Source organism: Oryctolagus cuniculus, chromosome 8 (genome assembly GCF_964237555.1).
Source record: "Oryctolagus cuniculus chromosome 8, mOryCun1.1, whole genome shotgun sequence".
Lineage (NCBI taxonomy): Eukaryota > Metazoa > Chordata > Mammalia > Lagomorpha > Leporidae > Oryctolagus > Oryctolagus cuniculus.
The window spans coordinates 64,963,842-65,108,020 of NC_091439.1; the positions used below are offsets into that span (position 1 = coordinate 64,963,842).

At 42.2% G+C, this 144,179-nt stretch overlaps 2 long non-coding RNA genes and 1 pseudogene across 2 annotated transcripts; all 3 read right to left on the minus strand.

The window, feature by feature from the left end:
* Nucleotides 1–19,930: 19,930 nt before the first annotated feature.
* On the minus strand, nucleotides 19,931–68,914 carry LOC127483288 (uncharacterized). Its single transcript, XR_007909430.2, has 3 exons — nucleotides 68,758–68,914; nucleotides 25,862–25,969; nucleotides 19,931–24,054 (listed from the first exon to the last, which is right to left on the minus strand). It is a non-coding gene; the product is annotated as an uncharacterized lncRNA (long non-coding RNA).
* Nucleotides 68,915–116,273: 47,359 nt separating this feature from the next.
* On the minus strand, nucleotides 116,274–126,211 carry LOC138843524 (uncharacterized). The gene is made up of 3 exons (XR_011378337.1): nucleotides 126,048–126,211; nucleotides 124,910–125,035; nucleotides 116,274–117,653 (listed from the first exon to the last, which is right to left on the minus strand). It is a non-coding gene; the product is annotated as an uncharacterized lncRNA (long non-coding RNA).
* On the minus strand, nucleotides 118,655–118,920 carry LOC108178103 (small nuclear ribonucleoprotein E-like; annotated as a pseudogene).
* Nucleotides 126,212–144,179: the final 17,968 nt, after the last annotated feature.

Consider the following 144,179-nt stretch of genomic DNA (forward strand, 5'->3'; position numbering starts at 1 on the left):
AGCAGTGGAGCATGGCCCAAGTCTTTGGGCCCCTGCACCCGTTTGGGAGACCTGGAAGAAGTTCTTGGCTCCCGGCTTCATATCAGCACAGCTCCTGCCGTTTCAGACATCTGGAGAATGAACCAGCAGATGGAAGACCCCTCTCTTCCTCTGCCTCTCTGTAACTTGCCTTTCAAATAAATAAATAAAAATCTTTAAAAAAATATAAAAAGTGGCCGGCGCCGCGGCTCACTAGGCTAATCCTCCACCTTGCGGCGCCAGCACACCGGGTTCTAGTCCTGGTCGGGGCGCCGGATTCTGTCCTGGTTGCCCCTCTTCCAGGCCAGCTCTCTGCTGTGGCCAGGGAGTGCAGTGGAGGATGGCCCAAGTCCTTGGGCCCTGCACCCGCATGGGAGACCAGGATAAGTACCTGGCTCCTGCCATCGGATCAGGGTGGTGTGCTGGCCACAGCGCGCCAGCAGCGGCGGCCATTAGAGGGTGAACCAACGGAAAAAGGAAGACCTTTCTCTCTGTCTCTCTCTCACTGTCCACTCTGCCTGTCAAAAAAAAAAATATATATATATATAAAGAAGAAAGATTCAGCATATCTATATTGACTTCACTCTTTTAATGCAGAAAAAAAGGAAAAATACACAGTTGAGAATACATCTAAAATGATATATGTGATGTTGACACTTAAGTTAATCTTTTTAAAAAGAGGCATAATTTAATAACACAGGATTATATTTCCTTCTCTTGATCTATCCTTGTTAGTCGAGGATCAGAGGAGACTCTTCTTGCTCAGCACAATTAATAAGGTATTTTAATAAGGCAGCCAAGATCCAACAAAACTTAACAAACAAACGTTTGTCTAAAAATCTCCAAAAAAATCCCTTTATTTGCTATAAAATTTCATATTAAAAATCAAATCTTACCCTCATAGGACTCTCAAAATTTAATCAATATCTGTGACTTTTGCTTCAAAGGCTTGCAATTTTCTATAAATTTCCCTACTCAGCCATATTTTAAGAGGGGTAGATTAAAAAAGTTAATTCTCCCAAAGTCAAGTTCCAAAGTCAAGATCACTCCATCTGTTCTATGAGGTGACCTGCCCACTTCTTTTATCCCCAAATGACTGACAGCAATAAAAGCCAATCATGGTCTGTACTTTCCTACCATTAGCATGGAGGAGAGCAGTTTTCCTCTTTTCTCTAAAAGAAATTAATTAGCGTCCGGTAGGCAAAAAGTGTCACACAAGTGCAAGCTATAATAATCAAAGTGCATCTTGTCCGGTCATTATCATCTTAATCATTTATGTTGACATAGAACAACAGAAGATTTGCTGTTCCGAGTATACCATATACTTGCTATGCTTTGTCAAGTCCACAAGAAGGGAGACTCAGAACTGTCCAAAGGCCCTCTATGGGAAAGTGAATCGCACTATTCAGCCCTGCAACGGGTGCTTTTCAATCTAATCAGAACCGTTTAAGATGTGTGCATAGGCCCTCAATTTTGGAACCATAGTGTAGACAGAGTTTAATTTTGAGAATATAAACTAATGACAGAATCTAAAGGAGATATGGGGGCAGGGTTAGGTGTAAGACACAGTAGGGACAATAATAGAGGGGAAAATTATAAGATATTGTCCAAGTTAAAAAAAAAAGAGAAATATAGATCTAATAAGATCTAATAGGATTAAATTGAAAAAGAGAAGTGATGGAAGCATAAATAGTAATGTAGCTTATATAACTTGGGAGGCAAGGGGAGAGGAGTGTGAGGTCATGTTGGTGAGCTAAAACCTTGCTCACTCACAGCACTGGGGAGTTAGCCCCTGCCTAAAGCTGCTACAGAAAATGGTATATGCTTATTTAGAATTGTATGATGAGTCCCAGAAGAACTGCAAACAGAAACAGTTTAGAAGAAAAAAAATAATAATAGAGACAGAAAATGGAACCTTCAAGGGAAGGTTAGAGGACAAAAAAAAAAAAAAAGAAGAAACAGTTAAAGTCATTATCTCTGGGGGTATTCAGTGGCAGATGTAAAAGTAAATCTCAGTTTAGTTTAAGCCTGGCAAGGCCTCTACTACATAAAACTACATATGTATTATCCCTTCAAGAAAAGTAATAAGCATCCATGCACTCTCACTTCCTGTATGTAACTTGAAAGGTAATAAAACTGCAACATCTTATATAAGTGAGGCTTTACAAAAAAATTAATGAACATTATTATGAGTAATCATGAATTATAATTATGGAATTATGATTCCATTTGCCACAATAACCCTATGGATAGGTTGGGTTGCTATTATTAATTTTTCTTCTCCTTATAGATAGGTAGCACATCATTGGCTTCCTGAAAGATAATTTATCAGAGAAAAACATGCAATGATTTGTACAAGTCTGAGAAAGGACTCTGGCTCACATCTTTGACTTCTAGTTCAAATCCATTTCCACAGTAGAGACTGACATTTTGACTTTCTCTAGAATGGAATAATCAGATAGCTTTCTGTCCTCACCTGGAATGTAATTTTGACAGCTGAATCACCAAAAATCCTCATCATGTCAACAAGAAATCACTCAATCACCAACACTTTTGCTTGCTGAGAAGAGGATAAAAAGGACTTAGTGGATACATATTTGGAGACACTAGTGATTACATTGTTTGAGGCTCATAGAGTTATTAGGTATCAAGTCTCCATTGATATTTAAATAAATAGTATCACTATAATTCACAATCCTATGAAATGTCATTCAATAGGAACAGATGTGAGCTACATATGTAATTACAATTCTCTAGCAACCACACAAAAAATAGAGTCACGAACTTTATTGTAACAGTATAGCATTCATATTATCTTTTCAACATGTATATAAAAATAAAAATAAACTATGAAAGAAATATATTCTTTTTAAAATTCTTTCATCGATTTTTTAAAATTTTAATTTATTTTCATTTTAAGTAGTGGGAGAGGGATGAGAGACAGAGAAACCTTCTCTCTGCTGGTCCACTTCACAAATACCCACAACAGCCAGCGCTGGACCAGGCCAAAGCCAGAACCCAGAACCACATCCAGGTCTCCCACAAGAGAGCCGTCACCTGCTGCCTCCCAAGGTGTGCATTAGTGGGAAGCTGGGTCCAAAAGTCAGCCAGGACTGGACACGCTCCCACGTGGAATGCAGACATTCCGAGCAGCATCTTAGCACTCTGTCGGATGCCTGCCCCCAACTAAGTCTCGTAAATCAAGGCTGGATTTTACACCTTTGGCCCATCACAGTTCCAATCAGCCACATTTAAGGTGCTCAGTAGGCACTGTGTTTAATGGTAAACCTATTGGACACCACAGGTCTAAGGATTCCAGGGACTCCAGTTCTCCGATTTAGTAAATCCAACACCGGAAACCGCACATGGAGAGGGCAGAGACAGAAAACTCTAAAATATCAAACAAGCTCAGGACCAGTCCTTGTTGATGGACTTGCTTGTCAATTCTTCAAAAATCTGTGTATGTGTTGTATTTATAAAGGAAAACTCTCTTGAATTATAAATCAGTGACCTTACTCTATATCTCCACTCTCCAATTTTCTTTTCAAAAAACGCATCTAGGTTTTTATGTCTAATGTCTTACATATGGAGCCAGCAAGCATTTCTGAAATAACTATCAAATATATTTACCATAGAGTCCAAATTAAGATAAAAATCCATGCTAGGGGCCGGCACTATGGTGTAGTGGGTAAAGCTGCCACCTGTAGTGCTGGTATCTCATTTGAGAGCCGGTTAGAGTCCCAGGTGCTCCACTTCCCATCCAGCTCTCTGCTATGGCCTGGGAAAGCAGTAGAAGATGGCCCAAGTGCTTGGGCCCCTGCACCTGTGTGGGAGACCCGGAAGAAGTCCCTGGCTCCTGGCTTTGGATCAGCCCAGCTCTGGCCATTGCAGCCACTGGGGAGTGAACCAGCAAATAGAAGATTCTCTCTCTCTCTCTTTCTCTCTCTCTCTCTCTCTCTCTCTCTCTCTCTCTCCTTCAGCCTCTTTGGAACTCTGCCTCTCTGGAACTCTGCCTCTCTGGAATTCTGCCTTTCAAATAAATAAATAAACCTTTTATTATAAAAATCCATGCTATTAAAGGGATCTGGCCTAGTACGTATGTAAATTTGCATGTGTGTTACTAAAAATAGCCCCAATTAAATTTTATTAGTTACCTAGGTTAAGGCAGTCACCAGAAAAGAAGAATGGAAAGTTTAAGGCAATTTTATTATGTAAAGTGGGAAAGATGAGCAAAAGGCTACATCTTGAATGATTTCCAGATGGCACACTTGGATGACTGGTTGAATCAATTTAAGAAACATAGGAGAATTGAGAGTGAATCTAATTATTGATTTTGAAGAAGTAGACCTTGCAGTGTCTATTTGTCATAAGGTATGCATACTTACTATATGCTTGTCGGGGTAGAGGTATAGTGGGAATTAGAAGCCTGAGTCTCATGAGAGGTTTACCAGCTGGAGCTACAGATTTGGAAGTCATCAACATGCACATGATGGTTGAAAACAGGGAATAAGCTGTCGCAGTAAGAGTTCATACAACGAGAACACAGTAGTGAAATGCACCATTATCTACATGATGGGCAAAAGGAAAATCAAAATTCAATAGCAAGGCTGGAGAAAAATCAGGAGAGAGAATTAATGAAAGTGGCATCTTTCTCTATAGATGTTTTGCTCCTAATAATCCGACACAAGTTCCAATTCAACTAACAAGTCATGTTTGTTTGACCAGGCCTCTAACCTAAGTGTGAGTCTATTATGTATTGAACTTGAAATACATAAGATTGTACATTGTCTTGATCTTTATCAAATTTGTATGGTGAATTAATTTAGAGTGAAAAATCCGTACAAAGTGCTCTAAACTTCATGAGGAAAGAATATCTATATCAAATGACATGTTTGCTTAATCAATGCAATGCCAGAAATTTTGGGATAACAGCAAATATTTAAGCCACCATAATCCAAAAGTTGTACTTTGAAAATTTATATTTATTAAATAAAAGTTGAAAAAATAAAAAATAGCTTGAGAAAAACAATGGAAGGAAGACCTTTCTCTCTGTCTCTCTCTCTCACTGTCTAACTCTGCCTGTCAAAAAAAAAAAAAAAAAACTACATGTACTATGTTGACATTTCCTCTATAAAAACATCTTGATCAATTTTTGATGAACTGTGGATTTGGGCAAGAAGTATAAATATATTTAAATTTCCAGATTTTCCTGGCTGACGGAGGCTGTTTATCTAGTTTCTATAAAAATTTAAGTAAAATAAAAGGATCAAAAAACAAAGTCCTAGGAGACAGAAATCATAGGCCAGTGAGGATCCCTCTGAAAACTAGCATGGATTTCAGGCTTAACTTCCTTGTAGTGGACATAAAATGCAGCTGGATCAGTTTTAGATGTTTTTTTTTTTTTTTCTATGTACAAAACATCTATCCAAAAAAATACGTATTTTGGGACCAGCATTTTATCAGATAAATATCAAAAGTAAACTCTCAGTATTTACCAATGGATCATTTTAAGCCTTGTCTATGTCAGAGAAATAACGTAATGGGCATTTCCACAGCCATTCTCATAAATCCTCTGAATTTAATCCTTGCATTAAGCACGATCACTAGGAAGCAATATACCTGAGCCGATGGCTTCCCTGAGCTATGCTTTAATGCCATTAAACAACTTTCACAAACAACGGATACAAAACACCATTTCAGCAACATGAATGTGCTGTCTACAAAATCCTAACTGAAAGTTTTGCCAGGTATGTTATCCCATATCTCTTGTAGCCAAGAGTCAATGGGTGCGTGTTTGAGTTTGTGACACTGAAGTGGCACTATGTCTCTGCAGATGAGCTTGTATGATTCTTGTTGTTATTCACCATGAAGTCAAGATACTTCCCATTTTGGCAGTTATCAGAACACTCAGAATTAACTCAAAATGTCCATTAATTTAACATATCTTATCAGGTATATATAACAAAAAGTGATATGACGTGGACCTCATTGTTATTTGTTTCTTTTTAATTTTTAAAAAATTTTCAAGCAGACCTTAAACCCCTTTTGGAAAACAAAGCAGCCCCACCCCCTGCACAGGTGCAGGGCAGCATTTTGAAGTGGCCCCCTAGTGGTTGTTACAATGCTGTGCCAGGTCCAGTAAACCAATCCAGGTATCTCACATGATTGCTTCCCCTGGGTCCACTGGCAGATTTTATTAACTGGAAAATGATATACCCCGATCCTTGAGAGAATCTTCTCTCACTTTGCGCTCTGCACCGTGATTTCAGTAACTAGAAGATATAATAACAGTAAAATTTTATAAGTCTCTACCCACAGAACACCTGTACACCTAGGTAAATAAAACCTCAAGAACACTCTTGGATATTCTATGGTTTCTTGATTTAAATATAAAAATTAACATTTAAAAATCACCTGAAGAGGAATATATATGTGAAGAAGTGGTTGTTTGTATATGTAATTGCCATTTAAATTGTGGAGAACCTGAAACAGATGCCACTTTAAAGTGAGAGTAAGATGAGACAACCATTACTTCACATATACTGTGCTCCTGAAAAGAAGACAAACATTGTTAGGCAAAGGCAAGATAATAAAAAGGAAATATATTTTTCTTTACTCCTGCTTGTTTCATTGAGAGAAGAGGATAAAATCAGCTAGAACATCACACATGAATTTTGCTGCTGGAGGGATTCTACACTTCGAGGCAAGCAAGACAATCTTCCATTCTCCTTCACTCGGCGGTGGGGGGGACATCAGACCTTTCTTTCTATGTCCTGACGATGACTGAATGCTCAGAAAACAACTGGCCAAAAATTAGGAGCAAGTCCCGAGGACGTGCACAAAAAGGTCTTGTGGACTGCAATATTCCGATGATTATCCTTTTTCATCTATCGCACTGATTCAAATTATTGCAGAAGGATGTTGGGGGTGGGAGCGCAGAGAAAGGAGCGTCACAAGATTAAACATCAGTAGGGTTGTGTTAGGTAAAAGCTGTCAAACTCCAGAAACTGAAATAGAAATCGCAGGTAATAATTTGATGTCTCGCGCCATGTATCTGAGATTGAACAAACAGAACATTGAAGTGGATGGCTAGTGAGATCAAAGACAATCCATGCACTTTGTTTACAAATGCCAGGTGTAGCTCGATTTCCTTCACGAAAGGATAAAGGACAAGCTGGTTAAATGCAGCCCTTGGAGAAAAGCTGCAGAATGGATAGAGCATGATAATGAGAACTCAGAAAAGGACCATTGGGCTAAAGCTGCTTTGTCGCGAGAATCAGAGGCTAAGCCGAGAAAGGAGTTTGACCTCTAAGATGCAGAAAAATCATAGGAAGAGCACAAGAAACAAAGGCAGCAGGAGAGAAGAAATGTTGCAAAGATTCTAAGAGAACCAAACACAATAGAGAGATTAAATTGTGGCAGCAAAGAGTAGGGGAGAAAAAAGAGAGAGAAAACAAACAGAACAAGGAATGAGAAAAGGTCTATAATAAATACATGAGAAGTAGCTTTTAATTAGAGAAGAGCAGGCATTTGGCCGAACAGTGAAGATACTCTCTGATACACCACATCCCCTATCCGAGTGCTCAGGTTCAGCTGCCCGCTGCACTTCCAACCCAGCTCCCTGCTAATGCACACCCTGGGAAGCAACAGATGATGGTTCAAGTAGTTGGGTTCCTGTCACTTACCTGTGAAAACCTGGACTGAATTCCTGGCTCTCTGATCTAGCTCTGGATGTTATAGGCAGACATTTGGGGAGTAAAGAGGAATGAACCAGCAGAATGAAGATCTCTCTCTCCCCCACCCCACCTCTCTCAAGTAAAAGAAATACATAGAAATTTAAAAAAATAAAATCTATGTGATTCTATAATAAATACTGTTGAAATATGTGACTTGTAGGGAGATTTTTAAAAAAGGCTCAGATTTATTCAAAAAGAAATGAAGACCTGAAAGTCCCAGGAATGACGCTTTCTCTTCTTTTGTAGACTGTCCTCTTCCATTAGCAACTGGGGACTAAGGTATAAAATCCGGTCAAAGAGGCCCTCATTTTGTTCTGAAGCCCAGCAAGCCAGGGGTTCCCTCATGAGCTTTAACACCAAGACAGCCAGCAACAAGGTGTTGCGGTTTTGATTTCAGCACAAGACTCCTGAGTACCTGAGGAAGAGAACTGTTATGGTTTTAATAAAAAAAAATGCTGTGGCCACTTACCTATCTACCCATGTATATACACGCACAGAACTCATTATGAGATTTTACACAGTTTAAAGTGTGAATTTGGTAAATGCCACATTCACCATTTCATGTTTTCCACTTTTTTTCACTTTCAACGTCTGTGAATAACATGCCTCTTCAAATCTCTCTGGCCCTGCAGCAGTCATAATGGCGCTGTCATTGCCTGGGCACATGTACATAAATACTTGAGCAATGGATGTGGAATTTGCGAAAATTCCTCCTCCTCCCTCTCCCATTCCCAGTCCCATTCTCCATTAAGATTCATTTTCAATTAACATTGTACAGAGAAGACCAACTGCATGCTAAGTAGACTAACAATTTGCACACACGTGCATACACACACAAAAATAAGAACTAGTTTTACAGTTAATTCTCATAATACAATTCATTAATGACAGAGGTTTTGCATAGGGAGTTAGTGCACAGTGACTCCTGTTGTTAATTTAACAATTAACACTCTTACATATGATGTCAGTGACCACCTAAGGCTCTTGACATGAGCCGCCCAAACTATGGAAGCCTTTTGAAGGGATGATCTTTTTAAGAAACGTGGGGGCTGGCACTGTGGTGTAGTATGTAAAGTCATCATCTGCAGTGTCAGCATCCCAAATGGGTGCCACTTCTGATCCAGGTCTTTGTTATGACCTGGGAAGGCAGTAGAAGATGGCCCAAATCCGTGGGCTTGAATCTATGTGGGAGACCTGAAAGAAGCTCCAGGCTCCTGGCTTCAGATCGGCCCAGGTCCAGTCACTGTGGCCATTTGGAGAGTGAATGAGAGGATGGAAGACCTCTCTGTCTTTCTCTCTTAGCCTCTGCCTCTCTGTAACTCTGTCTTTCAAATAAATATTAAAAAGAATGAAAGGCCGGCGCCACGGCTCAGTAGGCTAATCCTCCACCTTGCGGCGCCGGCACACCGGGTTCTAGTCCTGGTTGCCCCTCTTCCAGGCCAGCTCTCTGCTGTGGCCAGGGAGTGCAGTGGAGGATGGCCCAAGTGCTTGGGCCCTGCACCCCATGGGAGACCAGGATAAGCACCTGGCTCCTGGCTTTGGATCAGCACAGTGTGCCGGCCGCGCGCTGGCCGCAGTGGCCATTGGAGGGTGAATCAACGGTAAAGTAAGACCTTTCCTCTGTCTCTCTTTCTCACTGTCCACTCTGCCTGTCAAAAAAAAAAAAAAGAAAAAAGAAAAAAAGAAAGAAAGAAAGAAATATGAATCACCATGGCTCCTGATGGCACCAAGCATAACACCGTGCGTGTATATTTTGCCTTTTTTTGGGGGGGGGGGGTAGAATACCTAAACTAAGTGCTAAAAATAATTCAGAAGAGTTGGGCTCTGAATACAAAAACAACTTAGGAAAGTACCAGCCAAATTATTTCACTTTTTCCTTTTTATATTTGTGCCAGAGTGGCCTATAATAAAATCTATATCTAAATAAGACCCAGTGAAACGTTCTAGTAAACACACAGACAGAATGTGAAACAATGGAGCAAGCATCCTGCCATCGCTTTAATGAAAGGCTTTGTTGGCATTTGCTTTCTTAGGGGATCCATGAGCCAGTGGGTTTTCTTCCAGTCAGTGCACCTGTGATTCCATTCGCTATGATGCTCAAGGAGTCTGTGCCATGTGTCAGGCACCGTGGGGAGCACTGAGCACAGAGAGGGCATGGCTCCTGCCTCTCGGAAGTTCACATGACCTTAGCACATACAGTTATGGAGAGGTATAGTAAGCATGCTGACTTCCCGCGAGAGGAGAGCTCAAAGCAGAGGAAATACAGGGGGCACTTGGAGCACATCTCAGATGGACAGTCTCCTCCGGGCGTCACGAAGGCCCGCCTCCGTGACACGCTGCCCACCCACCCCTCCCTGCTAGGACAGGACAAGAAGGCGTTGGCCGGGGGCATGAGGAGAGCGTGCTCCCCGACAGGCAGGAGCAGCCTGCGCCACGGTCAGAGCGTGAGGAACCCGGAAAAGCCCCGCACAAGGACAGCAGAGAAACGGGTTGAGAGGCAGGCGGGGAGCTGGCTGAGGCAGGAACCCCAGGGCTCCCCAGGTCACTATGACGGTGAGCTGACGTCTCCAGGGTGGCAGCTTGAGGACACTTGTGCCACCCCTCGCTTCTCTGCCCGTAGGAATTTCCTGAAGATCCTTTTCAGTAAGCCATCTGGGCTGTTTCACGAGTTCCCCTCACAGGCACAGGCACTCTGTGTGCAGGAACTCTGACTTAATTTAGCAGCGCTAAAAGCCTGCTGTTCAACTGATGCATTGAAATCCCAGCACTTACAGAAGGTCCTAATATTCTAGACGTCTGTCCACTTGCAGTGTAGTGTGTTTTCTGTTAGCTTCCTATTATTTTCAAATTGTCTAGTGCCTGAGCAAGATGTATCTCTATGAGAAGAAACACCTTCCAGAATAATCTATAGAGAATATATGTATTCCTCTAAGGACTTTAAACCATCACATAGATTACCCATATTTGTCATCCACTTATGTCTATATTTCAATGTTCACCTGATTTATACACACACACACACACACACACACACACACTAAGGAACTCCAAAAAGTCTGTGGAAAATGGAATTTCAAAATAAGTTTATTTGGTACCAAAAAAGATTTGAAACCCAGGGCTAGTTTTCTCATAATCTTCATTTCCATGAACTTCTGAAGGCCCCTTGTATCTACATCTCACATAGGAAGATAACAGAGTAACAGTAAAGCAACCATGATAGCTAAGAAACTGAGCCCGTAATACATTCCAGGTTCTACGTTAAGGCCTTTGCATTCACTCTAACTGAGTCTTGAAAGCACTGAGAAGGGGGTTTCTATGATTATTCCTATTTTTGCAGGTAAATAAAATATAAAGTTTAGAGAGAGCAGGTCAAGTTCCTAGGGTCAGGGACATTATTCAGCTGGTTAGAAGCTGTGTGGAAAATGCATTTCTTTTACAAACACTAATGCAGTATTCAGCCCAAGCATGGTTTCTAACATTATCCAAACACCACTCAGGTAAGCCTCCCAGTGATTCTGTGGGACAGGCACAGAGAGGTTCAGTCACTTCACAAGAGGCAGAATCAGAGTCAAATCCACACCATCTGGCTCCACAGTCCTTGTGCCTGGTCCCTGGGTGCTAGTTCTCAGAGGCCAGAAGCCTAGCCAGCAATGTCAGCTTTACAAACTGGATTTATGATCTTGGTTGAATCATTTAATCAGAAGTAAACTCATGGCCAGCACCACGGCTCAATAGGCTAATCCTCTGCCTGCGGGGCCAGCACACGGGGTTCTAGTCCCGGTCGGGGCGCCGGATTCTGTCCCGGTTGCCCCCCTTACAGGCCAGCTCTCTGCTATGGCCCGGGAGTGCAGTGGAGGATGGTCCAAGTGCTTGGGCCCTGCACCCGCATGGGAGACCAGGATAAGTACCTGGCTCCTGCCATCGGATCAGCATGGTGCACCGGCCGCAGCGCGCCAGCCGCAGTGGCCACTGGAGGATGAACCAACGGCAAAGGAAGACCTTTCTCTGTCTCTCTCTCTCTCACTGTCCACTCCGCCTGTCAAAAAAAAAAGAATAAAAAGAAGTAAACTCACTATTTACTAGTTGTTGTGACTACCCTTAGCCCACCACTTGCTAACTAATATTGTCACCACTAATAATTTATGCTAATTATATACTATGTTGTCATTAATGTGATGTTTAACCTTCACAACTGTGGGTGCTTCCTGAAAAGTTTTGCACATCGATGCATTTTAAAGGGGCTCCCTGTAAAGGAAATTGTATCGTCTGTTAGTTATTTTGGCAGATGTGCCTCTGTCTCAGTTCCCCACAAGAAATGGAGGAGGGAGAACCTGAGAGGGGAAGTGAAGCAAGTGAAGAGAAGCAAAGGGTGATTGGAAATCTACTGTGAGGCAGCGATCTCTTTCAAGAGACAGGGCCAAGGTTGATGTGGCCCATCCTGCCTTGTCATTCAAGATTCCAGGCCAGACTTTCCTACATTTGCAACAACAGGGGCCACAGGCAAGCCCAGCAGGCCCCATGCCCTTTTCTAAATTCTATCTTGGAGAAGGGTACAACGCAGGTACAATATCCAAGCAGGCACACAAATGAAGCCACAATACAGTGTGCAGAATGCTGATTACAGAACAGCCATGCTCACCACCAACTAAGTGGAAACAGGAAAACCTTCCCATTTTGCCTGCAGTGACAGACCAATTGGCCACCTGATGGACTCCAATCCAACCTCTGTTTGTTTGGGTCCGCAAGCCCTTGATCAGCGCTGCTTCCTTTTTCTAAACCCCTAGGCCTTTGAGGAAATTTCAGGGTATTTTTCTAGCAAAAGTCAAAACCTTAGTTGGCTGCATGCATCATTTTATCCTCATCAATTCCCACTCCAACATGCTTTAATCCAAAAAAAAAGAAAAAAGTGAGTTGCCATGGAGACTCCTATTGTAGTTCTAGATGCCCTTTGTAAGATGCAGCCATCCTCTTGCTGTATTTCAGGTTTTAAAATTTCCAGCAATAAGAAAAACGAAGCCTATTTTGCTAGAATAGGAAGTGGGGGACACAGCAAACACCCAGGAGCTGAGGGAGTGGGCACTGAGGGACACTGAGGTTCCCACAAGATCGCCAGGGAAGGGAAACGCACCTTCATTCTGACCACAGGATGAAACATTTCAAAAGCAGCAGATGGTAATGCAGAAAACGGGTGCTCCGGTTGTTTATAGCTTAAATGATCCCAGTTTCCAGGGACTCAAATAAATGACTGGATAACCTAGCCAAAGGAAACCTCCAAAATAAACCTGAAAGACCAGGGGTTGGCAGACCATGGTGTCCAGACCAAATATACTTTGCCACCTGTTTTTTAAATAAAGCTTTATCCAAACAAGGCCCATGTCCATTAATTTATGCCTGCCCTAGGAGTGCTTTTACACTACAATAGCAGAGTTGAGCACTTGCCTGCAAAGCATAAAACATTTGCTATCTTATCCTTTACAGAAAAATTTGGTCAAACACTGCTCTCGTGATGAACAGAGGCAGAAGAGTTTAGAAGGAGAGTGGATGGACAAGCGCAGTTTGGGATACTATTTGAATAGCTGCTTTTGCCCCTTGGTTTCCTAACTTGTCACTCACGTTATTTGGAACTCAACATCATGGGAGAAAGTGCACTTCCTTCCTGTGTGCTCAGGGCCTCCGAGGAGCAGGTGCTAACACTGTATCAGACCTGCAAGAGATTTACTTGGAGAAAAACCCCAGGGGGGACAGGTGGGAAGCAGGAGGAGGTAGGGAAGCCTTCACAGCACTCCCATGCCCACCCCCGTGCTCCTCTGTTGAATGCATCATGTCTCCCACGTGTTCTTGAAGGCTGAGAGGCTGCACAGAGTACTGTGTCAAGTATTATGAAGGATAAAATGGATGAAGATGCCACTATATTCAAACCAAGGTGAATGTAACTTTGGAATTGCTAGCAAAGGGACAAGGACCTTTCATTTTGTTCCTTGCAACTGATGAGGAGGAGGTTGGTGTGAGTTAGACTCTCAGAATACGCACAAACCTGGCAAGCCCTCTTCCTGGCCTTGCTCTGTGCCCTCTGACTAAAGAGATCACAGCATAAAAGGCCTAGATATACCACATCAGTACCAGGACACTGGATCCTGAGCTTCCGTTTTCCTCTACTGTGCAGGTGGAAAACTTAATGACAAGAGCAAAGATGAGGGGCAAAACATGATCCCGTTAGGATCCTTGCTTTGCAGTGGAAACAGACAGAGATCAAGAAGGGCGTTCCAAAGGCTGGACCCATCTCATGCTACTTCACAATGCAAATACTTGGCGTTCTTCGTCTCTTTCCTCTTGGCCTCTGCTCAACCTCCGTTAGCTAAATAGCAGAAAGGGTGTCGGTCAGTATCAGCCTAAGAATGCCAAAACGTTGTTAAGTAAATAAGTGAATGAGTTGGAGTAGGTATTGATAAAATATTTGTGCTCTCTATCCAAGCTGCTTGAAAAAAGATGAAGGGGAACCTCACACACTTATTGGCTATTATTTTAAACAGCAGAATGTTTCTGAGACATAAAATAGTTGCAGGTGCAGATATAGCCTTCTCCCGTGACGGAATCCCAGCAGGCCCCTTATTTTAGTAATCTCTGACTTACACCTTGGCAATCAGACCCACACACTCATCCTGAACCTGTATCAGCCTTCTCACACCTGCATACTTCACTGCTGCTCAAGGCAGCCATGGCCATCCTCAGACCCTCTTGAAGTTCTTCTTGGAATTAGAGGGCAGATTGAGGATAGGACCAATCACTTTCTACTCCTCAGAAGTTAAATGCCAGTAGCTTCCATGGCCTCCCATCTCCCCTCTATGATGCTCTTGCCTTGGCAGCAACTTTCCTAATCATGATTTCCTGGTGGAAATTCCTGCTAATTTTACAGTATAAAGAGGAAACCTGATGTCCAGAAATTAATTTATAACCCAGTATATAGAAAACTAGCAAGAAATTTATCATTGAGCATTGTATTTGCAAGCATACTTCTAAGGACAAGCATTCAGATGTTATGTAAGACCTAGAACTTGCTGATGATACTAATTTTGTCAAAATGAATTCTGAAGTCAGCCTCCCACAATCTCACCACCCACAGCACCCATCCCTGGAAGAGTAAGGGTGTGGAATTCAAACCTACCGAAGGCAAATAAGAAATGAATACTTTTCAAAGATCGTATTTAAAATTGATAAATGACCATAGCTGGCAAGATATAGAGAACTCCATCCCTAATTAATGCAGTCATTGTTCTTTTTTAGGCCCTATCTACTGTAGAACAATATAGACCTCTGTACATTCATAAATACATTTATATTTATATAATAAAGAAGTTATTGATTAAAGAGATATCAAAAGATATTTCCCCTAAGCAGTTTTACTCTATTTTAGGTTTCCAAACCTTTAGCTGCCAAATTACCTTTTAATGATGTTTCTTCTATGTGTCTCATGTTTTGAAATGTTCCATCTATCAAATGAGTAGGCTTAATTAAATAGAAACTCATTTTCCTACTTCTATTTATCAAGGAACTTTGTAACTGCTCATCAGTGCTTCCAAGGAGTTTGCAGTAGTTAATCTATCATTGTGAGTTGATGCAATTTCAGCTTAAAGTCAAGAGACAAGGTTGCAGCCATCACCTGGAGCAGCTTTATTGTCAGCAGTTTCCATAAGGTTGCTTTAACAAATAATAACCATTGCCTACAGGACTTCCTTACTAACTTCATAGAGCCCCTAAGATCTTGGGACACTATGCGAAATATTGCTCTAAGACTTTGGAGCTGTGTTTCTCTACCCTTTTCCCACCCCAATATCCAAGAAACACAACCCACTTTTTTAAGGAGCGATTGATCACAGTGGCAGATTCTATCCATGCTATCTCCTAGGCAAGAATGTGCTAGAATCTTGTGGAGAAAGCGAGGCCTGTTGAGAGGGTAGAGAATGTGTGGTTTGAAAAAGTGTCACAGACAATTCCAAAATAGCCTTCATTTCAACTCCTTAGTTGAAAACAACTGTTGAAAGTTATATAATTCCTGAGTAGAAAGGGAGTTTATTTGTTCAGTTATGAAAATGTAACTGTTTTCTATGAACTGTAGGTGTAGCTGCATTGCTCTTCACAATCTGAGCTATTTTCATGAGGTTTTCTGCATTGGGGAACAGCAAAGTAAATGCTTCAGTCACTTTTTCACTTTTGAATCCCAACCACTGGGAAGAGGAAGCAGTGATGTTCCAGCATTCCTGAAGGCTGAGTGTGGAGGGCAGAACATTTATCCCCATAATGAGCACTCAGATATTACCCAATGCTTTCAAAAACTGCAGGAAAAGGGGCTTTCAGGACTGTGGCCAAGTTCACCACAAATTCTTCTGCGTGCTCCTTTCATTTCAACTCCTGGGTGGCCTTTTGCTGTGGAGGAAGCTACCCTGAATTTCAGATGTAAGACAAAACAGCATGAGGAAAGCTACACACTGAACGTGGGAGGCAAAGCTTATTGTCCCCTTGCCTGTGATTATGAAAAATGCCTCCCACAATCCCCAAGTTAACATTCCAGATGAAATGATCGACCTGAACTCCACCAATCTGTTTTGGAAATGGGCGTCTCAGATGTGCATGAAGTTGATTTTGTTGAATTTTGATCATCTGCCAAAGTCTTCCTCATATTTTCCAGGGAGCTTATTATTAGCTGTACTCAAAGTACATGGACACCTTGAATATATTAGAGTAATCCCCATAGCTTTATCTTGCAAGAATTTTGAGCTGGAGCTTTAGCTAATTTTATTTTCCAGTAGAAGTCCAACCCTGCCAAGGATCAAAAATTGGAATCATTCCCAAAACCAAACCTACTTGCTTTTAATACATTAGCTTCCTCAGTAAAAGTTTGCCAAACATGAGAACTGTGCAAATTTGCAACCATGTAGATCATGAACGAGGTTGTGTGTAGTTAATAATTTGCACTTCTGGGGATAAGAAGCAAGCGTAACACAGAAGAGGCTAAAGAGTAAGCAGAAAGTTAATCAAACCAAATTGGCTTCCAAATAGTGAAGGTATTGTTCTCAAAGACTTAAGCTTACATCTGAAGGACAAAAGGGCTATTGTTGAAATGGTCTATTATCAATTGCACTTTCCTGACTTTGGAATTCCTGTGCAGGCAGCCTAATGGCACAGAAATATATTGGAATAGTCAACTCACCCTATGTGCAACATGGGGCTTTGAAGCTTCATGCATCTGAAGCTCTGAGCTCACACATCAAGAAACTGAGACACTGAGTGGCTGAATGCATACAAGTTTCAGGTCACACAATGGCAAAGCCAGGCCATTTAGGTTTGGTTTCCTGCCATTTCAAATGCCTAGTTCCATATGAAGATCCAAAATGCATGTGATCTTTTATCAAAAGTGTGAGAGTATAATTAGGAGTGGTTCATGTGGGCTGTGGAGGCAACTGAAGAACGCAAAGTCTAGTGAGACAGGCATGCTGAGCTGTTTATTATATGTGTGTAGTTATGCTGCTACTTTTGTAAAGGTATTTGTTTATTTTTAATTGACGTATAAAAATTGTGTGTGATGTTTTGATACATGTTTGCATTCTGTAATCTCAAATCAGGGTGAAATTTCTATCTCCTCAAACATGTACCAATTCTTTTGTAGGGAAAGCAATAAAAATTATTCCAACCAGATTTTTTTTAAAATTGTATTTATTTTCATTTACTTTGAAAGGCAAAGGGAGGTCTTCCATCCATTGGTTCATTCCCCAAATGCATGCAGCACTGGACCAGACCAAAGCCAGAAGCTGGGAATACAATTTAGGTCTTCCATATGGGTGGCAGAGACCCAAGTACTCAAACCATCACCTGCTGCTTCCCAGAGCTACATTAACGAGAAGCTAGAACAAAAGCAGAAGAGCCAGAAACTGAACCAGGAACTTCAAAATGGCATGCCCAAGTAGCGTCTTAATCATTGTGCCAAATACACCCCTCACTTCCAGCTTTATGAGTTATATAAGTTCAGTAGATTATCATTACTATAGTCATTGTACTCTGCAATAGGACACCAGAAAATAAGACCTGATGCACTGCTATTTGACATGCTAAACTTCCAAGTCCAGAGAAAAACTTCTTGAACTAATTAAAGCCATGTGTCAATAATCATTTTATAATGCAGCTCAATAAGACAAGGTGTCAATTATAAGTTGGTCAATAAAAGACTGAATAGGCTCCCGTGGCTCAATAGGCTAATTCTCTGCCTGCAGCACCAGCACACCGGGTTCTAGTCCCGGTCGGGGTGCTGGACTCTGTCCCAGTTGCTCCTCTTCCTGTCCAGCTCTCTGCTGTGGCCCGGGAGTGCAGTGGAGGATGGCCGAGGTCCTTGGGCCCTGCACCCCATGGGAGACCAGGAGAAGCACCTGGCTCCTGGCTTCGGATCAGCATGGTGCGCCAGCCGCAGTGGCCATTGGAGGGTGAACCAATGGTAAAGGAAGACCTTTCTCTCTGTCTCTGTCTCTCACTGTCCACTCTGCCTGTCAAATAAATAAATAAAATAATTTTAAAAAAGACTGAATAGTTTTCTTATGTTATGGAATAAAAATGGCATTGGGTAGTCTGATGTTTTTCTTCCACCTTGGAAAGCCAAAGTTGAGGGGCTGCTGTTGTGGCTTAGAGGGCTAAGCCACCATCGTATATGAAGTGGAATCCTGGCTGCTCCGCTTCTGATCCAGCTCCCTGCTAAAGTACCTGGAAGACAGTGGAAGTTGGTCCAAGTATTTGAGCCTCTGTCACCTATGTAGGAGACCTGAGTAGAGTACCAGGCTTCTAGCTTCCACCTGGCCAAGCTCCAGCTGTCTGTCTGTCTCTCTCTCTCTCTCTCTCTCTCTCTCTCTCCTTCTCCCCTCCACCCTACCCTGTAACTCTGCCTTTCAAATGAATAAAATAAATCTTCAAAGAAAAGACAGAATTGAGAAATGTTTCCTTAAAATCAAAAAATTCAAAGTCAGTTTTTCTATATAGTTAGTTACATCTTAGAGATTTACTAAAATTTTACAAAGTGTGTCTCATTTCTTGGCATATGGCATAATAAACTTAATTCTCATGTCAGATTTGTATAATTATATTTGAGTTGTTGACAATTAATTCTCGAATGAATTATGCTTCATTAAATGTGGGAAGAGCAAATGTTCATCAGTCTTAACAGAGACTAGTATTTAATACATTGTGTTGGAATTGGATTTTATTGGAATAGGTTGTTTATTAATTCCCTAAGGACCCTCAAAATACCTTTCTGTCACCATTCATGGAATCTAACACAGCAATTCAGTAATAGTACCTTCTCAATAATATTTTTGCATCAAATTGAACTGAACACAATAGTTTATTTAACAATGCAGAATACTGGTAGGTTAGACATGGCCTTGTCTATGCAGAAATTAGCAGAAGAGTAGATGGAAAGAGCTCCGTTGCTATTTTCTTTAGGCAGAGACTGCTCAAGTGGAAAAAAAGTTAAACTGTCCATCAAAATTGCCAGAGTAGATAGACAGCTTTAGGAATTGGCTTCAAGGGCTTAGATTACTTTTCCCATCCTCCTTTGCATGTGCGTGGAAATATCCAATTAAACCTTGTTGGTTTGTCATATCAGCAAGAAATAATTTCCATGTGTTACCCTACAACCCGTGGTGTTTTTTAGTGTTGCTACAGCTAGTTTGAGCCTAAGATAGACCACAAAATATCACTTTACCTGCAATTTTTTCAGAAAACTCCATACACAAACATTGTTAAGTTAAAAATTTGTCTCTTAGGCATTGCAATATTGCTTTTGAAATGTCCTCTTATTGAACAGGATGTGCTACATTCAGGTAGGTAAAGTGTCAGAGCGACTGGGCCAGCTTTTCGGTGGTGCAGAGTTTTGAAGTGCTTGCACAAATCTTTAGAAAAAAACACGATAATTTTTTCTTCAATCAAGAAAGATTGCTCTATTCCTTCACTGCTTCTCATCCTTTCACTCTTCGTCTGTTGCCTATACATATTCTTCTTCTCTTAGAGTACTTATAAACCTCTCTTTCCTGACGGAAGCTGAATTTTAAACTGTAATTTTGGTAGTAAATCAAGGCTTTCCAGACCTGATGAATGACTGAAGATTTAACCAGCAGGTATTAGCTTGGATCTTTCTTATGTTTGTTTTACACTCTGCACTGCATTTAAAACACAGGGAACCCAGAGTTGCTGTCACGGGTATCACTTATTAGAAAGTATTACTGTGGTGTTCATCAATTAACGAGATGGTAAGTAGGCTGCCTCTGGAAACTGGAGTAACTCTTTAGTGTGATAAAGATGTACAAATCAAATTCCTTTTGTACATATTCAGCACAAGTTCAGATTTATGCCTTTAATAAAGCACAGTAGGGATCCAGTTGCATATCCGAAAACTGACAGTGTGCAGAATTTCCCCTATGGGTGTCATTTGCCTGCAAGCTGTAAGAGTAGAAGGCTGCATGGTCCCAATAGAGTAAAAACATTTTCCAGGATCCTGCTGGGTAAGTCAACAGTGAAATGGACTTCTAATGAGGAACTGGGTAGTTAGAAACTCTGCAGTCACTCAGCAACCATTTTAATCTGCAAACATTTGTTGCCTGCTAAGGGCTACCACACTTCAAAAATTGATGCCTTTCCTATTTAAGTGAAATCCAGATCCCCTTATGTTTGAGATCTATCCACCAAAAGTTTTGCACCACGCTATTCTGATCAATGGTACTAATACTGTAGCATCTTCAGCTACAGCATTAGTAGTGCAGTCTATGAAAGATTACACAATCCTTCGTGACGTAGATAAAATTCTCTTAGTGCTATGCTTCATGAGCATATCACCCCAGCATACGTACCCTTGGAAACACCTTCTTTCTTTCTGCCATAGGAACAGTTGGCACTCACCACCTACATTCTTGTATACAAGTGTTCAGGTTGAATGTCACATCTTCTGGAGAGCCTGTTCTCATGGGTTTTTCCCTCTGAAAAGAGCACTGGCACAGGGATTGCTCTGCCATAGGATTTCTAGAGAGTGCTCTTAGGATCAGTATGAGTGGGAAAAAAAGGAAGAAAACAAAATTGGCCAGGAGGAGAAATCTGGGTGTGATGAAATTTGACGAGATCCTCAGCCCGACCTTCTAGGGAGTTTGAAAACTGACCCATAGGCACAGCTCCAAGTCGGCAAGAGAGGTTCAGGAATTTATATCCCATTCCCATCATGTACTAGACCTGGGGAATCAAAAGGAAGAAGCACAGCAAGGCAACACCTTCATGGAACCCTGAGCTGAAGGCTCTGCCAAGACAGCTGTTGTAGCTAAGGGACTAGGTTGTCCCCAGTGGCAGAGGCTCAAGGGAGCAGCTCAGAGCATCCACAACAGTCCACCTGCGCTCCAGTCACAGCTCTTCTCTGTACAAACTGAAAATGCTTCACAGTCGTCTACAGGAGGCAACTAACACACTAAATAGAAAAAGCATCATAGCCTTAAATAAAGGATCCACAAGTTCATCCCTAGAAGACAGAGAATGATTTCAAAGAAACATAGGTCCCCCAAAATGGGCAAAAAGCTGTCAGAATCAAGTTTGTTAGAATTTTGGAAAGTAGACATTCTCACAGCAATCAAGTGAACATTTAGTCAAGAAAAAGGCAGCCTACATAGTAGGAAGGTTCTGAGGCATTTTAACTTTCTCTTGCTCAGCTCCACCCAGCACAGTGAATTTCGGGAAGGCAGAAGCCCATGTTTCTGGGTGGGTTCCTGGTACCAAAAGGGAGAAGGACAGACTTTGCACTAAAGAAATTGTGATTGTTGTGCCTTCTGGGAGATGCGATGAAGGAATGACAGGGGGGCTTCCCTTTGTTTACGTAATCCAGAACATTCTCAGAATGGAAAATTAACCATGCGAAGGTCATTTTTTTTGATAAACAAATTACTGCCATTTGTGACAAAATGTAATAGTTGGAACACACAAAAGACATGTCAGATGCTGGGAGACAAAGCTGGAGAAAAGATTTAATAAAGAAAACAAAAACACGCTCAAGAGTGTGCTCACTGGGGGTGGCTGTCAGGGCCCCTGATTTAGTCACTGCTTGGGATGCCTGCTGTGAGGCTTATCCACTGCACTTCTGATCCAGCTCCCAGTGAAGTGCACGCTGGGGGACGGCAGACAGCAGCTCAAGTGCTTGAGCCCCACCCATGTGGGAGACCCTGACTGAGTTCATGGCTCCTGATTTCAACCTGGCCCAGCCTTGGCTGTTGTGGGTACTTAGGAAATACACAAATGGGTGGAAGATCTCTCTCTCTTTGTCTCTCTGGCTTTCAAATAAAAATGGAAGTAAATAAACAGTAATTTTTAAGATGCCCCATTAAACCATAAAAAAAAACAAACAGAAAAAAAAAAAGGAAACGTATAACCTCACCAGAGAGAACCAGCTTTAGTCATTACAAAAACACACATTACTATAGATCCTACAGATTTTTTTTTAATTTCTGAGGATAAATTTTTAAAGCTTCTCATCAGAATATACACAGTAAAAAATGAAACAAAATGGGTTTTAATATTAAAAAGTCAAGTCAGTAATTTAAATTTCTACCAAGAAAATTGCATGTCCTGATTATTTCCCTTCTGAGTTCTACCAACATTTAAGGAAGAATAATTCTAATTGTATACAAACTCTTCAAGAGAATTGAAAAAGTGTTTTGATTCTCAACTGATTCTATTGACACTAAGAATTAAATTGTCTGGATAGCAAATCTGAACAATAGCAAAAAGAGAATGCTGTGGGCTCTTCTCACTCATAAATACAGAGGCAAAACGTACTGAAAAAATTAGCATCCCAGAAGCAGCAATATATGAAACAATTCTACTTCATGACCAAATTGAGGTTACATGTCTATTATAAATTTGGTGCAACATTTGAAAATCAGAGTAAGTTTGTTAAGTCAAGTAACAAGAAACCATACAAATAATGATTTCCAAATTATTAGAAGAAATTAAATGATACAAAATAAGGATTTTTTTAAATCTTGAAACAACAAGAGGACAGAAACAAGGACAATATTTAGAGAAAAGCAAACACAAAATAAGATGATAGAAATAATTCTATATATACCAATAATAATACCAATAATCATAATCCATACCAATGTACTAACTTGCCAGGTAAACCATCTTATCAGATTAGAAAATACTGATAAATCAAGAAATAATCATAAAACCACATGACTTAAAAATATGGAAATAAGAAGAAGGAAAAATATAAGCAATAAAAGCTGTTGCCTCAGAGGCAACAATAAACTTTTGTTAACCAAAAACAGGGAGCGGAAAGAATTTAAATTTCCTTCCAGTTGGAATTTTTTTTTTAATGTTCAGAACTATTTACATGTTGCTACTAATCTTTATCAATACCCAGGTCTTATCTACTTCCAAATATGCTAACTATTTTCTCATTTAAAATGTCATTTTGTAAGGGTTTGTATGTTTGGTTTTTAATGTGTTTGAGGTTTTGGTCTTTCTGTGTTGTCCTATAACTGTGGAAACAAATCTTGTGCCAGGGAGTTTTAGAAGTAAAGTTGGGATCTGGCTTTCATCGTTTTTGGAAATAAAATTGTTCATAATGGGTTTTACTTTAAAAACAAGTTTTCTTTATTTGCTGATCAGAATCACAGTGTGTCAAAGATACCCAAAGAACTCTGTGGTGATTTCGGAGAGACGAGTAAAAACAAAAATTGGGTGTACCGTTTCAAGTGATTCCAGTGACCACTGCAGCGCCAACGCAATGGAGGGCCTGTAGGATGACTGGTGCATTGGGAGAACCTTTCTGAGAAACGCAATATAAAATGTAGACTGTGAGGAGAGCAGGAATTATGTGTAAAGGATGTAAGCCTATCCATAATTGCCCTGAATTTTGAGGAGTTGATGAATGTGTGTCGGAGATATTGAGTGATAAGGAAAGAACGTTTATATATGCTCTTTATTTATTTATCTTTTTTAAAGTTGCTACTGAGGCAAAGAATTGCTGCAGGACATAGGATGCCAATTGGGATGCCCATATCCTGTGTCAAAGTGCCTGAGTTCGAGTCCTGACTGCAATCCCAGATCTAGCTTCCTGTTAAAGTGCACGTTTGCAGACAGCATGTGATGGGTTGGGTGGTCATGTGCCTGCCACTCACCTAGGAGGAATAGATCAAATTCCTGGCTCCTGGCTTCAGCCTGGCCCAGCCTTAGCTGATGTGAGCATCTGAGGAGGGAGTCTGTCTCTGTCTCTGTCTCTCAACCTCTGAAATTTAAAAAAAAAAAATTTTTTTTAAATTTAAAAAAAAGTTGGCCAGAGCCGTGGCTCAATAGGCTAATCCTCCATCTTGCAGTGCCGGCACACCGGGTTCTAGTCCCGGTCGGGGCGCCGGATTCTGTCCCAGTTGCCTCTCTTCCAGGCCAGCTCTCTGCTGTGGCCCGGGAGTGCAGTGGAGGATGGCCCAAGTGCTTGGGCCCTGCACCCCATGGGAGACCAGGAGAAGCACCTGGCTCCTGCCATCAGATCAGCGCGGTGCCCCGGCCGCGGCGGCCATTGGAGGGTGAACCAACGGCAAAAGGAAGAGCTTTCTCTCTGTCTCTCTCTCTCTCACTGTCCACTCTGCCTGTCAAAATAAATAAATAAATAAAATTTAAAAAAAAGTTGCAATGCTTCTATATCTAGAAAAGACATTACAGATGAAATAAGATAAATTATTTTAAACAATAATAAATAATAAAAACATTTGTGGCTTACCATACTTACTATATCTCACATCCTCTGTTTGAAGGGATTTTTATATACATTAATTAACTAAATCTGCACAATCTATAAGGTAGTTGCTAAAATTAGGCAACTCCATTTAATAAATGAGGAAACAGAGAAGTGAGATTAATAATTTACCCAAATGTACCCAAGTAGAAGGGGGAGAGCCAGTTTTGGACATAGAAAGTATTGTTGAAAAGATTGTGCGATATTTATCCTGCATTCAAAGTATTAGTTACATCACAGAAAGTTAGAAAATAAATGGAGTCACTCATAACCTCTTCATTATAATAGAACCATTCACTATAGTACAGTCTCATTCTACACACAGCAAGTGTAGTGATTAGTATATGTTCTATATCTAGGTATTTTAAGTTATAGTGTATCTATTTTCCACATCGTTTTATAATTATAATTTAGCTTGATTGATGTATATTATTCATTTCTGTGGATTGAATCATTCATTCAACTGTTATTAGAAATTTAATTAATTAATTAATTATTATTAGAATTCAGGATGCTTCCAGTATTTTCAAATGGTATGTATACATAAACCTACCATCAAAAATCTCATATCACAGCTAATTTCTAATTGTTTCCTCAGAAAATACATCCAAACTGGAATTATTGAGTAATCAGGTATTTCTCTAAGCACCTAAAATGTTCCTCATTTTTTTCTAAGCATGTGTGCAGCTAGCTCGTCAGTCTCACAACCAGTGAGAAACCAAATTGCACCTTTTAAATTCTCCCTGACAATATATTACTGGCAAGTACCCCACAACTCTACACAGGACTAACAGATTAGAAGCCCTAAGTTGTAACTGTATTAAAAATCACTATTCACCTTTTTTGAGTCTGATAAAAGTCAGTTTTTTTTAATTTGACATATGTACTTTTATAGAGAAGAATACAATTTCTCCCAGCAAAATGGAGTCCTTTCGTTTAGCCAAAGGGAGGCTGCATCTGATGATTTTAATTGTTTCGAGCAGATCCTAGAGAGAGGTTTCAAACCACTGTGGAGCTATACCCCTTTTAATTGTATTTGCTCTGCCCTGAAAACTGAAAAACTAAAGCCCCAGAAAGGGAGGCATTTGAACAATTTTTTTTAATATACTGAATTACTGAACCATCACAAACTCCTTCACATAATAAACAACTTGTCTGCTCTGGGTAGTATTTTGTGAAATGATAGAGAAGACAATTTTAGATCTGCAAAGGAACTTAAAAACATGCATCTTGTCCAACTCCCCTTTTTTATAGTCGAGGAAAATGAGACACAGAAAGTTCTAAATGCCTTTCTTAGACTCACCCAGAAAATTAATGGCGAGCTCAAACTAGAACTGCATCTCCTCATGTCTGCATCCCCGGTGCCCAAGATGTGAGAACAGGTTCCAAAGAAGTCTGGAAAAATCTAAATCTGGAAAAAAGAAAAAAAAAAACTGCAATTATAGAAATGAGGCCCCATCTTACACATGAACCAAAAGCTTCAGGGAAGGAGGAAAAAGAAGGTTGAAACACTTGTTGCTGAGTCTTAGTCATCACATGCACGGTCAAGATCGTATGGCCATGACATTAATTTAGATCCCAGAACTTGCGGTCAGCATTACCCCTTGTACAAAGGGCGGTAGTAGGATAAGCATGTTCAATGGCATAAAGAAAGGATAAACTTCTTTTCTTGAGGCTAACCATGGTTCCAAAGAAATTACATAACCAGGGATAATCACGAAAAATATAACTTTTAGACAGATCATAGTCATTCTTATCAGTTGCAAATGTGTAATGGCCCTGCTGAAAACAACATATGATATCAAAATTTTTATTGCATAGATATATTCTTTTATTAAAAATGTTGTTAGTGGGGCCGGCGCCGCGGCTCACTAGGCTAATCCTCCGCCTAGCGGCGCCAGCACACCGGGTTCTAGTCCCGGTTGGGGTGCAGGATTCTGTCCCGGTTGCCCCTCTTCCAGGCCAGCTCTCTGCTGTGTTTAACACTGCAAAGGTAAAAACCTATTTGTGTGATGTTTTCAGTGACCATCCACATAAGGTCAAACCCAGAGCCAAGAAGCCAGATAGCCTCCTCTGCTGTGGTCAGGGAGTGCAGTGGAGGATGGCCCAGGTGCTTGGGCCCTGCACCCCATGAGAGACCAGGAAAAGCACCTGGCTCCTGGCTCCTGCCATCGGATCAGCGCGGTGCGCCGGCCGCAGTGCATCGGCCGCGGCGGCCATTGGAGGGTGAACCAACGGCAAAGGAAGACCTCTCTCTCTGTCTCTCTCTCTCATTGTCCACTCTGCCTATCAAAAAAAAAAAAAAAATGTTGTTAGTGGGTACTTAGTCCTAGTGTTTTCTTTTTAGATTTTATTTAAGGTATACAAATTTCATGTGTTTCATATATACAGATTTAGGAACGTGGTGATACTTCCCTCCCTACCTCCCTCCTGCCCATGCTCCCTCCTTCTTACTCCTCCCTCTCTTATCCCCACTTTTAATCTTTACAAATTTTTATTTTCAGTTTACTTTATACCCATATGATTAACTCTACACTAAGTAAAGAGTTCAACAAATATCACAAAAACAAAACAAAACAAAACAAAACAAAAACGCTGTTCTTCAACAGTAGAGACAAGGGCTATAAACAATCATCAAATCTCAAAATGTCAATTTCACTCCTATCCATTACATTTTAGGTACTCTATTAGTTACCCCAGATCAGGGAAAACATATGAATATGATATCTGTCTTTTGGGGATTGGCTTATTTCACTAAATAAAATGGTTTTCATTTGTATCCATTTTGTTGCAAAAGACAGGATTTAATTTTTTTAACCACTGAGTAGTATTCCATAGTGTATAAATACCATAAGGATATCAAATTACAATCATAATTACTTTAGCAGAAATCAGAGAACAAAGAATTAAAATTTAAAATTTTGAAATAAAGTTTTAATAGTACTTCAAAATATGATAGATGACACTGTACCAAAGGAGGAGGAAATTGGGTTAAGTATAAATATAAATGACATAAACATACCAATTATAAGGCAGAAATTGTCAGAGTATAATAGAGTATTTCCAAAAGCTTGTGAAAATGGAATTAAATAATAACCATATTTTGGTGTAAAATAACTGAAATCATACATATAAGAATCTTCAAAAAGTTCATGGAAAATACATTTATTGAAAAAAACTGTGACTAGAATTCAACATTCTTTACGGCAAAATAAGCTTATCTTGCAATTCCCCTTTTCCATGGACTTTGGGAAGAACTCTCATATATAAACATAATTCTATGCTTCTATACAAGAAACCCATTTATAACTTGACTAAAAGTAAAAATATATAATTAGGTGTACCATGCTAACACTAATATAAAAAACAAACTGAAGAGACTGTATTACATCTGATAAAGTAGATTTCAGAACAAAGACTATTACTGAGCTAAAAGTAATTATTTCATAATGAGAAGGGTTCAATTATTCAAGATGACATGATAACCTCAAAGTTTTATGTACTTAACGACAGAATTTAAATAAAAATTAAGCAAAAATTGACAGAGCTACAAGGAGAAATAGACAAAATACATAATTGGAATCATAAATAGGCAATTAAGGACTTTTTAAAAAAATTATTAATATAAAGACAAAAAAGAACAGATTTCATGTATTTGATACCTACAGTTCTAAGCAGATAACTCTATTTCCCTTCCTCCCCAACTCTCTCCCTAAATCCTCCTTCTTCCTTCCTTTCTTTTTTTTTCCTTTAATTTTGGCAAAGACATAATTTCAATCTACTCTATAATCACAGGCTTAATGCAGCACTAACCATAAAAGTCAACAAGTAAAAGGTAGAAAGACCTCAGTTCCACAGCAGTATAAACAAGGGCTAAACATCCTTGAGGTGAGGAAAAAGTGAAACACTGAACAAATGAACGAACCTCAAAAACATTATATTAAGTGAAAAAAAAAATCCAGATGAGAAAAAATAGCTGTTGGGTTATTCTACAAATATAGCATTCTAGAAGACAGAAACTAATCTATGGTGGCAGAAAGCAGATCATTGCTTGACATGGGATTGGAGTAGGATGGGGCAAGAGGAAAAACTTGGGGGTGATGAATTTATACATTATCTTGATTGTGGTTATGGTTTCATGAGTATATTCATATGTCAAAATATGTCAAATTATACATTTTAAACACACTCAGTTTACTGTATATCAATTATACCTTGTGCGGGCCTGCCACACCAGTTGAACAGAACCTGAAGGAGGGAGTGGGAATGAAAAGAGGGACAAGGGCACAGAGAATGGAGCCAAGACAACAAGGCTGAACAAGGCTCGCTTATTCCAGTGTCTCAGCGATATTTAAACATAACCAGCTACAGCTCAAAGAAGTAACATGCACAAGCAGCTTATTGGGCCTCCGGTAACAGATAATTTTAACAGAGTGTTCTTGATCATCATCCTCCTTCAGGATGGGAGTATGTGACTTTCTTATCCCAGGAATTCCACAAGCCAAGATTGGCCTTGACTCGACCAAAGACTGCTTACAATACCTCAATAATTTGATGAGAGAAAAAAATCACTCTGGACCCAATAAAACATCCCATGTAGCCTCTAGCAATGCCAAAATAAAAGAAGTCAGTACCTTAACAGGAATTAATTTTAAAAGGTGATGATGCCTTTTGTAAATGACATGAACTATTCTGATCTTAAATAAATATGGACCAAATATATTAATTGGTTTTTTAAATGTACAATTATTTGAATTATTTACCTAGTGGAGGGTTAAGTTTATGATTATAAAATGAACTAAAAGTACGCCATTGTAAAAATTGAAAGAAAAAATAAGAAGGAAGAGGGAGAGTGGGAGCAAGGGCAGGAGGGCAGGAGAGTGGGCCACATCACTACGCTCCTAGATCTGTGTATGGGAACTACATAAAGCTTTTCACCTCATATAAATAAACAATTGAGTTAAAATGGAAGGCAGTTTGTTTCTGGATAAAAAATAATATAAATAGTGACTACCGTTTAACAGACTCCGTTTTTTGAACTGCCTCCTACTCTTGGATTCCCTGGCCCAGCTTCTATAGCTACTGCCTTTTTCTGTCTCTCCAGAATGAGAAACTACTTTTCCACAAAGTGATCTGATATTTTATGTGCCCTAAATAATTTAAGAGATTTAAAATTTTTACCTTCTTAGGAGAATTTGTTATTGACTTAAATAAAAATAATAAAGCTCTAATACAAAGGAGTGAACTTATTTTTGTGGTATTTCAAGGCTTCACTAGTTGGGTACAAGAAGTAATTTGGGGGTTAACATAACTTCTAATTTTATAATAACATTACCATGAACAGAGTTGCTCTTCTGCCTATTCACCATTCTAATTCCTATTTTTGATATCCCAAAGGAAAATCACCAACTTTGTTTTCTTTTGTGATTCATCTATTTTTCAGTCTTCATCAGTGTGACTGGACTAACCCATACTGCAGATTTTAGAATACGTGTAAGGGTTTATATTTCTTCTCATGTATAATCACCTAGCATTTGGTAACCCCCATTACCATTAATAATTTACAAACCCAAATAAATAAAATAATCTCTTTTTTTTTTTTTTTGACAGGCAGAGTGGACAGTGAGAGAGAGAGACAGAGAGAAAGGTCTTCATTTGCCATTGGTTCACCCTCCAATGGCCGGCGCAGCCAGCGCGCTGCAGCCGGTGCACCACACTGATCCGAAGCCAGGAGCCAGGTGCTTCTCCTGGTCTCCCATGGGGTGCAGGGCCCAAGCACTTGGGCCATCCTCCACTGCACTCCCGGGCCACAGCAGAGAGCTGGCCTGGAAGAGGGGCAACCAGGACAGAATCCAGCGCCCCGACCGGGACTAGAACCCGGTGTGCCGGCGCCGCAAGGCGGAGGATTAGCCTATTGAGCTGTGACGCTGGCCATAAAATAATTTCTTCCCATGTTTAGACATTAGGCAATACAGGAATTTTATCCTTGATGGGGGTAGCAGGATAATAAATAAGGTAGAAGTCCTATGGCTGTTCTAGTTTATTGTCCAGGGCCATTCTGCAGTCCAGAATGTAGGCAGGAGGAATCTCAACAGTTCAGCAACATAAACAGGTTGAGAAGGCAGAGACTGGAGATCCACAGAGCTGAGATGTTAGAATTCTGTAGGGCACAATACCAAAGAAGAGGTTCCTACAGGAAGGTGTACAGAGCCATATCTATATGTCTTTGACTCATTACAGATCTACACTTAGTAAGATAACCACCTGAGGCAGGAGAAAGGAGCGCCAGAAGTCAGTAGGCCAAAAAAGCCCCCAGAATTTTGACCTGAGAATGAAGTTCATTCTGTCTTGTCCTGGAGAGCCTGAACACAAGGTGGACAAAGGGGAGATTCTTGAAAGGGGTATCACAGTAGGAGCAGAGCTAAATAATCTCTAGATGAAAGGTTGTCTTAGGTCTCCTTCAAGAGAGTTTAAAAGTGAGCTTTAGACACACCTCAAGTAACTGCAAGATAAACAAAATCTAAAACCCTTAAAAGAATGTAACAGAATCTAGGCCAGCATTGTGGCACAGCAGGTAAAGCTGCTGTCTGCTACTTTGGCATCCCATGTGGGAGCACCAGTTTGAGTCCTGGCTGCTCCACTTCTGATCCAGCTCCCTGCTAATGCAGCTGGGAAAGCAGCGGAGGATGGTCCAAATACTTGGGCCCCTGCACCTATGTGGGAGATCTGGATGGAGTTCCTGACTCCCAGCTTCAGCCTGGCCTAGCCCCAGCCATTGAAGCCATTTGGGGAGTAAACCAGCAGATGGAACATCTCTCTCTCTCTCTCTCACTCTCACTCTTGTTCTCTCTCTCTCTCTATATATATATATATATAATTCTGCCTTTTAAATAAATAAAAAATCTTTTTTAAAAGTAAGACTATAACAAAATCAAATACTCAACATCATATTTATACCGTTCAGCACCTAACCAAAATGTATCAGGAAACAAAAGAAATAGAAAATATATACAGAAAAAAACCAATCTATATAAACAAATAAAAAATAGAAGAGATATTAGAACTAGTAGACAAGAATAACAGAGCTATTATAAATTGTCCTAATGTTCATGATAGTAGAAGAAAACATGAGAACAATGATTTGAGAAATGGAAGATTTTAAAAAAATCCTGAATGAAACTTCTAGTGATAAGATTATATCTTAAATGAAATATGCACTGAAGCCAATAGCAAATGAAATACCACAGAAGAAAAGGTTAGTGTACTTGAAGACAGCAAATGAAGTAAAACTTATCAGATCCTTAGAGGTGGGACAATATCAATAACTAAAATGCTATGAAATCTGCCATAGGAAACCAAAAGAGAAAGGAAAGCCTGGAAATTATTTGACCAAATAATGGACAAAATTGGCCTAAATTTTATGTAAATATAATCCCACAAATCCAAAAAGTTTTATGAACTCAGAATGAACTGGAAGAGAAACACATCAAGGCACAGCACAGGCCGGCACCGTGGCTCACTAGGCTAATCCTCCACCTGTGGCGCTGGTACCCCGGGTTCTAGTCCCAGCTGGGGCGCCAGATTCTGCCCCGGTTGCCCCTCTTCCAGTCCAGCTCTCTGCTGTGGCCCGGGAGTGCAGTGGAGGATGGCCCAAATGCTTGGGCCCTGCACCCGCATGGGGGACCAGGGGAAGCACCTGCCTCCTGGCTTCACATTGGTGCAGCGCGCCGGCCGTAGCAGCCATTTGGGGGGTGAACCAACAGAAGGAAGGAAGACCTTTCTCTCCGTCTCTCTCTCTCTTACTGTCTAACTCTGCCTGTCAAAAAAAAAAAAAAAAAAAAAAAGGATAAGGCACAGCGCAAATTAATGAAAACAGAAATACAGACTCTTTTTAAAATTTTTTATTTGTATAAGGTGAACAAATTTCATGTATTTCATATATACAGATAAGAGCATAGTGACACTTCCCAATCTGTTCTCCCTCCCAACCCTACCCTCCTTCCCAGTCATGCTCCCATCCTGCCTCCTCCTTATTTTCTTATTTTTTTTAATTTTTACAATGACATAATTTCAGTTTATGTTATAATCACAAGCTTAACCCTCCACCAAATAAAGAATACAACAAGAAGTAAGAAGAAAAACCACTGTACCTCAAGAGTATAGACAAGGGCTGTAAATAATAATTAAATCTCAAAATGTCAATTTCACTCATCTATTACAGGTTTGTGCTCTGTATATTAATTACAGATCAAGGAAAACATGATATTGAAAGGCAAAACCTTAAAGAAGTCACAGTGGGGGACAAACAGCACTTTAAATACTGGGGAAGAAATGAATGACAGCAAATTTATCACCAAAAACATGTGCAATTGTGGGCATTTGGTGTGACTATAAGAGGCTGTGCAGGTGTTCTGGCCGGCGCCGTGGCTCACTAGGCTAATCCTCCACCTGTGGCGCCGGTACTCCTGGGTTCTAGTCTCGGTTGGGGCGCCGGTTCTGTCCCACTTGCTCCTCTGCTGTGGCCTGGGAGTGCAGTGGAGGATGGCCCAAGTGCTTGGGCCCTGCACCCACATGGGAGACCAGGAGGAAGCACCTAGCTCCTGGCTTCGGATCAGCACAGCGTCCCAGCCATGGCAGCCATTTGGGGGGTGAACCAACGGAAAAAGGAAGACCTTTCTCTCTGTCTCTCTCTCTCACTGTCTAACTCTGCCTTTCAAAAAAAAAAACAAAAAAAAAAAAAAAACAAAAAAAAAAAACACCTGCACCCCATACCAGAGTGCCTGGGTTCACGTCCAGACTTATTTTCTGATTACAGCTCCCGGCTAACTACTGAAAAACAAAATTACATGAAACTAGAATAATACACTATCTTAATCAGCTCAGGCCACTATTATAGAACACCTTAGACTGGACAATGTATAGACCACAGGACATTTCCCCCCACCCAGTTCTGGAGGCTGTGAAGTCCAAGATCCAGGTGCTGGTAGATTTGATTTCTCATAGACAGCTCCTGGTGTGTCCCCACATGTGGGAAGGGGTGAGCAGGCTCCTTCAAGCTCTTTTAATCCATTTCACTTGGGCTCAGCCCTCAGACCTAATGACTCCTAGAGTCCCGCCTCTTAATACTATTCCATTTGGGATTAAGTTTGGACATGAATTTCAGGGGGACACCAATGTTCAGACAATTGTATATATCTAACAGCAATGTATTTCCAAAATTAAGGTAAAATGAAGACTCCTCAGACAAAGGAAAGCTAAGACTCTCAATTAGAAATTCACTACAAGATCTTATAAACTGAAGTTCTTCAGGCACAAGACAATGTCTCCTGATAGAAACTTGGATTGACATACAGAAATTAAAGGTGTTAGAAGCAGTAAATACATTCAGACCTAGAAAAGACATTTTTCCATTATTACTCCATGAGAGAGGTAGCATTTCCATACATCACAAAACAGAAAATTGAAAACTAGAGTGACAAACAGTTTTCCCAGTTATACAAATAATAAGTGGCAGAACAGAGACCTGAGCCTATAAAATATCAAATTTCGTGTTCATAATTATTTTTTGAAAAAAAAAAAAACAAACACCTACACTTTTGGAATTTTCCCATCTTCCATGGTAAAGCAAGACATTGCAACAATCAGGAAATCTCCTATATTCTCCATATGTCTAATTAAAAAGGACATTTTGAAATTACATGCTATTTTTTTAAAGATGCAGTGTACATTTCTAGAAATTTCTATTGATTACTTCTCATACGCATTTTACTAGGATTATAAAAATAGATTTTATCTGTAAGCATGCAGATTGAGAATATAATTGTGATGGGGTAAAAATGTGAGAATATAGTGATGGGGTAAAAATGTATCAAGAAAAATTAATTCTGTTGTTTTAAACAAGAATTTCACCTACACAGAAAAGCTCCTGCACTCATATTCATTTGAGATGCCCTATGTGGATTGTGACATGAAAAAAATTAGATAAACAGGAGCCTCATTAGGCAATCAGGAAGAAGAAGACCAGAATGTGTTATATTAAACCGGGACTCCTGACTGGGTTGGTTTACTGCTGTATTCTAAGCAGCATCATAATTTGAAAGTCATTGTTATGTACAATGAAATGCCTTAAGTTGAGCTGTACTGGGGCCATTATGTAAATATAATCCTTCTTTGTCTAGTCTAGACTGATTTTCAAAATTGGATATGCACAGTTATGTTTTAGAAGCTCACTAAATCATTCTACAATAAATATAAACCAAGTATAACTGACAGAGAACAGTTAGCAATTACTAATGATGGAAGAAGAGAAAGCAAAATATCCAATGTAGAAACATATTTTCTATAAACAAATGATGAACTAAAAAAATTACAACAAACAAAAGATAGAACAGAAATGCACAGGGTTGTATGTGGATGTCTCTGACCTAAAGAAGCCAGTCCTTTGTGACAAGACTGAAGGGCTTCTGTCCCTTTATGTTTGATGCACCTGCCAGAATCGTTGCCTTTTGATGTCTCAATTTAATAATAAAATATTACATTTTATGTTTATTCAAATAGAAAAAAAGAGCTACTATTTCTTGAGCATATAGAATATTGCTAGCCTGGTTGTATAGTATGAATTCATTTCATCTCCACTACATTCTCAAGAGGTAAATAATATTAGTGTCTCCATTAACAAATAAGAAAACTGGGCCGGCGCCGCGGCTTAATAGGCTAATCCTCCACCTAGTGGTGCCGGCACACCGGGGTCTAGTCCTGGTCGGGGCACCAGATTCTTTCCCAGTTGCCCCTCTTCCAGGCCAGCTCTCTGCTGTGGCCCGGGAAGGCAGTGGAGGATGGCCCAAGTGCTTGGGCCCTGTGGGGAGCAGCTCGGACTAGACTAAGTTACTGGAATTAAGACTTATTCTATGCATCTGCTCTCCTCTGTGGGGAGCAACCGGACTAGACTGTTACTGGAATTAAGACTTATTCTATGCATCTGCTCTCCCACAATATGGCGCTGGGAGAGAAGTAAACAGCTTCCGCACAGCTGCCTCCAGTTCAACCAATTAACTGTAGGACTTGCTCCTGATTGGAGAGCAGCGTACTCGGCGTGTGGGCAGCCGAGTTAGGATTGGCGGAGGAGGACTATAAAGGAGGAGAGAGACGGCATGCACCGGGAACATCTATGGGGAACATCTAAGGGAACCCGTGCAGCCCCCGAGAGAACCGGCCGGCGGTGTGCCGCTCCCCTGCGGAAGTGGGGAATGTGGCCAGGGGGAACTGCCCTTCCACGGAGGTGGAAGGGATAGTAGCCAACCCGGGAAGAACCAGCAGCAAACCCGGGGAGGGCCGAGCAGACGAAAGAAGAGCGCAGGGTCCTGTGTCGTTCCTCCACGAAGAGGGGGAGCGACATAATGGTGCCGTGACTCGGATAGGAAACCTGACTTGGATAGGAAACCTAGGACGGATAGGAAACTTAGGAGGGAAGAAACGGGAAGAACTAGGGAAAATATCGGAGAGAGAGACTAGCAAACAGCCTAGGGAAAAGCTGGACGAAAAAGGAGCCGGAAGAAGCTATTGAAAGCCTAGGCATAGACTCGGATACGGACTACGGGGGGAAGCTGGGAGAAATCTTTAAGGTCGAAAGCGAAAGTGAAAGCTAGAACAAACAGACTCGGATGCGGACTGTGGGGAGAGGCCAGGAGAAATGAGGGAGGAATATCGTTGGAGGAAAGTTTGGGGAAACATACCGGGTAGAGAAAAATGTTAGGGAAATTGAAGCCGCGGGGGGCAGGCCGAGGCGGATACGAAAGCCACTTTGGGATTCTCAAGTTAGCCCGGGAATAGGGGGCGAAAAGTTGAAACTAGAAGCTGAGACGCAAGCCAGGTTGGGATCCGTCTGATTAGCCCGGGGAGCAAAGGACGGGAAGCCAAACCGTGGGGCGGAGACGTACGCTGGGTTGAATTCGCCAGGCTAGCTCGGGGAACTTGGATTGAATGCTAGTGGTGGAGACGCAAGCTACGCTGTGTTACTCGCGGAAGCCGCCGCGTGCAGAGAGAGCACGGGGTGTGAATAGATAGGGAACGCTGGCGTAGGCCGTGGTTCAGATGCGAAAGGGTTAAGCGTGGAGACCGCGGAGCGCGCGAAGCCGAGCCGCGCAAAGCCGGGAAGCTGCGCAGATGAGAGAGGCGCGCGGGCTGAAGCGGCGGGCGCAGAGCCGGGAACCCGCCGGCGGGGCGAGGTGCCGGGAAGCTGCGGGGATAAGAGAAACAGAAGTTTGGAGGTGAAGTAAAAGAGAAATGGGAATGCTGGAAGATAGAAGTGAAATGGGAGAGGTAGGAATGCCCGGAGATAGAGAAGAAAGGCCTCCCTACAATACTGCAATTAGAAGGCTTGGATTCGGTCTGCCCGATTAGTGAGGCGATGAGCACCTGGGCGGCTAGCAGCTTATGCGCCCCAGGTCACCGAAGACAGGCACGAATTAACATCAGAAAGGCTTCCCCACAATGCAACAATTAGGAGGCTTGGATTCGGTCTGCCTGATTTAAGGCGGTAAGCGCCAGCAAGCAGCTCGACCAGAGTATGAGCTGCAGGTCACCGAAGATAGGCACAAACCAACACTAATAAGTCTCCCCCACAATACGGCAATGAGAAGGCTTGGATTCGGTTTGCCTGATAGGTTTTGTAAACACCTGCAGGCAGTTCTAGCAGAGCAGAGCATGCGCTGCAGGGCACCGAACACAGGCACGCATCAGCGCCTAAAAACCTCCTCACAATGGCGAAGAGAGGACCCGGATTCGGTTTGCCTCATTGATAGGACTTGTAAGAACCTGTGGCAACTCTAGCAAGTAGAGCAGAGTGTGTGCTGCGGGACACCGAAGACAGGCGCGTATCAACGCCAAAAAAATAAAAAGAAAGGGGGATCTGTGGGGAGCAGCTCGGACTAGACTAAGTTACTGGAATTAAGACTTATTCTATGCATCTGCTCTCCTCTGTGGGGAGCAGCTCGGACTAGACTGTTACTGGAATTAAGACTTATTCTATGCATCTGCTCTCCTACAATATGGCGCTGGGAGAGGAGAAAACAGCTTCTACCCAGCTGCCTCCAGTTCAACCAATAAACTGTAGGACTTGCTCCTGATTGGAGAGCAGCGTACTCGGCGTGTGGGCAGCCGAGTTAGGATTGGCGGAGGAGGACTATAAAGGAGGAGAGAGACGGCATGCACCGGGAACATCTATGGGGAACATCTAAGGGAACCCGTGCAGCCCCCGAGAGAACCGGCCGGCGGTGTGCCGCTCCCCTGCGGAAGTGGGGAATGCGGCCAGGGGGAACTGCCCTTCCACGGAGGTGGAAGGGATAGTAGCCAACCCGGGAAGAACCAGCAGCAAACCCGGGGAGGGCCGAGCAGACGAAAGAACAGCGCAGGGTCCTGTGTCGTTCCTCCACGAAGAGGGGGAGCGACAGGCCCTGCACCCCATGGGAGACCAGGATAAGCACCTGGCTCCTGCCTTCGGATCAGCACGGTGCGCCGGCCGCAGTGCGCCAGCCGTGGCAGCCATTGGAGGGTGAACCAATGGCAAAGGAAGACCTTTCTCTCTGTCTCTCTCTCTCACTGTCCACTCTGCCTGTCAAAAAAAAAAAAAAAAGAAAAAAAAAAAAAAAAGAAAAAAGAAGAGAAAAGAAAACTGAAGCCCAGAGAATTTAAGTTGCCCAAGGCTGCACAGCTGTCAGGTTCTCAAGGTAGAATTTGAACCCTGGCATCCTGATTATAAAAATTACACATATTTTCACTATATCATGCTAACTCCACAATAGATGTGATATTCTATGTGAGTATGTGTGTGCATGCACAGAATGTATATGTTGTATGCTATGGATGTGAAGGTTTTTATAATTTTCAAAATAATTTTTCCTTTTTTAAAATTTTTATTTATTTTATTTTTTTATGTGGAAGGCAAAGAGACAGAGAGAAAGACAGAAAGAGATCTTTCATATGCAGATTCACTCCCCAAATAGCCCTAGCAACCAGGGCTGAGTCAGGCCAAAGCCAGGAGCCAGGAACTCCTTCCAGGTCCCCTACATGGGTGGCAAGAATTCATTATTTGAGCCATCACCCATAGCCTCCCAGGGTGCTCATTAGCAGGCAGCTGAATGAGAAGCAGAGCCTAGACTCAAATGAGAAACTTTGATACAAGGTTTGTGTGTCAAAAGCAGTGTCTTAACCAATGCACCAAATGCTTGCCCCATAAAATGATTTCTTAACATTTTTCATTTTATTCATTTGAATCATATAGTTCATTGACATTAAGCATTTTCGCATTGTTGTGTAACTATCACCAAGCACCATCTCCCTCCAAGATTGTTTCATCTTGCAAAATGGACACTTAAACAACCCACCTTGATCCCCTCCTTCCCCCAGCTCCCAGCAAATACCATTTTACTCTCTTTTGCTTTGAATTCGACTACTTCAGATGGACTTGTACAGTGTTTACCTATTTGTGACTATTTATTTCGTATATCATAATATCATCAAGGTACATCCACGCATGGTGCAGCACGTGACAGAATTTAAAGCTGAGTAACATTCCATTGCCAATGTAGCCCACATTTCGCTTACCCATTCACTCGTGGATGGACACTTGCATCACTTCCACTTTTTGACTATTGTAGGAAGTGTTGTTATGAACGTGAATGCACGAATATCCCTTTGAGACCTTTCAATCCTTTCAAGTATATACTCAGAAGCGGAATTGCTGAGTCATATCATTATTCTCTTTCAATTTTCTGAGGAAGCACCACACTGTTTCTATAGCAGCTTCGCCACTTTCCATTCCTACCCACACTGCACAAGGATTCCAAGTTCTTCACATCCTCACCAAAACTCATTATTTTCTGTTTTTGTGATGGTAGACATCTTGATGCTTTTGAGATGTGTTTTACTTATTAGAATTTTCTAGATTGATATATGAGTTAAGATACATAATGTTGAATTAATCTCACTCTGAATGTTTACCATGACCAGGCCCTCTGCTAAAAAAAAAAAAAAAAAAAAAAAAAAAAAAAAAAAACAGGGGGCAGGAAGACATGCACACGAAGATCAAAAATTTATACCATATGGCACCTCGGGCATGAGACTTCACCTTGATATAAATGTCCCTACTCTTTGGACCAAAGAGTAATACCTGAACCCGAGTTGACCAATAGTCAATGGGGTATTTTGATTGGAAAAAAAAAATGTTCACAATGAATATGTAATCAAATTTCCTCAGTTTCTGTCTTGGAGCACTGTCGACTTCTGGACATTGAAAATTACAAAGTTTGAATCTCACAGTCAGTTCTTATCAGCCGAAGTGGGAGCAGCAGAAATGGAAATGTGTATCTAAGACATGGCAATGGTGGGATATTTACAGGCACCAGCTCTTTAAAGTCTGACCACCAACCAGGTCATCAGAGCTACTTTGCCTTCCCAAGTGGTGCTCTGTTGTTGAGGAGACTTGTCTCCCATCAAATTTTGCTTACTCTCCAACAAACCTTCCACCAACACCACAAACTGTACCCTGCACATGCCTCCATTCTTTGAAATAAGAAAATGTTGAGGCTGGGGCTGTGGCATAGTGGACTAAGCCTCTGCCTGCAATGCCGGAATCCCATATGGGCACTGGTTCTAGTCTCAGCTGCTCCTCTTCTGATCCAGCTCTCTACTATGGCTTGGGAAAGCAGTAGAAGATAGTCCAAGTGCTTGGGCCCCTCCAGCCACTTGGGAGACCTGGAGGAAGCTCCTGCCTTCAGATTGTCTCAAGTCCAATTGTTGCAGCCATTTGGGGAGTGAAACAGTGGACGGAAGACCTTTCTCTCTCTGTCTCTCCCTCTCTGTCTATAACTCTGCCTCTCAAATAAAGAAATAAAATCTTTAAAAAATTATTTAAAAATAAGAAAATGTCTATCAGGGAGGATTTAAACATAGATACACACTTACTAATCAAAACGAAAAGAGATTTGAGTTTACACAGTCATTGTTTTATATTTAGCTTTTAGTGAGGGCCTTCTGCTTTCCATAGCTTCAGTTCCAGGTTTGTTTTGATGCACATCTTAAATTTTCTCTTTTATGTAACTAGGAATATCAGAAAAAAAGTTGTCAGTACAAGGTAACTGAAAAGAAAATGAAAACAGCATACCAAGCCCTAGAATGGAATTAGCAGAAGGCAAACAGAAAATTTCCAAAATGATTACATCCACAAACATCAGCCACCACATGCATTCTCTGGTTTAAAAATAATCAAGAAAAACATTTCATCATGTTCTACCCAAAGTTCCATTACTGACACATTGCTGTTGGCCAGCTTTCAAACTGAAGAACGATCCAGAGGCATCTTTAGCAAGAGGAAAACATTGCTTACTGTAATCATTTTTTACCTAATATACATAGAAGTTATCATAAAGAGACATTTTCCCTCAGTTCACACATTCCCTATGGCCAGCATGCTGTGCAATTGGTGTTTGTAACCCTGGCACCAGATTGAATTCACCCCTTTAAAGTAGAGTAACAAATATGCCATCTGAATGTCCCTCCCTTGTCTGCTAATGTAAATACAATAATTGTAACGCTAACACTAACTGGTAGCAAAATGAGGAGACATCTAGAGGTCTACCTACACTGATATTAAAGACACAACACGAGGGGCCAGTGTTGTGGGCCCAGCAAGTTAAGCCAAAGCCGGTAATGCCAGCATCCTATATGAGTGCCAATCCCAGCTGGCACTCCTCTTCGCATCCAGCTCCCTGCTGATGGCCTAGGAAAAGCAACGGAGGATGGGAAAAGTGTTTGTGCCCCTGCCACCCATCTAGGAGACCTGGAGGAAGCTCCTGGCTCCTGGCTTCAGCCTGGGCCAGGCTTTGTGGTCATCTGGGGAGTGAATCGGCTGATGGAAAATTCTTTCTCTCTCTTTCCTCTCTCTGTATCTCCCTCTGACCCTGTAACTCGGACTTTCAAAATAAATAAATAAATCAAAAAAGAAAATGCAAGTTTTTACTATTGCAGTATACAAGAACCAGCCATGGTGGAGACCAGAAATTTCAAACTACATCTAGATTTCCAACTCTCAGAAGAGGTAACCTATGTCCTTGCTTGTTCAATATGTGAAGCAACTTGAAAGACAAAATACACTCGATTTGCTAGATCCCAAATACAGGAACTCAAGCCTGACCACAGAAAAGCCACAAACTCTTTTCCCAAGTAGGCTCAATTTGCTCAAAGAATTTAAAGTGAATTGGGGAGAAGTAATTACCTGTGTAAGTACACAACACATAACCCGAGTGTAATGTCACCCCATTTGTTTTTTTTTTTTTAATTTTTTAATTTTTTTTTGACAGGCAGAGTGGACAGTGAGAGAGAGAGACAGAGAGAAAGGTCTTCCTTTGCCATTGGTTCATCCTCCAATGGCCGCCGTGGCCGGCGCATTGCGCTGATCCGATGGCAGGAGTCAGGTACTTATCCTGGTCTCCCATGCGGGTGCAGGGCCCAAGCACTTGGGCCATCCTCCACTGCACTCCCTGGCCACAGCAGAGAGCTGGCCTGGAAGAGGGGCAACCGGGACAGAATCCGGCGCCCCGACCGGGACTAGAACCCGGGGTGCCAGCGCCGCAAGGCAGAGGATTAGCCTAGTAAGCCGCGGCGCCGGTCATGTCACCCCATTTGTAACAAATGCATTCTGGTTAAAGATTGGAAGTAACATCTGTGGAAATTTATTGAGTGATTATTTAGCTGTCATTTTGCATATATTGTCCAATTTAATATTAACATCTACCCTATGAGATAAGAATTGTGTCCCACATTTTAACATGAAATCGTGTTTTTTGACTAAAATCTCAAAACTAGCAAGTGACAGAGCAGGCATTCAAAACCTGCCTTACCTGATACCAAAACTTGTTTTGCATTATATGAGACCACCTTTCACAGTAGGTATTTAATACACAGTAATAAATAAAGAATTTAACAAACATCTGTTGAATAAAACATGCCATAAGCTCCAGTCACAGAATGTTAAATATTCTGTTAAAGATGCAATGTGTATTTCTGTAGTACTTTGATTCCTGGCTTGATGTATGTAAACAAGAATTTAAGAAGCAAATCCATTCTGTCTACTATTTCTTAGCACGTGCTATTCTGCTTTCAGCATACAGCTTCCTTTACCTCCTCTTCTTACTTTCCCCTAGGAAACTGTTAATCCCCTTGTCTAGACCCCAGACACTCCTTTCCTAGGCAGCTATAAGCCCCTCCCCATCAGCCCTCTGACACCACGGCCAAAGCTATTTTCCATGCCTGCCACTTTCAGGCTGAAGTTTAATATGAGATCCTTAAGGCATCTCTTGGCTCCCTTAATTACATGAATGTGGGCAGTTCCCAACGGGAGCTTACCCCACCCTACCTGTCTGCTACCTCTACTGCTATAATCCAGCTGCTTAACCTATTAGCCTTTTTAGAGGGTGTAGAACACCCTCCATCCTAGACAAGCTGGCTCCGTTACACCGCTCTTCAACTCAGAGGTCCGTGCAAGCTGCTCCAGGCATACTTGCAGAATGAGTTGCCAAAGGAGAAGTGCAAGGTTGACAGAGGACTTTCTTGACTTCTGTGAAGTCTTTCGAGCAGATCTGCCTCTCTGTTCACCCCCCTCAACCCCCTTGCAGGGGATCCCTCTTCAAGCTGTTGCTGGATTTGGCAATCTGATTGACGCTGAGAGACCATTCCAAATGGATTTGCCAAATCAGGTTGAGCTCTGAGGCAGACAAGTGACGCTGCATTCCAGTTTGAACAGAAGCTGGCCTTTGGCTTGCCTGTTCCCTCTATTATCAGTACTGTTCCTTGCATTCAAATCCATACTTCAAAGAGAAAGAACTCCAACTGGGGATTGGGAGATGGTGCACCTCTGACCCAGGCAACGCTCTTGTCTGCTCACAGCCACGCCTCAGCCAAGGTACAGAGGTGAGAAGTGGTGACTGTCACTGTGACAGTCAGAGAGGCAACCTCAACTACACCAGCAACGTGTCATTGGAACCCCATCATGATGCATCTGAGGACACTTTCAGCATCTCTCACGCTCTTTTTGTCGCGAAGACTGCAATTAGTACAGCCCCCGGAAGCCAGAACCTGCCCATGTCCCTATTTGTCACTATGTTGAAAAGAATTGCCTGAAGAGGAGGTAAAAGAAAGTGGGGCCAGAAGAAGAGCTGCCTGCCAACATCATGTAAGCCTGCAGATTCCCGGGCCCAAAGACAGACTCATCGCTTGGACTTCGTGGTGATGCAAGCCAATAAACCTCTATGCTTTTTTAGCTTAAGCAAGGGTAGTCAGGATATTTTTGTCACCTGCAATTGCATGAGCTCTAAATACTAAATAGTGTGTAGTTGGGAGGAAAAGATGGCTGTGTGAGGTGTATTTCCCAGTAGGAAACAGATGGTACGCTCAAACTGGATAATTTTAGAGGAGTTTTAAAATTAGGTTCTGTTTACAAAGGTATAAGCACAGTGGATGTGAACCACAAAGGCTGTTCATTAACTCAGGGCTGGTTAGAGTGGAGCTGAAATCACCCTTGGGCCTGAAAGTGATATCATCCAGCCTTAATAATAATTTCAATATTAATAATCCTATGGGTTCTTGCCATCTATTCAGAGAAGAATTCTGAATACGGGCTCAAATAGACCAGACAACATGGTAAGTTTTTTAAGGATCTTATTCAGTGAAAGAAATGCACAGGAAACTGAGGGCTTTAATTAGGGGACAAAGAAGTCTAGAAACTAAGTTGAGTCCATACCAGGCAGAGAGCAAGCCAAGAGCCACGTAGAGCAAGCGCACGGACAGGAAAGCAGAGGCAGGGTGGAGGCCATAAGGCCTCGCACCCTGAAGGCTTGGGACAATAAGGGCACAACAAGGCTGCACAACAAGGGAAGGGCCCTTGGTCCTGTAGACCTTTTATTCACTCCCAACAGGGAGTGGTTACATAGTCTGATTGGCAGGTGAGCTTACAGGTCGGGGGTCAGCTAGGGGCATGAGATGGACATGGATGTGGTTCGAAGGTGTGGTCTCCAACTCACAAATCTAATCAATGTTATCCTATCTGCCTGCTGAGATCAAAAGGACAGGGGTTAGAGCAGTTATAAGAACACAACAAGTAAAAGACTCATATAGAAAAAGTGACCTAGAAAAAAGCAGTGATGTTGCTTCAAGGCACACAGCGAGGCTGAAGTGGACTCACAGGAAAAGAAGTAGGGGAATAAATGTACTGACCTCACTCTAGTTAAAATCTCCTGCCTGGGATCCCTGCCGGCCACAGTCAGCTGAAACTCAGAGAAGCCTATGATGCAATCCACATAAATCTGTCTCCCAGGGCAGCAAGGGAGACGTACGAGGGTGAAAACTCGATCTATAGTTGCTGTGGAAGCCATTCAGCACAGCCTACACGCTTTTGGCCCTCAACACTCACTCCTATCCTTCATCCAGATGAGAAATAGTAATCATTTCAAAGTGAGTTTTATGAAAAACGATGCATAGATTTCAATGTTTTTCACACCAAAATAAATTAACCTTTAAATTTCTGTTTTCCACAAAAGCTTTGTAGTGCTCCCATACATGTTCTTTTCTCAGGAAACCTATGAAGTCCCGTCAGGTGCTGTGAGGTTGTGAAGTGATGTCAATGTTATCATACTGTCACTGTCTTTCAAGGTGACCGCTGATGTGACTGTGGTGTGGTATCTGTAAGCCTTTATCTGATGCCAGCAGTGTGTGGAGAGCCATCCCTAACTCAAGTCTATGGTTTTGCCTCAACACCTAACTAGCCATTGTGATCTCCCCCATCGATTTTAAATGAGAAAAAGATGGCAAAGCGGTAGATGCAGCCACCTGCTCCTGTACTTGATGGGTCTGTTCAGGACTGAACGTACGCTATTTCAGTTTTTAGGGTAATCTTGTTGTTTATGTCCAATTTAAAATCTGTGGATAAGATAATGCTTATACGTAGTGAAAGCTTGTATTCAAGTCATCTTATATCCTTTGCCAAGTCTTTACTATTGGCCAGAATCTGGTGGCAAGCCAAAACTTGCTTCCTTTTCAAATGGAAAATACTTGTCAATAAAAAAGGCCTGGCCTTCTTCCAGATTCCTGGGAGCTGTTGATTTTCCTACTTGATTTGCATGAGATTTGAAGAGCATCTCTGTGTGCCAAACAAGCTTCCTTTATCAGTAAGTCTCCTACATTATAAAGTCCAGAGAGCAGAACAATCTACACTACAAAGCTATATCTGATACAGAGCCCATTCTTCCTATGGGTCCCCCGCTCAAAACTTGTAACCTGATGAGTTACCAACTAATGATGCAAAATCCTAATTTGTCCAGGGTGCATATCTTTTCCTAAGTGGTGGGTATTGTTTAAGGTGGAGCAACGTGTCCTCACTTCACAGAGGATATCGCATTGTGCCCACTGAGCCACTCATAGTTCAGACCCCACATTTTACTTTTTTTTTCATACCAGACAGAATGCCTGTGTGAGTGCTTGCCCCTTCCTACTTACCAGGCTCAGTTAACACATCATAATCATGCTGTAGCAGATGACAAAGACATTCAGTGAAATACAAAATGATCAACGTCTGTCTAGATAATATTCTGACTCAGAGAAGGCGAGCTGACATAGCCCTCAGGCAAAATAGTCACTGTATACTGCCCTCCCTGCCATGTCAATGCAAATTGCTTCTGGCTTTCCTCACTGATGACAATAGAGTGACACCACAGCTGCAAATGCTGTCACTATATGGTGAAGTGTGCGATAGCTTCACTACTAGTCCTGTGATACATCTGGCCCTTGCACAAGCCAAATAGGCATGCTAACCAATATGTGGTAAGGACAATCATCACTTCATTTCTCAAAGTTTTGATAGTGCCGCTAATCTCTGCAATACCCCCAGGAATGAGACATTGCTCTTGGTTCAGCTTCTTATTAGAGGATGAGAGGAAAGGGATCGGAGACAGTTCCAGGCATTTTCACCTGACTTTTTCTGCCATACCATTCTCCACTTCGAGGTCGGGTCTACAATGTAGGGATTTTGCCTCATAAATTATTACACTAATTCCATATACTAAATTTCTCAATAAGAAAGTCTTTATTCATAAATGACAAAATAAATTGTATATATATTTAAATTTATATACAAATAATTATAAATTATTTATTTATCCTCATCAATCTTAGAGCTACTATTTAATTTGAGGAAAGGTTCCACCTACTACCTGGCTTTTTTAAGTTCCTGATCATTAAGACACAGGGCACCCTTGGATCTCTAGGAATTAGCTTGGTTCCTAGACAATGACTAATAACCCTCAGAAAGTGTGGGCATTTATTTTCCTCAGTCACAGTCACCATAGTAAATAGCTTCAGATTAACCCTGGCAAAGTCTTGGTAAGAGATTTTTAGGATTGATAGCCTCATATACACTATCTTTTCTTAAATGGGCCAGAATCATCCCTCATTTAAGAGATTTCAGGTATCTGAACCAGTTTAGAATCAAATTAGCTTTCTGCACTTGGACCAAAAGCTTTTCCATTTATATGTGTCAAATATCCAGTTAGTAGGCCATGTAACTATGGATTCCATAGTCAATTAAGCATTGTCAAAGATACCTACAGATCAAAATTCCATTCTTGTCCTATGAACTATTATAGTAACAATGCTTACCTCTCACAGTTAATTACTACTGAGTGTTCTCTACAAGTCTGAGAGTTCCATTATATACATTGAAATCAATGTACCCAATTGAATTGCATTTTCCTCTTTATCATCCCTGACCTAAAAACACTTTTCAAGCATGCTGGTCTCCCTCACTCCAATGCATTAATATTCCAATTTCTTAATACATTAATGAATACTATGTCCTTTGAGGCATCCAAGAGGGTATGACTAGGAATTCACTATAGTTTTGCTTATATTTATAGTTATTCAAATGTTCTCATATTCCTAAGCCTTAGACTCCCCTCAGCAATATACTAGACAAGTTCCACACTGAGTCCAGAATTCAGTTACAAATGTGGTACACTGTTATTAGCACCATTCTCAGGTACTAGAGACCTCTTATTAAATCTCCATTACCAGATGAGTGGAACCATCTCTATGACTTTTTTAACTGTTATTTAATAAATATAAATTTCCAAAGTACAACTTTTGGATTATAGTGGCTTTTCCCCCCCCAACATCCCTCCCACACGCAACCATCCCATCTCCCACTCCCTCTCCCATCCCATTCACATCAAGATTCATTTTCAATTATCTTTATATACAGAAGATCAATTTAGTATATATTAAGTAAAGATTTCAAAGGTTGCACCCACACAGAAACACAAAGATAAATTACTGTTTGAGTAGTAGTTTTATCATTAATTCACATAGTACAGCACATTAAGAACAGAGATCCTCCATGGGCAATAAGTGCCCAGTGACTCCCATTGTTGATTTAACAATTGACACTCTTATTTATGATGTCAGTAATCACCCGAGGCTCTTGTCATGAGCTGCCAAGGCTATGGAAGCCTCTTGAGTTCACAAACTCCAACCTTATCTAGACAAAGCCATAGTCAAAGTGAAGTTCTCTCCTCCCTTCAAAGAAACCTCATTCTTTGATGGCCTGTTCTTTCCACTGGGATCTCACTCACAGAGATCTTTCATTTAGGTCATTTTTTTTTTTTTGCCACAGTGTCTTGGGTTTCTATGCCTGAGAAACTCTCATGGGCTTTTTAGCCAGATCCAAATGTCTTGAGGGCTGATTCTGAGGCCAGACCATTTCTGTGACTTTGACTCCATCATTCTCACACACATTTCCAAGCCCAGCTGATAGAAACTGCCCAGCTTGTCTGTCCTTTTGTATATGATTTTCCCTCATGGAGTTAGGTTTGAACTTCTTAAACTGTATTACATTGGAAAATAACTCTCATTTTAGCTCTAAATGGAAAGTAATTTGGTGAGGTTGGTTCTGGAGGGAAAATCAGCACCAGGTTGAATCAAGTGCTCAGATCCAATCACTGACAAGCTTTAACACAGAACTATTTTAGGGGAGAGAATTGGGCAGAGACTTCCTCCCCAAACAGAATTTCAAGAGAACATGAAGTCAAGGTGCTCACCCTTGTCTAGGTCAGCTCAAACATCCCAGCCCCTCACCTTAGGGAACAACCCTTCCTCTAACAACTTCCTTAGAGGAAAAATATGGCCAACAGAATCAAGCATTTAATTGATTCTGTAATTTCACATCTGATAACCAAATCCTCAGTTTGTGCCAGAGACAATGATGTCTTGCAACAAGAGTAGAAGGGAAATTCTTTCAAGTTGCCTTGGAGGTCCTGTTGTTCTCCACAAACATGTCTGTGCCTCTTAGCTCCTTCTCTCAGCTCTTGAGGGAAAGAAGCCAGTTTGCTCCATGATCTTCATAATCTCCACTGATGCCTCAGGGTCTCTTCATGCCACGCCTTCATCTGCACCACCAGTGACAGTTCTGATAATGACGACATCTTTCCAAGCCATGCTGCTCATTCCCACTTTCCCCTGATGAGATAATTGTCCCTATGTTCCACAAGTTTAGGAAAGATTCAATCCCAGATTTCATTTGGATGTCCTATTTCCTAGGGTCATTCCCAATACCCATAAGTCCCAAATTCAGTACTATGTATTGTATTATTCAGTTTCACTGCTGGAAAGAGATGGCACATTCAAATTAGGGTAATTCAAGGAAAGATTACTTATACACGGACATTTCACCAAATGAGGTATAGGGAAAACAGTAAGTGATAGTGCATTAGTCCAAGTTATTTATTATCACCCATAGTTCAAAGGCAGTAATGAGGGGAGGAAGTGGGTGTCAGATCTGAAAGTTAAAAGATACATATAGAAAGCCACTTTGACAAGACCTGGTGAAAGATTATTCCAGGAAAGGGGTCAAAAAATGTAAAGCCATGAGACCAGAGTGTGTCCAGCATATTGAAGGAACAGTGAGTAGGTCAGTCCCTAGAACAGAGCAAGTAAGAGGAAGATTGTTTGGAAGAAAACAAAGAAGATGTTGATATTGTAGGATTTCTAGATCATTTGGGAAGCTTTTGTTTTTGATGTACATCTGATGGGCAGATTTCAGAGGGCTTCAACAAAGTAAGCAAAATCTGATTTACATTTTTAGAAGATCACATAGGAAATTCTGGTAATAATTGACATGGAGACCAGTTAGAAGGTAATTTGGGTGAAAAGAGATGGTAGTGTTTATAGCATCACTCTTCACAATAGAAAAATATTTGGAATCAATCAAGGTGTCCATCATCAGATGAATGGATAAAAAAATTATGGGATATATACACAATGGAATATTATGCAGCCATAAAAAAGAATGAAATTCTGCCACTTGCAGCAAAATGGACACAACTGGAAGACATGATGTTGAGTGAAATAAGCCAGACTCAGAAAGACAAAAAGCACATGTTCTCCCTTATATGTGGGAGCTAAAATTTAAAAAACAAACAAAAATGTCTGTGTATATCAGTATTGCTGTAAATATAGCTTTGTAAAGCTTTATTTCATACCTTTGCAAAAACCAACGGTTAAGAATGTTATACTATGGGTCTGGCACTGTGGTGCAGCTGGTTAAAGCCCTGACCTGCAGTGCCAGCATCCCATATGGGTGCCGGTTCTAGTCCTGGCTGCTCCTCTTCTGATCCAGCTCTCTGCTGTGACCTGGAAAAGCAGTAGAAGATGGCCCAAGTCCTTAGGCCCCTGCACCCACGTGGGAGACCCAGAAGAAGCTCCTGGCTCTTGGCTTCAGATCAGCTTAGCTCTGGCCGTTACGGTCACTTGGGGTCACTGGACACTCTCCAAGTGAGTGAACCAGTGGATGAAAGACCTCTCTCTCTCTGGCTCTATTGCTCTCTGTAACTCTGACTTTCAAATAAATCTTTTTTTAAAAAAACATGTTATACTTCTAGAGTTTTATTAGTCTGTTATTACTTTCAAATTTACTGTATATGGGTGAAGTGATCATTTTTCCATTCAATTATTATTTATAGTCATTATCTATATTGCCACTAAACTAGGATTTTTTTTTACTTTTTACTTGTTAAACTTATTATTCAGTGAAGTATTAAGCCTTCTTACTGTAGCATAAATCTAAAATATTTTATCTCAAAAACTAAATTAAAACAAAGAAAGGGAGATGGAAGGAGGGTGGTAATGAGAGGAGAAGGGAGAGAAGGAGGAAGGGAATATCACTGTGTTCTTAGAATTGTATTTACAAACTACATTGAATCTGTTAACAACTATTTTAAAAATAAAATTAAAAATTGTTTTAAAAATAAAAGAGATGGTAACTTGGACCAGCCTGGAAGTGGAGGCGGTGACACAACCAGAGTCTGGACATGCTTGGAAAATTCAACCTAACCTGAATTGCTGAGTTGTACTTTAGGAAGGACTAAAGAGTGATCCAAAGTTTTTGGACTGAGTAACATAAGAATGAATTTGCCTTGACACAGTTGAAGAAGATTATGAAAATTCAGTGGAGACAAACAGGAGTTCGGTTTGGGCCAGGTTAGACTTCAAGTACTCCTGGAGAGCCAAGGGCAGGTGTGAAGTAGACTATCAGATACATAGTCTGGCGTTCAGGGTAGAGTCTGGGTCAGAGACGTGAATGTGGGAGTGTCATCCCATCAACAGCTTTTAAACCCAACGCTGGAAGAAATCCCTTACGGAGTGAGTATCAATAGAGAAACGTACCATAAGTTTAAACTCTGAGCAAATTTCATCCCAAGTCATGATTCTGAGGATCTTTAAAATTGTGGAAGACCTAGAGACTACACTGTTTCTCAGTTGGAACTACCTAGGATCCTTATTTAAGGGTGGTAAATATTATGTCCAAGTTGACGAAGGAAAACACAGACGTGAGAGAACATTCAGTCTCCCTTAGATGGTATTTCCTTGTTTCCCAAGTTTTATACATTTGAAATGTTGTAAAAACTTCATCTGGTCTTGCAAAAGACAAATGCTGAGGCCTTTTGAAGGAAAACCTTTTGTCTGAGTCAAACCTAAACTCATTCTTCAAGGTTTTTCTCCGCAATCCTTTAGAGGTAATAAGAAAGAAAATTAATCTACATCTGCCCGAGATAGTAGTTAAGCTTATGGTGTGTCCCTTAGTAAAACCGAGGGCCAAAAGCAGTCTTGCTTTTGAATAAGAATTTGTGCCTATAACCCGATAGCAATACCTTTAATGGTATCCCCCTCAAGGGATCTGAACTCTGAGCTCTTAAATCAGTCCAGCGTCTGTGTCCTATATTGAAAAACTGCTCCCGGACAAACAGCTGGTAGTCACAATGCTTCATGTCATTCCTGCCCACTTTGTATTGAAAGATGGCAAAGTATGGATATTAAATGGCGTGTCGAGAGTCACAGAGCAACTAAGAAATTGGCTGTCCTGATTCCGTCCCTGGATTTACTGCCCTGTCGTTTCAGCTCAACAAAGCACAGCCCTAAAACCATGCACAGTCACCACCAAATGTCAGTTTTATACACACTAATAAAACCAGGAACAGTGCTGAAGCCAGTTTTATTTTGAACCCTTGTTCCCCGTAGCCTTTTCGCCTTCAAGTTTTGAGTATTACTTTCCCAAATTTGAAAGATAATGGAGAACAAAGGCAGAAATAAACCCTGGTTGTAACTTAAAAGAAAAAAATAATAAGTCCATCAAACAATATACAGCTGTGAAATCCTTTATGGGAGGGTTGTCAGGCCACACCATATATTATTGTGCAGCCAATGAGAAACACTATGGGAATTACCATTTTTACTTTGCTGACCTCCTTGGTTGTACCTTACAGGAGCAGAGACTACACTGAACCAGGCAGCTGAAGAACTTCCAGAGCTGTGTTCCCCCTGCGGGCCAGTGTATCATCTGTGCCAAAATTCACTTTCTTCACTACAAACACGAGCTGTGACACCTACTCCCCTTTACCTGATTGTGAAGACCAGGGGTAGCATTGCATGCTGAAGTGTAAGCATAAACTAACAATAATAACTAAAGATACAAGTAATAATAGGTGATAGTAAATTGTGCCTTGTGCTAGATGCTAAGTGCTTGTGTCTAAATATTCACAGCAGCCTGAGAGCACATTCTAGTATTTGATTTCCCTTAGTTTATTTCATATCTAATACATTCAAGCACTAGGTATGCAGATCCCTTGATGCTATCCTTCCATGGATATTAAAATTAGAATATGAGGCCGGCGCCGTGGCTCACTTGGCTAATTCTCTGCCTGTGGTGCTGGCATCCCAGGTTCTAGTCCCAGTTGGGGCGCCGGATTCTCTCCTGGTTGCTCCTCTTCCAGTCCAACTCTCTGCTGTGGCCAGGGAGTGCAGTGGAGGATGGCCCAGGTGCTTGGGCCCTGCACCCCATGGGAGACCAGGAGAAGCACCTGGCTCCTGGCTTTGGATCGGCACAGCGCACCGGCTACAGCGCACCGGCCGCATCGGCCATTTAGGGGGTGAACCCATAGAAGGAAGACCTTTCTCTCTGTCTCTCTCACAGTCTAACTCTGCCTGTCAAAAAATTAGATTACGAGCTTCTTTTCAACCACCAGCCATGTTGACCCTGTTTGGTGGTGCGTCGGGGCTAAGGAGGCTAGGAGATGCAAGGGTAGCCTCGGATCTGCAAATGGGTTGTGACCAGAAGTATGCAAGCCCCACCATTCCACACAGGAATGGGGGCTGGGGAATAGCAGTGTGATTAAAGTGGAAGGGAGAGGTGAAGTGAGCTGGTTAGGAAATGACTTTTGAAGCAGTGTTTGCATAGCCACTGCACTGCATCTGTGTCTAATGAATAATGCACGTATAATACGTGTAATGTATGTAAATGCATACAATGTATATATAATGCATGTATAATGCAAATTAAATATAACCACAGTTTCTTGAGATGCCTTTGTTCACACTGTGCAGAGGTGAGAAGTATGGCAACTGTCCATTTCAGATAGTGGGACTCTGTCTGCCCCTTGGCTGACTGGCTGCTGAGCGGGAGTTCATGCAGGCTGACGGTGTGCCTTTGGGGCTCCCTTTCTTCTCTTGGCTTTCTCCTTTCCTTTTTTTTAAAAAAAGATTTATTTGTTTATTTGAAAGTCGGAGTTACAGAGAGAGAGAGAGAGGTCCTCCATCCAATGGTTCACTCCCCAGTTGGCCGCAACTGCCAGAGCTGCACCAATCCAAAGCCAGGAGCCAGGAGCTGCCTCTGGGTCTCCCACATGGGTGCAAGGGCCAAGGATTTGGGCCATCTTCTACTGCTCTCCCATGCCATAGCAGAGAGCTGGATCGGAAGTGGAGCAGCCAGGTCTTGAACCGACATCCATATGGAATGTTAACCCCGTTAACCCGATGCGCCACAGCGCCGGCCCCAGCTTTCTCCTTTCTAATCACTTTTCCTCTCTACCTCCTCTCTCTTCTCTTTCACTTCAGTTTCTCTTCCTTCTCTTTCCCTTATAGCCTCTTCAATCCATGTTGTCTTCTTTGATTGCTGGCCTCTATTGATCTTCTCTTCACTTCCCTCTCCTGCCTCCCCCCCTCCTTTTCTCTCTCTCTCTCCCCCTACTCCTACCCCATCTTATCTCCATCAAGTCACCTGGGCTTCTGTTTCAACCTGCTAGCCAAACACCCCATTCCCCTCTAATCCAGGAGCCTTTCACCCACTCTACCTGGATCGTGCTGGGGCTTCCCTACTCCCACGGCATAGCTGGATTCCCACCTAGAAAGGAATGTTTAACTGAAAACCTGACACAAAGCCTACTGTCTCACTCCACACAGCAGATGAGATCCCATGAACCACTTCTGACCACAATGTATCAATGGGACACTGGACACCTTTGATGCCTCTGGGAGCCCAGCCATTTGCAAACAGGCCAACTTCTCCTTGTATATCTCTGACCTGTACCTGCCATTCCTGCACTTGGCTATCCCCACCCCGAGCAGTTTATGTCAGTGAGGTGCCCACAAGCTCAGATCTCAGGCCTCTCTACGTTAACATGCCATCGTTGAGAAGCTTCTGGTGCAATGAGACATCATAATTGTGTGTAGCTAAACTGGTGACATGAGGGAAAAGCAGGACCAACTCAAGGTTTACGAATGAAGAGAAGTGCAAATAAGAAGGGATTAATATGGCTTAGCTGATTAGAAAACCTCATGAAAGATACAAAACTTGAAATCAAATTTGAATACATAGGAATAAGCAAAGAGGTTATTAGGAATTGGAGAAGCTATTAGATATACAAGCAAAAATTCATACTATGAATAAATATACAGGAAATATATATTATATATCATATATTATACATAATGATATATATGATATATAATATATAACATATATTTCTATATATAATATACTTCTATATAATATATAATATATTTATATATAAATTATATATGCACATATTTACATATATACAGGAAGTTAGAACTCAGCTGACTATGGGAGAATAAAGGAGGAATCTGCCTCTCACCCATGGACTGGAGGAGATAAGTGATTCTGGAGGAACTGACATCAGATGTGGGTCTTTTACAATGTGGAAACTGTATTATCCACAACATTCCAGGCAGAAGTGCAATATGAACAAAGTTCTAAAGACGGGACAAATGTATACGTGTGTTACCACAGGGTGAATTTGAAGACAGGAAATAAAGGAAGAGTATCAGGGCAGCTTACAGACAGTTTTACATGCTCTGTTAAGAAGGAACAAGATCCAAGACCAGGGGGAAGAGACTGGCTGGACAGAGTGGGTCTGGGTTGACCTGAGTCCAGCAGGAAGCTGAGAGCAGGTGCCCATAGGGTAGGAGGAAACAGGTGTTGGTGAATACATGGGCCAGGCACTAGAGGCTCAGAGGAGCAGAGTAATTCCTCACCCAGAAAAACAAGGCTCCTTACCCACCTGCCAAACACCATGCATAAGGGTACAGAACAAGGGGACCACTGGGCCCACAGCACTCTGTACTGCCTGCCAATTGGCTGAACTGGGGCTTGCAAAACTAATATGCTTTATTGGCTGAAGCAAAGGGTTTACACAGCATAAAATAAAATTGGAAATATAGGTGATGTCAGATTCTGAAAAGTCTTGGAGTGTAATGGAAGTTTCAAGTTTTTTCTGCAGAAAAATGGAAGTTTATTTGGCACAGATACTGCAGTAAAATCCAGCAGAAAGAACCCTGGACTGAATCTAGAACTAACAAATCCGGTCCAAGAAATGTATTTTCCAGGCATATCATGTTTCCTCAAACCAAACATATAAAAAGTTGAATTTTAATAAAAGGTTGAGGGTTAGTAAGTTTTAAAATCACTTCCACTGTATGATTTCTTTACCTGACAAGCAATATTATCAGGAACATCTGCTTGATTTGCAAATATCCGGCCTAGGTGCCATATTTGAGGAATGAAAATACCCTCTGTTCATGACTCTCTGTTTGTTTACTTTTGAAGATTTATTTATTTATATGAAAGACAGAGTTACAGAGAGGCAGAGGCAGAAAAGGGTGAGGGGGTTTTCCATATGCTGGTTCATCCCCCCTGTGGCCGCAATGGGCGGAGCTATGCTGATCCAAAGTAAGGAGCCAGGAGCTTCTTCCCAGTCTCCCAGGTAGGTGCAGGGGCCCAAGGACTAGGGCCATCTTCCACTGCTTTCCCAGTCCATAGCAGAGAGCTGGATCAGAAGTGGAGCAGCCGGGACTTGAACCAGCGCCCATATAGGATGCTGGCACTGCAGGTGGCAGCTTTACCTGCTATGCCACTGTGCCAGCCCCATGACTCTCTATGTAGTAGACAAAAAACAACCACTTCAACCTAAATCTCAGGGTTATTTTAACTTAAAGACAATAAAAATCCAAAGTACCTTGAATTTCTCAATAGAAATGTGCCACATGAGAGGGAGGTCCATAAATCTTAAGAATGTCTCCACTTCTGTAGCTTACCATCCAACAGAGACGGATTGATTTAGACCCAAGTTATGGGTAGCAGTATGGCCACCTAACTGGAGATGTCAGAAGTTGTTTGATGAGGAAGAATGCAGAGGTGTCACTGCTAATGAGATAGCAATTTAACAATAAAAACCAGTAGCTTTGCAAGTTTTACCAGACAACAACAGGAAAGCTGGCAGACAAAACATGATTAGATCATCTTGTTAGGGGAGGGGAGGAGATAGAGAAAGTAGAAGAGAATAGGAGAGGGATTTCTCATGAGAAATTTATTCATTTTGGAGGATAAGAAGTCCCAAGAATCTGCTGGTTGCAGACCCAGGTGGGCCGATGATGTATTGTTTTCAGCTTGGTTCTGAAGGTCGGAGAACCAGAGAGCCAACACGGTCAGCCCCAATCTGAGCCCCAGTCCAAAGGCAGGAGATGACCAATCTCCCAGCTCAGAGATGGTCAGCTAGAGAGAACCATTTCTCTCTTGCTCTGCCTTTTGTTCTGTTCAAGTCTTTCACAGATTGGATGAGGCCTGTTCTCATTATACAGATGAATCCGCTTTACTCTGTCAATGGATGCAACTCTCACACTCATTCAGAAAGCCCCTCATGGATTCACCCAGAATAACGTTTAACCAAATATTTGGCCCAGTTAAGTTGATAAATAAAATTAACTATCAGAAATCCACTCCTTGTCAACTTGGCGCCTATATCCTTAAGCCACATTTGGTCTACATCTACATATATTTTTAAACCACTCCTTAAACCACATTTGATCTACAGATAAAAGACGATAACTAGTCGTATTTCCACCTAAAGTGATACAGCTATCCTTCATAGAACTGAAAATGAACTAACCCTCTCCACAGAAGAGCTTAAATAATATGATAAGAGTCAACAATATTTAAATTCTATGATACAAAGTCAGCAATATAATTTAACAAGGACAGGGAATATATATTATATATAATGTATATGTATCTATTGCATATGTAAAACAAAATGAGGAGGAATCTCATGACAGTTACAATCCTCATTCATATAACTGATCAGGAGGACATAGCTGGAATTTATAACTACCTTCTACTATCCCTTCTATCTTACCTTCACCTCAGCAAGCACCTCAGACAGTCACGGCTCTTCCTTTGGTGGGCAGACATAAACCATTCCTGAAGCATCTAGGCCCTGAATATTTTTGCCTGGATCAGGCCTTTGAGGTTTTTCCATTGGCCTTAATCACAGGGCATGGTAATACGAAGAAATGAGCAAAGGGACCCCCTGGATTTTTTATTTTATTTATTTATTTACTTGAGAACTAGAGAGATAGAAAAACAGAGAGACAAAGAGGGCTCCATTTTGGTGGTTCACTCCCCAGATGCTTGCAATGGCTGAGGCTGAGCCAGGGTAAAGCCAAGAGTTGGAAGCATAATCCAGGTCTGCCAACCCAATTACTTGAGCCATCACCTGTTGCCAGGCAAACTCTTCCTCTCTTCCATTGTGGAATAACAATTCAGTTTCTCTTGGTAGTTAGGATTAATCACTAGCCACCACAGTAACTCTGTTTCTTATTCACTGCTTCAAAGTCATAAAAAGTCCAAGGTGACCAGGCAGTGGTCTTTTTTTTTTTTTTTAATTTTTTGACAGGCAGAGTGGACAGTGAGAGAGAGAGACAGAGAGAAAGGTCTTCCTTTGCCATTGGTTCACCCTCCAATGGCCGCCGCGGCCGGCGCACTGCGCTGATCCGATGGCAGGAGCCAGGAGCCAGGTGCTTTTCCTGGTCTCCCATGGGGTGCCGGGCCCAAGCACCTGGGCCATCCTCCACTGCACTCCCGGGCCACAGCAGAGAGCTGGCCTGGAAGAGGGGCAACCGGGACAGAATCCGGCGCCCCAACCGGGACTAGAACCTGGTGTGCCGGCGCCGCTAGGCGGAGGATTAGCCTAGTGAGCCGCGGCGCCAGCCCTGGGCAGTGGTCTTAATAGCTCTCACGTCAATGAGATCATTGTTTAGTCTCTTGATAGAAGCATTCCTCCTTCCAGAATAGAGACGTCTAGGCCATCTGGATACAAGGTCACGTGAACAGGAAGAAAATTCATTTGTTAGCAGGTCATTAATGATAACAGTGAGTAGTGTTGGGCAGGGATTGTGGTATAGCTGCTTAAGCCTCTGCTTGGGACACCCACATCCCGTACCAGAGTGCTTGTTTGAGTCCCAGTTATCCACTCCTGATTCAGCTTCCTATTAATGAATCTTTTTTTTTTTTTTTTTTTTTTTTTACAGGCAGAGTGGACAGTGAGAGAGAGAGAGAGAGAGAGAAAGGTCTTCCTTTGCCGTTGGTTCACCCTCCAATGGCCGCCACGGCTGGCGCGCTGCGGCCGGCGCACCGCGCTGATCCGATGGCAGGAGCCAGGAGCCAGGTGCTTCTCCTGGTCTCCCATGGGGTGCAGGGCCCAAGCACCTGGGCCATCCTCCACTGCACTCCCTGGCCACAGTAGAGAGCTGGCCTGGAAGAGGGGCAACCGGGACAGAATCCGGCGCCCCGACCGGGACTAGAACCCGGTGTGCCGGCGCCGCCAGGCGGAGGATTAGCCTAGTGAGCCGCGGCGCCGGCCCCTATTAATGAATCTTGAGAAGTAGTGGATGGTGGTTCAAGTGCTTGGGCCACTTCTACCCATGTGGGAGGTGCAGATGAAGTTCTGGGCTCCTGGCCTTGGCCTTGCTCTACCTTGATTCTTGCAGGCAGAAGAACCAGTAGATGGAAGATTCATTCTCTCTCTCTCTTTCTCTCTCTCTCTCTCTCCCCATCTCTATCTCTATCTGTATTTCTATCTCTATCTATCTATTTCCTTCTCCCTCTCTCTCTTTCTCTTCCCCCATCCCTGTGTGTATCTTATTTTGCCTTTCAAGTAAATGAAAATAATAAACATTTTTAAAAATGGTGAATGGTGTTATTGTTACCACTTAATTCATAGACACCCTGAACCTTTGCCATGGGAGAAACAACACCATTAATTGGACACCTGACTCAGAGCACAGTCTCATGGAGGGTCTTATCCCAGTTCTACAAGGTATTTCCCACCTAAACGGCATGGTAACTGAGTCCTCAATAAGTCACCCCATGATTCTATAAAGCCATTTGCTTCAGGACAGTAAGACCAGTGAATTCCAGGAACACAGGCCTATGGCCATACTTCTTTTGCTGTGATGTGAGCTCATTGAAGCAATACAATGTGGGATACCATGACATTGGATGAGGCATCCTGTAAGGCCACAGGTCATAGTTTTTGTAAAAGTGTTAGGTGCAGAGCAAGCAAATCTGTATCTAGAATAATTTTCTATATCAGTAACAACAAAATAATTCTCCCTCCATGATAGAAGTAATCCAAGGCAATCCACCTAACACCAGGTAGCTGCCTGACTGTCCTGAGGAATGGTGCCAAATCAGGGATTTGGTGTTGGTCTAGGCTGCAGGCAGATTGGGCATCGAACTATGGCTAGCCAGGTCAGGATTACTGAGTGGAGGTCCATGTTGATAAGTCTATGCATAGCTTCTATTTCTGTCACCATGGTCACCTTGTCCATGAGTCCACTGGGTGCTGATGGGGTGACTGAGGTAAAAGAGTGACTGGTGTCCACAGAATAAGTCTTCCTATACTGATTATTAAAATCTTCCTCTGCTGAGGTACCCTTTGATGATGTTCATATAAAGTGCAAATATCTTCATGATTTCATGATTTTTGGCCATTCAAAGAGGTATAGCCACATAATTTCCTGTACTGCCTTATCACCAATTTTCCAATCATCTTCCTCACAAGTCCTGACTATCCAGCCAAACCATGGGCCACAGCCAGTTGTTATATGAATTGGTTTATAATTTCACATCTGGCCATTTTTCCTTCCAAGGAAAATGAACAACCAGGCATACTGCTCAAAGCGCTGCCCACAGGAAGGATTTTTCTTCCTCATACACAGGGTTGCAAAAATCTTTTTTTTGTTTGTTTGTTTTTTTAAAGATTTTATTTGAGAGGTAGAGTCACAGACAGTGAGAGGGAGAGACAGAGAAAGGTATTCCTTCTGTTGGTTCATTCCTCAAATGGCTACAATGGCTGGAGCTGTGCCAATCTGAAGCCAGGAGCCAGGAGCCTCCTCAAGGTCTCCCACGTGGGTGTGGGGGCCCAAGCACTTGGGCCATCCTCCACTGCCTTCCCAGGCCACAGCAGAGAGCTGGACTGGAAGAGGGGCAACCAGGACTAGAACCAGTGCCCACATGGGATGCCAGCACCACAGATACAGGATTAACCTACTGTGCCATGGTGCCAGCGCCGCAAAAATCTTATAACCTTGTAGGGTGAAGGAACGCATCCTACTTGTTGGAACCTGGTCTATAATCAGTATCTATAACATTGTTATATTATGTACAAATATGTTAGAATAAGGGTAGTGTAAGGGGTCAGGTAGCTAGAACAGGAGTGCTGCTAACCATCTCCACTATAAGATTCAAAGTAAACAGGTAAACCCACCAAACAAGCACAAAGACATGGATGGCAGCATGGAACAGTAAAAAAGAATATAGACATTGAAATTGGAATTTGTCTCTCACTACTGGTGACCTTAAGCAAATGGCTTAATGTCTTTGAGTTTGTTTACACATCTATAAATGATGATAATATCCATCTCATTGGATTTTTATCAGGTTGTGAGGATCTAATAGGAGCATTTGAACATTGCCTCTTTGACATAGTTAGTACTTAATAATATTATTTCTTGGTCCCTGACACTTTATACCCACCTGCCAGTGGCATCTCACTTGATAATGAAAAGTTGAAGTAGAAGGGTATAAAGGAGTAAGTGTCTCCAGCAATCCTTGGCCTATCTGACCTCCTGTTCTTGAGAAGAAATCAAATTAAATTCGTGATGATGATAAAGCAAAGCCAACTAGCCCTGTGTGTCTAGAACACTGAATCCAGAAGCATTTTAGTAGCTCTTGGTAAAGATAAAAGAGGATAACAATAGGAATCATGTTTTCTAAAGATTTCTCAGCCTAAATGTCACAATTCTAGAGAGGCCTTCCCTGGCTTAACGATGGCTTCCTAAATTTATTTACTGCCTTATACGCAGGACCTAGAACCATGTTGGCTATATAATGGATATGCCACAAATAGTAAATGCTGAATGAAGGAAGGAAAAAGCTTACAGAGCAGGGAGAAAGAGAAACAGAGGGAAATGTTCTTGGTTCTGGTAGGAAACTCAACAGAAAGGGATAAGGAAGCACATCACGGAGACTTCAACAACACACTTGAAGAAACTCAAAAACTTTTGTTCATCAAAAGAATCAATCAACAGAGTGCAGAAATATCTGACATAATGGGGGAAAATGTTTGCAACCTACTGATACGACAGTGTTAATATTCAGAATTCATCAGCAACTCAAAAAACTCACCAACAAAGAAAACTAACAATCCAGTTAAGAAATGGGCAATCAACTTCAACAGACAGTTCTCAAAAGAAGAAATACAAATGGCCTACAAATATATGAAAAAATGCACAGTGCGACTAGCCCTTAGGGAAATGCAAATCAAAACCACAATGAGATAGCACTGCACCCCTGTTGGAATGACTATTATCTAAAAGACATGGAGTAAAAAATGCGGGAGAGGAGGCGGAGAAAGGGGAGCTCTTACACAGTTAGTGGGGATGTAAATTAGTGCAACCACTGTGGAAAATAGTATGGAGAGCCCTTAAAAAAAAGATATAGACTTGCCATACAATGCTGCAGTCCCACCACTGGGTATATACCCAAAAGACAGGAATTCATTGTATCAAAAAGATACCTGCACCACCATTTTCATAGCAGCATGTTCCCAATAGCAACATGATGGACTCAACCACACTGTCCAGCATCAGAGGAATAGGCAAAAATAATGTGGTACATTTTTACAATGGAATATTGTCCAGTCATATAAAAATGAATGAAATTCTATCTTTTGCGTCAAAATGTCTCCATTGGCAGCTGAAGGACATCATGTTGAGTGAGATAATCTGGTCACGGAAAAACAAAGACTGCATGAGCCCCCTTAGAGGTGGGAGCTGAAATTAAATAAACAGATAAACTAACTAAAACAAAATGAAATGCCTGTATCAGTTTAGCTACTTTGTCAAATATTATTTTGAATCTTTGGTTTGTCTAAGGTCTTGCACCTGACAAGGGGTTAGAGTAGGAGATTTAAACCCAAAACTGTTTAATTTAAAGCCTGGATACCATCCTTTATGAAATATAGAGGTACACTGCCTCTATAAAATATAGATATTACTCACTCAAAGCTATTAACCACTTTATTAAATATTAAAAGCCTAAAAACTGTATAAGAACTTTATCGAGTCGCTGTACACGGCATTCTTTAAAAGTTTCTTATAAAATGAAATGCTTTCATTTTAATCCTGTATCCAATAGACTTCTATTATAACATTCAAAGTACATTTTCATAGAAAAATAGGGCCCAGGGCATAATAGAAACATTCTAGCTCAAATAGAGCTCTTTAAAAAATCATGCTCCAGATAAAGTTAATGTATAATGATAAAATATTCATGTTAACCAAGTCTCACAACTCATACAAAGCACGGAAGTCATACTTTTGTCTGACAAGAGTTCAATAGCCCAACATGGAAAATGCAGGGTTGAATGTCACCGTCTTCAATCTCCTTCCTTTACCAAGATTTCACAGGTAGCTCTCAGTGGCTGACACAGCGCTCTTCCAACCCACATGGCGAAGCTGCTGGCTTCCAGAAATAAATAAGTTGAGTTAGGTTGCAGTGGGAAAGAGATAGAAAATAATCCAGAGGTAGAATTTCAAAGCAGGTTGAGAGAGGCCTAATGAGGAAATTGATTTCCAGAAACCCAAAGCCAAGAGCATCAGAAACAAAACTCCTAGGAGTCCTCAGGCAACATGCCAAGTTTGCTCTTTATTTTATAAATTCATAGAATCGTTGCATTTTAATGCCTAGAAAGAACTGGAAGCTTCCATCCCTACTTTTCATACAGACTGGAGGCCTGGAAAGGTTAAGAAACACATCCTGTTCGGCACAGCTACTTCAAAAGAGACTGTTTTAAGCTGCTTCATTTTATCTGTATCTTCACAATATTTACTTTAACAAACTGAAAACTTCATTCAAATAGCATTAGTAGGTGATGCTAGCAAATCAGCAAACCACGGTAAATTCTTTAACAATTATCTTTTTTTAGCAATTGTTAAAAAGAGGCGTTATAAAAAAATACTAGGGGGAGAAATTTGAGCACTTAGAATTAAGATGTTTGATGAAGCTAAAAATAAACAAACTGAAAACTAAACAGGGCAGCTTGTACAAATGCACTTCAAAAAGTTGTTGGAAAATGGAATTAAAAGATTATTTTTGTGCAAAAAAAATTGATATCCATGCATACTTGTTTCAAAATGTGCGTTCTTGGGGCCAGGACTGTGGTGCAAGGGGTTAACGCCCTGGCCTGAAGCACCCACATCCTATATGGGCATTGGTTCGAGTCCAGGATGCTCCACTTCATATCCAGCTCCCTGCTACTGCCTGAGAAAGCAGTGGAGGATGGCCCAGGTCCTTGGGTCCCTGCACCTGCATGGGAGACCATGAAGAAGCTCCTGGCTCCCGGCTTCAGATCGGCGCAGCTCCGACCGTTGTGGCCAATTGAGGAGTGAACCATCAGATGGAAGACCTATCTCTCTCTCTCTCTCTCTCTCTCTCTCTCTCTCTGACTCTCCTCTCTCTGTGTAACTTTGATTTTCAGATAAATAAATAAATCTTTAAAAAAAAAAAAAGAGCAGATGTTCCTGCCCTGTTTAAAAAAAAAATGTGCATTCTTTACAAACTTTTTGAAAGTCCCTCACATACATGTATTTCAGAACTTTTTGTACCAAAATAAACTTGGCTTTCAATTTTATTTTCCACAAATTTTTTAAAAGTTTTGCTCAATTTGTTTGTTTGAAAGGCATAGAGACAGACCAAGCTCTCACTGCTGCGTCACTCCTCAAATCCACGTCCTCCTTTTGGGTGACAGGGACTCAACTACTTTAGCCATCATGCTGCCTCCCACGGTGAACATTAGCAGGAAAATGGAATAGTGAGCAGAGCTGGGGCCTGAACCTGGCATCCCAACATGGGATTCTGGTGTCTCAAGCATTACCTTAACTGCTACATCAAATGCCAGCCCCATTTCTTGAAGTCCCCATGAGTTTTTTGAAATACTGTTTAACAAAATCCAACAGCAAATTTTACAGCAACCATTGTTATACCCAGATAGAACGAGAGAAACTGTCAGAACAGCTAGGGTATTATTAGCAAAATACTTTTTACATACAAGAGTGCCAGTTGGCACAAGCTACCCAGGGACAAATTTGGAGTGAAGAACAAGAAAGGATCAAAGTGGCCCTGGAAAATAAGAGCAACTGAGACGGAGCTGAGAGATGAATCCATGCAGCATAATTCACTTTGCTGACTTGGCAGCTCATCCAGGCCAACAGAACGAGGTTCTGTAAATGGACACATCCAACAGGGGTTGAAAAAATAAAACACTTCTACCATGCCAAGATACATTAAAAAAATTTTTTTTAAACACTCTGACAGTACTCTTGGGGATGTGAGCTTCCAAGAGTCAAGAAAGAGAACTGAGGTTTCTACTTCGGGCTTCTTTGCATTGCAGTGTAGATCAGGCACACAAGAGAGCGCAGAGAGATCATGGAGTAAATTGATATGCTCTATACCATGCGCCTCAAATTTTGAAAGTTTTTTAAATAGCACTGGCAACATTTTTATTATTATTTTAATCGTTCGTAATCTCCTGTTGGACTTTGACATAAGACCGTTTTTCCATTTTGGTTGCCAGCGATAGAACTTGGTCAGCTGCCACGCTGAACTGGTTCCACACTCTTTCTCGCCACTATCTGTAATGGGACTCAGCTGTGGTGAAAGGAAAGTTTGCGATCCTTAATCACGGCAGCTTGGGGAAGCTCTCTGCCAGACATGGGAAGTTTCTGACCCTCATGGAAACTCAGAGAAGGAAGGTCAAGTGTCTGGCCTTTAGGGTGCGCAGCGGCGTGCTGGAAATAGGGGGAGATCTCTGGAAAGTCACACTAGCAGGAGGGCACTGCATCCGCTGAGCAGTGTGCCAGCCCGGGACTCTGACTGCGGCTGGGCATTGACGCCGGGACGGCACAGGGCCAGCAGCGCCACTCGCTGGGCTGCTGCATGAACCTTGCCGCGTCTGACTGTAGCATCCAAGTGCGGGAGTGAACGGTCACATTTTCCAGGCTGTTGCTTATTAGGGAAATGCCTGTGAAGTCGTCTTTTGTAAGCTACAATATGATACATGAGGCCAATTATTAATGTTAGCAAGCAAAATAATTTTATCATGGTGAGTACACACACACATATACAACATAGAACTATTTGTTCCTTCATTATTTTAATATATTTTAAGTTTCCTATCTCATGTAACTTAAAGTGTTCTTATATGAATGTGATATAAATTATCAGTCTAGTAAGATGTGGTATAAATTAGTCTTTGGTGAAATACTTAAGGCATAGGCTCGCTGGGTCAAATGGGAAAATTATTATAGATCTACCCCCCCAAAAAAACCAAATTCCAGTGACTGGTGACAGAACTGGAAACTGAAGCTAGGAGGAGGATCAACTTTGGGGGTCATTTCCTTACTGTAGCAACACCCATTTAAAGAGGTAATATGCACAATGGCAAATGTACAAGCACTTGTGTTAGGTATACAGAGTAGTTAAACTCAAGGGAACAGAAGGTGGGATAGTGGTACCAGGTGTTAATGGAGAATGGAGGTGGGGGCTGTTGTGGTTTAATGGGTATAGGTTTCAGATGGGGATGATGAAAAGTTCTAGAAACAAATAGAATGATTGTACAACAATGTGACTAGAATTAATAGCATTGAACCATACACATAAAATGATCAATTTTATTTAAAGTATATTTCACCATAATTTTTAAAAAATTATTTCAGATGATGCGGCCACTTTATATTGAATAACTGATTGACAGAGGTTTTTTTTTTTTTTAATTTTTTTGACAGGCAGAGTGGACAGTGAGAGAGAGAGAGACAGAAAGAAAGGTTTTCCTTTGCTGTTGGTTCACCCTCCAATGGCCGCCCCGGCCAGTGCGCTGTGGACGGCGCACTGCGCTGATCCGAAGGCAGGAGCCAGGTGCTTCTCCTGGTCTCCCATGGGGTGCAGGGCCCAAGCACTTGGGCCATCCTCCACTGCACTCCCTGGCCACAGCAGATAGCTGGCCTGGAAGAGGAGCAACCGGGGCAGAATCCTGCGCCCCGACCGGGACTAGAACCCGGTGTACCGGTGCTGCAAGGCGGAGGATTAGCCTAGTGAGCCGCGGCGCCGGCCGACAGAGGGTTTTTAAAATTGTTAAATGAACAGTACTTATTTATATATACAAGTTCTTTCGCAAATCAGTAAGGAAATGAAAACATTGGTGCAGATCTCTTGTCCTGAATCACTTCTAGACTGGCAGGCAGGCAGAAGCAATTTCAAAAAATGAAAAGTTCACACTTTAACTAAAACATGGCTTAGCTGCAGCTAAGTACCATCTCTCCCCTTAAAGGGAGTGGAGACAATTTCATCATCTATAACTGAGTTGTAAATATTATAAAACTCAGGAAAACAGAAAGACATTAATAGAATGCACATGGAGCCAGAGCAAAAAGAATCATTACACCACACTGCTTGAATCACAAGTGAGTACATGTATGAAGGAAACGTGAATGAATCCAGTTAAAAAGTTTGATATGCCCATAAAGAAAAAAGCTAAAAGATTTTGGCATATATATACCGAGAGAGATATGAAACAGGAAGGAGTTAACTTTGTACCATCACTACTAGAGACTAACAATAAATGAAACATGAAAGCAGACCCTGGGAGGCCACAGTAATGGCTTAAATAATTGGGTCCTTGCCACAAAAGTGGGAGACCTGGATTGAGTGCCCAGTTGCTGGCTTCAGTCACTGGCCCAGCCCAGGTCTTAGTGAATATTTGAGGAGTTAGCCAGTGGATGTGAGTGAGCGCTTACGCGTGCATTCTCTCTCTCTCTCTCCCCTTCTCCCTCCCACTTCTCTCTCTCTCCCTGCCTTTCAAACACATAATTTATTTGCAAATTAAAAAAAAGAAACATTGAAGACACCCTTTCTGCTATTGAAAGAGCTATGGCAATGCGACAGAGTTAATACCATCTGTGGGGAGCAATCCAGACTGGACTAAGTTACTGAAATTAAGACTTATTCTATGCATCTGCTCTCCCACAATATGGCGCTGGGAGAGAAGTAAACAGCTTCCGCACAGCTGCCTCCAGTTCAACTGATAAACTGTAGGACTTGCTCCTGATTGGAGGAGAGCAGCGTACTCAGCGTGTGGGCAGCCGAGTTAGGATTGGCGGAGGAGGACTATAAAGGAGGAGAGAGACGGCATGCACCAGGAACATCTATGGGGAACATCTAAGGGAACCCGTGCAGCCCCCGAGAGAGCCGGCCGGCGGTGTGCCGCTCCCCTGCGGAAGTGGGGAATGTGGCCAGGGGGAACTGCCCTTCCACGGAGGTGGAAGGGATAGTAGCCAACCCGGGAAGAACCAGCAGCAAACCCGGGGAGGGCCGAGCAGACGAAAGAACAGCGCAGGGTCCTGTGTCGTTCCTCCACGAGGAGGGGGAGCGACAACCATCTCTGTCTAAACAGAATCAAATAGGAGGTAGTGAAATTATAGGTAGGCTAACCCTACTGGAAAGGGGGAAAACAAGACAAAGGAAACTAAACTGGATTAAGTCAATTGCTTGGAAATGAGTCACTCAATAACTCTGTCCCCTAAAGCAAATGCATTCCCAATCTGACCATTATCACAGTAGGTTTTGTGCAATACTGGAAATCTGCAATGCCCTTTATAAATAAGTGGAAGAGTCAGATCGTTTCCTTCAAAACAAAGACTGTTGTCATAAAATTATGCTTGCAATAGACGTAATCATTTATTTCAACAACTGCCTTGAAGTTTTTCTCTCCAATAAGCAATGCCTGCTCATATATCTCCATTTTTTTCTTTTTAATTTTCAAAGTGGGCACCAAGTTGGAAAATGTTTCCATCAAGCACCTACCACAACTTTAGAAATATTGAAAGAACTGTCTCCCTAAACCCTTGGTTACTTACTCTTACAGCAAGGATCTTGGGACAACACCAGTCACTAAGACGCACCAAGGCTCCGTGGACACGAGAGCTTCAGAGGCCGGCTCCTCGGGTGCAGGCGCATCTCCAGCTCCGCACTCCACACACTTCTGCCTTCCAAACTTTGTCTCCCTTGGTTCCTCTTTTTTTTTTTTTTTTTTTTTTTTTTTTTTGACAGGCAGAGTGGACAGTGAGAGAGAGAGACAGAGAGAAAGGTCTTCCTTTGCCGTTGGTTCACCCTCCAATGGCCGCCGCGGCCGGCGCACTGCGCTGATCCGATGGCAGGAGCCAGGAGCCAGGTGCTTTTCCTGGTCTCCCATGGGGTGCAGGGCCCAAGCACCTGGGCCATCCTCCACTGCACTCCCTGGCCACAGCAGAGAGCTGGCCTGGAAGAGGGCAACCGGGACAGAATCCGGCGCCCCAACCGGGACTAGAACCCGGTGTGCCAGCGCCGCTAGGCGGAGGATTAGCCTAGTGAGCCGCGGCGCCGGCCCCTTGGTTCCTCTTACTTTTGCTCACCACACCCAGTAGGTAGCTCTCAGGAGAACAGCATTTCATTCTTTTCTAATCTTTTTTCCCGTGTTTACACCCTTTCCTGCTTTGCTGTTAAGGTAGCTATGTCCATTCTAATTCTTTGCTTGTTTCTTACTTGTTATTTCACATGGGGAGTTGGGTTGATTGATCCAATAACTACCTGAAAAACCAGACAAGAAAGCAAAAGTTTCACTGGTTTTCTGTTTTCTTCGATAGGACTAGAGATTTTTTTCTGTTAATAATTTAAAACTTTTAAATCATTCCATTTTATTTATTATTTTGTCAGCAAAACATTAATTCTGAAATGCCTGCTCTATATCTAACTATGTCAATTTTCAGAATTGCTGAATATCTCACTGGGTCAAAAAGAGGCACTTGTTGCTATATGCCATGTAGCATCTAGAAAACTCTTATGCACACAGTCAGCCACACACATATGCGAGTCCACACACATACTACACACACGTCTTAATTTGGAGTCCTTATCATAGTCTCAGCAAAGTCTAACAAGACTTCCCCATGAATCCAATTCCAGTAACTTATGCCTAACAAAAGACGATGTGTTAACATAAATACACATCTACAAAGTGTGCTGAACTCACTGATGGGGCATTCTCAGTCATAAACAACCATATTCTCTTTCAACATTTGTTGCTAACGCGTATAATAGTAGCAGACGCAACACACAAAGCCTGAAGGAATGAGAACATTTGGCTCATGCAAAGAGTAAACAGATTTTTCAAATATATTATTTCTCAAAGAAATAACCTGGGATATGAGAAATGACTGGGAAGAAGCACGGTTATTAATGCAGTTTTGTTTTCCAAATTCCTAAACCTAGCCATATGTTCCGCATTATGAATATGCAGATGGCCTCAATACAGTTATTTTTTCTCTAATTAAAACCATCAGGGTAAAATAATGCAGTAGTTTCGGAAGCTGATTCAGCTGGGTCTCTTTCTTTCCTTCTCTGAAAGTGCACCAAGCCTCTCCATGTTTATGTAATTTGAAGATTCTTGCTGTTAAATGAAAAAGAGAGACGAGCAAAGCAGCAGGAAGGGTGGCTTTATTCTTGGTGTTCCTTGTGGTAGACTGTGCATTCGATGAAGAAAATGCCTTTCACAGATGGATTTCTCCTGGATACTTTTGCATAGAGCCCCCTGTGGCATTTCCAAAGCAAGGAGTTCTCAGCAGTCAGCACCCTTGCTGGGTCTGTCCTTGATCCAATAAAGATGTTGAAATCAAGTGTATCAAGTTCACCCGTCAGCCTGTCTGCATGTAGCGTTAATGACAGCTATAGGCTGAGCGTGTCAATCAGGCCAGTGTAAATTGCTCAGGGTAGGGGTTTGACATTCCATGCATATGATAAGGTGCTTGTACATTGCCTGTCTGAGGAAGACTGAAACTGACCACAGATGACAAGTATGTGAACTGTAACTATACCTGCTCTTCATCTGTAAACAACGTTGTAGCAGCCTAATTCTGCTCCAGGCTTTTCTCTTTCATCTAAACAATGCTTGTACCTTTGGCTCTTGAGTGATCCTAGAACTGAGTGATTTTTTCCAGCCACTAGAATGCCAGCCTAAGAGTGCACCAGCGTTTTCCCTTAGCTAGTATATATGTTGGTAAATGTGGTACTTGGTTTTCATAAAAGGAGTAGGGGAAAATAAACAGAAAGTACGGCGTAGGAAAAGAGATGAGCATGCAGTAAGCTGCCACTGTTCCCTGGAGAACCTAATTTTCTTCAACCTGACAAACTGGAACAGCTGAACTCATCACAGCTGCAGCTTTGGCAGCCAGAACAAGATGGTGGCCAAGGAGCAGTTGAGTAAAAATGGCGGCAAGATGAAAGATGCACGTTCCCTCGTCTCTGGACAATGTCCTTCTTCGCAGGAACTCCGAAGCCTTTATTGTGGAAGTTTTCATTTAAAATGAAATAGTGATCCTAGGCAGGTGTCTGGCACACTGGTTAAATGCCACTGGGGACACCTGCATCCCGTATCTCAGGGCCTGGGGTTCAGTCCCAGCTGCTTCTGATCCAGCTCATCTGCTCGCGCACATGCCAGGAGGCAGATGACGGCTCAGACACCAGGGTCCCTGCCGCCCGCGTGGGCCCCTGATACTGGGTGACGTGAAAGAAAAGCGCTTTTAAAGACTGAACTTGAATTCAACGCATTTCGTGTAAATGTGGGCCTAAAAATGACTCCAAATCATGAAGAAGAGCACTTGGGGAAACTGAACATTCTGCAAAGTGAAGTATTCCTTTGCCTTTTCTAACTTGCATGGAATTTAGGTCTTTGCTCATCTAAACTGGAATTGTTTCCTGCCTGGGTGCTCACAAAGTTCTCAGGGCAAAAGATGCTTGATTCTTTTTTTTTTGTTTGTTAAGTCATCTTTTTCATGCCCTAATTGAAGAGTACTGATGATTTTTTTTTAAGATTTTATTTATTTATTTGAGAGGTAGAGTTACAGACAGTGAGAGAGAGAGAGACAGAGATTAAGGTCTTCTTTTCGTTGGTTCACTCCCCAGATGGCCACAACAGCCAGAGATGTGCCGATCTGAAGCCAGGAGCCAGGTGCTTCTTCCTGGTCTCCCACACGGGTGCAGGCACCCAAGCACTTGGCCCATCCTCCACTGCCCTCCCGGGCCACAGTAGAGAGCTGGACTGAAAGAGGAGCAGCCGGGACTAGAACAGGAGCCCACATGGGGTGTCGGCGCTGCAGGCGGAGGATTAACCTACTGTGCCACAGCACCAACCCCAAGATGCTAGGTTCTATCTGGAAAGATCATGTTAGTTGGGTATTCTAAGGACTGTTTGACTATGGGAGGATTTGCATGAACAAGTCCCATGGAACTGTTACAGATACTGCTGAGTAGACAGCGACCTAAATAATTTTCTAAATTTCTCCAAGTCTCTTACTCCTTGTGGGAAGTATTCCCCTCTCATTTCTGCACCTTTCTATGAAGGGAACCAAGGGCCCTGCATGCCACAGTCCCTTCTTGCCAGCTGGTCTTCGGTAGATTTTACCAGTGGGGGAATGAAGGCTTGGAGAGGGAGGGAGGAGTCACTCCTTCTTGCCTGCTTCCTGAATTTTTGTCTCCAGCTTCCATCAGCATCACCAGGCAATACTTCTCCAATCCAGCAAAGGCAAATCCTTCTAGTAGCAGAGTCTGACTTGCCAACACTCACAGAATCCTTAAGGGTTCTAGAACCAGTCCAGCCACGCCCCTCCCAGGATCCCAGCAGCCGACGACCAGCATCCATTCTCAAAGGTCTGTGTGCCAGTCATCCAGGGCCCCTTGTCTGAACTCAGAGATACTGGGACCTGGGGGCATGCACGCCTCAGAACCACCTCTGCAGGACTCTGTTTAATAATCTCAACTTCTCTTTGTTCCTGTACCCTGAGGGAGTAGCTGCTGCTTACAAGTGGTTTCAACTACATAATTTGCCCAGCCCAGTGAAAACTGAAAAAGTGGACACACACACCCCCGGCTTTTAAATTAGTAAGAATCTTTTTACTTTCTTAAAAATGTTTATTCATATAAAGAAAACACATTCTATGTATTTCCTAGGGTACAATTCTTAAGACAGTGGTAGCAGAGCATTAAACCAAGCCTGGGACCCTGCAAAATAAGGCCTCTTTGCAAAGGCCAGAGCCACACACTCATGAAACCAGCCCTGCTGACCCAGCCCACTTCTGGGGAATCTTAATGCTCCTTTTTCTGCTTTTTAAGTCTTGAATACAAAGTTAAAAGTTCCTGACACTGGATTTTCTGTTAGCATAGCTGGAGTGCCTTCTCTCTCATGACTAGATCCCGTATCTTTTTGCCTCCTGATGAGAGGTGATAAGAGTGCGTGTGTTGCCCAAGCAAAAGAGGCCTCCTCTCCTGCTTTCCCTCCCAAGGGGAGACAGAACCCCGCATTCAAGTTCTCACCATCAGATCAGGGCATCAACGTCCATACTTTGTCATCCTGCCATTCATCCCATTGCACTGGTGGTGTTTGTTGCAAACCGAGGTCCAGCAGTGTTCTCAACAGGGCAGCACAGGGACCTCGTTTGTACAAGCACGAGGAGCCTATGAGTATTTACTATTCTAGAAAATTAAACAGGAAAAAAAAGTAATAGCTCTAAACTACTTAGAATTGTTTTAATTCCTCAAAGTCCCTGGCAAGTTAGAAATCAAATCTTCCAGTAGTAAACACTACCTTCAATAATCATTTCCCATCTATCTCTCATGTGTCTTTTTTTTTTTTAAGATTTATTTATTTTACTCAAAAGTCAGAGTTGCACGGAGAGAGAGGGAGAGGCAGAGAGAGAGGCCTTCCATTCTCTATTTCACTCCCCAATTGGCCACAACGGCCAGAGCTACACCGTTTGGAAGCCAGGAGCCAGGAGCTTCTTCTGGGTCTCCCACATGGGTGCAGGGGCCCAAGGACTTGGGCCATCTTCTGCTGCTTTCCCAGGCCATAGCAGAGAGCTGGATAGGAAGTGGAGCAGCCGGGACTCGAACTGGCGTCCACATGGGATGCCGGCACTGCAAGCAGCAGCTTTACCCAGTATGCTGCAGCGCTGGCCCCTCTCAAGTGTCTTAACCCTTGTTTAGCGGGAAGCGAAGGAGCAGAGAAAGAAATTCTTTGGGGGAAAGCAGAGACTAACAAAAGGGCTCTCGCAAACACTAACTTGAGGTCCCTCAAGGATAGAGCCCTTTAGTCAAGCACTCCCTGTTGAAGACTGCAGAGAGAAACACCCTCGTGTCATTAAAAATAAAATTCCCAGCCGGCGCCACAGCTCAATAGGCTAATCCTCCACCTGCAGCACCGGCACACTGGGTTCTAGTCCCGGTCGGGGCGCTGGATTCTGTCCCAGTTGCTCCTCTTCCAGTCCAACTCTCTGCTGTGGCCCGGGAAGGCAGTGGAGGATGGCCCAAGTCCTTGGGCCCTGCACCTGCATGGGAGACCAGGAGAAGCACCTGGCTCCTGGCTTCAGATCAGCGCGGTACGCACCGGCCGCAGCGGCCATTGGAGGGTGAACCAACGGCAAAGGAAGACCTTTCTCTCTGTCTCTCTCTCTCTCACTGTCCACTCTGCCTGTCAAAAAAAAAAAAAAAAATCCCTTGAGGCCAGCATTGGGAACTAGCAGGTTAAGCTGCCGCTTGCAATGTTCCATCCCGTAGGAGTGCTGGTTCAAATGTGACTTCCCACCCAGCTTCCTGCTAATGCACCTGGGAAGGCAGCGGAAGATGGCCCAAATACCTCAGCCCGTTTTTTACCTATGTGAGGGACCCAGATGGAGTTTCTGGCTCCTGGATTCAGTCTGACCCAACCCTGGCTGTTGCATGCTTTTCTTTTGGGGAGTAGGGGGCCAGGCAACATTGCAAGATCTCTTTCTCTCTTCCTTTCTTTTTCTCTGTGTGTGTGTGTCTGTCACTCTGCCTATCAAATAAATAAAACAAAATCTAAAAAAATTAAAAATCAAAAAATATAATTCCCTTTTCTCAGTAAAGGGTGAATACAGCATCAAATACTCACATCACAGTTATCCTATGATTTGACACAGCTATCACCATCATCCCAAAGTGCTGTCAATAAGCCTGAATATAAAGAATCTCCAAAATGTTCACCAAAAATGTAGATTATGAAAAACTATACTTGGATTAAAAAGAAAGTTTGCATCAAAATAAACTTAACTTTTAATTCTATATTCTGGGGCTGGCACCGTGGCTCACTTGGTTAATCCTCCGCCTGCATGCCAGCATCCCATATGGGCGCGAGGTTCTAGTCCCAGTTGCTCCTCTCCCAGTCCAGCTCTCTGCTGTGGCCCAGGAAGGCAGTGGAGGATAGCCTAAGTGCTTGGGCCCCTGCACCTGCGTGGGAGACCAGGAGGAAGCATCTGGCTCCTGGCTTCGGATCGGTGTAGTTCTGGCTGTAGCGGCCATATGGGGAGTGAACCAATGGAAGGAAGATCTTTCTCTCTGTCTCTCTTTCACTGTCGAACTCTATCTATCAAATAAAAAAAATTCTATATTCCATGAACTTTTTGAAGTACCACTCTTTTTTGGCTCCACCCTGTATCACCACTTATAGAACACATAGCAGGTGTCAGGTTCTGGAGTAGGCAACTCCAAAATGCTTTTGTTATGTCCATTTTACTTAAGAAGGAACTTGAGGCTGAGATTGCTTAAGGAACTTGCATGTGGCCATGTTGAACGGTAACTCTAGCTGATACAACAAATGATTTGTGTCTCCTAGAAACAAACAACAAATTCCTCAAGTTGTTTTTGTGTTATTTGCAGAGCCGTTGTGAGTTAATTCATCTTTGGGGGTACTTGTCTACCTTGGAGAGGAATTAACTTAGTAGATCACTAACAGATCATTGCTCGAAGGTGACAGCATGCCACTACCAAAGGCAATAACACTATTAGTTCAGAGCCTCTAACCCTCCGATAGCTTTTTGAGTCTCTCACACACACCAAGGATAACACTAGAGGCCAAAAAAGAACTAATTCAATTGTTGAGACTTAGACGTACTTTTGAAAGTCATCACAGGTCAGGTAAAATCCAGAATAATGCTCCCTTCATTATGCAAATACTTTTATGTCTCTTACCATCTGATATTAAATAGACAGATTGTCTGAATATTTGTGCAAGTTTTTTGGCTTTTATTTAGGTCATTGGTATTAGCTTATACTTTCCTATACAATCACTTGCCAGGCTCCTTATCAGTCATGATTTTTACAGCTCCAAAGTAAAAAGAGGTATAAATGCCATTTCCTCTTACCCTTTCTTGCCTACCCCAGTTCCTATGAATGAAGGTCCCACAGTTTGTCCCTGTAAGTAATAATATAAAGCATAAAGGCAAACATGATTTGTAATTTGAATCTATGAATAACCACAGGAAGCGTAACTGCAAAGTTTTGATGTGCACTGAATTACCTGCCTAAAGGCAGAAGTAGTACATTCAGGAAGGCATAGATAGGGCAGCTTCACCTCTGCAGATTCCTAAATCTGCAAATCTATTTAAAACCCAGAGCAGAAAAACTGCGTATCCAATCAAGCACAGTGAACACAATTTGGAGCTTTTCTCAGCCAAATTCATATTCTTTAGAAAAGTAAAGAGGGTGGAGAGAAAAAACCTGCAGTCTCAAAACTCAGGAAAAGTGTCCATGACGGCTGGGCTTGTTAGGCAGACTGACAGCAACTAACAGCGTCCTTAAACCCAGCTCAGGGCGTGGAGGAGGATGCGTTGTTTCCCAAGGAGCTGTAAATAATATCAGTGTGATGGAGTTCAACTTTAGCCTGAGTCAGCAAACACGTCTCCCCATTGTTCACCCGCTAATTGTATATATTTGCACTTCTTTAGCATCAGCAAACCTCTCAGTCTAGAATGGCTATTTGAGATGCGCAACTTTGTTCATACTTCAGCAAAATACTAAAGTTACCTATGGTAAAGTAAAAAAAAAAAAAAAGCAAGAACATTGACACAGTGATCTGATCATTCCTCTATATATTCTACTCTCAATGGTGAGCGGGAACTTTACTCTTTAATAATGGCCTTCCTACAAGAACTCTGCCATTGATGCTAACCCTACCTTGCAGACACACTTCTTTGAGATGTATATGCCTATGTGTTTGTGCAAGTTCATCTCAGCCATGAGCCTGATGCTCAAAAATGTACCAAGGAGCATGTTTGGGTGAGGCTAGAAGAGGAAACAAATGAAAAGAGGATTCTAGAATAACCATGAGTACTAATGTAACATTTATTGTCTCCCAGGTTCTGATTGAAGAACTGCAAACATTACTTCATTTAGTCTTTAAGCACACCCCTAGAAGTAAGTACTGTTAATATCTCTCCAATTTACAATCAAAGAAACAGAAATGGAAGATTAAAGTGATTTACCTTAGTTCACACAACTGAGCAGTGAAAACTGTGGTTCAAGCTTAGGTATACTCTTAATTATGATGCCATGAGGTCTTTTGTGAAAGGTAAAAACCTTTTGAAAGATTATCCTGAAGGCGCAACAACACAAGTGACTATCCTATAATCAAGTGAAAGACTTTTTAACCTGCTCCTCACCGTGTTATATGACAGATGGAAAACAAATAGATTGGTAGAATGTAGAAGGTATTTTATTTACATAAAATGAAATAAATTAGCTGTAAGTTTCTTCATAATTTTGAAGGAGAATTACAGGTAGGCACTTGATGCAGTGGGTAAAGCACCACTTGGAATGGCAACGTCCTATATCAAAACACCTCGGTTTGAGTCCTGGCTCTGCTTTTGATCCCAGCTTCCTGCAAATGCATAGCTGGGGAGGCAGGAGAGGGCGTGGGGTAGGGGGTGCATGGGTGATGAGCTGTTGGATCCCTGTCACCCATGTGGGAGACCTTGATTGTGTTCTGGGTTCCTGGCTATGACCTCTTGGCTCAGCCCTTGCTGTTGCAGGCACTGGAGAGTGACTCAATGGATTGAAGATCTCTCTGTCTCTCTCTCTCTCTCTCTCTCCTTCTCTCTCCTTTTAAAATAAACAAATAAAAGCTTAACAATAGAAAAAGATGAATTTTTTTTCTGATCATGAAATTACATGTCAAGTGAGATGTCATATACTAAAAAAAATGAAAATTGGGAGGAGCTTTATAGATAACTACTGAGGCAAACTGAATATGGCTAAATCTACATACATGAAACTTCTGATGACTTTTTATTAACATTTCTATTACCCATCTCTAAAAGCCATATTTTACCTCCATTGTCACATGAAATCAAAGCCTGCAGTAGGACTTCCTGGGTACCCTGTGCAGTTCAGTTCAACTAACAATGTGGGAGCCTCTGGTGTGGGTACTTAATTATGCTATGAATTTGACATGCTTTCTGCTCTCTCTTGGGGGCTCATATCTGAGAACAGAAAAGATAGGCACACACTAGTCAACACTGGAAGTCGGCTATCTCTGACAAATTCCAGGCTACAGAAATAGTGGAGGAAAGGTAGGAGCCAAGGTGAGCAGCTGAAACGCCTTGTGGAGAAGCTGGGATGTGAGATGTTGGAGAATCAGTAGCCAGGAGCATGGGACGAGGGCCTTGGAAGAGGAGTAAGTGAGTGAGCACCAGCCAAGGACTCCAAGAAGCTGCAGTGTCAGCTGAGTGGATGGTGACGTTGTTGCAAGAGATAGTGTAGGGACAGACCAGAAGAACCCATGTCCTTACCTAAGGAAGCTGGTTCCTTCCCAAATATCAGACAGAAAAGACCAATGCATAAAAGTGGATGGCTCCTTCTGACCACCCAACTCTCTTGGGAAAGTGAGAACTATTCAAAGCAATAACAATAGCTCCCTGCTGTGGCCCGGGAAGGCAGTGGATGATGGCCCAAGTGCTAGGGCCCTGCACCCCATGGGAGACCATGAGAAGCACCTGGCTCCTGCCTTTGGATCAGCGCAGTGCACCGGCCGCAGCGCACCAGCCGTGGCGGCCATTGGAGGGTGAACCAACGGCAAAAGGAAGACCTTTCTCTCTGTCTCTCTCATTATCCACTCTGCCTGTCAAAGCAATAACAATAATCATACAGTCCTTTCTTCACTGAGTCCACATAATTTCTAGTGGGAAAAACATGGATTCCTAGTAGATGATGCAGTGGACTGAGAGTCAGTAGAATCCAGTTTTAGCTGTGGTTACTTAAATTGTATACAATGTGCCCTTGGGCCAATCTGGGACACAGTTTCCTTAGCAATAATGCAAGGCAGCTGGCTTTGCAGGATGAGCCTGCTGAATCCCACAATTCTATGGAGAAGCCTCAACTGACGCTGAGAACGGAAGAGCTCCTATTCCTATATATGGACTTTTACCTAGATTATCACTTAAAGAAAATATTCTGGGGCCGGCGCTGTGGAGTAGGCTAAGCCTCCGCCTGTAGCGCCAGCATCCCATATGGGTGCCAGTTCTAGTCCCAGCTACTCCTCTTCCAGTCCAGCTCTCTGCTCTGGCCTGGGAAAGCAGTAGAAGATGGCCCATGTAGTTGGGCCCCTGCACCAGCCTGGGATACCTGAAGGAAGCTCCTGACTTCTGGCTTCGGATCGGCCCAGTTCCAGCCATTGCGGCCATCTGGGGAGTGAACTAACAGATGGAAGACCTTTCTCTGTCTCTCCCTCTGTCTGTCTGTAACTCTACCTCTCAAAGAAATAAGTAAAAAATCTTAAGACTAAAAAGAAAAGAAAATAGTCTAAGCTTTATAAAACTGAGAAACCCCTGACTGAATCACCTCTACCGTTCCACAGAATTCAAAACTTCATTTTTTAGGTATGTCATTGTAAAAGTGAAAAGAAAAAATAACAAAGGAGCAGGGAGTGTAGGAAGAAGGGTGAGTAGGATGAGAAGTATTATGCTCTTAAAACTGCATACAAATGAAATTAAAGAAGCGTATCAGCAGCACAGTGGGTGACTACAGATTTCAATAGCGCATTATGCTCTTATACAGAGGAGCTGGTAGGCTCCAAACACGGTGGAAGGGCATGGAGATGGGAGGTGATCCTCGGTTGATTTGATCAATTTATGCTATTTGCATATTTCGAAATATTGTGCTATGCCCCATGAAGGTGTTCAAGTATTATATCCTAACAAAAAAGAAACAGTTTAAATAAAGTGGAAAAAGAAATGTAATAAATAAATAAAATATCCAGGCCCCTAAAATAGTGCATTTCTCATTAATATCCAATTATGCCCCTTATGCTCACATATGTTCATGTGTTTTTGTGGATGCATATCATAATACCAGAGTTGGGTTCCAGTTTTGTCTCTTCATCTAATGAGCTGCATGAATTATTTTCTCGTATTTTTATGAGCATATATGTAGGAAAATGCACACTTTAAACACACAGTGTGGTCAATAGTAGAAAATGACTGGAACCAAGCAGAAGTTCCCATGGAAAATGAATTTCCTGATGCAGCCATTGTCCCAGCAGTTCTTTATATCCTGGAAAATGCACGAGAATACCAGGACTCTGGGTAACAAATTTGCCAAATCCTCTGCTCGCTCCATTAACCCTCAACATCTCAGGAAGTGTGGCTCGCTGCAAGCTGCCTGGTCGGTAAGACAGCCGGCAGACAGGGACACAGAAGCAGTAACTGACAAGCATGAGGAGTGATTCCTGTTGTCTACCTGAGCAAGGGGCAAGATCTAAAAAAGGCGTAATGCTCAGGCCAGTATGAGGTCTGAACTGGATGTCAGGACTCTGGAATTCAATCAGTAGATTGGCTCCAGTCAAGTAAAAGAGGTGGGGATCTGTGCTTGGGAGAGGGCGAACCATGTGTACAATGGAGGATCTAAGGAGGAATTTCAGAGTCCTTTCCCCACGTCACCCTGGACCTTCCACACTCCGGCCTCTCCAGTGCCCAGTGCTTGTCCTGCCAGCCAGCTCTCAGCAACTGAAACAGCCCACCCAGCCCCCTTTTTCTTTAGAAGGCCTGATTGCTCCACATATTTGCACATCTCCCTCTTCCCGGTACACAGTTCACATGAGCTACAGCCTACCAGCTTGGGAGTGCAAGGCCTCAGACAGGATCATCTACGCATAGGTTTCCTGGTGTCCGTGAAACCTGAAGGATATTCAGGAAGGAACTAACCTGGTTACTACAGGGTCACGTGATAGGTCTGCCAACTGCTTCTGCCCACAATGAAGACCAGAATGTTACGTGTAATAGCCAAGAGGGGTCTGATGAAATCCGAAGTTTCTATTTGTCTTAGATTTAGTGACTAAGAAAGCAAAATGGATGTCTAAAAAGATTGAACTTAAATTATAGTTAGTTGGATGTCTATTATACAACTGAATTAGGTACAAACATACTCAGAAAATGGCAAAAGAAGGTTCTTAGGTTTATTTCTAGTTCTTCATCACCAAGAGCCAGTGAAAACCCTTTGCCAGGTATGGCTGAGAGCACACTTTCTATCCTAATTTTGTCTGTTCATGCTTACCTTGTATTGTCACATCCTGCTGATCTTCCATAAATGCCCCCATTCCTGTGTGTACCACATTGCTATGGGATGGAATACATGATTATGCTCATGTTACTAGGCACACTCTGTATTTGCTCAACATTCAGAGTGTAATAGCAAACCCTTCAATAATCTTATTGCTAAGAGACTTTGCTTACCTCCACCTTTGACATTCAGTCTTTACAATGACCTGCTTTTCCTGGGAATGGTGACTAAACAGGTTTATGGCTCACACACCGACCCCCTGCCCCCAGCTGCACTCCCCTTGCTCCCTCTCTGTTCTTCTTGATCACCTTTACTGCAGTCCTGAGGTGACAGAGGGAATTCATTTTAATAATAACAGAAACCTGAATGTCAAAAGATACTTTTTCAAAAAGTAAATTTTCGAGGCCAGGGTTGTGGTGCAGTGGATTAAGCTGCAGCCTGTGACATCAGCCTTCCATATAGGTGCTGGTTCGTGTTCAGCTGCTCCGCTTCCAATCCAGCTCCTTGCTAGTGTGCCTGGGAAAGCAGTAGAAGATGACCCAAGATGACCTGGATGAAGCTCCTGGCTTCAGATCAGCCCATCCCCTGCTATTGTGGCCATTTTGAGGGGTGAATCAGCAGATGGGAGATCTGTCTCTATCACTTGATGTCTCTCTCTCTCTCATTCTCTATGTAACTCTGCTTTTCAAATAAATATAGTAATCTTTAAAAATGAAAAAAATAAACTCTGCTCTGGAGTATAAATGCAAAAGCCATAAAATTTCTATTTTTTAAAGATTTATTTATTTATTTGAAAGTCAGAGTTACACACAGAGAGAAGGAGATTCAGAGAAAGAGAGAGAGAGGTCTTCCACCTGCTGGTTCACTCCCCAATTGGCTGCAATGACAGGAGCTGTGCCAATCTGAAGTCAGGATCCAGGAGTTTCTTCCAGGTCTCCCATGTGGGTGCAGGGGCTCAAGGACCTGGGCCATCTTCTACTGCTTTCCCATGCAGGCCACAGCAGAGAGCTGGATTGGAAGTGGAACCACCAGCACTCGAACCAGCGGCCATATGGGATGCTGGCACTGCAGGCAGTAGCTTTACTCACTATACCACAGTGACAGTGCTGGTCGGTCCCTCTATTGTTATGTTATCTGTCTATCTATCTGAAATACAGGTGACAGAGAGGGAGGGGGAGAGCTGGGGTAGGGGCAGCACACAGAAAGAGAGAAACAGAGGGGGAGAGAGAGAATCCTCCTTCCTCTGATTCACTCTCCAAATGTCCCTGCAACAGCCAAGCCTAGGCCAGGCCAAACTGGGAGCCAAGTAGTCCATCCAGGTCTTCCACATGGGTGGCTGGTGCCCAATACTTGGGCCATCATCTGCTGTCTTCCCAGCACATTAGCAGGTAGCTGGATTGGAAACAGAGCAGCCAGGACTTGAACCAGCACTCCAATATGGGCTGCTGATGTCACAAATGGTGGTTTAACCCACTGTGCCACAATGCCAGTCCCTATTGTTCTGATATTAAATCTCATGAGGCTGTGGTTTAATATGAGTGATCCCTGAGCTTCTTTTTTATTTTTTCCTCAGAAACCTTTTATTTAAGGAATACAAACTTCACACATTTCATAATTACAACTTTAGGAACATGATGATTCTTCCTGCCATACCTGCCTTCCCAACCCTCTTCTTTCTCCCTCTCCGATTCCCACTCTTATTTTTTACTGAGATCTATTTTCAATAACTTTAAACACATATCATTAACTCTATGTTAAGTAAAGAGTTCAACAAATAGTGTGAAAGAGAAAAAACTATTCCCCAACAGTCGAGACAAGGGCTGTTCGAAGTCATTGCTTCCTAAAGTGTCAATTCCACTTTTACAGATTTCCTTTTAGGAGCTCTGTTAGTTATCACAGGTCAGGGAGAACATATGGTATTTGCCCCATTGGGACCAGCTTATTTCACTAAGTAGGATGGTTTCCAGATTCATCCATTTTGTTGCAAATGACCGGATTTCGGTGTTTTACTGCTGTGTGGTATTCTACATGAGTTCCTTATACCATATACAAGAGTATTTCACGAATTCAATAAAAATCTAATTAAAATGAAGTCTATTTTGGTACACAGAATTTAAATTCTGTGCACTGTTTTCTCATAATTTGTATTTTCCATGAATATTTTGAAGGTCCATCATATGCATGGATTTAAAAAATTTTTGCCCCAGGTAAACTGGTTTAGTTTTCCATGAACTTTTTGAAGAACTCTAGTACAATTGCCTCCTTAATACTCTACGTAGATCTTTGAAAAGCAATAAATGACATTTCAAACAAGAATTCCTGAATTTCATCTCATTTCTCATGGCTGGTTACTTCCACGCTCTTTCCTCATCTCAGTAAAATGGTACAAGCATCTTCCAAGTCACTGAAGTCAAATATATAAGAGACATCCTAGTTTTCTTCCTTGGCCAATTTCCATATCAGTCAAGAAAAGCTGTGGGCTCAGCAGGCAAAATATTCCCCATTCTGCTGCCTTTTGTCACATCTGCAGTCATTGCTCTGGTGCAACCACCACCACCTCTGGTCAGGACTATACTTTGGCCTCCCAACTGCTCTCCCCAGTCTTGTAACTACACCACCTATAGACCCTGCTTATCAGGATAGAGGAGTCTACAAAACATAAATCAGACCAGTTGACCACCCTGGGTAAAACTTCCCACTGCATTTAGAATAAAGTCAGACCCTTGCCATTAATCATTAAAACCTGTATAGTCTGGCTTCTTTCTCTTTCCCCCATTGAACTGTATCCCAGGCTCCAGCAACACACAACAAACTTTTCCCTTCCCCTAGCACTTTTGTTCAGTGGTTCCTTCTCACTCCTTTAGTCTCAGTTCAACTGTCGCCTCCTTCCCTGACATACAATAGTTCCTGCTTGTCTGCTTTCCTAGGTTTCAGTTGCCAATGGTCAAACTGTGATCCAAAAATAATAGATGGAAAATTCTAGAAATAAACAATTCATAAAGGTTAAATTGCATGGCATTCTGAATGTGGGGATAAAATCTCCCACTGTGCTATTGTATCCCTCCCAGAACATGACTCATCCCTTTGTCTGGCACATCCACACTGTGCATGCTGCCTGCCCGGAAGTCCCTCAGTAGCCATCTCAGTTATCCAAGCAACCCTCATTTTACTTAATAATGGCCCCAAAGCACAAAAGTAGTGATGCAAAGGAGACACCAGGGCATAAAACATGCATGGACAAATGAGCTCTGGTACCATGCAGCAACACTGCAGAGCGTGTAGGCAAGAACAGAGTGTATACAGGAATTGGTACTATCTTGGGTTTCAGGCCTTCGCTGATAACAAGGGAAGACTACTGCACTATCTGAATTACATGCTCCTCCCTTGACCTAGCAAGTCTTGATTACATTACCCTAGTTGTTCCCTTACCTGACTTTTCATTGTCTGGTTTACATTTATTTTTTGGCTTAGAATTTGTCATCCATATCTACTTATTTCCGTTTAGGAAGACAGAACCTCAACTGCTCCATCCCAGCATATACCAGATCCAGGGACAGAACTGACCCTTACAAAACATTTGATGGCACTGAGTGACTATTGGGTTGAAATACTTGCTTTGTCACTTACTAACAGTGTCATCTTTGTAAAGTTACTTCATCTCCATTTGCCTCAATTCCTCTTCTAGAAAACAGGAACATAAATGATCTCTATCTCAATAAGCTATTGTGAAGGATAATAGAATAATAAATGTAAAACACTCAGGAAAGCATTAATTGTTTATTGTAGCTATTAAAAAGACAAATAAGCCACATTGGGTAAACTCTGTTTTCAAATAATCCATATCAGGAAACAAATGAAACTTACAAGGAGCCTCCTAAAGACAATGCTTTAACCAACAGGGAAATTCTCTAAAAGGGCATATTTGAATCCATGGCGAGTGGTGGGTGAGATATATGTCATTAGAGAGCTTGTGAGTTCCATCAACCTCATTTGTCAAGACTCCCTCCTCTTTCTAAGCAGAGGGTTAAATCAAAGCCTGTAAGACTGGGCAAAGTATTTGCTAAAAGTAGTAATCATTGACTTACAAAGCCTCCACTCTACCACTTGGAAAATGGTAATACAATATCAAATGAGTGGGTTTAATGAGATCCATGCAATGTGTATAAATTGCCTAGCCTGTGGGCTGGTGTTGTAGCATAGTGGGTAAAGCCACTGATTGCAATGCTGGCATCCCATGTGGGCACTGGTTCATAGCCAGGCTGCTCCACTTCCAATTCAGCTCCCTGCTAAGAGCCTAGGAAGAAGCAGTGGAATATGGCCCAAGTGTTTGGGCCCCTGCCACTCATGTGGGAGATCTGGAAGGAGCTCCTGGCTTTGGCCTGGCCCAGCCCTAGCCCTTGCAGCCATTGGGGGGAGTGAACCAGCAAAAGGAAGATCTCTCTCTCTCTCTCTCTCTCTGTAACTCTGTCAAATAAATAAATAATTTTTTTTAAAAAAATGCCTCGTCTAGATAAAGACTTGCAGGGAGCTGGTGTTGGTAGTAGTGTCTCGTTATTTCCACTCAAGTAGTATATCCAACCTACCCACCCAGGCTACCTTCTAGCCTGGAAACACCTGGGCGCATTGAATAGCACTGAACGCTGTTCCCAAGGGTCCAGAGCACAGAGGGAAGGTGGCCCTGTAACCCGAGTGAGCCATGCAGCGATTGCATCTGGGAGGCAATCAAGAGTTACAGAGGTTGCTGGGAGCAGAGCAATGATTAACTCCATCTGGAGCGGGTGGGAGGTTTGTTGGGATTGCTTCCTGATCTCCTCATCTGCTCTGACTCAGAGGCTGGCCTTGCGGTCAGGAGCACTTCCAGGAGATCAGGAGAGCTCTGAAATTAATCTAGCATGCTGGCTCTGTTTGAGGTACACCTAAGCTGGCCCTGAGACATTCTAACCTCAAAGAAACTCAAACCGAATGTGTTATATTCCAGTTGGTAAGCTGACCCTCGGGCTGCCTGTGCTTCTCGGAAGTTCTCTAAACTGGAGACCTAGAGCCAGGATAAACCACTAGGTTTTCTTGGAATGCCCACTGCCCTTGCAATCACCTCTTATCTGCCTGCAGAAATTGTATACTTTGTTCAAGGCACAGTCTAAATCTCCTCTCACTCAAATTGCCTTCCAGTCCCCTGTCTGTTAATCTCCCCTGCATGTCCCTGATCCGTTCTCTTAAGGTCACACAATCCGTCATATGTTTCAGGTGCTAACTATTTATGTTGTCATAGGTTTCTTTCATGTGATCATTCAAGTTGTTATAATAGGAATAATAGGAATGTGTTCCTTTTTCATTTTCATTCTGCTTTATTTTCAATACTTGGTGCTCTACTCTCAATCCTAGATTCATGGGGAGGGTGGGAGAGGGGGAGATTAACTCAATGTCTGCTCCAGGCACTCACGGTGAGTGCCGCACGCCCTGTGCGAGTTGGCCTGATGATGCATATGCTTCCAGACTCTACAAACAAAGCTCTTGGAGCCCACAGGTCCGGGCTTGGGCACAAAGAACATTGAGATGGCCAGTCATTTAGGCAAATGATCAAGTCCAAAAGGATAACAGATACCCCAAATTTCCTACTGAGGATTTGTAGACAACTTTCAGGAACTGTTAGGACATTGAGCAACTGAGATTAAACAGCACCGTCTTCGTGGCATGTGGGTCTAGAGAAAAAAATCGGCTGTTAGAGTACAATGTGAAGCTACTTCCTTGCACACCTTAGCTTGTGAACGGAGACTCACCTCTACCTATTTTGCCATCAGTTCTTAGATTACACATTCGCTTTTCCATTGACAGGGTCGGTCCTGCATTCCTGTATTCCAGTTTAAATTCCTGCATTTGTGTTAAACTTTGGTGTCATTAAACGGAAGGCATTTTTTTAAAGAAAAGTCAAATCATTACAAAATTGGCTGTTGTTATTGAGAACGTATATGTCCTGCTGTGACATGGCCTCCATTCCATAGTCTGCAAAGAAGATTAAAAGGACAGCAATTAGGAGCCTCCTCAGAACCAGGCCCAGGCCTCAGCAACTGGAATCTGTATATCCTGGTGCTGCCGCAGCTTTCAGCCATTCTGCCTGGAGAGTCTCTTTGAAGTGTGTCCAAATGGGACTGCGAATCGCAGACACCAGCCGTGCCATGCTCTCCACTATGGGACTGACAACCAGACTTCCGTTTGATGGTGCCTCATTGAAGGTGGCTTTTAGCTTTTAAATAAAAGAGATTACTCAGCTTCAAAGCTGGTTGCTCGTTGGCAAAGGGGAACAAATTCTTAGGGGAAGAGGGAGACGGTGAAATATCCGAGTCTTTCTAATTCCCTCTCGAGTTCCCTTTTTAGGTCACTTTCACCAATTAGCTCCCAAAGATCCTTGCTGACAGCAATTTATAGATGAAAATCCAAACCAAATGAACTCCAGCTGTGGGGCAGAGGCTTCCGTGGTAAAGCAGGGAATAGATTAGAAGCTGGCTCAAAAAAATAGACTAAGTATGGGAATTCAGCTACGGAACCTCCGGGAGGCTGAGGCTCCGGGGAATATGTTCTGAGTCACACCAGCCATTTCCCATCTCTCTCTGTCTTCTTTTCTTTTTTTGCAAAATTCCACAGGATCTGATCTTGGACCTGGATTCGTCTTTCTGCATGCTACATTGAGTCACTCAGTCTCAAAGACTGAGCAAGGATTTCAGGCCTGAGATTCGTTCTAGGGTCTGATCCTACTGACCCTCCCACCATCCAAATGGGTGCACCACTACGGCATCCTCATAAAAAGAAGATGAGGATGTCATGGGCAAAGCTTGGAAGGAAAGTTCAAGTTGCTGGGACAATAAACCTCATGAATGGCAAGTGCTTTCAGAGTGTGTCTTGGACAAGGTTATGTACTGTTTTGGAAACACTGACTTTTAGTGGACAGAATGTTGTACTCCACATACTTCTAAAAGTGACTGGCTGGCCCTATGGTGACTACCATTTTGATTAGTCTAGAAGGATCATATTCTTCGTGTGATTTTGCCAGAACTTGATAGTCATGGAAATGATGCCGTGCTCAGGATCTGAGCACAGAATTTCCCTGAATAGCAAGGCCCCAGAAGGTCTGCAATACCTGCAAAGTGTGAGAAGAAAGGACGGTTAGAAAAACCAAACAATTGTGTTGCCTCTATCCTGTCGTAATCTGCTTAGGCTGCCGTAACAGTCTGCCACACGCAGGGCGATTTAAACCTCAGAAATGGATTTTCTCACAATTCTAGAGGCTCCAAATCCAAACTCAAGCCATAGAGCAAGTGTGGTTTGTCCTGAGGCTCTGGGCTTGGTTTGCAGAAGGCAGCCCTCTCACTGTGTCCTCTTGTGATCTTTACTGTGTGTGTACACATTCCCAGTGTCTCAGGCTCCTGGCCTGGGCCTGGCCCAACCCTAGCAGCTGTGGGGGAATGAAACAGTAGATGGAAGATCTCTCTCTCTCTCCTCTCTCTTTTTCTGGCACACACAGAGGAAACACCATGTGAGGGCACAGTGAGAAGGCACTGTCCAGAAACCAGGAAGAGAATCTTAACCAGAACCTTACCCTCCTGATACCTTCATCTTGCACGTCTAGCCTTCAGATCTGTGAGAAGATGAATGTCTGTGTTAAGTCACCCTGTTGGTGATGTTTTGTTATGGCTGCTTGATTGCATGAGTACAGATTCTCTGTGAGCTGGACCTCGTGTTTCAGTTAGCTGTGGCTGCCTGTGTAGCAAACCGTGATGGTTAATTACTTCTCAAAGTTCTCTGAGGCAGGTGGGGATCTGAAGGCAGTTCCTTTGTGTTCCATCTGAGATCTTCACTCTCCTTGAAGGAACCTCCAAGATGGACTCTCATTTAGAGTTCCTCTCTAGCTGGATTCCAAGAGGAGAGAGAGAGAGAGAGAGAGAGAGAGAGATTCCAATATCTCTTCTTTTTTTTTTTTTTTTTTTTTTTTTTTTTTTTTTTTTTTTTGACAGGCAGAGTGGACAGTGAGAGAGAGAAACAGAGATAAAGGTCTTCCTTTGCCGTTGGTTCACCCTCCAATGGCTGCGGCCGGCGCACCGCGCTGATCCGAAGGCAGGAGCCAGGTGCCTCCTCCTGGTCTCCCATGTGGGTGCAGGGCCCAAGCACTTGGGCTATCCTCCACTGTACTCCCAGGCCACAGCAGAGAGCTGGACCATAAGAGGGGCAACCGGGACAGAATCCGGCGCCCCGACCAGGACTAGAACCTGGTGTGCCGGTGCCGCAGGCAGAGGATTAGCCTATTGAGCTGTGGCACCGGCCTGATATCTCTTCTTATAGGGACACTAAGCTTATGGGATTTGGGCTCCAGCCTTATGACCTCATTTAACCTTAATTATCTTTTAGAGGCCACAGACCACATTTCCAAACACAGTTACAATGGAATCAGGGTTCAAAATATAGATTTAAGAGTGACACAAAGATTCATCTCATAATATAAACCTTTGAAGCAGAAGAACTTTGTGTTTGTGTTTGTTTGGTTTTGGGGATTTTTGGCTCGTTCGCTTCTTTGGTTGGTTGGTTGGTTATTTTTGATCAGAGACAAGAGCAAAGATAGTGAGGTGGCTGGCACAAAACTTTAATGAGGTGGCCGGCACCGCGGCTCAGTAGGCTAATCCTCCGCCTTGCAGCGCCGGCACACAGGGTTCTAGTCCCTGTCGGGGCCGGATTCTGTCCCGGTTGCCCCTCTTCCAGGCCAGCTCTCTGCTGTGGCCAGGGAGTGCAGTGGAGGATGGCCCAAGTACTTGGGCCCTGCACCCCATGGGAGACCAGGAGAAGTACCTGGCTCCTGGGATCGGATCAGCGCGGTGCGCTGGCCGCAGCGTGCCAGCTGCGGCGGCCATTGGAGAGTGAGCCAACGGCAAAGGAAGACCTTTCTCTCTATCTCTCTCTCTCTCACTGTCCACTCTGCCTGTCAAAAAAAAAGAAAAAAAAACTTTAATGAGGCTTGGACTCACTGCACCCCAGCACCATGGCTAATGCACAGGAAGAATCCTATGAGTCTCACTGAATGAGCAGAAAAATGAATGATCCTATTACTTTTAGGGTGGTCCCAAAGTATAAAAAGCAGGCTTCAAGGACAGTTTTCTGGGTCATATCATGTCTCAGGGAAGGATAATTAAGTTGATTCTCACTGAAATAGGCTGTCTGAGAAATCATAATGAAAGTTTTTATATGATTATATGAGTATGAAAAATATGTGGAACTATGTTCATTCGATGTGAATATGGAGTCCCTGGGGGAGGAATGGATGATCAAAGTGAAGGAGAAAGAAGAACATGAGATGAAAGAAGCCAAGCAAAGTGGGAAAAGGATGGCGACAGTAAAACTGGGTGAGATTTCACTGATGCATTTATATTAGATAACACATTAAAAGGTGTCATCTTTTTAAATGGCAAGGACCATCCATCTAGAAGGAAGATACGATTGGTTCCTTCCAGATATAAGTAACAAATAGAGATTGAAAAGTCAGTCCTCAAACTGCAAGTAGTAAGCCTGATCTCCCGACAAAATCTGTAAAAGATGGTTTGTCAGCTCATGTAGAGGACTCACTGGAAGCAGCACTGGCTGACCTAATAAACTATGCCAAATCGGCCTCATGCTCTTTTGGTGAAAATGCTATACCGGGAAATCGGCAAATTCCTGAAGGCATGGTACATTTGGGTTCCAGCAAAGCATTTGGGAAATCATTCAGTACCAACTTTGTCGGCAAGATTAAGAAATGGCTGGCTTAAACAGATCCTGTTATTGTGGAAAAATTTATAATAGTTTAACATAAGTCTTGTCCTGGGCTCTGTCCAGGACAATATTATATCAATATACTAATGATTTTTTTAATATTCAGAATTCTCAGTGATAAAAAGTTATGAAGATTTACCAAAATATTGGATAAAGCCCTTTGCAGGTCAGAATAACGTATCTAAACTGAAAAGACATAGTTTTACATATATATATATATATGTCATACACCTGAATTAAAATAATAGAATTGAGCAAATTTTGTTTAAGCAGGGTTTGTCTGAACAAGACAAATAAACAAAATAACTGTGGTTTGGCTGACAGCAGGCTCCGTATGAGTCATGTGTCACTAGCCCTAGGAAGTTAATCCCCTCCTGGACTATCTGGCTAAACCTGTAGTTTCAGACAAAGAGAAGTGATTGTTCTTCACCTTAATGGGCCACTGGTATGAGTTTACCTGGAATAGTGCATCTAATTTTGAGCAAAGGGAAAAAGATCAAGGTAGTGGAGATGTTAGAAGCTGCTATATGAGGAATTGTGAAGAACATAGGATTTTGGTGCCACGTGCTAAATCACATCTGTGAAGTCCACCACAATCACCAAAAGCAAAGCTCTGCCACTTTGGGCTCAGTCACCACCCTGGCTCATTTACTCCACTTCCCCTTCTCTATGGCCTGAGCTTCCCAGCTTCTGACCTCACAATAGCTCTTCCACCAAGGATTTCATTATCAAATGAAGTATCTACTTGTCACCTTTATTCTAGGTAACTTTTCTAAGCATTTTGAGCATCCATGAAGAAAACAAGTATCCCTGTCACTGTGAGGCTAACACTCAAGAGAAAAGTGACAGATAATGAACAATAGACATTATAGAGGAGCAAATTTAGTATTGGAAATCGGTAAGTGCTATGAAGAAAAAAAAAGAAGAGTGCAAAGGGATTCAAGGCTTTTGGGAGTAAAGAAAGAGCATTTGCAATTTTTAAAGGATTTATTTATTTACTTGAAAAGCAGAGTTACTGAGAGAGAGAAGGAGAGAGACAGAGACAAAGAAAGAGCTCTCTAATCTGCTGGTTCACTCCCCAAATGGATGCAATGGCTGGGACTGGGCCAGGCCAAAACCAGGAGCCAGGAGCTTATTCCAGGTGTCCCATGTGGGTACAGGGGCCCAAGGACTTGGACCATCTTCTTTCTGTTTTCCCAAACACCATCATCAGGGAGCTGGATGAGAAGTGAAGCAGCCTGGACTCAAACCAGTGTCCATATGGGATGTTGGCACTGCAGGTGGTGGCTTTGCCCTCTGCACCACAGCACCAGCCCCGAGTACTTGTAATTTTATATTGTGTAGTCAGAACCAGCTTTTTGAGAAGGTGAAATTTGAGTAAAATCTTGAAACAAGCGAAGGAAGTTATCCACATGACTACAGGAGAGGAAAGCATTCCAGGACAAAAGGCCTAAGTGCTGTGTGCAGGGGAAGGAGTGAAAGAAGCAAGGAGAGACAGAAAGGATCTCAGAGAGACAGCGGTGTCTGGTGATGGCTTCAACTTTCACTGTAGTTAAGGTGGGAATCCACTGGAGGGTTAGAGCAGAGGCGCAGCACGACCTGACTCACCGTTCTAAGGGAACAGGTGAGTCTACAGGAGCAATCCAGGTAGCACACCTCACACCACTGTGGTAGCAGGAGCGAAGTGAGAAGCAGAACAACCAACCCACTGCCAAGATTTCCTGAATATTTGGATATGAGTTACGAGTGAAAGAGAGAAGTTGAAGACTCATTAAGATTTGCCATTTGAGTAACACGAAGACTGAAGCTGTCATCAACTGAAATGGGTGAAGGGACAGATAGGGCAACTTCTGAGAGGAAGATCAAAAGTTCAACTCCATAGTTCCAAAGCTGGATACGTCTATTAGACCCTCAAATGGGCATGCCAGGTAGAGAGTTTACTATATGATAGGAGACTACAGACACCAATGTGGAAGTATTTGGAATGTAGGTGACATTTTAAATCAAGAGACTAAATTAAAGCACGAACGGAGTAAGTATAGACAAAGAAATGAAAATCAATATTAAATTCTTGAATTTTCTACTAGTGAAAAGTTAAGCAACAGAGCAGAAAAGGAGATTCTCTCTTGCTAGATGGGGCTGGCACTGTGGTACAGTGGGTTAACACCCTGGCCTGAAGCGCCAGCATCCCATGTGGGCACCGGTTCGAGTTCTGGCTGCTCCACTTCCAATCCAGCTCTCTGCTATGGCCTGGGAAAGCAGTAGAAGATGGCCCAAATCTTTGGGCCCCTGCACCCACATGGGAGACCCGGAGGAAGCTCCTGGCTCCTGGCTTCGGATTGGCACAGCTCCAGCTGTTGTGGCCAATTGGGGAGTGAATCAGAGGATGGAAGACCTCTCTCTCTGCCTCTCCTTCTCTCTTTGTGTAACTCTGACTTTCAAATAAATAAATAAATCTTTAAGAAAAAAAAGGAAAGAAAGAAAAGAAAACACTCCCAGAAGTTGAAATGCCCAGGAAGGAAAGCATTTCAGAGAAAAGCGTGTTTTATCAGCCGTGTCACCTGCTGCTGATGAGGCCACGTCAGTGAGCACTGAGAAGTGACCATCGGCTTTAGCACCATGGAGGTCATTAGCGAGCCCGACAAGAGTGGTCTCAGTAGTATGGTCAGGAACAAAGGAAACTGGAGTGGACTGCAGAAGGAACAGGAAGAAAAGAATTTTAAAATTTTGTTACAAGGGGTAATAAATAGCTAGACTAAATGGGGGTCAAGAGAAGCTTTTTGTTTTCAAGGAGGGAGCAATCACAAAATGTATGATTGTGGTTAGGAATCAATAGGAAGTACAAGGTAGACAATGTGGGGAAAACAAGAAGGAATTATTGAACTGGTATCCTCTAGTGGATAAGAGATGCTGTGAGCTAGTGGAAAAGGTGGAGAGAATAGTTGTAACTGAGGGCAAAAGAGTTCCCCCATGGAAGCAGGTGGGAAGGCAAGCTGTGGCAGTACAGAGATCTGTGGGTGGCAGCATGCGGTGCTGGGAGGCTGAGAAAGCTCTCTTCTGGTTGCTTCAATTTTCCTCAAATGTAAGACTCTGATTCAATCCCAATCCTTGATGTGAATTCTCTCTATTCTAATACTGTCAGCATCAAAACAAAGGGCCTCACTTCTCCAGCCAGCTGGAGGACCTCATACCTCCAAGTAAAACCCCGGGTGCAGCATCCTTGCCTGGTAGATCCCAGTTGCCACAACACATATGTCCAGCCTAGCAAGAGAAGATCCGCAGGAGTAACTAGTTATTTTAACATTTGTAGCATTGGTATTTTGTACAATTTTAACAAGTAGAAATGTGGAAAACTCAAGCTGTTAAGTTAAAAATACATTGCTCAAATACTAACTCTTCTCTTTAAAACCTGGACACTAAATTAACCTGTCTAATCCCGGTTCTTCTTACGTAGGTAGTAAAAGTATACACTTTCTTCTGTCTTTCTTGTCCTTAAAATATGGAGATTTGAGCTCTTTCCCTTGTTCATTAGATGTCCAGAAATACCTAGGTCCTGGGGCTGGTGAGGATGTGTGTTCACAGGGACACATCCTGAGGTCTCAGAGCACAAAGAGCGACGATGTCCCTGTAGTGAAGCTGCCGGGCTGAGGGCATCATCCAGGCTCTCTGGGCAGTCCTCGGCTCCTGGTGTGTGTTGTTTGCCTTCGTGCTACCCCTTTCCCTAGGTCCTATCCCAGCTATTTTCCGGCCCAAGTCCATTTCTGCAGTGTTTTCAGGAATAGCACTGTGTCAGATCAGTCTTCATTTTCCTCCTTCTGTCTCCCTACCCTCACTTCCTCTAGTTTCATTCTAGGCATAGGAGTGATCCGCCACTATGATGTCCATAGGATGACTTGCCTTATCACTCCTACTGTGCTGCCAGTGCAGAGAAGCAATGAAGATCACTAAGAAAACCCTCGGATTACAGACCCTCTCTCCTCCCCAGTGCCCATCCTAAGGCTTCTCCTTGCCTGTTTTAAATGGCTCCTATGAATTGCTCAGTCTTTTCTGCAAGTGTTTGTAATGTGAATGGTGAAGACTGAGTTTGAATCTAGAAAACTGCCTAAAGCTAAATCATCTGATTGTCCATATTACTCATTAAAGTACAACCATATTGGTAATGGCTCATGGTCTTATCTCTGCTCAGCCCACGTCACACAACCACAGTGCAGAGGCAAAGGAGCAATCACTAGTTGGTATAAATAAAAGGAGGCCTTGAGGCTTTGAAAAATCTCTCTCCAGTTTCCTGATTGTTATACCGTTAATGACAATTATCCAGGTTAAGGCCTTATGTCTCCAAAATGACTTCTATTAACAGGAAATGTGCAACCCAAGAAAGAAGTTCATTAAGATGGCCACTCCCTGCAACATATTCCAGTGCATAGCTGAACAAATTAGCAGGCTGCACCATGGCCAATGAGTTGCTGTGTGAGGCTATGGCAGGCATACAAAACTTTCAAAGAGTTGGAAAGGAAAGGTCAGGAACGGGAAAATAACTTCTGGAAGCTGCAGGGGGAAGAGACCTATGGCACATGAGGCTGTTGGACCCCTGATAAATGAGAAGAGGTGAAGATCTTGTTACCCAGGACCTAGGAATATGCGGCTCCATCCCTTACTGCCACCACTCCAGTTGTGCAATCAGAGAGGACGTTTTAGCAAAGATGAAGATATGGCACAGACATAGAAAACAAAAGGTAAATGTAAACAGTCTTCTCTGGTGTAAACAGAAAGACCTCCAAAGGATTTCACTTATTTAATAATTCGATAAATGCCTGGAAGAGGACTGTCTCCTAGACTCCTCAAGCCTGAGAAAGGCCCTAAGATCTAACAGAGATTGTAAAATGAGAGGTTTGCTATGCTGAGAAATCAAAGAAAAATCCCAGTCAAATCACTTGGGTGAGTGCTGCTTTCAGAAGGAGGGCAAGCTGTGTCTTCACAGAGCTGAGTGGCATTTTACACCAGCGTGTTGGATGCTGCCTTTCCCTGGCCAATCTCCCACATCCCTGCAACTTCTCCCAAGGACTGGGGCTGCAACTCCTGCAACCACCAGCAGGTGGAAGGTGGACCATTTGGGGACTATTTCTTTGCCATAATGTCCCAGCATCCTAACGTACTGAAGTGTGAAGCCACGGGAAGAGATATAGGTGGTATTCTGACCTACTCTTAGGCTAAATAGCTTATCACTGATCTATTTTCTTTTGGGAGCAGTCCTTGGCCAAACTGCAAAAGTGATGGGCATATTGTCCGTGAACCCTGGAAGGAGTGGAGAAAGAATAGACAAGAAGTCCAGTCTTTCAGTCATGGTTGTGACTTCTACTAGTACCCCTGAGGTAAGGGAACTGAGGAGAGAGACTAATGGGCAATGATTTAATCAAGAACATTTCTACCTAAACATATAATTCATAAAGGATGCAATAAATTCATTTCAAACAGGTAGGCATAGCAAAGATACCAAAAGTAAAATTTACAACTATAAACTTTCAGATATGAGTTTTTTTTCCAGTTATTGCTACTGTTATTTTGGTTTTCATTTTTACATTGAGGAAAACTTTGAACTTATCCTCTGCATATAAATGTTCATAAACAACTGATCTTATCGCTGTGAGCTACTTTTATTTTTTTTACCAAATCTAATTCCCTCAGAGTAATATCAAAGGCTTTCAAACACCTGTTTTCATCTAACCAAGGAGTAGGCATTAATTTTTCTCCTTACACTCTTTTTTAAAAAAAATTATTTTTGATTTTCATTTTATTTGAAAGGAAGAGAGACAGGAAGAAAGAGCAGCCAGACAGAGATCTTCCATCCACAACAGCCAGAGCTGGGCCAGGACAAAGCTAGGAACACAGAACTTAATCCAAGTCTCCCATGGGGGAGGCCGGGATTTCAACACTGGAGCCATCATCCGTTGCCTCCCTGAATGTGCATTAGCAGGACCTGGGTAGGAAGCAGTGTAGCAACAATCCAGGCACTCTCCCATGAGATACAGGTGTCCAAGCAACATCTTTACCACTGCACGAAATGCCCACTCCTCGAAATTATTTTTTCCATGCTCCTACAAAATTTCCCACACATAAAATTAAAATCCAACACTTGCCACCTGGTGTGCACTGGCTTCAGTGCTTCCTTCCATGTTTTTCTCCCACAATTCCACTGCATCCCCCGCTGGTGAAATGATGACTCATCAGTATTGGCCAGCATGGGCTAGGTTGTGCAGTAGTAGCAAACACTTCCAGGATCTCAGTGGCTTTTCAACCTTTACACAGCTATCAAGGGCAGGGTGAATGTTGAGTTGCAACAAGTTAAGTAATCACTTGGGAACCTACATCTTATATTGCAGTGCCTGAGATAAAGTGCATCACCACTTCCAATCCAGCTTCCTGCTAATGCATCTGATTTATTTGGTTTCCTGACACCAATGTGGAGATTTAAATGGTGTTCCTGGCTCCTGACTTCTGGCTGGCCCAGCATTGGCTATTGTGGGTATTTGGGGCGTGGACCAGCAGATGGAATCTCTCTCTCTCTCCCTCCCTCCCTCCCTTCTACCCTTCATTCCTCCCTATCTTTGTCACTCTGCTTTTCAAATAAAGAAATTTTTAAAACAGTCAAGGGAAGTATTTGTCTCTCAGGTCATTTGGGGGAGCGGGGATAAACTTTAGAGATAGAAAGAACTAAATTTAATTCCTGGCTTCACCACTCCAAAGAAATCTGGGGAAGTCTCTTACTCCCCCTTAAACGTGTTTCCTCATCTTCAGAACAAGAACAATGGCATCCCTCGTAATCTGGGGGCGGTGGGCTGATGCGTATGGCTTGCTATATGGTGCGTGGTCTATAAATGGCCTTTGTCGTCAGCAGCAACGGCAGCAGCGCTCGCCCAGTCACACATGCAACGTGAGAAGTTTAAAACAGTTTGCCCCTTTGCACAGAAATGTCAAGAGTGACTCCCAGAAAGAGAGCAGCATGGCCCCACAAAGTACTGCCTGCGTTTGTTTCTCCATAAATAAGACTTGTTGTCAAGAAACTTGAGCCCGGCGGATTTGCCATAAAACACAGAAGCTTGGAGACGAGCAACAGGTTTTCGTGGCACTTTCCTGGATGTCAGCAGAATCGCACAAATCAGGCAAGCACAGTGCAAAACATATGCCCTCAGCAGCTTGCCAAAAACCAATAAAAGGAATCGAAAGTAGAGCCAAAAGCAAGGAGGCAAGTAGGAGCAGCTTGGGGCTGCAAGCCCCCATAAATTCACAGGAAAATGCGCTTCGGTTCAGTGAGAGCCTGACCAAACAAAACCGTTTCCAATGATGAAGAGAGCCTTCCTCTAGCTACACGCCACAGAGTCGGGAACATCAAAATGACAAATCTTTAAGATTTTTTTTCTAATTATAATCTTTTTTTTAAAAGTTAAAGCCAGACTCAACATTTTTAATCCAATTATTTGGAACAAGATATTTTGGCAAGTGAGTGGTTTCACGGACAGAAAATGGACCTCAACACTGTAGAGCTGGCCTTTGGCGAGGGAGTGGCATACTGTGACTTTGTCAAGACTTGGGGCATTTTATATACAGGTGCAAAATACTTCTTTTTGTTTTCTGAGTGGGAAGTTCGTGGCATGGCCGTTGTGCTGAGCTTAAAATACACAGAAAGAGGAGGAAGGTCTCCACATAGAAAACATGGGCCATGAGTTCTATTTTCGAATCAATATGATTCACTGTCCGGTGCAACCAAATGGGAAGGGCTTGTGGCTTTGCGTGTGTGTGTGTGTGTGTGTGTGTGTGTTTAACACTTCTGTGAGGCTTTCAGGCTGGTAGGAAGACTTAGAGCCGAGGCCCTGGGAACTACAATGCTTCCTGGCACACACACAGCAACAGTAAAACTCTTGTGAACTCAGATTTTAGTCTGAAGCCCACATCTTCAGTGAAAGCAGCATCAGCTAGTTCCAAAGATGGAGCTGGTTCACCCTGCGCATCCACACTCAGGTACTGGCTGCCACAGAGGTCTAGGGCCTGTTGTCACAGGCGCTGGAGCCCATCTCTGCCTCTGTGACTCTAAGCCACACACACTGTGCTCGTAGAACCCTCTCACCTACCTGCCTGCCATCTGGCCGCCCGGCCCACTCCCTCGTGCCGGCAGTGTCTTAGTAATGAAAGACTTTTCAACAACAACAGCTCGCTCTCTGCTCCAAATGCATTTTCTTCACTTGCCACATTCCTAACCCTGATGTGGAAGTTTGGCATAATGAGCCCCAAAGGGCAGTCTCCACATAGCTTACTGAATTCTAATGAGATAATTAAACCAGATAGCAAGAAGCTTGATTTTTGCAGACATAAAAGAAAGGCTGATGTTACAGTATGTGCAACTCAAAGTCCGCAAGTGAGGCTTTCCCAAACGCTTTACAAAATAAATTCATTAATGGGTTCATTTCCAACCCATACATTAGTGCTTGCTTTGGTCAAGATTGTGGGGCTGTCATTGGATATTTTTTAAGAATTGGGAGAGAATAAATACAGAGATTTTTGTCCATGTAAGTCCTGGAATATTCAGCACCCCTTTTGTGTTAGCCACTGTTCTGAGCATCCATTAGTAGTAAGGTCCTAAGATCCACGTGAAGGTATGGTTTAAATACCTGAGATGAACAAATGGTAACAACAGCAACAACAACTATATATATACACACACACACATATCTATATCTATATACATATATATGCTATAATTTAGGCTTAAAAAGTAGAAGATAATCAGTCTTTATTTTTCTTGTTTGTTTTCCCTGGCCTCCTAATCCCATTATGGGTAACCAGCCAGAAACATGCACTTTTTTGTGTGTTTGAGTTTTACATACTTTATGACTGCTTTAATTATGGAAAGATTTCAAAGTAGAATGAGAGTTATATTTAGGAAATAATTTAGATACACAAAGCAAAAGCAAAGACCTATCAATATAGCTGCTTCTTTAGCATGAAGGCATTATTTGCATAAGGAAATTTTTTTAAACTTTTATTTATCTTTTTTAAATTATTGATTGATCTATAATAATTTCTCATATATATATAGGTACAGTGTCATTTTTTAAAAAGATTTACTTATTTAATTGAAAGTCAGAGTTACACAGAGAGAGAAGGAGAAGCAGAGAGAGAAAGAAAAATCTTCCATCCACTGGTTCACTCCCCAGTTGGCCACAATGGCAGGAGCTGTGCCAATCTGAAGCCAGGAACTAGGAGCTTCTTAAGGGTCTCCCCTGCAGGTGCAGGGGCCCAAGAACCTGGGTCATCTTCTACTGTTTTCCCAGGCCACAGCTGAGAGCTGGATCAGAAGTGGAGCAACCAGGACTTGAACCTGGGCCCACATGGGATGCCAGCACTGCAGGTGGAGAGGCCTTACCCACCATGCCACAGCACTGGCCCCGGTTCAGTGTCATTTTAAAATCATTTTAACTTAGGATAAAAAGGTAGTATTAAGGGGAAAGTTTATAGCAATAAGTGCATAATTAAAGAAAGAAAATTTCAAGTAAACAATTGAACAATGCATCTCAAGGTCCTAAAAGAGCAAGAACAAACTGAACTCAAAATTAGCAAGAGGCAAGAAATGATAAGTATCAGAACAAAAAATAAATGAATTTAAAACTAAAAAAATTTAAAAGATCAACAGAGCGAAAAGCTAGATTTTTGAAAGTTAAACAAAATAGAAAACCATGTACCCAGACTGACAAAAGAAAAGAAAAAACTTAAATAATTACTATTATAGATGAAAAAGCAGACAGTACAACTGAAGCACCAGAAATACAAGGAGTCATAAGAAACTACTATGAACAGCTATGTACTAACAAATTGGAAAACCTCGGAAAAATGGATAAATGCCTGGATACTTGCAACCTACTAAAATTAAATCAAGAAGATATAAAAAATCTAAACAGACAAAATAATGAATAATGACATTAAAACAATTACTAAAAGTCTCTCAGCAAAGAAAAGTCGAAGAACTGATGGTTTTACTTACTGAATTCTGCAAAACACTTCAGGAAGAACTAACTCCAACTCTTCTCAAACCATTCCAAAATATTGAAAAGGATGGAACTCTGCCAAACTCTTTTTATGAATCTAATAATAATCTGATATCAAAACCAAAGACACAATACCCAAAGAAAATTATAGACCAATATCCCTGACGAACATAAATGTAAAATTTCTCAACAAAATATTAGCAAACTAAATCCCAACACTATATCAAAAAGATAAAACTTCAAAATCAAGTGGGATTTATCCCAGAAATGCAATGGTGATTCAATATTCTCAAATCAATAAGCATAATAAATCACACCCACAGAATGAAGAATCAGGATCATCTCAATAGAAGCAGAAAAACATCTTATGAGAGTCAACATCCTTTCATGATAAAAATTCTCAACAAATTAGGTGTAGAAAAAACTACCTCAAAATGACAGGACAAACCCACAGCCAGTATCATACTAAAAGGAAAAAGTTGAAAGCATTTCCCCTCAGATCTGGAGCAAGACAAGGATGTCCACTTTCTTCATTCCTATATATTAATGGAAATATTAACAAGAACAATTAAGAAATATAATGAAATGAAGTACATTAGAGGGGCCAGCACTGTGGCATAGTGGGTAAAGATGCTGTTTGCAGTGCCAGCATCCTATATGGTCACCGGTTTGAGTCCCAGCTGCTCCACTTCTGATCCTGCTTTCTACAATAGCCTGAGAAAGTAGTAGAAGATGGCCCAAGTCTTTGGGCCCCTGTGCAATGTGGGAGACCCAGATGAGGCTCCTGGCTCCTGGCTTCAGATCAGTGCATCTCTGGCTGTTATGGCCATCTGGGGAATGAACCAGTAGATGGAAGACCTCTCTCTCTATGCCTCTGCATTTCTGTAACTCTGCCCTTCAAATAAATAAATAAATCTTGAAAAAATAAAACAAAATAAAGTGCATTAGAATTGAAAAGCAGGAGGTCAAAATATCCATGTTTGCAGATGACATGATTTTGCACATGGAAAATATAAGCATTCTACCAAAAATGGTAAAACTTATAAACCAATTAAGTAAAGGCACAGGATACAAAATCAACATATAAAAAACCTAACATTTTTATACACCAATAGTGAACTTGCTGAAAGAGAAATCAAGAAAGACATTGCACTTTCAGTAGTCACAAAAATAATTTAAATATTTAGGAGTAAATGTATCCAAAGAAGTGAAAATTCTCTACCATGAAAATTATAAAGCACAGATGAAAGAAATTAGCAATGACATGCCAAAAGAGAAAAGATGTACATTCCTTGTTCATCGATTAGGAGGTGTAATATCATTAAAATGTCCACGCAGCCTAAAGCAATTTACTGATTCGATGCAATTCCTATCAAAACACCTGACGTTCTTTAGAGAATTAGAAAAAAAATCCTGAAATTCATATAGAACTGCAAAAGAATAGCTAAAGTAATCCTGAGCAAAAACAACAGCAAAAATCAGCTAAAGTCATCACAATATCTGATTTCAAAGCATACTACAAATTTATAGTAATTAAAACAACATGGTACTGGCATAAAGACCAACATAGAGGTCAATGGAACAAAATAAAGAACTCTGGAATTAATCCACATATGTACAGTCAACTGATCTTTGACATACATTGGAGAAACCATACTCTTTAGCAAATGGTGCTGTCAGTACTGGACATACACATACAGAAGAATGAAATTATATCTCTATCTCTCACCATATACAAAAATCAACTCAAGGGGCCAGCACTGTGGTTCAGTGGGTTAAACCACTGTCTACAGTGCTAGTATGCACTATGGGCACTGGTTAGAGTCCCAGTTGCTCCACTTCTGATTCTGCTCACTGCTACTGTGCCTGGGAAAGCAGTGGAAGATGGCCCAAGTCCTTGGGCCCCTGGACCTACATAGGAGATCTGGATGAAGCTCCTGGCTTGTGGCTTTAGCCTGACCCAACCCTGGCAGATGCAGTCATTTACAGTGGATGAAAGACTCCTATATCTCCCTCTCTCTCTGTAACTCTGCCTTTCAAATAAATAAATAAATTGTTAAAAAAATCAACTTAAGATGGATCAAGGACCTAAATGTAAGACCTGAAATTGTTAAAGCACTTCAAGTTATTGATGTAGGCAATGACTATTTTTTTTTTTAAGATCCCAAAGCTACAGTCAACAAAAGCAACACCAGACAAATGAGATTGTATCAAACTCAGACGCTTCTACACAACAAAGTGAACAATCAATGGTGTAAGGTACTGCCACCAAATGGGAGAAAAATTTCTGCAAGCTGCTTATTAAAGAAAGAATTAATATCCGGAATATATCAGAAAAATATATATCAAAAAACCCAACAACATAATAACAAGTAATTCAGTTAAGAAATGGACAAAGAGCCCCATTAAAAGTTCTCAAAAAGGTAAAATACAAATATACATCAAATACATGAAAAAAATGCTCCATATCATTAGCTATAAGAGAAATGCAAATCAAAACCATAATGAAATATCACCTCACCCCTGTTAGATTGGCTATTGTCAAAAAGAAAGTAATAAATGCCTGTGAAGACATAGAGAATGGGGAACCCTTATACACTGTTGGTGGGAATGTAAATTAACACAACCACTGTGTAAAATAGTATGGAGACTTCATTAAAAAAAAAAAAACTGGAAATAAAATTTCCATATGAGTCAGCAATCTCACTACTGGATATATATCCAAAAGAAATGAAATCACTGTATCCAAAAGATACATGCTTTACCATGTTTATATTGTAGGACTACTCACAGTAGCAAAGATATGAAATTAACCAATGTGATACAAACACACACATACTTGAATATTACTGAGCCATTCAAAGGAATGAACTCCTGTCATTTGCAGCTGTTGCAACTAAAGGATGTCATGTAAAGTGAAATGTGACAAATATTGAATGTTCTCCCTCATACTGGAAGCTTCAAATATGAACCCTCAAAAGTTTAATCTGAAGATAAAATGGTGATCACTAGAGGTTTGGAGGGGTGAGGGTGGTGGGTACAGGGAGTTTGAATAATGGGCACCAAATCAGAACTGACCAAAGGAAAAGCAGTCTACTGGGAAAGACTGTAGTTCACAATAATCTAGCATATATTCTTTGAACAAGTGAAGAAAGAAGTCCGAAGCCTCCAATCATAAAGTTTTATCAAAGAAGTATTGGTGATTATCCTGATTTGATCAATACAGATATTTTAATATCCCAATGTAGCCCATAAGTGTGAACAATTATTAATTTAAAACAAAAATTTTTTTCTTGGAACATTAAGAAACAAAGACTTAAAGAAAATGTTTTTACAAGGAGAAAATTTGTTAATTCTTTTTTTTCCTCCTCACATCTTTTTTTCTCTACATACCCTAAAAAATATGTAACTCTCTTATTCAAAGTTGTCCTGTTTCTTGTATCCAGATATTTAAAATACCATGGATGTTTTCATTTTTCTCTCATTTTTAACTTATTTGCTGAATCCTTAGCCTTTGTTCACTTTGGGAGAGGACTGCCAATACCTTTGCTGAGAAAGTCAGTGAGGGTTAAATCATTCCCTTTCCTCTTCTCTTCTCTTCATTCCTAATTGATTTCTTCAGGGAATCAATGGAGCCTATTGATAGCTCCAGAGCAAACTTTCGGCAAGTGAGTGCTAACCCAAGTATCCCAGAAGAGTGCAAGGCTGCTCTACACCACAGCAGACACCAGATGGAAAAGTGAAACAGCCAAACACCTGGGTATTTCCTAGACAATTGTTTCACCTGAACAAATTATTTAAATTAGTAAAAATTGGAAATTAAATTTTTACTTTTCACCTAGATGTATGTTTATATGATTTTTCAGGGCTAGAAGTAAAATGTGGTAAGCCTACAACTCCCTCTTCAGTTTAGATTTTTCCAAGAGAAGATATACATTAATTGAGGTTAGCTGGGACTAACATCCACAGCTTTGACGCCTTTCAGTAGAGTAGGCTGGAAAGAGACGTGGGATGCAAGGACAAAAGTAACCAATGTCCCTCGTGGGGCCATCCTGCCATATTTTCCTCTGCTCTAAACATCACTGACAATTTTACAATTACACACACACACACACACACACACACACACACTTCTCAGAGACGTGCTTAAGTCAAAAGTGTAGAAAAGAACACTACATGTTAAAGTTAGTGACAATTTCCACCACAGAACGTTCCAAAATAACTTATGAACTGTGTGTCAGCCTAGATGGGGGAAACATATTAAGAGTAACTATGGCTGGGGCCGGTGCTGTGGCGCAGTGGGTTAACACCCTGGCCTGAAACGCCGGCATCCCATATGGGTGCCGGTTCAACACCCAGCTGTTCCATTTCTGATCCAGTGCTCTGCTGTGGCCTGGGAAAGCAGTGGAAGATGGTCCAAGTGCTTGGGCCCCTGCACGTGCGTGGGAGACCTAGAAGAAGCTCCTGACTCATGGCTTTGGATAGGTGCAGCTCCGGCAGTTGTGGCCATCTGAGGAGTGAACTAGCGGATGGAAGACCTCCCTCTCTCTCTCTCTTCCTCTGCCTCTCCTTCTCTCTCTGTGTAACTCCGACTTTCAAATAAACAAAATAATTTTTTTAAAGAGTAACTATGGCTTAATTTTATTGACATCAAAATTTACTCTAGGGGCTAGCATTGTGGCCCAGTGCGTGTAACAACTGCCTGGAGCACCAGAGTCCTATACAAGCACGCACTCATGTCCTGGTTGCTCCACTTCTAATACAGCTCCCTTCTGATGCCCCTGGGAAGGCAAAGAAAGATGGCCCATGTCCTTGGACCCCTGCTCCCATGTGGGAGACCCAAATGAAACTTCTGGCTTTGGCTTCAGCCTAGTCTATCCCTTGTCTACACAGCCACGTGGGGAGTGAACCAGAGCCTCTCCCTCTCTCTTTCTCTGTATCTCTGCCTTTCAAATAAATAATTTTAAAAAAAATGTCCTCTAATGAGGATGAGGCTGCACACCAGAGAGCGCTCTCCAAGGTAGACTCTGTATCCAGCTCTGGGAATCAGAGAGGCTGAATGCAATCCTGAAGCAGGAGGCAGGGCTGACACGGGGCTCCAAGTCAGAGATCTGCACTCGGATCTGGGCCAATGTCAAGTGATATAAGGAAACCACGGGGTAGTCTTGGGGAAAGCATCTGACAGAAACAAGACGAGGGAAACCAGGCTGCAAATCGGAGTAGGGTGTAACAAGTCCCGAAAGAACGAGCAATGAGATGGCGCAGCCCATGCAAAGGCAAGAGAAGCAGATGACTGCAGAAACTGAAGAAGAGGCTGCAACAGGAGGAAGTGCCACGTGGGCAGCAGGTGCTGCCTCCAAACCACGCCCCCGAGATGGAGATTTCAACCAACACTCCCCAGATTTAATAACACACTGCTCAGCTCCGGGCAGTCCAGGCACTCCAGGGCTCAAAGAGCAGGCAAGGCTCTACCTGCAGTGGCAATTTTCTGTGAAGCTCCATGGCCCTGTAGTGCTCTAAACACATTTGGGAGTTCAAAAGGTTCATACATTCAAAGGGATGAAACCACTTAGATGGGTCTCCGAAAGGAATGAAACTGAGTGGAAAACCCCAGCCACAAAAGTTTCTGTGACTCCATTGATCCGGCAGTGTTGAAGGGACAAAATGATAGAGTGGAGAACAGTTGAGTGGTTTCTAGAGATTAGGGAGAAGAGAAGTGAGGGAGGTGGCTGTGCCCATCGCAGGCTACAAGAGGGATCCTGCGAGGACACTGCCATATGTCTGCACCGCCATGGTGGTCACACAGCTAGGACGTCTGTGTCACCGAATTGCTCGGAACTTAATACACGTACACACACACACACACACACACTGGAAGGTGAAACCCAAATACAATCAATGAATTATTTAATGTCAGTTTTGGGGTTGTGAGGTTGTTTTATGGTTATGCAAACACTAATAGCAGAGGAAATTAGGGGATAGGGATGGGATCCCTCTCCATATCATTTCTTAAAACTGCCTTGGATCTACCATTCTCTCCAAACACACAATTTTTTTTAAAGGATCCAACTTAAAAGGCATTAAATTCCATTTTTGCTATATTATATAACATCACAAGCCGTGTCAAACACATTAATATTTCTTTAGCGGTGTGTGTGACCGTTCACACCAAGTGAAATGCAGTTTATAAATAGCCTCCTCTCAACTTGGGTCAGGTTTTGCGGCCACAGGAGTTCAGGTCAGGGTTTGCTGCCAAATCAGCCATGAAAACAGTTTAGTTTTTCTGGACTTTCTAGATTTTAGAAGTACAGGTAGGCCGGCGCCCTGGCTCACTAGGCTAATCCTCCGCCTTGCAGCACCGGCACACCGGGTTCTAGTCCTGGTCGGGGCGCCGGATTCTGTCCCGGTTGCCCCTCTTCCAGGCCAGCCCTCTGCTGTGGCCAGTGAGTGCAGTGGAGGATGGCCCAGGTGCTTGGGCCCTGCACCCCATGGGAGACCAGGAAAAGCACCTGGCTCCTGGCTCCTGCCATCGGATCAGTGCGGTGCACCGGCCGCAGCACGCCGGCCGCGGCGGCCATTGGAGGGTGAACCAACGGCAAAGGAAGACCTTTCTCTCTGTCTCTCTCTCTCACTGTCCACTCTGCCTGTCAAAAAAAAAAAATTAAAAAAAAAAAAGAAGTACAGGTAAAGAATTATAAGCCCTATTTCTGCCTGGTCACAAAGAAGAAGGCATGGATGGATACCACTGACAGATTTGTTCGACATATCCTATTTCTGATTCCTCATTTCATATTCTGCAGAGAAAAGCTGGCAAGAATTGCAGTTTTTAATATAATACTCACATCACAGTAGGTTTGAGAAAGCTGTTTTGTGTATCCTTTTTCAGAAGCTAGCCAGCGACTCCTAGAATGGACTTCAAAGGAAGAATGCTGTAGACAGAAAGACAGGATCAACAGAAAACAGCAGGACATTTCCTTAGCTTCTCTGAAGGTTTTGTCTTGACACCACTTTGGGAATTAACTTTCAAGATATTAGAAGTTCCTAAATTTAAAAACAGTCAAAATACACACACACACACTCACGCACACACATATGTACTATATATAAGTATATACAGAATACATATGTGTATATATACCCTCATATATGTATATACAAATTAATTGAGAGTTAAATAGTTGTAGTTATCTATCAATTTCTGTTATGCACTTTTTTGTTCCTTTACATTAGGATGGAAAATAGAGGTTTGACCTATTTGAAATATTTGACCATAATATTGGTCAAAATGCAGAAACTTCATGAGTATGTAGCTTTCAGCATTCAATAAAGATAAATATTCAGAATTCTCAGTGAATTTTATTAAAGTTAAATTTGATTCCCAATGATATGGAAATACCATAATTCATTCCTCTTCACATAAATCTCAAGTGTTTCTCTCTTCTGTATTATTCTGTACTGTTCTCCACACTGTAGTCAGAATTATCTATTGAAATACAAAGATAGCTGCACCCCTACATGCCTCTATTTTGATGTGCTTAGGACCTACAGAACAGCATCCGAGCATCTGCAGGGCTGAAGAAGAAGTCCTCAGTGTCCTAGATACAGCTGGTCACAGGTGAGGGTCACAAGTCTTCCCAGTTTGCCCCTCTAGGCTGTGCCCCTGACAGGGTGACTGCTTCCAGCTTCCTGAATAGAACATACTATCTCACCTCCTTGCCTTTGCACAGATTTCTCATTTGGAACACCATTTTTCCCAATCATTACCTGGACAATTTCAATTATTCTATAAGGTACAGTTTTCTCCTGGAGGCGTCTGGCATAGCCCCTCTCCTTTTTCCAGTTTTGTCTGGACTAGGGACCCTAGGCACCCACACATGCACTTAGCATGGTACATATTTCAGTGACACAGACACCCTGGTGTGGAGAACTGAATTCTACTTTCCCAGAGTTCAAAACAGTGCTTGACATGGAGTAGCTATTCAGTAAATAAGTACATGAGCAACAAATATTGTATTATAAATGGTTAGACAAAAGAGAGGCTGTATAGCTCACCAAAAGTATCAAGAAAAGATACAGCTTGTAAGCTGAAAAACTAACAAGTTACTTAGTCTTTTAATAACTCAGTTTCTGCAAAATGAGAATCACATAGTTCTTTTCCATTGCTTATATTAAATCTGATTGCAAATTATAATATGACTTAATATATAAGAAGCACTCAGCAAGTAGCAAGATAGAAATTCAGAAGTACCTGCAAAGCACTTTAAAAGCATTTTGTGTTTTCTAAGCCAAGGACAATCACTGAAGGATTTTAAGCAACAGAATGATACGCCTGTATTCAGACTGTTTAGAGGAGTCTGTTCTGTTGGCAGATGTAGGGCGAATGGAAAGTAGAGGCAGAGGCCACAGTCCTGAAGTGGTTTCAGGCGTCCAGAGGCGGCCTACAAACCCTTGAACAAGACCAGATAACCACTGCGGTGGGGAGATCAACCCAGGGGGAGAAGTGAAAGCTGAGTTTGGTGCCCATTAGCTAGGAAGGTGATAAAATCAGGAAAATGGTAGAATTTCGTTTAAGACATTTCAGTTGTGAGGCTTTCAGAAAATGCACACTAAGATGTCTCTCCCAGAGTCTTTGTGAATTGCTAGAGAATAGGATGTAAATTAGCACATAATAGAGCCCGCAGACAATTTTAAGTGAGTCTGGAACTGATAGAAAGGCTAGGACTAGACTTCAACCTGGAGATCATCCTGCTAGATACCACCCTTCAGCCCTTAGAGAATCAAGATTGCTATGGGTGAGCAGACACAAGGATGAAAAAAAAAAAAAAAAAAAACCTGCAGAGTACAACCTCGGGAAGAACTCGCAGCGTCTTCCCTCTCTCCAGCTGGTGATGTGGATTTAGAGTTGGCCTGGCTCCATCTAGTGAGATTCTACATGGATCTTCTACTTCCCTTAGGAATCAGGGTGTGGCACAGTGTTTCGGTGATGATTTCACTTGGCAGAATGTGAATCACGTGGGGCAAAATTAATATCAACTCTCAAAGCCAGATGGAGGAAAAGCTGGCAGGAGAGTCTTCAAATGGACATTGTGAAATGCAAGAAAGTAGAAGAGAGGCTGTTTGATATTCACTTTATATAGTCGTGTAGCAACTGCAGCCACAAGTCTTGTCAGATTTCAGGATATAGTTGGAAGAAGGAAGGGAGATTGGGAAGGAGGGAAGTAGTGAACCAATTTAGGGAGAAAGGGGAGAATGAGTGAAAGAAAGAATGAGGGAGGGAGGAAGGATGGGAGGGAGGGAGGGAAGGAGAAAGAGTAAGTTTGTAAATGACACCTACAAGGAATGGTTTCTTATTAAAAAGATGCTTCTTAGATTCCTTTATGATTTACAGAGGCAATCTCAGAAGGAGAGATGGGAAGAGAGAAACAGAAGCCAACACAGAGACAGAGACAGGAAAAGGAAGCAAGGTTTTCATAAAATGAAGAGAAAATAGGAAAATCTAAAATAATGCAAAGAACTGTGTTTATTAGGAGTGTCTCTGGATCTAGTTAGGTTCTCAAAGTCTTAGTTCATCTTATATCTTGTGTCTCATAAAATATATATCACGGAGCCGGTGCTGTGGCACAGCGGGCTAAGCTGTGACCTGTGACACCAGCATCCAATATGGGTAATGGTTCAAGTCCTGGATGCTCCTCTTCCTACCCAGTTCATGCTAATGCTCCTGGGAAAAGCAGCAAAAGATGGCCCAAGTGCTTGAAGGACTCCTGCACCCATGTGGAGACCCCAGTGAAGCTCCTGCTTCCTGGCTTTGGCCTGGCCCAGCCCTGGCTGTTGTGGCCATCTGGGGAGTGAACCAGTGGATGGAAGATCTCTCTCTCTCTCTTTCCCTCTCTCTCTCTACCTTCCCTTCTCTCTCTCTATCTCTGTAAGTCTGCCTTTCAAGTAATTAAAAATAAACCTTTAAAATAAGTAAATAAATGTGCAGCACTCTGTTCAAGTAAATAAATTATTTAAAAAGGTATTTTCCCATTGTCAGTTTAGCTCAGGTATTAGTTTTGCTTGTTATTGGGCATTTTGTGGTCCAATGATATTATGATTCAACACAATAATAATTTCTTTTAGGACATTTCAGTTTTGAGGCTTTCAGAAAATGCGCATGAAGATGTTTCTCCTTTAGCCAAAATAAAATATTAAAAAGAGTTAGGGCATCACTTTGAGATTAATTACTCCACGATTATGCTGTAGTTTTAAAACCACCCTCAAATTGTTGAAAGTTCTTCTAAATGGAAATGTGAGGTCCATGGCCCCTCTTTTTGACTTTGCGTAGGCTTATGACTTTTGCAGTTGCTACCATAGAGTGGAAACAGCAGATTGTGACATCCGAGGTGAGCTCATAAAAGTGCATGCAGGTCTCTAGCTAGGGTCTGGGTGTGTTTGTTCTCTAAACACTCCTCACATGTCCCTCTGCAAACCCAGCACCAATCTACAACACAAGCCATGTAGAGAGATCGAGTATAAGCACCGCAGCCTAGGCATGCCTTGTCACCTGGAATTTTTAAGTTATCTAGGCCCAGGAATCAGATACAAGAGCAAAAAACCTGCATAGTGCCAGGCCCGGCCATTCCAGTATATTCCCTTCTTGAAGCCCCAGACATGGTAGAAAAGAGACAAGCCATCCTACTATGCCTTGTTTATGCCTTGTTCAAATGCCCAATCTACAAAATCCAAACACATAACAGAACGGTTGTTTTACACCACAGCGTTTGGGCAGTTTTATGCCACAATAGACAAGAAATCACCTCTTCCCAATAAGAAAAAGAAATGGACATCTTCTGCAGGTTTCCCAGGTGCATTAACAGGGAGCTGGATTGGAAGTGGAACAGTCAAGACAAACTGGTGCCCACACGGGTTGCCAGCACTGCATGTGGGTGGCTTAACCCACTATGCCACAGTGCTGGCCCCAAGTAGGAGTTTCTTCCTGGGATAGGATATGGGCCCTGAAGAGGATCCTTGACTACATTTTTATATCATTGTGAAAGACAAGTGATAGACAAAATGAAATCTTTAAAAATGGATTGTTTTCTACAGAATGCAAAAATATTATTAGATGAAGCCAGAGCTGTGGCGTAGTGGGTAAAGCTGCCACCTGCAGCGCCAGCGTCCCATATGGGCGCTGGTTCAAGTTCCAGCTGCTCCTCTTTTGATCCAGCTCTCTGCTGTGGCCAGGGAAAGCAGTAGAAGATGGCCCAAGTCCTTGGGCCCCTGCACCCACGTGGGAGACCCAGAGGAGACTCTGGGCTCCTGGCTTCGGATCAGTGCAGCTCTGGCTATTGCAGCCATCTGGGGAGTGAATCAGCAGATGGAAGACCTCTCTCTCTCTCTGCCTCTCCTTCTCTCTCTATGTAGCTCTGACTTTCAAATAAATAAATAAATCTTAGAAAAAAACCTTAGTTTCAAAAAAAGGAGAAAAACTCGTAGTTTGTCCAACAACTCATAAATTGTGGACAAGATTATTCATTGAGACTCAACAGGGGTTATGATCCATTAGAATATGTTTCTCAGAAGAGAAGGCAGAAAAAACTGAGGAAGAAAGAGCAGTAAAGGAGGCTGAAAGCATACAAATCTGGGAGTTTTAGTGGGGAAAGTATTTCCTCTCCAATGACTAAACAAAATTCCTATGAGACTTGTTTCTGGGTCCAGGACATCAAAATAGTGGCCAAAAACCATGTAACTGAGGACTATGTTTTCAATTAGAGGAGCAACAGAATAAAGAAGGTGCTTATAAATCCTCATTTTGCAGAGAAAGACTGACAAGTTGCTGACTTTCACTGTTCCCATGCCCTGGCCAGCCATGTTAACTATATAGCGTGCACTCAGTAAATGCGTGTTGAATAAATTAGTCACTGCATTCTCTCTCACCAAGACTGGCCATACCTTCATATTATATTTATGTAGATAAATCTCAAGGCAATTGGAGAGCCCCAACTTGTGTCTTAAATAATATTCCTAAATCACAACTTCCTGATACTTCACTGTGTTAAGTCTTCTTTCCATTACGTTAACTAAAATATCTGAGAGGAGTATCTTGGGAAAGAAAAAGTTTATTCCAGCTAAAGGTCAGAGGTTACCTACAGTTCAGGACTGGGCAGCCCCGTAGCCTGGTAGATGCTGCTGAAAGCTCACAATGGCGGATCTGGAAGATCCATCACGTAGCGAACAAGGAAGCAGAAAGAGAGCGGGGAGGCAGAACCTGAACTCATTTATGGTCAGCCTTCTCATCAGGAGAGCCATCCCCTACGGCACACCCTCGGTGACGGAAATACCTTCCACAGGCCCCACCTCCCAAATCATGAGCCAGTATCATCTAATCTATCAATATAATCTAATATATTCTATATATACTATATATAGAATAAAATATAATCAATATAATCTAAAACCAAAAGCACTGCTATGATTTGAATATAATTTTGCCTCCAAGCTCACTCAGGACTTTAAACCCCAAAGTCATAAATTAATGGAACTAAGAGGGTAGGAAATTAATCCAATTATGGTGTCCAGGAGTTGGGGAACAGTGGGAGGTCCTTGAATTATGGGAGGGCACAGACTCAGAAGGCAGTTCTCATGTGACTTCTGCAGTTCTCACGAGCAGGTTACTGCTGAAGTCTGAGAGTAGGCACACACCCTCTCTGCTTCCTGGCCCGCTATGTGATCCTTGCTCTGAACAGGCTTTTACACCTGCCATGACATCTTCCCCCAAGCCTTTATCTTGCCATTTAGACTTTATATCTGTAACACTGTGAGTTAAAGAGCACTTTTCTCTTTATAAAGTCGTTGCCTCAGGTATTTCATTGTGGCAACACAAAGGTGACTAGAACAATCCTCATACTGTATTCCATTCCTTTCTCTATAATATAGATATGTGTTCAATTAATGAGTGGAATTATGGGAAAATACTTATTAGGTGGAGAAGGAGAAGAAAAAGTGAAAATTGGAGAAAGGAAATATATATTGAAAACATAAAAGGAGTGAAATAAAAGTGTAAGAAAGGTATGACAGAGAGAGATATTGAATTCCTTATTGACACTGAAAACTTCGAAACAAGTGTTTTAATCCAGTAAGACTTCCTGTCCCTTGCCATTTTTTACTGGGAGTAGCCAAACTATCAATTGATTGATTATTCCACTTATTCATACATTTAGCAAATGTTCACTAACAAACCATCATGAGAATAATACTTAGAGACCCTAACAAAAAGGGAGGAGCTACAATCCTTACCTCCAAGTTGCTATTAGCTTCTCTAAGAAGCAGAGGAGGCTGGCACTATGGTACAGCCGGTAAAGCCATCGACTGCAGTGCTGGCATCCCATATGGGCACTGGTTTGAGACCCAGCTGCTCCATTGCTTATCCACCTCCCTGCTAATGCATCTAGGAAAACATCAGCAGATGCTTAAGTGCTTGGGCCCCTGCTACCCATGTGGGAGACTCGGAAGAAGCTCCTGGCTCCTGGCTCCTGGCTCCTAGCTTCCTGGCTCCTAGCTTCCTGGCTCCTGGCTTCAGCCTGGCCCAGCCCCAGCTGTTCTAGATATTTGGAGAGTGAATCAGCAGGTGGAAAAATCTCACTCTCTGTTTCTCCCTGTCTCTCTATAATGCTGCCTTTCAAATAAATAAATAAATCTTTAAAAAAAGAGGAAACAGAGATAAGCTCTCCTAAATAATTACCAGTATTCAAACTGCATGGTGACATTCTCAGAATTTCTGACGGTGCACATGACATGCAAGCACATACAAATTATATTTTTCCCCTTAACCACTCCTAAGCTGATTGGCCTCAGTGTTTACAGAATACAGCAATGGATGAAATACAGAGACTCAGTCCTCCCACAGAACCCTACTGTGTCCATTTCTTTTTAATCGCTATGCAGTTTCTTGGCCTTCTTATATCTTCTTGGCCTTCTATATCTTGGCCTTCAGAGAGCACTAATGAATTCTACAAAATAAACTGCATCCACTAGGAAAATACACTTATAATACCGTCATTTTTGTCTCCAAAGTTTGAGGTTATCACAGGAGCTTACAGCTTCATTGCTTCATCCAGGTAGAGGGATTGCCTGCATTTCCCAAGTTGGCAGAAAAACAGAATCCAAAGAGTGACACAAGAATCTTCCTTTTTTAAAAAGAATCCTTAAAAAATTGTAAAATCTGGTTGAAGTTTATAGGAAATAACATATTAGGTTTTATAAAGAATCTGACTAGTAACAATTCAGGTAAAAAATTAAAATTACTTTTTAGTTACAGGGTAAAGGAAAATATTAGATTATTTTGGAATGTTTTCGATGGTCGGCTTCAAATTCCAGTGGAAACTCTTTGACCTTGGTGATAGCTAACTTGCATTGCTTTGGCTTTATCATCTTAAAAATAGGGATGCAAACATTTGTCTTAAAGGATGTCATTTCACAAATGCTAGTATATAACAAGTGTGTACTAGATACTAGCTACGTGGATGCAAAGTTCAAATCAACTGGAGGAGAACCTGTACAAGGCATAGTCACAACACAACTCTACTAGTGAACGTGCTAAATACCCCGTAGCACAGAGGGACTGAGTGATTCTGTTAGAGGAACCAAAAGAAGTTTCAGAGAAGAGAGGGCCTATGATTCTTCTACTCAGTCTGTGTCCATACATGTAAAGAGAAACAAATAATGTGATGTAATTAATGTTCCTTATAGGTGTTCAACTGCATAAGAACAAATCCCTGAACTTCCAAGTGAAAGGATAAGGTTATCTCCTTTTCTTTCCTCATCTTCTACATTTGTTCTGCCTTCTAATGTCTCTTACTCCTTGCACTCCTTTTCCTGCTTTTGTCTTCTCTCCTCTATTCCCTAACTCCTTTCCTCCTCTGTGGGACCCTTTTTGGAAAAAAAAAATTTATTAACTTGAGAGAAAAACAGACAGAACTCCCATATTATGGTTCATGCTCCAAATGTCCACTATAGCCACTGCAATCCGGGTCTCCCACTGGGGTGACAGGAATCCAACTACTTGTGCCATAACCTGCTTCCTCCAAAGGTCTGCTCTGGCCAGAAGCTGGAGTGAAGAGCCCAACATCAAGACCAGGACCTCCATAAGGAGATGTAGGCATCTTATCCATTAGGCTAAATGCCCATAGCCAAGACTCTTTTTTATTTAAGATGCTTGTTTATTTATTTGAAAGACAGAGTTACAGAGAGAGGGAGAAGCAAAGAGGGAGAATCTTCCATTCTCTGGCTCACTCCTCAGATGGCCACAAGGGCCAGAACTGGGCCAGGCAGAAGCCAGGAGCCAGGAGTTTCATCTGGGTCTCCTGCATAGGTGGGAGAAGACCAAGCACTTGGATCATCTTTGACTACTTTTGCCAGGTCATCAGCAGGCAGCTGGATTTGAAGTGGAGCAGCCGGGACACTATCCAGAGCCTGAAGTATGCTGGTGTCCCAGGCGGTGGCTTTAAGCTGCTATGCTACAGTGCCAGAACTATGTTCTTGAGTAGCCTACTGTCTTGGGGGGGTTGGGGGGAGTCTCATTAGCCCAGCTCCCCTCTCAAAGGCAGCCTATTTGTAAGCTCACTCCAGCCACAGAGCAGAACCAGGCTTCTTTTGAAATTTTGAAAGCTTCCCCCATGTGCTAGTCTTGTTTAAACCCAAACATGCCAAGATGCCTCTGTATACAAAACAGTGTCTGTATTTTAGAAGCATTTTCAATTCTTTTGACAATTCTGGGCCTAAATATCTTCAAATAAAATCCTTGTTCATGTGTATAGAGATCAAAAAGGTCCATGGCTGTTGAAGATTAAAATGGAACATATTTCCCTCAGCTTCTAATTTGAGCCAAATCTAAGGTTTTTTTTTTTTTTTAATTTGGTGAAACACCTTGTGGTGAATCACCCAAAATCATCATCAATGAGCTCAACTCTAGGAACTACATGAGGAGCCAGCACTGTGGCACTATGGGCAAAGCCTCCACCTGCAGCGTTGGCATCCCATCTGGTCAGCCGGTTCTAGTCCCGGCTGTTCCTCTTCCAATCACGCTCTCTGCTATGGCCTGGGAAAGCAGCAGGAGATAGTCCAAGGAAGTATCTTTCTCATAAACCACAAAAATGCTTTGCACAATGAAAATCGGAAGTGCTTTGAAAGGTTCAAATCATCTGATTCCATTCCTGTTCCTTCTGTTGCTCCAGCACACATCACACCAAGCAGCAACAGGTTCCATCAGACTTTCATGAGTCTGAGTTTGCATAATCGACTCTCAAGAACTGGCAGCACGGTTTTGTCTACATTCAGTGAATTAAGTTTTTTGCCGGTTTGAAACTTTGCAGAACAAACATCCAACTAAGTTTTCATAAGCAAACCGTGGATCTGGGATTGTCGAAACACCTCTCAGGGTCACATCCTGCAGGATGACTTATCCGAGGCAAGATGGCTGTTCAGAGCTGAAAATAGTCATGGAATTCAGACTTAAGATTCGGACTTCACGATTGAATTGGTGCTTGGAATTTAACGATTCCAGGCAGAAGCGAAAAGACCTAAGAAGAAAACCAGAGAGAAATGTTGTAAATATTAAAATCATTGGAGGAAGGGAGGCAGCCCTCACTGTGGCACAGTGGGTTAAGCTGCTCCCTGTGATGCCAGCATCCCATATGGGCACTGGTTTGAGTCCCTGCTGCTCTACTTCCAATCCAACTCCCTGCTTATGGTCCTGGAAAAGCAGCAGAAGATGGCCCACATGCTTGGGGCTCGGGCTCATGTGGGAGATCTGGATGAAGCTCCAGGCTCCTGGCTTTGACCTGGTCCAACCCTGGCCCTTGTGGTCATTTGGGGAGTGAACCAGCAGATAGAAGATCTCACATGCTTTCTCTCCCTCTGTCTGTCTGGCTCTTCCTCTCTCTCTAACTCTGCCTTTCCAATAAAATAAATAAACCTTTAGAAACAAATAGATAAAATAAAATAATTTGGGACAATAAAGATAAGCAGTTGAGAGGGCAAAAAGAAAATTCCTTCTTTAATGCAAAATTATTCCATGTTCCTCGCCACATCGAGATTGAAAAAATAACAAATGGTAATGGTTGCTTCTATGGCCTTATCTTCCCTGCCACACTGGGACACAAAAGGAGCTTTCAGCGGCCAGAGCTACATCTCCAAAGTAAGCTATTTCTTAAAAAAAAAAATGTATCTTTCTACAAGCAAACTAATTACAAAGAAAAAAATCCAGAGTTAAACAGGTGAGTGTAGCCCACTACTCTAGAGGTCCTGAGTTGTTTACAACACCAGAATTCAGAAGCTGTTGCTGCCCATCTGCAGGCTTGCAGCTTTCAAACCTGAAGAAACCCACACTCTGATGGTTCTAAGAATTAGCTGCATATTTCTTTTTGATGAAAATGCTACAGCATGTATTGTCTTCTTGTATTGACATGAGGTGAATCAAAACAATATGAGCAAGTGTTTTAGAACTATACTCCCAATAAAAGGACATCTAAAAAAAACACTATACTACCCTCTCAATAATTTTTCACATCACTGATCATTTCTAGTTGGAGACACTTTGTAGAAAAGTAATGTTATCTCCTTTCAGCGTGATCTGACCCAGTTGTTTTCTTGCCTTTGTTTTAGAATGAATCTCTTCTGCACCATCCATGTATTTATCAAAACCTATGATATAGCCCACTGTCTGCATGTTCCCTAGCTCAGAGAGCTACACCTGAATCCCAGATCTCCTTCACAGTATCTGAGGATGAGGCCGATTGGCTGTATCATCAGCTTCTCCATTTTGGGGCCCTGGCGACAGTACACCATGGTGGAATCTCACCCAGTTGCTTCATTTCTTATCTCCCTGGCATTACAAGGGAAAATTCTGTCCTGCTTACAGTATGTTTTCAGAAGGGAGTGGAGGTGGGAAAATGGAAAGTAACGCTGTGGGCTTGTCTCCAGAGGAGTTTCTAACAGAGCAGGACTTCAAAAAGGAAGAAGGAGAAGAAGAAGGCCTGTGCTGTCCTTTAAAATCCCAGTATCTAAGGATCCAGGTGACAATTTTTTCCTTTTACCAATTTCTATCAAAGTCCCTAATTTTTCAAAAGTCATACCAGTTTTGTGTCACTCATTAATGATTAATATTGACAACAACAATGATAGAATTATCTGGGGAGGTCTTTCTTGGTCATTCAATTGGACCCCCTCTTTTCAGAGCTAAATTTCCAGGACCGGTCACAGTGAACTTGGTGGTGATAAGTCTACAGTCAGAGCTGGACTCCACTAAGTGACTGGATTTCACCTCCCACATCTTCCAAAACCAGTAATTTGTCCTCGCCGACGTCCTGGAAGCAGAGGAGCTGTCCTGTGGGTCAGCACTCGTCTCTACAACCCTCTCAGACCCCCTCAGCTGCCCCAGCCTCCCATGCTCTCTCAGTGGGCCATTTGCATCTCTTCCAGGATGTGAGTTTCCCGTTTCTCCCTCTGACTGGCCGCACACACAGCATGGGCGTGTCAGAGCCACTCCTTCCCCCGTGCCCCAAAGGGGCTGATTTCAGGAGATGGAGCCTCTCCAAACTTCCACTGGTACCGCCCCGTTGATTCTTCCTGGCCATTGTTAAAATACTTGTGACTGAAAATAGCCAGATAGGAGGCTTTAGTAAGTTTTATCACATCATTCCAACACAAATATTGAATTTATTTTGATACTCACATGCTAGAAAATTCAAATTGCTAGCCATTGTACTTGACACTTAACACTGTAGATGGTGCATTTTGCCTGCACAACAGGAAGCTTCTTCATTTCTGGTGTCTGTGTTTGAACAAATGCCAATGAGGTCATGATATAAGCCAGAAAGGGCTGTTAGCAAAAATCACCACTACACTAATAACGCCTTCCCTGAAGGGAGTGGAAGAAATCACACAAAACCCATCAAAAATAACCTCAGGTGGGCTGCTGTGCCTCTCAAGAAGATTCTCTCAGCTGGCACCGTGGTTCAATAGGCTAATCCTCCGCCTTGCGGCGCCAGCACACCAGGTTCTAGTCCCGGTTGGGGCGCCGGATTCTGTCCCGGTTGCCCCTCTTCCAGGCCAGTTCTCTGCTGTGGCCAGGGAGTGCAGTGGAGGATGGCCCAGGTGCTTGGGCCCTGCACCCCATGGGAGACCAGGAGAAGCACCTGGCTCCTGCCATCGGATCAGCGCGGTGCGCCGGCCGCAGTGCACCAGCCGCGGCGGCCATTGGAGGGTGAACCAACAGCAAAGGAAGACCTTTCTCTCTGTCTCTCTCTCTCTCACTGTCCACTCTGCCTGTCAAAAAAAAAAAAAAAAAGATTCTTTCAGGGAAAAATAACAGACATTCACAGAAGCAATCTAGGCTTAATTAAAGTTCACTCTTGGTCAGCATTGTACCCTGTAAAGTTTTCACTGCAAATACAGCAGAATGACCCAACATGTCTTTTCTCACGTTTGCGTGATTTCTCTCAGCCATTCTGTCCATAAGCAAACTATTTCAATCTATTTGCCCTCCCTCAGTCTGGCCAAGTGAAGTCTAAAAAGCACTGCATCTTTTTCCGCCTCTCACCTATACCATTTTACCCCCTGTGCAATGAACCTCACAGTGGCTCCAATTTTGGTAAATGCGTCTTCCCATCCTACACATCACCTGTAAAACAATTTAGTAATTCCATCTGTAGGGAATCCAAAGTTACCCATGCTCCAATATTTATTCAGTGAGCCCTAAACACTTTGTGTTCTCCTCTCCATTTCCCCATACCAATAGTTCAAGGTATTTTTTACAAATATGCATGAATGGTTTTACCAAATGTGACGCCCCACTCTGAATAGCTCTTTGGAAGGAACAGAAATGCTGATCTATAGAGAAAGTGGAAAAATAATCATGCACAAGTTAAACAGCCTTCATTCAGTGACTAGGTGACTGTTACTAACAGTGATTTCAGAATAATTGAGATGACTCAAGAAACGTTTTCTAAATAAAGACTGCTATAAATTATAATGTGATTTTTGTTTTATTTAACTGAAACATCATCTATTTGAATTTCTTTAAGCAAAACACTGAAAATTCCAAAACTACGTGGTAAAAGAAAAATAACAGTTACCTTTTACTTAGTCCATACCATAGAAGGGTGCTTTACAAGGTTCATGGAGAAGCAGAATCGGAAGATGCATTTATTTTGGTGCAAATAATTTTGAAGTCACTAATATATAAGAACCAAGCAATGTAAAGGTTGGTTTTTTTCCTCCAACTTTATTCTGTAAAGTTGGCATTTTTGGCTGCATTTTACAAACCTGTGGTAGATTACAAAGGCTACCAAGCTAATAAATGAGAGGGTAGAGCTATGATCCAGTTCTCTGAGATGCTGAAGCACCAAGTCCTTCTGCTAAGCTCACTACATCTCGAAGGTGCCTGGCATCTTTGAATAAAGAGAAGAAAGAGTGGGGAGGCAAGTGACATTCTGATAGTGACCACTTATTTTTTTTTAAGATTTACTTATTTATTTGAAAGAGTTACACAGAGAGAGAAGGAGAGACAGAAACAGAGAGAGGTCTTCCATCTGCTGGTTCACTCCCCAGATGGCCAAATGGCAGGAGCTGCACAGATCCAAAGCCAGGAGCCAGTTTCTTCCAGCTCTCCCATGCAGTGCAAAGGCCCAGAGATTTCGGCCAGCTTCTGCTTTCCCAGGCAATAGCAGAGAGCTGGATCAGAAGTGGAGCAGCTGGGACTCCAACTGGCACCATTTAGGATGCTGGCACTGCAAGTGGTGGCCTTACCTGCTATGCCACAGTGCTGGCCCTGTGACCACTTCTTACAAACAGCATGAAACACTATGCCAAAGTCAAACAGACCCAAAACTCACACGTTTGACAAATTCAAACATGATTTAGCCAGTGCATTAATCCTGCTTTAGGAATTTTTAAATGCCTAAAGATTTCACATTTATTTTTGCCCAAACCAGAAATATTTGTGTTCCTTGATTTAAAAAAATCATCATAGTTTGTCTACAGTGAATACAAAGGATTAATACAGATCTCATGGCATTTGGTCTGAGAGAGGAAATCAATGTGGCTCAATTAAACCTCAAGATGCTTCAATCTGGTTGAGTCTGTTTCCTTAATTCTGTGTAGACATTTGTGGCTAAGTAAAATGCACATTTTATCAAGTCCTGAACAGCAAGGACAGCAAAATCCTTGCTTTAGAAAATGACACCAAAGGGTCAGGCAACCAAAATGCAAAGCAAACTGAGGCTGTAGCACGGACATAATATGTGTAGCACCAGTCTTGACAAGTTAGAGCCAAAAATGTCTTGTTAATAGAACATCTCATCGCATAGGCCAGCAAGCAGAGCTGAATTGCTGCTCACGCACACTCGGCTGTTGGCTGACTTCTTTTGCTCTTTTTGGTGTTAAACTACGGAATTAATTTTGTTGTCAATCTCAAGATTATTGGTCACACTTTTTACGCTCCTTAAATTTTCCTCCAATTTTGAATTTAGAAATAAAAATGCTAGCACAGTCTTAGAAAAATGCCTCACCCAGGGTAAATAACAACATGTTTATGCAACAGCTCCCTTTTGTCCTTAAAAATTAGCAAGTGATTTGATACAAAAGAGACACTGGACATCTTTAGTACGCTGGAAATTTCTCTCATGAAATGACTTATCCTTCTGTTAACCGGCTGGGTTTACCTTGATGTGTCAAGTCATCTGTTTGAAAGGTTTCATGTGGCTCTTCAGAGCGGCACTCTTGCAGCAAGCTCCTCTGTGTATTTTTCACTTTGTATTTGGTGAGAGAGTTGTACACGCACTAATTACATTATAAAAGGGACAACTTCATTAACCAAAGTGGCAGAAATAACAAAAGCATCTAATACTTACTCCACCTGGACATTGCACAAAGCCGAATGACTCTTCCTATTCAAAAATGCCTCTCTGGTGCATTTATTACAAGGAGCTTTCAACAAAACCATTGACTGGAGAGAAAAGAGAGACTCAGCTGTGTTAAAACCTGATTTCCTCTGAGTACCAGAGAACCTCATAAATATTTGAGTAGAGTGGAGGGAGGGGAAGTACTTCAAAATTAGAAAATACAACAGTCTGCAGATTTAGGGGTAGTTAGAAATGATTCAGGTCAAATCAGTTTTGCAGAGCACCTATTATGTAGTAGACTATTAGCAATGTTAGCAATACTAATAGTTTCAATTTTCAGATAGTTGTTGGGGCTTGGAGATGAGAATACATGACTGAGCAGTTTAAAGACAGGTAGTTAGTGCTGTGGCAGAGGCACAGGAGGGTTAACTGGGTGTGATGACAGCTTCAACATCCTTCTGTGCCTCCTCTGCCATCCATCCTTGTAATCAGTATCACCTACAACTATGTGATTTCATTTAATTCCCACCACTACCTGGTGTGAGCAGGAGTCATAAAGTGCAGTGAGTTCATTCATTCTAGAAGGAGTTATTGAGTGCTCACAGTGTCCTGGGCCCTGACTGTGCACGGGATCAACAGTGGACAAGAAGGTCAAAAATGCATCCTTTTGTAGGATTCCCATTGTCATGGGGGGAAGCAAAATACTGTATCATATGACATACCAGAAGATGATAAGTTCCACAGAGAAAATCAAAATAAGATATGAAAATTGCGAGAGGAGGTCAATTACAAGTGGAGTGGTCAGCACTGAAGTCGGAGTAGATGACACTTGAAGAAAAACCTGAAGGTACACAGCCGGCCATGCCAGGCAGTCAGGCAGCCGGCTCTGGGGACAAGGAGGAAGTTAAGCATCCCTCGGAGAACGGGAGGGGATCAGCCTGAGGGAGCTGGGGAGCTGGCCACACTGGGGACTAGGGGACTCGGGCACCTGGAGGCTGTGAGGGGGATAGGCTCGGTGACGAAAGGAGGAAGCCGGCCGCATGGAGGAAAGAAAGGCGGAGGTGAGGAAGCCAGCCCTACTGAGGCGACCCCGGAAGGGAGGGAAGCCTACTACTACCAGAGGCAAGGACATGCCAGAGAGAGCCGATCATACATGCCCACACCCCGAGCCAAAACACAGCCAGCAGATTCAGAGAAAGCAAGGAATATGTGAAATGATGCTGTTTCCATAACATTACACAGTGTACCTGCAGAGACATATGGAAACTATTCACTGAGAAAATCATGGATATTTATCTATGAGTGGTAAGAGATCTGCTGCTTTTGATCTTTGTCTTCAGATTTTCTCATTTGTTTGAGTTGTTTCCAATGTAAGTATATTGCTTTATAACCAGACCAAAAAAAAAGGTCTTTTTTCCTTTATGGAGAGAGACTGACTTGGTGTATATTCACACATCTTGTGACTCAAAAGGGGACTGCTAAGTGCCTGTCTACCCATTCTTCCCAAGTACTGAACACCTCAGTTTTAATAAGTATGGTAGTTGCTAACAACTACTTTAGTTACTAATAACTACTTAGCCAGACTCCTTTCCTCTAGACTGAGCCGTGAGAGATTTGTCCAATGATCTGTAAATTAAAGGCATGTGGATGCTTCAAAATGGATAGCCTAAGGGAGGGTCTGCCATGGACTTCAGTTCTTCTTCCTCCTGTTGGCCTGGAATCTGTCATAACTGCTGGTGCACAGATACTTTATTGGAACATGAGGACAAGGGTCTTGTTCAGACTCACAAACCACACTATCAGTCCTTGACTCTCACCTTCAGACTTAGTTCATAGTAAGAATAAAACCTTTTTTTATGGTTTATTTGTTTTAAGTGGAGAGGCAGAGAGATACACAGAGAGAAAAATCACACATGCACTAGTTTACTTCTCACTTGCTGGATTGGGGCAAAGTTACAAGTTGGTAATTCTTTCCAGGTCTTCCACATGGGTAGCAAGAGTGTAATTATCCGACCACTGCATCATGACCACTGCATCATGGGGTGTTCATTAGCAGGACGCTGGAATCAAGAGCCAGAATTGAATGCAGGAATCAAACCCAGGTGCTCTGACATAGAATACAGACATATCAACCTCTAGGCCAAATGCCAATCCTAAGAATAAAATACTGTGTGTTTAAACCAAATTTTTGGTGGTTTTCTGACACACACACACACACACACACACACACACAGCTGAACTTAGCCCTAGCGCATATCTGACATAAAGCAGTGTTCAACTCGTGTCCCGTGGCCCCTGTTCAGTGCCCTTCCCGTTAGGTCACAGTTGCTGCTTGCACAAGGGAAGCTGATCTTACAAGAGCAGACACTTGAGCTGAGTCCTGTGGGTTGACTCAGAACTTGAGCCAGCCACAGCCAGTCATGTGCTAGAGAACAGACTCAAAAGGTTATGGGCCAACTCAAAGCAATTAAATATAATAGAGTATCCTAACAAGATAAATTGATATTTTCCATTTTAAAAGTTTTGTTTTATACCAAGAATACTTAGAAAAAAAATTATAAAATAACTAAGCATAAAAAAGGAAATGCACAAACTTACATGAAGAAAAACTTAACTAATAAATAAAATAGCCTAAGGATATAGTCTAAATAAACACCTTTTACTTGAAAAATAATCACAATAGAAAACGTAGATGTTAGAATAAAATAATAATAAAATGTTCTTCCCTACAATAACAAAAGGTACTAAAAGATAATGTGCTTATAGATGCATATCTGGATAAAGAAATTAACAAAAGATCAAAGAATACAGACCAGAAACCGATCCCTATATACATTGACATTTTGTGTATAACAAAGGCATCACTTCAAATTAGTGAGAAAATAATTAGCTATTTAATCAGCTATATTGAAAACTATATACCTATACAGAAGAAAATGAAATTATGTCTTTACCTCGCTCTGAATAGTAACATTAATTTAAGATTGCTTAGAGCTCTAAATGTGAAAGTTTCAAAAAGCACTAAAAAAAGAAAAGTAGGCACAGGAAGGTAAATATCACATCCTCACTTACAGTCTTATGTGGAAGCTAACATGTTGATCTCAGAGAAGTAGAGGCAGAAGAGTGGTTACCCAAACCTGAGAAGGGAGTGGGAAGGAAGGAGGAAGACAGGCAGAAGAAGATTAACAACTCCAGCTGAGCAGGAGGAATAATGTCTGATACTCTGTAGCACAGTAGAGTAAGTAGGGTTGGCAAGAAGTAATTGCATATTCTAAAATAGCTAGCAGGGAAGCTTGTTAATGTTCCTATCACAAAGAAATGATAAATGAGGTGATGCATAGTCAATAGTCCTGATATAATCATTACACATTGTATACATGTATCGAAATGTCATGCTACATCCTATAAATATGTGCAATTGCTATGTGTCAGTGAAAGTTAAAAAGTATACTTAATGAAACACAAGGGAAAACATTATAACTAGAGGGGCTGGAATGCTTTCCCAAGCTCTATATGTAACCCAAGAAATCATAAAGGAAAATGAGATTGCAGATTAAACTACATACTCTTTATTCTATATGACAAAATTGCCACGAATAAGGTACGAAGAGAAAACAGAGGAAAATGTTGTAATACCAAAATGGAAACAGCTCATTCTCTCAACATACAGAGCATCTTCACATCTGTACAAAAAAGACAAACATAAAAACTAAACCATGAAATTCACAGAAGAGAAAAATTACCAGCCTTACACATAAATATATGACATGAAAATTAAAACAATATATCATGTTTTGCCTATCTAATGAGCAAAATATCAAAAGATTGATAATAATCAGCATCATGATAGAAGCAGGAAATCTTGGAGGTGTACAAATCATTCTCTACACTTCTCTTGTCTACTGTCCACCTTGCTCAGTGCCCTGGGGATGGGTCTCCATCATAATGGACAATTTTGCCCTCTGACTTCTTGATAGATTTTACCAAACAGGAGCCACAGTGGCTCATTAGCAGGAGGCTATAGAATTCGCTCACCTACCACCTTCCCCTTTTACAACCCCCAAGCTCTGTACTACGCTGTGTGGCTCCCTTCACTCAGCACATGCCTGTGTAGAAGACCTTATCAAACTCTTCAATTCAAATGTGCCATTTGTCCTTGTCACAGGGGTGAAAAAATGACATTTTCAGACCCTTCTAACATATGTGTAATGTACTGCATACTCATAAAATTATGAAACATGCATTTCACTCAACTAAGCAATGGCATGAAAAAGTATTTACCTTCCAGAAGTATTCACTGCATGACTACCTGGAGCAGAGAAAAAAGAGCATAACCAAATGCTCATCAATAGTGAAACAGATAAATTAGCGGCATTTTTAAATGAGTTAACTCATTCCCATTGTTAGATAGAAGGCAGGTTTTCATTGAACCAAGAATTTTTCCATTCCTACTCTCAGTGAGCATTAAATCTAGAAATGATTAGGTTATTGCAAATAGCAGTGGGTGAATTCTTTACATGTGTTTTGATGACTGGAAGGGCATATTTCTGTGGGTATGAGAACGCATCTAGAGGTGGAATTACTAGGTCCTTGGATATGGATATGTATGTCCAAATTCAGTAGACACCTCCGGTGGCAGCCATGGAGATGCACTATTCAGACACAATGCTGTGGGAAGCTCAGCTGACTGGCAGTCTCAGCTGCTGCCCTTCTGGTTTCAGCACAATAAGTGCACCAAGGTCTCCCAGTTTCCCCAAACTGCTCCCAGTCAACAACCAAGAACAAAGTGAGTACTAGCACAAGCCCATTCCTGTGGGGCATGAAATTAATCTGATGGCAACTTTGATTCCAGAACTCTCCAGCTCCCTGGTTGAAACTGTCTGAGAGTTGTGCTGCAGTTGGAGAGTCTCACCCAACCCTCTTTCTGTCTTCCCTCTGTCCACAGGTGTCACACCAGCACTGCGGTTCGAAGGCTGTCTCTTCTGCTCATGCTCCTTCCCTTTATCCCCCAAGAAATCACTTGAATGTCTACTCCTATCTTGGCCTCTACTTCTCATTAAGACCCAAACTACTAGACATTCCCTCCTATGGAGTGAATCAGATTTGGCTCCCAAACTCATACAGATGTTTCAACCCAAAGTCTCACTTTAATGGGTAATGCGTTAACGCTAAGGGTTGATGGATTAGGATCAAGTAGACTTGATCTAATTATAGCATCTGAAGATGGGGCCTTTGAGAAGCGATTGGATTCTATCAAGTTGCCAGGGTTGAGCTCCATGGTGGAATCACACGAGTTCTACAAGGAGAGACCACGTAGAAGATGAATGGCGGTGGGGGAGGGAATATTCTTCCTGTGTCTCTGTTTCCTAGCTGGTCATGTGATCAATGTGGGCCACTCAGTTTTGGACTGTAAACCCTGAAACTGTAAACCAAAAATAAACCTGTCTTGCTATGCAGCTCCTCTCAAGTATCTTAAGTATTTAAAAATCATGAATAATTGGCTAATACACTTCCAGTTTTGCAAACTGTTGTTCAAAATCACTAATCCAAGCAGCAGTGTGAGTTCCAGCTATACCACATCCCTACCAACACTTGCTATTTTATACCTTTTTCATTTTCAAATTGTTCCAGCATTTATAAAGATTGTACTCCATGGTTTTAATTTTTGTTTCCCCAGTGACTAATACAGTTGAGCATTTTTCATGTTTGTTTGTGGTAGCTTTGGGATCCGCAAGGATCCGGGAATGGAGAGTCCCTACCTGTACTTCCAGGGAAGAAAAGTCCTTGTCAAGGTCCCCGCGGGTGCCTAAAGGTCAACCAATGAGGATCAGACCCGCCTCAACCTTTAACCCCCATGCCCTGAATCTATAAAAGGAGCTCTCCCAACCTCTGACACGTGACTTCCCTGGCCCCCGCTCTGTTGCTCTGTTGAGACTGGGGAACCTCGCCCGGGAGCGGAACCCCAATAAAAGCCTGTGAATTAATTGATTCATCTGCCTGGGAAGATTTGTTACGCGCTGGACACCTTGCAGTTTGTTTGCTTGTTTGCTGTGTGAATATCTGTACTGTGAAGTAGTTGTTCAGTCATTTTGCCTCATTTTCTATAAGGTGGCCTGTCTTTCTTCTTTGTAGAAGTTCTTTTCTATTCTAAATTGAGTCGTTTGTCAGGTATATGTACTTAAAACACTTTTTCCTGCTCTGAGGCTTGCCTTTTCACTTTTTCAAACTGAACTTTTGTTAAAGAGAAATCATAATGACATGCAAAAATATGAATGAATCTCACAAACAGACTGTTGGACAACAAAGAAAATGCCAGACACAAACATGCACAGATTTATGACTCCATTATAGATAAAGTTCAAAACAGGAAAAATTAATCTGCAGGCTTAGAAGACAGGATAGTGGGCAGACTTAGAAGACAGGGTAGTGACTGTCCTTTCATGGGGGTGGCCAGGTACGGAATGGAATAGGGGATACGGAGGAGGTTTCCAAATTGCTGGTACTATTCAATTTCTTAACACTACTCATATGTGCATGTTCAGCTTAAAAACGCATCAAGCTGTATATTAATGATTTATGCAATTTTGTGTGTTATATTTCAATAAAAATTTTAATAGAGAGCCATGACTGGTCTAAGAAAAAAATTGTTGAATATAATCAACATGTTGTCAGACCATATATTAAGTAACATCATTATATTTACTTACAAAAATTTACATACTGGCTTAAAGCTTTCTGATCCTCATCCTCATTCAACGACTTTTTTTTTTAAGATTTGTTATTTATTTGAGAGGCTTAGTTACGGATACAGGGAGGGAAAGAGAGAGGTCTTCCATCCGATCGTTCACTCCCCAATTGGCTGCAATGGCCGGAGCTGGGCAGATCTGAAGTCAGGAACCAGGCGCTTCCTCCGGGTCTCCCATGCGGCTGGAGGGGCCCAAGGACTTGCGCCATCTTCCATTGCTTTCCCAGGCATAGCAGAGAGCTGAATCAGAAGTGGAGCAGCTGGGTTTCAAACGGGTGCCCATATGGGATGCCAGTGCTTCAGGCCAGGGCGTTAACCCGCTGCCCAACAGCGCCGGCCCATGACTGTTCATATGATGTTAAACCCCAAGCAGAAGTATTCATCAGAGCCCTGAATAACGCAAGTGGTAAATATATGTATTTAAATCAGGATCTTTAAATAGAATAATTTTTAAGGAATTATTTTGATTGCAAAATACTGCATTGAGGGGAAAATTGTCTTTTCAAGATGATCTGCCCTTTGCAATAGTGATCTTATTGAAAAATTTGTGTTCCTAAAGATCAAGGTATTCTGGGGCAGGCATTGGCACAGAGGGTAAGAGGACACCTGAGATGGCCACGTCCTCATCTGTGAGTGCCTGAGTTGGAGTTCTGCTGATACACACCCCAGGAGGCAGTACATTATGGTTGAAGCAGTTGGGTCCCTGCTACCCACATGGAAGACCTAGATTGAGTTCTCAGTTCTTTGTCCCACAGGAATAAAGAACCTTCACAAGGCAAGGAGAGAAAAGCAGGATTTATTGAAGCTGGAAATCTCCTGCTGAAGGGGCCAGGAGGAGGGGTTCCAAGAGAGGAAGACCCAGAGGGCTGGTGGTAGTAGGATTTTTAAGCACAATTTTGGGGAAGAAAGAAAAAAAGAAGACACCTTGACAACTTGACAATTAATTGCAAGGGGAGGAGAGAAACCCCTCAAAACACCTGACTTGTAATCTTATCTGCCCTGTCTGGCTAGCTCATGATAAAACGAAATGCCATCCAGAGGGTGGGATAGGTCACTGGTTTCCTCAGTGAGCTGTGAGCTCGGTAGGATGCAATTGCCACTCCCTTGCTAATCTCGTAAGGTTGGAAGCTCTTAAGGAGTGGGGCAGGTGCTTCTGCTTTGTTAAAGGCAACTTTTGGGGAGAAACAGGCAGTAGGATTCAGCACTTTGATCCCACTAAAGATAACATTTGGGGGATAACATTTGCACCCTCAATTTCCACTGGGACCAACCTGACTGCCTATTAACTCATCTGGGTCCTCACACCGGTCCCTGGCTTCAGCCTGGCCCAACCCTGGCTGTTGAGGCTACTTGAGGAGTGAATCAGTGGATGGAAGATCTCTGCATCTGTCTCCCTGCCTTTCAAGCAAATAAAAATAAATTTAATTTAAAAAAAATCAAGGTAGTCTTGGATTAAGAAAAAGCTTCTATCAGGGAAAAGGACAAATTTTTCTCCATGCCAGCCTGTAAATGAGGCAAAAGTTATATTGCCTACATGGGGAAACATGAAGGCTTTTCTTCTTTCCTTTTAAGTTCCCAAATCCTGCCTATTGTCCATTGCTTAGCAAACATACCTTCTTGCCTCCCTCCAGGAATATCCCTGGGCCATGCCAGGGGGTGGAGATCCCCACCTCTTTCAGCTACACAGCTCTTACCCTTCCTCCATATTTATTATCATGAAAGTATTTTGCTTCTTTGTGGCATTGTAGGTTAAGCCTCCACCTGCGGCGCCGGCATCCTATGTGGGTGCTGGTTCATGTCCCTGCTACTCCACTTCTGATCCAGGTCTCTGCTATGGCCTGGGAAAGCAGTAGAAGACGGCCCAAGTCCTTGGGCCCCTGAACCCACATGAAAGACCAGGAAGAAGCCCCTGGCTCCTGGCTTCAGATTGGCTCAACTCTGGCCTTTGCAGCCAATTGGGGAGTGAACCAGTGGATAGAAGAACAGTCAAATGCTTTGTTCTCTAAGTCAAAATGGGGCAAGTTGAAATAGATAATAGCTAATACATCTCCACTGGTGGCCAGCCACTGGGGAAGCAGAGTTTAGTCCCCATGAAGGCATAGCTGGCTGGGGGAGAGGGTGAGAGAGTAAGAGAAAGGAATCAGGAGAGAGAGAGGGAGCCACTTGTTCTGGAAGCAGGTCCTGTTATACCTTTGCTGGGTGCAGACAGGGTTGTAGGAATCCCATTAGGGAGAGGGTGGGGCTGACACCTGTGGTTGGGCCATGGGGCTTGGGACTGAAGCTTACTGTGTGAGGTGGCCACTGGGGCCAGAGCCTAAGATGGCATCCGGGCCATAGATGGCGCCACAGACAAGACTGCGCCATTTTACTAACAAGAATCTACTTAGAGCAGCTGCCTTTTCTCAGGGCCATCAGTGGGAGATCTGTGAGCCAAGTTCTCAATCTATGACTTCCCATAATGATGAGAGGTTTCAGACAATTGTGCTATTCTGCCAAAAATACAAGAGCCCCAGAATACTTTGTAAAGTAAAAAAAAAAAAAATGGAAGATGACTTTTCATTAGTCTATGCAAACATCACAAAATGGATCTCCAAAGATTTATATAAAATTCCATTAAAAATCATCATCAAGCCAGCTAACTTGACATTGTGCTGATAAAAATAAAAAGACAATAGACTGAAACCATCTTCTTTTCCTCCCATTTAATTGCTTGCAGTGGTGTCATATAAGCTTGGTACCAAGCTAGTCTAATTCGCTGTCACTTCTGCTCATATTATACTTATTGATTTTTCCTCCAACCCACAAAAGAACCCAGGCACTTGATGCGTCTCTGATGATACCTAGCTTGACTAAAGCCATAGTGATGCAGCTCCCACTACTCACAACTGTCTGATTCAGACTGAGTGTTTATGATCTGCTTTTATTATTCACATTCCATTCTTATAAAAACTGATTTATTTTGTTTATTTGAAGGGCAGAGTGATAGAGAGATAGGGAGAGACAAAGAAAAAGATCTTCCATCAGCTGGTTCACTCCCTGAATGACTGCTAACAGCCAGATCTGGGCCAGGCCAAAGCCAGGAGTCAGGAATTCCATTCTGGTCTCTGATGTGGGTGGCAGTAGCCAAAGCATTTGAGCCACCCTCTGCTTCCTTCTCAGGCACAACAACAGGGAGCTGGATTGCAAGGGAAGCAGCCAGGACTCAAGTCTCACTCTGACATGGGATTCAGGTGTCACAGGCTGTGGCTTAACCCACTGTGCCACAACCCTGGAGCCTATTCACATTCCTTTTATAAGCAACTTCAAATCTTTGTGGAATTACTGATGAATAAGTATAAAAAATAGACATGGATATAGAAGTTATGAATCAGATATGGGGAACAACAAAGAAATGAATTTTTTTTTTTTGACAGGCAGAGTGGACAGTGAGAGAGAGACAGAGAGAAAGGTCTTCCTTTGCTGTTGGTTCACACTCCAATGGCCACTGCGACCGGCGCACCGCGCTGATCTGAAGGCAGGAACCAGGTGCTTCTCCTGGTCTCCCATCGGGTGCAGGGCCCAAGGACTTGGGCCATCCTCCACTGCACTCCCTGGCCACAGCAGAGAGCTGGACTGGAAGAGGAGCAACCGGGACAGAATCTGGTGCCCCAACCGGGACTAGAACCCGGTGTGCCGGCGCCGCTAGGCGGAGGATTAGCCTATTGAGCTGCGGCACCGGCCTAGAAATGAATGTTTAATTCAAACATTCTCGGTTTCTTTTAAAGCTTTGACTTAAGGAATTGAAAAATAGATGAGAGGTATAATTTTATTACCTACCTTTGACAATATCCCACCAAAAGTGTGGTGTTTCCAAGCAGGAGATAAGCCACAGGTCAGGGCTTGCAAGGAGCCCACTTCTGGAGACAAAAGGTGAAAACCAACAGTGTCTTCTACACAAACTATGCTATTAATGCTTCAATTTTTTTAAGATTTATTTATTTATTTAAAAGTCAGAGTTACACAGAGAGAGGAGAGGCAGAGAGAGAGGGAGAGAGAGAGAGAGAGGTCTCCCATCCGACGGTTCACTCCCCAGTTGGCCACAATGGCCAGAGCTGTGCCAATCCAAAGCCAGGAGCCAGAAGCCAGGAGCTTTCTCTGGGTTTCCCAAGCGGGTGCAGGGGCCCAAGGGCTTCAGCCATCTTCTACTGCTTTCCCAGGCCATAGCAGAGAGCTGGATCAGAAGTATAGCAGCCAGGCCTTGAACCTGTATGGGATGCCATATGGGATGCCGACACTTCAGGCCAGGGTCACAGCACCAGCCCCAGTGCTTCAATATTAATCTCCTATAAATATCCTTTTAGTAGTCTCCAATAAAAATGTTTTTAGAAAATAAATATATACATTTTCTTGTTTATGAAGGTTATGTTTGGCTTCGATAGGCATCAAAAACAAGAAAAGACATAGATCTACACAAACATCATCCATTGTGCTATACAGTATTTGTATCAGTGACTAAAACTTCAAGAAACCTCTTTATCCACCTTCAAAGTATATAGCCAATCTTGGTTTTGGATGAAATTATAAGTTCCTTGCTTGTGTGTGGTTCAGGGTTCTATCCAAGTCTATCTCAGAAGCTTTTATCATAAGCTATCTTAGTCAATTTACCACTAAGACTGGGAAGGTCCATCCCCATCATTTCAAGTGATAAGTATCAACCTGCATTGCTTGAGGAAGGAAGCCCTAGAATTTCTTTTAACTAATTTATCCTGAGGGCTCATTACTCAAGAATTACCTGGGTGGCATGATTGGGTGACAGGAAGCTAAAATCTTACATTGCTTAGCTGAGTATATATTTAATCTTATTGTTGGAGGTGAGCCTTACCTGACACTTGACACTAATCACAAACACTGAAAGAAAGACCAGCTCACAAGGCTGGAATCGTCATCTGTGACCAATCAAATCTCACTGGACACAACCAGTGCTCAGTGGAGCATGAACGTGTTGTGCTGAGGTATCACGCCTGTCAGCCTGCTTGCACCTCTTTCCATGGTCTTACTAGGCTTTGTCTGCTCCCTGTCTATAAATGCAGCTTTTGTTAGCAACATTCATTGACAGATTTCAACAGTATGTTTTCCCCTAGTCTAGCTGTTAGTTCAGTTGTCAAATACAGAAATTTCTCTTAAACCTTCCAAGAATTCAGAACCAGAAGAAAACAGCAAAGTGAATGATAGATACCCATCAGGATTTCCCAGCAGGTGCTTAACTTTTTATGTACACTGCCTTCCCTGCTCCAGTTCTATAGCAAATGGAATACAGAGGAAACATACAGGGACTTCATAGGCATAGACAGATGGAAATACCAATGTAGATGAGTACTGGTTGCAATTGTCCAAGTACTTGGGATGATAAATTTTCTTATGATTCTTAGATAGTCCCTTAGGTAGCCCCCACATTGTATCTGAGCACTGCCCAATAGACCAGAAAGTTTTGATGATGAGCAGAGGCAGCACGAAGCAGAGAAAATGCTGAGGACTGGGTGGACCTTGGAGGTCTACCCCAAGAAACCTTCTTCACATTAGTAAAGCCACAGAAAGCAAAGGTAAATAATGGGGAATAATACTGTGCTGAATACCAGCTAAATGAGAGAAAAGAAAAAGAAGGTGCTATTGAGGGAAATTCTGAGATAGAGCGAGGAAAAATTGAGGTCTTTAAAAATTAGGTTGTCCAGTCTATAAAATCATATAGGCTGAACACGAAACTGGGCCTTGTCTTTGATTGGTTTCTGAATCCAGGTGGGTACAGTGTTCGAAACAGTTACAGTGATGGAAAAGGAATGGAGATTAATTACCCAGAGACTCCAGCAGGAATAGGATTTAAGACGGGGGATTTTTGTTTTTCACAGAGGATTATAATCTCCTTGCAAAAGTGGCACTTCACTATTTATGAGAAAATGACACCATGTTTTAGGGTCTAGTGAAGCCAAGCTCTGTGATACATCCAGAGAAGTGTGCACACTGCGGCTCTGGCCACATGCAGAACTAAGCAGGAATGAAACTCAAAATCCCTTTATCTTACAGTTTGCTTAGGGCTTCCAAACTGCAGCCTCGCCAATTCACACTCTTTGAGAAACCAACACTCATTCCAAACAAGGCCTTTGGAGATCCCACCGGAACTACATCAGGACCTAGAGAGTGAGAGTGGAAACTTCTGTCTCCATCGCAAGCAAGCCAGAAATGTGTAACTCGTTAGTAATCATTGCATGTCCTGGGCTCACAGGGCAGATTTATTCACGGCCACTTGGGGAGTGAACCAGTGAATGGAAGACCTCTCTCTCTCTCTCTCTCTCTCTGCCTCTGCCTCTGCCTCTCTATAATTCTGCCTTTCAAATAAATAAATATATCTTTAAAAAATTTTTTTCATCTTTTTCATACAAATTTAAAGCTTAAAGATAAACTTACTGAAAAGCAATTATTTACATGAACTCCATTATTATATGATTTATTTCTTAGTTAAAATCAAAGGATGAAACCCAGACTCTTCAAGATTTTAAACCCAACTTTTATTGATCCAAAATTTGGACATGAATTACATTACCATGAGTCCTTTGAAGAGTATAGTAATTTAATAAATCTTCGCTGATGCACTTGCTCTATGTTCTCTGGAAAATATCTTGTTTCCTCATCTACTATCAACGCCTACTCAAAATAGAATAAGTTAAGTTGATCCCAGTGAGTGAGTGAGTTGACCCAAATTTCTTAGGATCCTGTATCTGGCCAGGCCTAAAGCCACATGCCGCCAGCCTGGTCATACTGGCAGGCTGAAAGTGCATGCTTCCTTGGTGCAGGGCATGGCTGCCAGCCCTCAAGGACAGCCTGGCACACACTGGTTTCACCATCACCTATGATGTGTATCTATCATTGGAGTTTAGCAGTCACTGTGATGAATGATGTCTGGGATACCACATGGTAAGGTGCAAAAAGAATAAATTTCTAATCAGAAAACAGTATTCTGGTTCCAGTTGTGACCCTTATTAGCTCCATGACTTCAAGCATGTCTCCTCAAACCCCTGACCTCAATTTCCCATCTGTACATATGGATAATGACAGGTTATCCTACCAGTTTGTTTTTGAGATTCAAATAATATGTGATAGCACTTTGCAAACAATGAAGCAACACAAATGTAAAAAAAAAATGAATGTAATTGGTAATCAAAACAATATTTGGACTGGCGCCGCGGCTCACTAGGCTAATCCTCCACCTTGCAGCGCCGGCACACTGGGTTCTAGTCCTGGTTGGGGCGCCGGATTCTGTCCCGGTTGCCCCTCTTCCAGGCCAGCTCTCTGCTGTGGCCAGGGAGTGCAGTGGAGGATGGCCCAAGTGCTTGGGCCCTGCACCCCATGGGAGACCAGGAGAAGTACCTGGCTCCTGCCATCAGATCAGCGCGGTGCGCCAGCCGAAGCGCGCCAGCGGCGGCCGTTGGAGGGTAAACCAACGGCAAAGGAAGACCTTTCTCTCTGTCTCTCTCTCTCACTGTCCACTCTGCCTGTCAAAAAAAAAAATTTTTTTTTTGATTATTTGATGACTGCAAATTATCAACCAATTAGGCCATTCCCACAATACTAGGTTAATTGGTGATGCAAAAGAGATCACTTAAACAAAGACCCTGCTCTCCTGGGTCAAAAGTACTTTAGCGTGGCCAGTGTTGTGGTGCAACAGATTAAGCCATGATTTAGGATGTCCACATCCCATATGGGAATGCCTGGGATCAAATCCCACCTTTTGCTTCAAATATAGATTCCTGCCAATACCCCTGGAAGGCAGCAGCTGATAATTCAAATACTTGGGTTTCTGTCACCCACATGGGAGACCCAGATGGAGTTCCTGGCCCGGCGTTTGAATCATGAACAGTGGATAGAACATTTCTGTCTTTCTCTCTGCATCTTTCCTCCTCTCTCTGTCACTCTGCCTTTCAAATAAATGAAACTTTGTAAAAATTGCATTAGCCGAATATTTGTTCCTCTGACATGGTTGTAATTGTCTTTAGATGCAAACGTACACTTGAGTTATATAATACTGTCAAGACTGTAAATCTACATTGATTTATCCGTATTCATATTTTTCTTATGATTGGGTGAGGAGAATGAGTAATGATAAAAAATAAATGCTACTCCCTTGAAACTCTCTTGTTTCAGAGGCCTCTTTGGCCATATTTCATTGTAGGCAATGAATTTCAAAACAAAGAGCTTTCGCCTCTCCTTCTCTTAGAAAATAGATGAGTCATAATGATAGATAGGACTCAGTTATAAACCTGACTGAAGTTGGCATGGGAAGACCCACCAATCTAAGAGTCAGGAAATCAGCACTCTGGACCCCGCTATGCTAAAGGTACATGTTGCATTGACACAACAGCCAACCTCCATGGGATTTGTTTTTCCTCTATGGAATAAAGGGAAAGTTAGGGTTCAATTGTTCTTAACATTTTCATGTGTCTTGAGCCTCTTTAAGTCTTAAGAATTGTAGATACTACATAAGAGGGTACTAATATTATCTCCATCTTTTTAGATGACTGAAGCTTAAACGACTTAAATAATACAAAATAAAAAACCATGCCCAAGTTCAGGAATTCCAGGACCCTCCTAGGCTATCCTACAGACAACTTCAGGTCTCTTTAGAACTTATAATCTTTTCACCTGTGTGTTTCTTTTATAAAATGGATGGGACATATTTGAATCACACACAAAACTAGTCTCATAGGGCCCATTTCCTTACAATAATGAATTAAATATTACCTACAATTATTTATGCAACATTACCACCTGGTGAGCTCACAGCACAATAGTCTATTTTCAAATAATGTCAGCGTTTCTCAGTAATTGAAGTGCATTTGTTCTGTACTGATGACACCTAGAGAAGTTGCTGCTGGTAGACTCTGAGTTTGTTCACAGGCCTCTCTCTTCCTGAATGCAAACTACTCTAGACAGTTGTATCAACAACTATGGCCTTTCACCCTTGAGTCTTCCTCTGCAGAGATCCAAGTCAGTAGCAACAAAATATTGCAGTGGAATAAGTTCTCCAAAGATTTTGATCCTATGAACCATTTTTTTAGATTCCCAGAGACTATGCTCCATCTAAAGAAAAAATCAAACCAAAAAGGTCAGCTGGAATGCAAGGGGTGATCTCATTGAATGATAGCAAAGATAAATCCCAAGACCATAGCTACGCAGGAAGAAGGATGTGTGGAAAACAGAATTGAAATATTTTAGAGGATGTAGGAAATCTTAACTAGAATCTTGAAAAGAAAAGTTAAACAAAGGAGAAAAAAGAGGTAGTGAATTCACAACAAAAATAAAAGCTTGCACAAGAAACTCATTAAGCAGTGGAATTTTACAAGATTGAAACAATGCAAACCCTCAATATGGACTTGATCACAAAGCCTCTTTGCAAGTATTTAAAGAAACAAATACATGTACATGTGAAGAGGGGCTTAAGAGAGCAGAATCCTCATTTTTCTACATTTAATAGACAATATCTAAAATGAAATATGTTTAAATATTAGTGTAAGTTTGCTGTTAAACATATGTAGGTATTTACTAGAATCAGTAACTAAAAGAAATGAAAATCATCATATCTGAGGAGTGGAATATACATCTTGAGAGAATAAGGCAAACCTTATTTGACACTTATTTAACAGTATTTGACTCTCTTAAGATACCTTGATTTATTTGAAAGTCACAGTTACACAGAGAGAGAAGGAGAGGCAGAGGAAGAGAGAGAGAGAGAGGGAGGTCTTTCATCTGCTGGTTCACTCTTCAGATGGCCACAACTGCCGGAGCTGCACCTATCCAAAGCCAGGAGTCAGGAGCTTCTTCTAGGTCTCTCACACACGTGCAGGGGCCCAAGCACTTGGACCATCTTCTACTGCTTTCCCAGGCCATAGCAGAGAGCTGGGTGGAAAGTGGAGCAGTCGGGATTCGAAGCAGCACCCGTGTGGGATGCCAGCACTGCGGGCGGCGGCTATATCTGCTTTGCCATGGCACTGGCCCCTACATTGTTTGACTTTTTAAATTCTGTACATTAAAATAAAAATTGAACATTAACAAGATGATAAAAATGAATGTAAAATAGACAATAATCATATCTACCTCACTCAGGAGGATTTAAATACTATCACTCATACTATTATTTAAATACTATTTACGTGCTATTCTCATACTCTGAGGAGGCTCCTACCCAAGGTCATCATTACATAACTTTTTCCTGGACCTCACAGTAGCTTCCAGCTAGTATTAGAACTGAAGCTGTTTCATGGTCTTCCGTAATTTGTCTTCAGCTCTGAGACATAAGAACTTCTAGGGAAAGGACAACATCATTGAGTTTTAGGCAATCTGTTTGATTCTATGTTTCAGTGCAATATTAGTGCAATGCTGTAGAGTCCAGATCAATTGGGGGAAACTTTGTTTTGTTTTGTCAAGCTCCATGTGGGCGGTGCTTTCAAAGCCATCTCTCATTAAACCACTATGTTGCCTGATGAGCAATTCACACGTAACTTCTGATTGTATACACCCTAAACGAAAAACAAAATGGCATATTGATTAGGAAACCCCAGCTAGAGATACATTGAAAATGTGGGATTTTCACATTTGTGGGATTTCATGCATTTGGTTGCTGAAAGGAAATGCCCTGAACACTACCACCTGCTCAAGGTTTGAATGTCTTACAAACGCACTGACACTTTCTCCTTCCACCTTTGCCAGTGTGACTGCTGGGTTTCAGACAGAGAATTGAGAGCAATCACACCGGTCTCTTCATGGGAACAGTCTGTTCATTTCATCTGCCCAACAGCCACAATAACTACTGGACGTGGGCATGCAACTAATGGAACCCGAGCAACAGATTTGACTTTAGGAAAAAACCATTAAGGCTTCTCCACCCAAACAACCCAACCACAAAGGCAAACATCTCGTAAGTTTATCCCTTTCAATAGTCAAGAAACAGAGGAAGAAAATGCAGATGGTTTACTCTCATTCTTACTGGGATAAAAGCTCTGAGTACGAATCCTATTAAAATGCATGAATTTCCAGAACAATTTTTTCTACTCTACAAAGTATCTTTATACACATATTTTAAAAGTTGAAAGGGATTTTATAGAAAGCCCACTATCTGTACAATGCCTGTAATATAATGTCCCACTCTGTGGCTATCTATTAATTATGCAATACCTCTAAAGAAAAGGGATCTTCTTCTTCCAAAAGCAACCCAATTCTATACACCACAGAGGGTTTGGGAGATCTTTCTTTCATCTATGGCTCAGTGAATTCCACCCAAAGATTCTTTAATTTCCCTTGGAGCCATAAAAACAAACAAACAAAAAAATCCAACCTCTTTTCCACATTACAGTCTAAGATATTTGACGACGGCTTTCATTCCTCCCACCACACAGCCTCTTCTTCCCTCCTCCTCACCCCACCCCCTGTTTCTTGAGCTTTTCTCATTTACCATGGCCCTGATTTTGTTCACTGTGAAAGCTAGTGTTAGACAGAGCTTTGATTTGAGCAGGATCTCTAAGTCAGAAAAACCTGCTTTCTAATCTTACATCTACGCCTGAATATATATGAATCTTTGAGCAACTAAACTCTCTAAGCTTTAGTCTCGTATCTACTAGAAAAACACAATACTTGCTTCTTCATGACATGAGTGAGGAATGACTGCTGCATCATAAATGGAATAGATAGCAAGAAAATGTTGCCTCACTGCGGTAGTGGTCAAGAGTGAAGATGGCACAGTTCGTCATGCACCGAACAGGGAAGCATTCAAGTCTCACTTTACCATTCCCAGCAGGATCTGAGCAATGCTCACAGGGCAGTGTCATGATTGACAGGTCTTTGTCTCTTCTTTACTCACCCTTCCTTCATTCAACATGTATTACTCTCTGCTAAAATCAAGGAGCCACACCATCTTTTGCAACTATCCAGATCTGGCTTTGCGCAAGAATAAAAATAGAGTCAACATTGGATTGTGCTTTCTGTTCCAAAGTTTGCCCTTGTGGCCCTAACTAACACATGGCAGCCTGCTTTCCCTATCATGAGAATGGAAGGGGGAAAGCAATAATAAAATTTGTCAGGCTCTCCGCCTGTAGCGACTTACGATGTGCCCAGAGTTAAAGCAACGGTAGACAAGATTTTGACCGTTGAAGCAGAGCAGTTTCAGATTGGACAGCAATGTTAACGACAGCGGCGCTCCATGTTTATTTGGGTGTCAGAGGAAATCTGTTTCAAGAAGAACCCCTGGCTATCTTTGGGAAAATAACCAACTTGAATTGAATTTAGTTCAATTTTCAAAACATGTTAATAGCAAATAACCCAGTGAATGAACACATCCAGGCACTATTTTCACATCGTATGAATAAGGACTCTGAGGGAAGAGAAATTCATGAGGTTTCAGGGGTTAGGAGTAAGTTAATAATACTGTTATTGAATTCAGGATTTTTGCTAAATGAGCAGATAATAGATGTTCTTACCATGGAGTGAGAGAATGGTAACTAAGTGAGAAAAATGGAAATGTTAATTTTTTCCCATTATATTGATAATTTAACCATGTATCACAAATAACAGAAAAGTTATCTCTGAAATTAAGCAGCCAGAGTATTCAAGGTGAACTCCTCTGTCTTTCTACTAATTTCTTCTAAGAATTACATCACGCTAATGAGTCAAAAGGAAAAAAGAAGAAAAAGTTCATTTCATTTTTTCCCAGATGTTTTCAAGCACAATCACAAAACTTTATTCAATTCAGGAAGATCATTTTATCTTGCTGTTTGCAGTTTAAACAAAAGAGCCCTAAGGTCAACATTGTGTGAGATATCTTGATAGAGTTTCTGGGCTCCTGGCTTCTGTCTGGTCCATGATATGGCCATTTGAGGAGTGAATCAATGGATGGATGATCTCTTTTTCTCTGTCTCTCCCTCTTTCTGATACTCTACCTTTCAAAAAAAATGAAATAAAACTTAAAAAAAAATAATTGGGAGTGGGGATGCAAGAATTTGGTCTAGCAATTAAGAAGTCTAAAAGGCCAGCTAAGATGCTCACTTCCCTTTCAGAATGCCTGAATTCTAGTCCCTGCTCTGCTCTCAATTTCAGCTTCCTGCTAGAGCAGACCCTGAGAAACAGCCGGTGATGGCTCAAGTAGTTGGGTCCCTAACACCCACATGAGAAATGTGGATTGAGTCCCCTACTCCCAGCTTTGGTCTGGTTGTGGGCATTTAGGGACTTAATCAGCAGACAGGATATCTCTCCCCACCCCAGTCCCAGTAAAATAAGTAAAACAGAACTTTTTAACATTAAACAAGTTTAAAATAATAGAACTAAAATGTTAGAAAAGCTCAATCTAAAGTCAAAGACAATAAAGATAACAATAGGAGCCTTTTAAGTTACGTTCAAAGCAGGTAGAATCAGGAAGGTAAGATATCCATGACTGGGAAAGATGGTATTATGTTAACAGATGTTTGGATGAAGGCACAAGGAAGTCTCTCCTTTGCGTGCATCTTGCCCAAGGGAAGGATGGTCTTTATGTTAGAAAGCAGAGATGATCACTCTGCCCAGTCCAACTGAAACAGAAGGGATTCAAGGGATATTTCTCTTTTCAGCAGATTGCTTGAGGTTTGGGTAAATATCACCAGATGTATAATTTCAAATCCAAAAAAAAATTCTTGCAAGCTTAATAACTAAAGGGCAACTTTCCACAGTACAGTGTACCTAATATCAAAAATATTCTATTAGGAATACAGATCTATATACCCATCACACGACATAAGGTGTAAAGTATGACGTTGCTGCCAACAACTGAAAATAAAATTTTTAAAAATTAAATTAGATCAATGTCAAGGAGAATAACCTTCAGCATTTTAACTGCAGCTATTTTTGTGCCTCAAACATCTTAAATTTCAGATTGCTTGAAAACATCATTTATTTCATGTATCAGGATATTTGCTTAAGAGTAAAGAAATTCAGAACATGCTCTTAGTTGTATCCAGAAAGAAAAAGCTAAATTTCTTTTCACTCAAAAAGAAAACAATTCAGTATTGGTCAATGTCTTTTGTTCAACCTCCTACTGTTTTCTCAGAATTAAGTGCAAGAATTAAAATTGTGAGAGATACCAAGATAAGCACAAAGGTAATTCAATTCTGAAGCCAGAATTTTGGAATAGTAGGTAAAGCTGCCGCTTGCAGTACTGATCTCCTGTGTGGGCACAGTTCCTGTCCTGAGTGCTCCACTTCCGATCCAGCTCCCTAATATTGGTCTGTGAATGCAATGGAAAATGGCCCAAGTGTTTAAGTCCCTGCCAAATGGGAGACACAGATGAAGTTCCTGACCTCAGCCTAGCCCAACTCTGGCTTTTGCAACCATCTGGGAAGTGAACTAGCAGATGGAAGATTCTCTCTCTCTCTCTCTCTCTCTCTCTCTCTCTCTCTCGGCTGTTGTGGCCA